This window comes from Meriones unguiculatus, chromosome 2, assembly GCF_030254825.1.
Source record: "Meriones unguiculatus strain TT.TT164.6M chromosome 2, Bangor_MerUng_6.1, whole genome shotgun sequence".
In the NCBI taxonomy this organism is placed as follows: Eukaryota; Metazoa; Chordata; class Mammalia; order Rodentia; family Muridae; genus Meriones; species Meriones unguiculatus.
In genome coordinates, this window is record NC_083350.1 from 22,744,493 (window position 1) to 22,888,671 (window position 144,179).

At 42.6% G+C, this 144,179-nt stretch overlaps 1 protein-coding gene, 1 long non-coding RNA gene and 1 pseudogene across 4 annotated transcripts; all 3 read right to left on the reverse strand.

Moving 5' to 3' along the window:
* Positions 1-36,197: 36,197 nt before the first annotated feature.
* On the reverse strand, positions 36,198-100,713 carry LOC132652099 (uncharacterized). Its single transcript, XR_009589588.1, has 3 exons — positions 100,470-100,713; positions 36,813-36,921; positions 36,198-36,723 (listed from the first exon to the last, which is right to left on the reverse strand). It is a non-coding gene; the product is annotated as an uncharacterized LOC132652099 (long non-coding RNA).
* LOC110555478 (small ribosomal subunit protein uS5-like) lies at positions 41,337-46,763 on the reverse strand (annotated as a pseudogene).
* A 32,619-nt stretch (positions 100,714-133,332) lies between the features above and the next one.
* Positions 133,333-140,313, reverse strand: Pmaip1 (phorbol-12-myristate-13-acetate-induced protein 1). Of its 3 annotated transcripts, XM_021648714.2 has the most exons (4): positions 140,055-140,263; positions 139,350-139,635; positions 137,699-137,851; positions 133,333-135,584 (listed from the first exon to the last, which is right to left on the reverse strand). In XM_021648714.2, the coding sequence occupies exons 3-4, from the start codon at positions 137,760-137,762 to the stop codon at positions 135,481-135,483; spliced, it is 168 nt and encodes a 55-aa protein (XP_021504389.1). In that variant the 5' UTR covers positions 137,763-137,851; positions 139,350-139,635; positions 140,055-140,263; the 3' UTR covers positions 133,333-135,480. The 3 variants fall into 3 exon arrangements, with proteins under 3 accessions (XP_021504389.1, XP_021504390.1, XP_021504388.1); XM_021648715.2 differs by lacking the exon at positions 139,350-139,635 and having other exon boundaries at positions 140,233-140,313; XM_021648713.2 differs by lacking the exon at positions 139,350-139,635.
* Positions 140,314-144,179: the final 3,866 nt, after the last annotated feature.

The following is a 144,179-nucleotide window of genomic DNA, read 5'->3' on the forward strand; positions in this document are numbered from 1 at the left end:
GGGAAGCTCCTTTCTGGGGAGGCTTCTAAATAAGTGTGCGGGTGTATTTATTGCAACATTCATGAGTCAGCGCTGTCACCAGGAAATCAAACAAGGATGTCATAAGTGTATGATTACAAGATCCTTTGCCTCAGGTCAAGAAGTGCTCTATGGCAGCTTATTTTCTTCTGAACCCATCTCACCTACTCCTTACATTATAGGATTAAAAAAAAAAACTTGCTTCAATTTTACTTTATTGAACACTTTCAGAAGACTCAACCTTGGAACAGCTCAATTTCTAATCTTTAAAATTAGCTCAAAATCCTCTTAGCCAATCATTTCATGTTCAAAACTTCTAGCAAAAGTTTGATAAGGACAAAATAACAAATGCAAAGCAGAGGTAAAAGAGAGAGAGAGATCAGATTTTATTGGCTACTCCAGAAAAAGAAAATTCTTTCATACCAACAGGAATATTGAAAATAACCCTATTATTTTCTTATCTTCCCTCCCTATCCACTTACACTAAAATGAATGCTCTTCCTTTAATGTGCCTGGGTCAAAAAAAAATCTCAACCACATGGAAAATGTTTTAGCTTTCTGTTAAAACAGGCCGAGGCATGGCCAGTGTCATGTCATGGCTGCTTTCAGAGGCTGCACAGTGCCAGCAGGCAAACTACAGTGCCCCCAACTCCCCCAACCCATAAGTGGAGGCTCTAGGAGTTACCTCCCCAACACTCCCTCCCCTTTATTTTCCTTTCCTCTCTCCTTCAGAAAGACTGGGCAAATATTACTCTCCATCTTCAGAACAGGACAGCCCGGTCCGTCATCAAGTTCTGGATAAAACACAGAAAAGTGATGCTTTTCAGACTCCACTCTCTGCGCTTCACTGGGGAGCTTGTTAGGTGTGGATTCCTGTGTATAACAGGACCTGGGATTTGCATTTTAATCAGTTGACAGGCAGAAGGTGCTGTGATCTGAGGACCATCATTTGAGCAGTAAACCACAACAGATTTTTGACAAGGATGTCTCCCCGTGATTCCCACAGAGGCAGGCAGGCACAAGGAGAAGGCTGTTTGCTCTTCATCTGCCTTCGAGGTAGCATTAAAGACAGAGAAGAATGTGAGGTTTTGTCGGCCATCTTGTATTCAGAAGGGACAAAGGCAGGATGTTGAAAACAGCAAAACAGAAGGTTAGGAAGTGGCTGGACATGTGATGGTGTTGTGCCAGTGATGTGAACTGATTTTTGAACCTCCTTCTTCTGAACTTATTTGAATGGGATAACAGTCTGATTATGTTCTAATGAAAATTAAGTATAAAGAGATGATACCAGGGCAGGTGAAGTAGCTCTGTCAGTAAAATCCTTGCCATAAAAGCAGAGGTTTTGGTTTTTTGTTGGTTTGTTTGGTTTGGTTTTTGGGGGGGATTTCACATTGGGGAAGGGTGTTTGATTGGCTGTTTCTTTAAGCTGGCTAAGGTGGCAAGAGTTTGCAATTCTAGCCCTGGAAAGGAGGAGAAATGTCGATTCCTAACGCTGTTGACCAATCAGTCTAGCCAATTTGGTGACTTTTAGGTCAATGACAAACTCTGTTTCCCACAAACGAGTTTCTCTGGACAGGTCAGAGAAAGCCAAGGATATACTCTAGTCTCCGTATCTATACATACACATGTTTGTATGCACATGTGCTCACATGCACACACATGCACACAGAGGAGGGGTTCTAATTCTCTCATTATAATGAATCAACTATATTTTAAGTATTTTTTTCCAGAGCTTTCTCTTCTATAAAATTTTCACACTTCTCTAAGTTAAAGGAGATAGAATGACCAGAATTCCATCTCCATGTAGAGAAGCCAAGGCTTTTAAACAGGCTGAGAGAATCTGTGCAGTTAAGTAACACCAAGGAGAGTGCTGTGGTCTCAGCACCAAGCTGACCTGAGAGGGATGTCAAGAGATTACATAATTACAGGACAGTGTCAAGGAGTTCCTGAGGAAATGCAGACTGCTTCACTCGGCCTAAAGATTTGCTGAAAGCCATCATTCACATTTGGCAGAGTCTCCCTAAGCAGCAAGAACAAGCATCTGCAAGTTTAGACAGAGAGGTATTGGTTTCTGACTATGATTGGCCACAGGACACACTGGCAGTATGGAGATCAGCCAGCCCAGGGCAAGGTAACCTGTGGCCCACAGGAGAGCTGAACAGGAGCCTTCTACATCCAAGTGACACAGGAACAGGAGAGGCCAAAGTAGACAGTGTGAGGGAGTCCACAAGAAATATAGTTGAGACCCTTGCCTGAGCATCCAGCTGCTCCCGAGCGCCTACTGTATGCAACTGGGCCCTAACTGCATGTGGCTGGAGTCGACTGAGGAAGAGCAGGTAGTGGGGTTTCCACCTAGGCAGCAATGGGACCGTCATCATCCCTGCTGAGAAGCATCCTCACCGAATAAGCAGCTTCTCACCTCTGTAAGGAAGCCCAACAGACTCATTGGTTCCCCACAGTGAACTTTGGAGGAATCACACCTCAGTTTGTTGTTGAGACCTTAGTGGAAAAGATAGGTAGACTTTGCTATTTCTCTCCCTGAGAGAATTTTAACAACACTAAGTATTTTCATGTCTCTTCTACATAGCCTTCCATGTGTTCCATCTTCCCTCAACCCACACATTTCACTTATCTTATTTGTCTTAAACATGACACACAAGTTGCTGACTTTGCTATTTGTACTCAACATGGCCCAAGAGGCTCATTCATCCTATTTACTGATCTTGTTTTGTTTTTGTCATAATGAAATGTTCTCACATATTATACAGATGCCTGTTCTATCTCCAGGTGAGGACACACTACCGCAAGTTCACACCAAAGCATTTGGTCTCCTCACCGGCCTCCGGTTATTATCAGGTTGGCTCCTTAAGGTTTTTAACTTAGGACACAAACTAATGGGTTCCATATTGGCCTTTGCATGCATATGTCATCATGCTTTGTTCTTATCTGCTCCATCCATCTCTAAGTATTCTGTCCCATGTGCCCTCCTCCTTCTTGCTTGTCTCCTTCTTTCCCCTCAAATAGTTCTCTCTTCTGCTCTCAAGCCACACGTGTGCCATTGTGGACTTCTTTTTCAATGTGTCTGTTGCATCAGATCTCCTGGAGCTACAGTTGCAAATGGCTGTGAGCCACCATGTAGGTTCTGGGAACTGAACCCAGATCCTCTGCAAGACCAGAACTGCTGGGCCATCTATCTCTTTAGCCCCTCCCTGTAATGTTTGAATAGTCACTACTTTATTTGTGGCTATGACAAAATATCATGACCAAAAGCAACTTAAAGAAAATTTATTTGGCTTATGGTTCCAGAGGGCTAGAGAGCTCGTCTGGGAGGGGAAGGTACGGCTTGGCAACAGAAGCAGGAAGCTGAAAGGCCTCATCTCCACAACACACAGTAACCAGAGAGAGCAAGCAGAAAATGGAGCAAGGGGAGAAATCCTCAAAGCCAATGAGGTGCTTCTTCCAGCAAGGCTGCACTTCCAAAAGCTTCCAGAGCTTCCTGGGAAAGCACCAACAACTGGGGACCAAATGGCTCAAATATATGAGCCTATGGGGTACATTGGAAAACACAGACAAGATCAAAGAAAATAAAGGTTCAGTAGAGAAAAGAGCATGCTGGGCACTTTCTGGAGGAAATCACCTAAGAAATCTGGAGACCCGTCAAAGAAGGATTATCACCCAGGAGCCTGTGGCCTTGAGAAAGATCTGGATGCGTCTGAAGATGGTGTTTCTGAAGAAGAGATTAAGTAGGAAGTAAGCAGTAAGCACAGGAAGAAGAGGGCTCTTCGGGAACATTCAAAGATAAAGCACCCTGGAAAGACTTTCTAGCAGACGTTGATGAGACTTTCCTTACCTCATTGCTCTCTCAAAGGCAATGACCCGAAAATGAAGCACATTTAGAGAGGGCAGAGGCAGAGGCTTAGCTAAAGATATTGTCAGCAGTCTCTGACTGTTTCATCAGTGGCACACAGACTTGCAGGAACCAGGGGAAAGGCGAGAAAAGGTAGCCACTAGGTCTCAATAGCAACAAATGATTTTTCAGTGATCTGGAAGTATTCAGATCACACAGGAAATTCATAGCAGAGGACGGGGAGAAGAATCTCAATAGTCCACTTACTGGTGGTCAGGTAAGGTGATGGCCAGCCTGCAAAAGGATAAATTAGAAACAGCAGCAGGAAAAGGCAAGCACCCCTGAGATGTTGAAATCTACTGTTCTAATGAATCTTTGAAGAAAGAACTTGAGCCTAAAGTGATACAATTACAATGCTGCCGTGAGTCCTTGGAACAGCTTCAAAAGTCTAGCCTGAAGTATAACATCATCAATCACTCCCTTTAGAGCACCTATTTCTAAATTATATGTATCAAGTTTTGGTTCTTCTGTGATAACAGTGAGTTTTCCAACACTGTCAAATAATTTTTTATCTCAGAACGTCCTAATTTCTCTATAATAATACTGTATATTAATGGGCATTTATTTTTGGCATGCTTCATCAAATAATCATTGGGGCAGAAAATTAGACCTACCAGTTTTATTAAAAAAAAAAAAAAGTCAAGATCTCAAGAGCAGACAAAATGAGGGAACCTAACAATCCTAGACAGACAGTCTCAGAAAAATGAGAGAAGGCAGCTCGGAAAGAGAATGGTAAAGGACACAAGGTCCAGCCTCCACCCTTGAGATCCTGCATCTCCAGAAAAGGGTACAAATTTCAGAAATTACATTCCAATTCAAGAAGAAATTGGTAAGAAAATGAAGGCAGGGGTCATGTTACAGGAAGTAAGCCAGATACTATCGATGGAAGAGTAGCTTCATTAAAGAATAGAACCAAAGCTGGGTGATGGCGGTGCACACCTTTGAATCCCAGCACCCAGGAGGCAAAGGCAGGCAGATCTCTGAGTCTGAGGCCAACCTGGTCTACAGAGTGAGTTTCAGGACAGCCAGGATTACAGAGAGAAACTCTGTCTTGGAAAAAAAAAAAATCAAACCAACAGCTTTCCTGCCAGATGTTTATCAGAACCCAAGACAAGAATCAGATAAATAGTTCAAATTGTGGAGACAGGCAATTATGTCCACTTTTTGAACCAAAGTTGAAAGCTTATGGCACCAAGACACCTCTTACAAGCCATCATTTGACAGAATCCTTCAGCACGGAGGCTCGGAGGAGCCACAGATCCACTCTTCAGCTAACAGTCTTCTAGTGACTGGGGCCAGCACCGGGTAAGAGCCTGCACCTCTGTACAGTACCTACGCAGAGGTGCTTTCCTCAAAGGCTTTACCATTCTAGGCTCTCACAGATGAGGGAGTGTCATACTGGCTGTGAGTCCGGCTCAGAATAAGAGTGCAGGGTGTTTATTAATTAGTTTTTCTGAATTATGGACTCCTGTTTAAGGACGATATCTTCATGGCTCTTCTCCTTGCCTAGCAACACTACATGTCAAAACTCACAGCCATCTCCTTCTCCACTGGAGCCATGGAATAGGTTGGGCGTTGTGATATTTAAAAAGATAAATCCCTGACAGTGTGGCTGCATTCATTTTTTTCTCGTTACTGTGACCAAATATATGGCAAAAACAACTGAAGAAAAGTGTTTATTCTGGCCCCATAGTTTGAGGACAGAGTCCATCATAGGCGGGGAAGCCACAACCCCAGGTCACATTTCCAGCTCCAGGCACAAAGCAGAAACACCTGAATGCTCCAGCCACTTCCTCCTCCTTACTTTCTCTCAGAGCTCAGCCCATATCTAGGGTGGGCCTTCCCACTTCAGTTAACCCAAATGAGGCAATCCTTCATGAGAATGGCCAGAGGTTTGTTTCCATGGTGACTCTAAATCACATCATTTGGTTGACAGTCAAGCATCACAACAGCCTAATTTGGGTTTCTTTCTACCACTTCCTGTCTGTCATGTTTCCTAATGCCTATGCAAGAATGTATTTAAAAATGACTACACCATATTCATTTATCAGAAAGAATTAGTAAAGCTAAAATAAAATAATGTGTATAAGCAGTAAAGAACAACATAACTTTCACTGAAGCATATAGGTTTATATTTTTCTCACATACCACATTTTATGTAGAGAAATCTATTCACCATAGTGACCAAGTGACCATAGTGACCAAGTTGTCTTACAGCCGCCCACTTCCTTTCATTGTCCTCTGATCTTTTCAAGTGTGCATCCAAAATTATAATTGGAAAAAAAAGAATGGTTATATACATCTTTCCTTTGTAACTACAAAAATCTTAGCAAAGAATAAGCATTAATTTCTCATGGAACTTCAAAATTAAGAAAATCTACATTTGAACTTACTTTAATGACGCAAAGAAGTAAAAAATCAAAATAGTAAATTCACACTTTGAAATGAATAATGGAGCAGAGATAACGTCTTTCTTCATGCCTGGTCTTAATGTTCCATCTCTATTGAAGTAACAAATAAACAAACAAAAAAGTGGCAAAAAGATGAATAAATAGGTACAAAGTTACTGGTGTTTTCTTTCATAATAATTTTTGAAACATTAAATCGGGAACCATTTAACATTAAATTAATGTGGCACTTGGAGAAAGTAAATAAAATACACTTTAATTAAACACTCTTACAATTAAAATGGGAAAGTTTGTGGGAGAGCGAGCTCTTTTTTGAAGGTTCTTAGGATCATCTAAAAGTTCTGTCTAAACTTGAATTGATTATTTTCTGACAGCAGGAGCCAAGACTGCCTAAAAGGATTTCCACTCTGTGAGCCTGCACCAAACAGGCCTGGGATGGTGCTTCCTGTGTTTTAGGCGGCTTTAGTCTTCTCAAATTACAGAGTGACTTGGGAGAAATGGGACTTCCTAGAGCGGCTGATGGCAGCAGTGTTGCCTGGTGGCTGCAAACCCTCCCCTGGTTGGTAGAAAATTAGCCATTACCTTCTGTTACATTAGAGCAGCCAACCTTCCAAGGACAGTTTTAATGAGCTTACAACCAAAAAATACTCAACATTTTCAGGCTCCACTAACAGTTATAACAGCCAGGCCCCAAGAAGCAAGGTGGTGTGGGGAGAAATAACCAAAGAGGAGTAAGACCATGTAATGAGAAAAAATTAGTAATGTTCCAGAGATATGAAAGAAACTCTAGTAGCATAGTATTTCAGTGAATGCTAAGGTCTATTTTTAACCAGGCAGGAAAAGACTTCATAGTCTGTCAAAATGACAATGTCTAATCACTACTTATTTCCCACAGCTTCTTTTGCCTTATATGCATTTCCAAGAATTGCTTTAGATTACTGTGTAAAATAGACAGATTTTAATGCTACAATATGGGTGTGTGCTTGGCATTATGGAGATTGCCAATACCCTTTTTTTCATTTTCTCCTTCTGTGGATTTTTTGTCATTTCTTACTTTTTTGTAAGCTCTAGGCCACTAGGTACTGATTTTTCACTTCAAAGAATAAAAATAGCACTGTGATTTGATAACACAGTGTTCATCTACTTCTATCCTTTGTCAATATATATACATAAGAAATACACTTACTTTTTCAGAGTAACTCATTTATTCAACATATATTTATTATTCATTATTATACATCAAGTGCTCGTTCAAGTTCTAAAGATTAACAGTGATTGAAAGATAAATTCCTTGGCCATGTGGAATATAGATTTCAGTGAGGTAGAGTGTAGATATTATGTGTTTATTTCTAAAACTTAAAACTGATGGAAAGGCAGCCATTTGTGAGATGGTGTGTTAACCATCCCTGAGCAGATGACACTCCAAAAATATATAACATAAAGGAAATAAAAGCCACAGAGATATCAAGAAGTTACCCTCCCTCAGAATAAGCAGAAGGGAGGTAAGGGTAAAAGGTAAAGTCTTGACACAAGAGCCTGTCTTTTGAGACCCAGCAGGGAAGTTGGCGTGGAAACAGTTGGATCAGAAAGAGAAGGTATGGGGTGGACACTAAGAGGCAACCAGGGACAAGAACCCAAGCAGGACCTTCTGAGTGAGCTGGGAAGGCATCATGATCACCAGTAAGGGCAGGAAATGGTGTGTGTGGCATGACCTGCTTTCACTTGCATGGGAGTTGTATCTGCTATGTTGAGGATGAGATTGCTAAGGACAACTAAAGATTGACGTGCTAAAATGTTTGACAGAGAATGGTGTAGGCAGGGGAGACGTGGACGAGTCTTGCTAAATGAAGCAAGAAGAGTCTGTGGGGTTGGTCACAGATTAGACAAGGGTTAGAAGAGGAACCAAAGGTGAGGCTGAAGTAAAGGGCTGAATGATGAAATATTTAGTTCACTTATACCATTCCATCCTTTCAGTCTGATTTGAGCAACGAAATAGTTAACTCATCCAACATCCTTGGAGTTCATCTGAAATATAAAATTTAGTCATAAAGAAATTCCTTCCAGATAAGCATGGCAGCATACACCTATAATCTCAGTACTTGGGAGGCAAAGACAGAAGTATCTGCAGTTCAAGGTCACCCTCACTACAAAATCAGTTCAAGACCAGTGAGACCCTGACTCAAAATTGGGGGGAGGGTTATCTAATTTGCTATTCTCACCTCAACAACTTCCTTTATGTGGCCAAACTTGCAGCATTCAACTTTATTACTGTTCTAGAAACTCTAGGATCTCTCATCCAGAAATTGATGTGTCAGCTTGTTTTGTTGCTACATTTCTTTGAAATATGAAACACACGAGATTTGGCAGGCTACTAATCATTAAGTACTCATTGGGAGTTGACTTTCTTCCCAACACCAACGTATAAGTCGGTGTTAAAGGAAGTAGCAACCTGATGTACTAGGTTACAAAAATATATATATTTGGGAATTGGGGAACAGGTGGTACTTAAGTCATAAATAGTTAGAGGTAGCAAAATGAGATGTGATGCTTTGGAAAGCTAGAGAGCTTCGTGAGGCCATGGAACATGTAAAAGGGTCATGGCAGCACAGAATGTCAGAAAACAAAGATACACTCAAAATGCTTATCCACTTTACCGAAGGCACATGCACATCTGCAGACAAGAGCAGAAATGGAAGGGAAATGGACATAGCAGCAGACATTAGTGTCTGTTCATTTGGTTCCTCAAAGGTTTGATATGAAACCTGGTAGATTGTTTTTTTTAATTTCTGTGCTGTGTGAAGCTGTGTAATAATTTTATGTGATGAGTCATCATGTGCTTATAACTTAAGGAGATAAAATAGAGAGAACATCAGCTAAAGCTAAGGGCCATTTGAGGGATTGTATGAAAACCTAATACAGTAAAACATAGACATATGTGAAGGTGATCTGAATGGACTTGCCAAATAATGGGGGAGACAACGTTCCCACTGGCCACCTTTTATCACCAAACGAAGCCTTCTGTTCCAGGTGTAGGTTACATCTAATCAAGATGTTGGCCAAAGGACCCCCATGAGTACCCCCAAACAACCCAGGCTATTGCTAAGACTATTGATCGTTTTTCACAAACTGATGATGAGGCTCTTTCACTAAAGGCAAAACCTATACTTTGTGTTCTTTGAACACAAAGAAGTTGAGCTGCTGCCTTCCCAGAGCCTTCACCCCTATGAACTAGTGTTCATGGTACTAGAAGATACTCGACATGCTACCCCAAATTCCATGTTCCAACCTGGAAGTTTCATGAAGTTTTTGTAGTTTTACAGAACAAAGAAAGTCATAAACCAAGGCAAATTTAAAATATATTGGATACACCAGAGAGGTAGATACATTGAGACAGCTTTTCTACACACTTAAGATGCTATTTGATGGCATTCTTAGCTCTTGGATTAGCAGAAGCTAGTGGTCTGCTAAGTCAATAGCTTCTAAGAGTTCTATATCTATTTTCATAAGATGTTAGTTCCAATACAGAGTAGGGCAAGAAATGGCTGATCCAGAAGGCTTTAGCCAAAATTAGGTAATTAACCTCTGAACCTACAAAATCCCAGTCTCTAACAGCACTGAAATTCCATCAGTCCATTAGTCTCTGCAGACACAGACTCCATCCTAGAATTTTTATTTTTTTCTGTTCACAGCCAAACATGTCTTCTTTTCAGGCATGTCAATTCATGCTGTATGTGCATGTGCTTGAGGAGGTCAGAGGCATCTGCCAGAGTTACAGGGAGTTGTGAGCTGCCTCATATGTGCAGTGGTAATGAACTCAGGTCCTCTCGAAGAATAATACATGTTCTCAACCACTGAGCTATCTCACTAGCCAATTTTATTAATACTGTTAGACTTCTTTTTGTTTTCTAATGATAAACAGAAAGAATAGTGTGGATTTGGGTGGGAGGGAAAGTGGGGAGGATGTGGGAGGAGCTGAAGAAGGGAAAACTGAAATCAGAATATATTGTATGGAAAAATCTATTTTCAAAATAAGAGAAAAATATTTAAAATAATGAAAATATCAGATTGTGGTGGTTAAGTAGTTGAGTGTCAATTTGATAGGCTCTAGAATCACCGAGTAAATGAGCCTCTGCGTGTACCTGTGAGGGAGTGTGTACCTCTGGGCACGCCTGTAAGGTAGTGTTTCTCAACCTGTGTGTGGGTCTCCTTTGGAGTGGCCTATCAAATATTTACATTATGATTCACAACAGTAGCAAAATTCAGTTATGAAATACCAATGAACGAATTCTATGCTTGGGGTCGCCACAACATGAGGAACTGTATTAAAGGGTCTCAGCATTAGGAAGGTTGAGAACCAGAGCTGAAGGGATTATGTAGATTAGGTTAACTGAGGAAGAGCCATCTTAACTGTGAGCCCATCACTCGGTGGGCTCAGATCCTGGACTGAATAAAAGGGAGAAAATAAGCTAAACACCAGCATTTGACACTCTCTGCTTCCTGAGTGTGGACACAATGTATGTACCCTGAGTATGAATACAATGTGACCGGCTGCTTCTGATCCACCAATTATGCCTCTGTCATTTCCCTGTCATGTAGGGTTGCACCTCTAACTGCGAGTCAAAATGGGCCTTTTTCTCTTGAGTGGTTTTGGTCAGGATATGTCATTATAGCAATGGGTTACTACAAAGCAATTGGCTTGATTTGTAATTTCATAAATCCAGCGCACCTGACTCCTTGCATGCAATAGTGATGCCCCTCACCTTCAAGCTCCCAGAACCACCTGGGCAACAAACTTCTTGCTGCTATCTGTAACCGATTCTCTAGATTAGGTTACACACACACACACACACACACACACACACACACACACTATTAAGCTCTAGGAACCCTGATTCACTGTGTCTACCCTTCTGTCTCTAATCCCTAAGTAAATGTCATATTAGGCCATTGTTCTATCAGCAATGTGACATATTAATTGAGGAGATAGCAACTGGCCACAATGAGAACAATTATTACGTGTCAAGATGCTTTAAAAGTATTTCAGTGAATTTATTGGCAATCTGTTTAAAAGACAGAGCCTAACATATTCTTTTTGAGAATAAACTAAATTAATGATCTGCATCCAATGAAGCATGTGATGGAAATGATTGAGTGTAGCTTTCTAGGTAAGATGGCATTGTGACTTCCTCCTCATCCTCTTCAGTAATGCACATAATATTCTATCAATATAACTCCTGCCTGAAAACCATTTTCCTCATCCCCAAAAATATACTACTGAGCTGCTATTTCAGGGAGTATTGGTTCAAGGCAGAAGCTTTCTATAATTTGAATTTACCAGCAATTAAATTGTAATAACACATCTTTCGTTTTCCTAAAATGTTGTTTTTACAGCTATTGTATTTTCATCATTTTTATTTAAAACATGACTAATTTGGCTTCTGTAAGAAACTTTTACTTCATTCATAATTTCACACTTTTAAGCATTAACCAATGCCTGCATATTTCAAGACATAATTAATGTATTGTCATCACACCTTTGTAAATTCTTCATAAGGCTGACATTTTTCAAACAAGCAGCTATGAGCAAAATCAATTTTTCTCACACTTTTCAACAATCTATTCATACTTCTTAGAAACAAAGAAGTAAACAAGTTGACCTTTATGCTTTAAATAAATTCTTTGTCCCATGCAATATTTCTCTGATGCCAATTCCAACTTCCTCCAACACTCTGCATATTGTCTTCCAAATTCTAGTATATAACACATTGACTAACTTAGGACAAAGCTAAAATCTAGCCTACAACAGCATTTTTTTAAAAAAATGGCAGCTAGCATTTCCAGAATTTGTCAAAGTGGCAGGCATTATGCTATGTGCTGTGCATATTTTCATTCATTTTACCTTAACCTGTGAGGCAGGTTGTAGGCTTGGATTTTTCACCAAACCTACTTTATTTAGGGTTCTTAAACACCTTTACCTCTCTTCCAAGCCCCCTACCTTAGGTAGGGGATTAGTATGGAAAAACGGTTGTAGACCTCTTTTATCTACTTCCTGCTGATTAGGGTTGATGGGCCTTTAGGAAATTACCAAACTCAGTCTTCAGGATACCAGCACTCCAGTCCAAAGGCCAACACTAAGCAGCAACACGAAGTCAGCAAAAGCCACAAGACTCAGTTGGAAGTTCTCTGGAATGCTTCTCTCTTCGAAGTCAAGTTTTAAAGCGTAAAGATCAGCGCAGCAATGTCAATCCAAAAAGCTATGCCCCCCCCCGTGTGTGGGCCTCTATATATCTCCTCTGCTCAGAGTCCATCCACGGATGTTCTCAGCTGGCCAAAGTCACAGCCCATGCATGTGAGAGCTCACAACAAAACATCATGTGCCCTCTCACCAGCCAACCTACAGCCAAACAGCACATGCTCAGCTTGCAGCAAAACATCCCATGACAAAACTGAGTCTTCAAAGAAACCAGAAATTTCCACGTCAGCGGGTACTGTGGTCAACATCTGCATTTAGAAGCCTAGGAGACCATTTAAAGAAGGGAGGTTAAAGGTCTTTCGCCTACAGTATTCAAGCCCCATCATCTCCAGGGACCCAGCTCCTAATCTCTCTGCTGCAAAAAGTTCTGGCCTTCCATATCAAGTTCAGTGTGGTTTTAGACTCTTTTGTTTTGCTCTAGAATCCATAGGTTAAAGCCCTAATTGTGAATGCGATTGTGTGGAAACAGGGCCTACAAAGAGGTGGTAAAATTAAGCTCATAAAGGTAAAGCCAGATCTAATGGCATGAGTGTTCTCAAAAGAGGAGAGGTCTGCACCCTCCCTACCACATAAGGACACCCTGAAAAAGCACCTTCCTGCAACCAGGGAAGAGATGCTTCATCAGAAACCAACCCTAGAGGCATCGTGATGTTGGACTTCTGCCCAACATAATTATGAGAAAATTACTTTCCGGCGCTTTAGCCTCCCACTCAGTGGATTTTACTGTGGCACTGAGCTGAGTCGGTGAAGTAGCTTAAACAACGCATAGTACTTCCTCCTTCAGACACTTGTGGATGAGGCTCCAGCAGCTGGCTGTGCTCTGACTACTAAGCAGTTGCTGCCCAGTATAAAGCTGACTATAATTAATTGCATAAATGGCCTTTGTTCAGGCCTCCTGCATTAATATTCACTACTCTTACACCAACACGATGTCCAACGCTGTAATGATTACTTAGCACATATTAGTGCCCTCAGTCATGTCAGCCATACAAGCAAAATTAAAAAGTTGCCAAACACAGCCTTCCTTCTCACATATAGAACACAACTAAATATGATAGGTGGTGTGTGAGTGTCCTTAACACTTAATTTTGAAGTTAATTGGTCATGACTCAGTGCAATCATACATGTATGACAATCTCTGTTTTCAAGAGTTCCAATGACTCATAAGGCTTAACTTCCCTCTGATTGAATCCTGGCTTCACAGAGCTCCTGTCTTTCTGCCTGTCTAATTTTTTAATGAGAGGAATAAAGAAAGGATGTAGATTTGGGTGAGTGGGGAAATGGAGCAGATCTGGGAGGAGTTCAGAAAAGGATAACTGTGTTCAGAATATATTGTGTGAAATAATCTATTTCAATGAAAAAAATTAAAGACTATAGGTCTCACCACTCATACATGTATGTATGCATAATACATACATGTAACATCATACATATTTTAACATGTTGAGATAATTGGTTCCTTTTGAACCAAACAGTTCTGTTAAATGCAAGAGAGAGTATTTAAATAGATTGGTAAGTTTTAGCAGAACATTTTATTTAAATATAAAAAACTTCAATTAATATAAAACTAAAATATATGTCATAAAATCAAATTCATAAATTGGATGGTTGTAATCTTAGGGACAACACCTGATTATCAAAGACCAATTGAAATAAATTATTTGAAATTTTCAAACATGCAGGAATAAGTTCTTTTATGCCTAAACATTAAACCATATTTTAATAACTTTCTTGTTTTTTGTTTTGTTTGAAACTTTTTGTTTCAAACTTTTGTTTATTTGAGTTTTGGCCAAAGATGGGAGGGGGAGTTCAGGGAGGAGACAGAGTTTCCCTGTGTAGCCCTGACTATTATGGAACTAGGTCTGTAGACCCGGCAGACCTCAAACTCAGAGATTTCCCTCTGCCTCCCTCCCTCCCTCTCTCTCTCTCTCTCTCTTTTTCTCTCTCTCTCCCTCTCTCCCTCTCTCCCCTCTCTCTCTCTCTGCCTCCTTCTCTGTCTGTCTCTCTATCTCTCTGTCTCTCTCTGTGTCTGCCTCTCTGTCTCTCTGTCTCCCCAGTACTAGTATTAAAGGCATGGACCACCACACCCAGCTAGATTTCAGTAATTTTCAAGAACTTCTTAGAGATGGTACATCAGATGCTTGCTTTCAGTTGAGTCTCAAATCCCCAACCAAGAAGGGAAATGAGGAAGAGAGTTATATAAAAGGCATGATTGTTGCCCAAGGAAATCCAGTGTAGCATCCACAAAGCGATGAAAAAGAAGCATTTAGCAGTGTGACGTCTCACAAGGGCGTCTGCTGAGGGATGGAGTCTTCTGTCTATGACAGGGGAGCAACACACATGACATTGTAACATGACTGCCTAAAAAAGACACGCACAGCGACAACACAGGTTGACATGGCAACGTAGGAGGATGTCCCACAAGCCTCTACCTTTAGATGAAGAGCTAGGCAATTCATGACTACTGAGAGGGAGAATCAACCTTTACCCATGGATGAACCTCACCTTTGGTTATCCAATCCCAAGTGGTCTTTCCTAAAAATGTATGCATACAAGCAACGCTAAATGGATTTATGTACTTCTTGGTATGTATACATGTTAACAATATAATTAGAAAATAAAATAATTCTACCTCTAAATAATTTGCTAAAAATCTAAAACCCCTATGCAAATATCTCAATACACATGCTTTAGAGAAAAAGACTTAATCTAGTATCTTTATAAACCCAGAAAATGAACTGGAGAGACAGCTCATCAGAGCAGAAACTGCTTAGATATGAGACCTGAGTTCAGTTCTCAGTATCCACACAGATGTCAGGCACTGAGTTGCACGCCAGTTAGGCCCGGTACTGAAGAGATTGAGAGAGATTGAGAGCTTCCTGGTCAAGGTCAGCTGACCTCAATAATCAGTAAGTTTCAGAGTCAGTGAAAGAGTACACAGTGGACGGTTATTAGGAAAACCACCCAAGATCAGCCAACCTCTGGGTTGGACATTCATGTACACCCACACGAATCTGTGCACACAGAGAAGGACTTGTGCATGTGTGGGCGCTCACACACACACACACACAGGGTTTTTTTTTTTTAAGAAACTGTAAAGAAAGTTTTACTTGCATATTTATAGATGAGATACTGAAGACTGCAGAAGACGATTTGACTTGCAAATAATGGCAGCCAAGGTAAGGTAACATAAGAAATGACACTAATAAATGCGTATTGTTTATTAAAACTTGTATAGGTCCATAGGTTAGTGGCTGCTAGCGAGACCAGGGTTTAAAATCCTAATTCAAAGAGCTAATTTATTGTGTAAGAAGAAACAAAACCTGCCATTTGTCTTTTCTTTTTGTAATAACTTCTTTTGTAATAACTTCTTTTAAAAAAACAGTTTGAACACTAATGTCCATAAACATGTTTGTTTGTCCAATAATGGGAATTTTAAGTCCGCTGGAAACACTTTGTGTACATGAATATGTATGCCTCTGTATTGTGCCATGTACGAAAGTCACTGATTATATGAAGAATATAAGAAAACTAAATTTACTGCTTATAAAGTAAAATAATGTTTTATTTTCCTTTCTGGAGATAATAAAGATTTATAAAGTACAATTTAATTGCTTTATGAAAATAAAATTACATAAGCAGGATTTTAACTATAAAATTTCTCACTGCTTCATTGTTTATGACTCCAGTATGCACATAAATTTCCACAACAAAAATTGTCTTGAAATTTAGATACAGGTTCTTCTTCATCAAACCTCAGAGATTGAACAACTTGCAAACAAATTCAAGCACATTGTTTAATATATTAGTAGTAAAATAGATATTTTAAAAATAATTACATCACTTTTTCCTTCCCTTTCTTCTCCCAGCCCCTCCGTGATCCTCCAAACTCTAAAATTGGTAGCTTCCTTTCTTGATCATTATTGTTACATATGTATATATGTGTATGTACATCTGTGTGTATGCACATATATATGTAAAAATATGTGTCTACAAGCAGCTGAGCTCATTTTGTTGTTTGTGTATATATGGCATACTGTTTTGTATTGGATAGCCAGTTAGGAGGCTCCTTGCGAGAGACTCGCTTTCCCTCTCTCATTAGTTGCCTGTAGTTCTTTGTATAGGGGTGGACCTCACGAGATTGCCCCTCTTCCACATTATCTACCGATAATATGGTTTTTCAGGTCTTGTTTGCGCGACCATTTCTAGGAGAGACAGCGTCACAGCAGACTTGCCAGTATTCTGGCTCTTACAGTGTTTCTACGCCCTCTTCTGCAACGTTTTCCAAGCCATAGATGCAAGAATTGTACTGCAGATGTATCCACTGCAGCTGGTTTTCCCACAATCCTTTGGTCTCCGCTGTGTCCAGATGTGGGGTTTTTCAGTAATGGTCTCCATTTGCTGAAAAGAGAAGCTTCTTTGATGAGAAGTAAGAACTACACTTATATCCATAAGGATAAGATTTAAAATGTAATTATGAATATGCTAGTTTAATAAAGTGGAGATGACAGATTCTCTTCTAACATCCAGAACCTCACTGGTCCTGGGTACCAGGCATGATTCAATTAGACCTCTATTGGTTACCACTACTACATATGGGAGTCACTGTTTCATCTTTGTAGCTCTCTCGTCATCTCATGTCATTGTTGTGGTTCTTAGGTAGGACTATTAATTGCTTTCTTCCCCTCATAACTTGCATGGCATTTTTCAGTACCTTGAAAGCTAGACCTCAGGAAGGAGGCTGTCAGGTTAGATCCAGCTTGAATAGTCCAAGTCCTGTGTCCAAAGTGTATGGTACCTTCAGCGATAGGGACTTACCTTCAGCCTCTGAGAGGCAACCAATGACAACAGCAATAATCTGTAATGTTTTGGGTGTCTCTTGGACTAACCTGACTCAAAAAGAAGTTTCTTGTACTGAGCTGGTACTGGCTGGTACTGAGTTTTTTGATAGCCTAAGGTTATTGTGGGAAGTGTGGTCGACCCAAGTTCCATAACTTCATTTAGGCATTTATATGTACTGTATACTATTTAAATAGTTATAGTTATAAAATAATATTGTTCCTTCAATCTTTATCAAACAACCTTGGGGTTGTGTGCCTCTCCTTCTCTTTCTGGTGCACACAACAGGAATCCCAGTACTGGGAAGGCAGAGGTCAGAGGATCATGGGAAGTTCAACTCCAACTTGGTCTACATAGCACAACCCTGCCAAAAGAAAAGAAAAAGAAAGGAAAGAAAAGATGGAAAAAGGAGGGAGGGAGAGAGAGAGAGAAAGAGGGAGAAAGAGAGAGGGAAAAAGGAAGGGAGAGAGGGAGGGAGGGAGAAAAAGAAATTAGCTTATAGAATTCGGGCAAGGAGAGTTGAGGAGTTGTTCCAAGGCTGAAGTGAGAGAAAAAGAATAAAAGACAACAAATTAGATGCCCAATGCTTAAGTTTGAGTCTAAGTTCAAAGACCAACACCCTAGCTCAAGGCCACCAGGTGCCAAGCTCCCTCTGAGAGCACCTTTTTGATGCACTCATGTCTTTGAGTCATGATGAGGTGATGCTCAAGCTCATCTCAGAAGACAATCTGCTTCACCCAGCCTCCCACATTCAAATTCTTAACCTTATCCAGAAATGTCCTCATCAGCACCCAGGACAGTGTTTAACCAAATGTCTTGCTATCCAAAGGCCCAGCTGGCTGATACAATTAACCCTGAAAAATCAAAAGTAACTTCTCTTTATTAAAACATCTGCTAGTACTTAAGGTATAATGAGGCAGGAATATAGATAAGCATGTGATACTTTGCTGATGGACATACAATTCTCTTCCCAACGTTAACATAAAAAGTGATGAAAATGTCAAAGCCTGGCTTTGTCTGTGACAGTGAAGAATGCTAGTAGAAGGATGACTGAAGTCACTGTCCCTTGTTTGAAATCTTGCAAATGAGTTGGCTGGCAGAGTCAAGACCCTAAGGATCAAGTGTTACCAACCAGATGCCATTAACTTTGTCAAAGAAATCCCCAGTGAACAGTGAAAGGCAAGCCTGCTGGTGAGAAAATGGACTATTTCTGTGTAGGGTGATTCGAAGTTGAGTTTGTATAATGAGACCAAATTGTTCCTGAATTAAAAAAAAAATCATGTTCAGTTATGAAAACATCAGTGACAAAGTATAATGGCAAAGGTCTCCAGTAAGCTTTACTGATATTTTTTAACTTTCATGTATACGGCTCCATTTGTGGCAAACCTCTTTTGACTGGTTTGTGAAACTAAAATTAAAAGTGTGTGACGAATCTTGGTGATATGCTGAGGTAATCTTTTTGTGCACTGTGTAAAGATTGTCTTTGTGTATTCAAATGCCCACGTCTGTGCCAGCAGAGAGCAGAGTACAGGCTTGATTTTGGTATCGCTAAGCATCACCTATCTCAAGGTTTTGTAAAGACTCCCTTTGACACCTTCTGACTGGTTTAATAAAGAGCTAAACTGCCTGTTACAGGGGCAGGAGAGAATAGGCAGGACTTCTGGAGAGATAGGAACTCTAAGAAGGAATCTGAGCTCAATGAGGGAGAGTCATCAGCCAGACACGGAAGAAGAAACATGTTCTGAGGCTAAGGTACTGAGGAGAGGTCACGGGTCATGTTTTTGGACATAGGCCAGGCTGGGATTGTCAGGTTAGAATAGCTGAGAATCTGCCCAGCTATAGTAACTAAGCTTAAAATAAAAGTCTCTGTGTCCAAAGAAAGCTGCCAGTCCAAAGAAAGTTCCACTTTAGTGATAAGCTAGTAAAGCAAGCACACTCTCACCTTTTACCTTCATTTTTTATTTTTTCATGATGCGCCATCTGTCTTTATAGAAGTGTGTGTGACATTCATTTCTTTCTGGATGATAGAAAGAAAACAATTTCCTATCAGTGGAAAAATATGAATAGGAAGGAATTGGGGGTTTGGTAACTAAAATGACAAGAAGGCAATATATTGAGCTTTAGGAAATCAACATTATCCTCATATATGATCTTAGAAATATATATTTTTAGAAATCCTGCTCTCTTCTCACATGGCAGAGAGCACCTGCCGGACAAAGATTAAATTTAGACTATTTTGTAAGGAGTCGTAACAGCTATTTTTTTAAATGTTCTGGGAAACTCTAAGCTGATCTTTTTTAACAGTCACATAATCTTTACAGCCACACTGAAAAATATGAGTGTGTTGTTATAGGAAATCAGGAAGCGCTTCTGAAAGGAGCAGGTCACGTCCTGAGTGAATATGCGTTGTTGACATGAACACAGCAGCGCCAAGGACCTGAAAGCTTCCGGCCCATGGAAATGGCAAATATCTTTTCAGACGAGGCTCAAAGGAATGCCAAAGCCTTCCTCTGATCCAAGTATGAGTGTTAGCGTTAACAATTAACACTAACATCCACAACTTCCTCTTCCTGGATGAGAGCTCCCCTGCAAAGTCTGGTCACAGAGACTACCTGACGCCTCTTCTCATGATGTACCAAATAAACACCTGAGAGTCTGGGCTGTGTGCGGTACGTGCCCTCCATCCCATAAAGCACAGCCCATCGGACTGCAGCTCCTCTCTGTGTGTATCTGTCGTTTCTTCAGTGGCTGACACTTCACTTCTTCTCTCCTGCATCACTGAGACCAAGCCATGCAGGACACAGCAAGCGTCATTTCATAAGATTAGTATGCAGCAAAATTAAGGTTAAGCCTAGCCCATTTGCTTCCAAAGTTACTACATGGAATTCCCTCTATTACAGGATTATCTAAGCTACAAATTTATGAGAACTTTGAGGTTCATCCTAAAATCATGTGTAACTCTTCAAATGTTAACTGACTTTTTTTTTTTCAAGACAGGGTTTCTCTGTGTAGCCTTGGTAGTCTTGGACTTGCTTTGTAGACCAGGCTGGCCTTGAATTCACAGTGATCTGCCTGCCTCTGCCTCCCCGGGTGCTGGGATTACATCGTGCCTGGCACCTGACAACTTTGTAGAAAAAAAGACCACCCTGAACTTTGCCTTAGCAAACAGGTGACATTCCTGTTGTGAGGAAAGACCTTCAAGAAACTCTAAGAAATATAAAGGGTCAAACAGACACAAACCTAGACATATCTGAAAAGAACCTTAATTAAGATGGTGTCTCCATCAGACTAGTCTGTTGGCAAGTCTGTGGAGGTATTTTCTTTATTAATAATCCATATAGGAGGGCCCGTCCTTCGGTGGGCAGTGCTACCGTGAGCAAGTGTTCCTGGAATGTATAAAAAGCTACTGAGCCGGACCAAGCCAAGGCTTTCTGAGGAACAACCTGCTGGTCCAGGTCAGAGAGCAGGTTGAGCAAGCCATGGAGAGCAAACCAGTAAGTGCCGTTTCTCCATGGTCTTTGCTTCAGCTTCTGCCTTCAGCTTCCTGTTTTGAGTTGCTACCCTGACTTCCCTTGATGAGGAATGCAACCTGCAAGGTGAGATAAACCCTTTCCTCCTCAAGTTTTTATTTTTCATTTTATTTATTTTATTGTATGTAGATGTTATGCCTTCCTCTATGTCTATGTGCCATGTATGCCCCAGGTTACTTTGGGTCATGGTCTTTATCACAGCAATAGAAAGTACTTTGAGCGGGGCACGGTGGCACACACCTTTAATCCCGACACTTAGAAGGCAGAGGCACATGAATCTCTGCGTGTTCGAGCCTCGCCTGGTCTACAAAGTGAGTTCCAGGACAGCCAGGACTATGCACAGAGAAACTGTCTCAAAAATACAAAATGGGGGGTGGGGGTGCAATGGGGATATAAAGTGAATACACTTAAAAATATAAATTCAAATTAAAAAAAAATAAGGTGAGAAAAAGAAGGGCCAGTAAAAGCATTGTGGGTGCGTCCCTGCCTGTTCACCGGGGAAAACTCTGGATAATTATGAATGCATAATTTTCCCTCTTCAAAGAGTTTCCATCCGGATGATAAAGCGTATGGTCTCCCATGCACAGGAAGAAACAGCCAGATACAATCATTTGCCAGAGAAATGCTAAGAGTCTCCCTGTTGCATATTAAATGTACTATATATTAAAACAAACAAACATAGTAAACTAGCCCAGTATGACCTCCTTTTGACTTGGTTCTGTTCGCAAAGACCATGTTGCCAGGCGGCATCTCATGCATGGGTACTCAGGGCTTGCACCTATCTGAAGGTTACAATAACCAACGAAACCTACAGAAATGGAGAACATCCGGGTTGCCACCACAAAACGGTGTGGGCCTGAGCAGCAGGGGAGCTCTGCAGCAGGGAAAGGTTCAGAAACGCTCCCTTGCAGATGGCTGAGACACTGGACAGACAGGGTCACAGGTCGGGCTGTGAGGAAATAGGGATTGTCTGGGCTGACTCTGCAGTCCTAGTTTTCCACACATCAGAGGGCAGAATCTTGGACTCCCTTCTCATAACCTGCACTCCCAAAAGTCATCATACTGATATTTAAACTCCCATTCATTCCACCAATCTAGATCTCATTTGCATAATTTATGACAACCCGCCTTACTATATTTCTTAGTTGTCATATCTCTTCAATAATCCTACAAGGTGGTGAGCTTAGATGGCACACCTAATCGTTCTCTGCTATCCCCTGACAGCCACAAGGCTGGCGCTGTCCATTCAGGGAATGTTTATTGCACATGCAGTATTGATTAGAGGAAATAGATCTTGTTTTGTCCTGAGAGAGGGTGACAAAGATGTTCCCCCGTTGCACTGCATAGCTGGTAGATCAAGTGGCCTGGGGCTTAGTTTGTGTATCCAAATCAAATCCCTGCATTTGGACACCCAAATAGTCTTACTCGCACTTGGAATTTATAACCTGTGTAATATGTAATATAAACTTTGACTGACACCTGCTTTCTACAAACATGATTTATTTATTTATATTTTTTTTAACTGTGTAAGGGGGTTTGTGAGAATGCAGGTGCCTACACAAGTCTGGGGTACCCTGGCGCTGTTACAGACAGTTGTAAGCCCCCCCAGATGTGAGTGCTGAAAACTGTACTCAGGTTCTCTGCAAAAAAAACTGTATGTGCTCCTAACTGCTGAGGGACATCTATCCAGCCCCTACAAAGGGGACGGTAGTTACCCAGTGTGAGGAATTTATAGACTGTAGACCCAAAAAGTGCAATAAGCTTCGTGAGAGACGTGGCAACCTCGTGGTCCAAGCACAGCCCCGCCGCTGCTCTAAGGCAGTAGCTCGGAGGAAAAGCCCCGTGAAGGGCAGATGCTCCCCTCAGTGGCCTTGAAGCCAGGCTTCCTCTGTGAATGAACAGACCACCTGACTGCAGAAATCTGTGAAGTCAGACCAAATCTGAATACAGCCCAGCTATTTAGCAGAGTTCTGCATAAACTAATTTATAGTCACGATCTGATTCCATGCCTCCGCCTTGAAGCTAACAAGGTGGTTAGCTCACAGCACTTCTGGCAGCGAAATTGCTTTTATAACAGCAATTATAAAAGTGCTAACAAGAAGCTAAGGGTTTGGAGAATCAATGAGCTTCTTTTACTTCCTGAGTCATTGTAGATTTTCCTTCTTGAATTCTAATTTTCTGCTCTAAATGAAGAAAATACTTCCTTTCAGAGCACTAGGTTTTTAAAAAGGTGTATTTTTGTATGTTCTATGTCTTCTTTAAAAACAATACTTTCACCTTCCTTTGAATGCACATAAATAGAAAAATCAAATTTTTAAATAATTGCAAGGGAGTTTTTCTATAGAGGGTATGTGATAAAGTGCTTATTAGCTATAATTAAGTAAAAATTAAGGGAGAAATCATAAAAGCTTCAATTTACTCAGATAAAAAAAAGCACTTTTCATCATCCAAGTTCCTGTGCAGCTAATTGGAGGGTGCTATGAAACAAAAGCAAAAGCTATGCTTTCATCACCGCCAAATCCTTGGTCCTTTCTGTCTCGAGTTTTAGGATTCAGATGTACAAATTGCTTGCAAAATAGATTCCCAATTAATCTTGCCTACAATTGCGTCAGAGAAATACCTTGCCAATTACAATTGTTCTTATGCAATAAACTTAAAGATTTCCTGCTGGGTACAGGATTTATCTGCAATTTAAAATAGATCATCTAAACGTTTTAAAACACTGTCCAAAAAGATGACATTTTTATAATCAACTTAGAAAATAAACAGGCACCTAGTCTCCAAGTAATGACTTTGTTGTTGTTTGTTTTTTGTTTTGTTTTGTTGTTGGAAACAGGCTGTTGCCATGTGGCCTTGGCTGGCCTTGGAACTCAATGTATAGACTAGGTTGACTTCAAACTTGCCATGATCCTCCTGTGTCTACCTCCTGGGTGCTGGGATTACAGGTTTATACCATCGTGCCTAGTGCAGGAGTTATTTTTAGTATGGCTCACCTATTATTTAAGCCAGCAACAAGTGCCAAAATTGTGAAGTCTCAGGAAGAGAGCCCCCATGTGTTTGATTTTCATTTTTATGGGGTTGGGGTGGGGGGAGTGTTCTTGTTCTTTTGGTTGTTGTTTCTTATTTTTTTTTTTTTTTGTCTTTTAAGATAGAGAAAGAATGAGAATGAGAGAAAGAACATGAATTTGGATGAGTAGGGAGGTGGGAAAGACCTTGGAGCATTTGGAGGAAGGGGAAAAAAAAAAAACACAACCAAAATATATTGTATGAAAATTTTAATAAAACAAATGAATTGTTGTTTAATGATTTACCTATTTTTACTTTATAGGCATAGGTTTTTCTGCATGTATATCTGTGTGAGGATGTTGGAGCCCCTGGTACCGAAATTACAGACAATTGTGAGCTGCCATGGGCGCGGGGGTGCTAGGAATTAAGCCCCGGCCCCTAGAAAAGAATCCAGTGCTCTTAACCACTGAGCCATCTCTGTAGCTGCAACAAAAGAATTCTTAAAGCTGCACATGCTGTTCACTGGCCAGTAATGAAAAAGCAATTACAGGCTCAATTTACTTTTTTTAAAAAAACATTTTTAAAAATTAAAATAAAATTACATCATTTTCCCCTTTGCTTTCCTCCTTCCAACCTTTACCACGAACCCTCAAAACCCTTGCACTTTCTCAAATTCCTGTCTCTATTTCTTTTATTGTGTGTGCTTCTAAATATGTAAATGCAACCCACTTATAAATATAATATTACACACACACACACATATGAATTCCAATTCACTTGGAATTGGAAATTGGGTAAGTAATTTGGGAGCTCTTCCTTGGGGAAGACCATTTCTCCTACTCTCAGCACTCCTGTCATTCTTTGCCTAGGGTTGAGGGCCTGAGATTCGCCTCCTTCCACATTAGCATGTCCTTTATTATCCTCCTTGTTAGGCCTTGCTTGCATAGGTAGCCATGTTGGTGAGATTTCATGGAAATAGCTTCTCTAATTTCCTAGGAGATGAAATTTCACAAAAACTTCCTGTTCCTGTAGCTCTTACAGTCTTCCTTGACCCCTTTCTGCTGTTACCTTTGAACCTTGGGTACAGGAGTTTGTGTTATAAATGCATCAGTTGGGGCTGGACATGTTATAATCGCTTGCTCTCTGCATCATTTTACTGGTTTGTTTTTTTTTTTTTAATATTTTCTAGAGGTTATGAATGCCATTGAAAATGACTGATTCTATTGAAGGAGTCAGAGGGGTCAGGGACACCACAAGAAAACCCACAGAATCAACTAACCAGGGCTCATAGGGAATCGCAGAGACTGAACTGACAATCAGGGAGCCTGTGTGGGTCTAATCTAGGTCCTCTGCACATATGTTATGGTTGTATAGCTTCGTGTTCTTGTGGGACTCCTAACGGTGGATGCGGGGCTGTCTGACTATTTTGCCTGTCTTTGGGATCCTTTTTCTCCTACTGGGTTGCCTCATCCAGCCTTAATTTGAAGGGAGGTGTCTAGTTTAATGAAATTTGATAGACCATGTTTGGTTGATATTCCTGAGAGGCCTACCCTTTTCTTATGGGAAACAGAGGAGGAGTGGATGGGAAGGAGAGATGAATAGAAGGATTGGGAGGAAAGGAGGGAGAGGAAACTGCGGTCAGGATATGAGAGAAGAATAAATTAAAATAAACAAATAATTATTGAGTCCATCTACTCCTGCTGCAGACTGAATATACTACTCTATAACATTATTTCTGCCATCTTATCTAGACATATAAGGAACATAGCACACACTAAAACTTCAGTAAGTCATTTGAAAGGCATGCTTGTCTTCTGTGGTATGCTGGGACTTCAGCAATACACTTAAAAGAAAATTTAAAGAATCCAGATGTGAACAGTTAAGAACAGAGAACCTGAAGAGTTTCTGTGAGAATGCCCATAATATGTCATTATTAGTACAAAATGGAACATCCTCCCCGGAAAGAAAATTGTTTTTACAAAGCCACCAAGAAAAGCAAGTCTGAGATGATCCACTCCATATTCACCGAAGATCAAGGAGAGACAAGCAAAAACGGTTATGGATATCCCAATTACTATGATTCTTGAATCTAAGATTCCCATAATTACCATAGCAGAATTGAAGGTCTATGACATGGTTCTGAAGATTCTCAGACTGGAGTAAGGAGATCCTGGGTCAGCCAGGGGCATTCATGGTGATGCTCTGAGAGGAGGACCCAACAACAAGGAAGCCATAGGCAAGGCAGAGGGGGTCTGAGTGAGATTTCTCTAAAGGAACAGGATCGATAGAATGGATACATATTAAACATGGATTTATTATATTGTATGTTGCTATGTAATCAAATGTTTGTTATCTTACATCCCTGGAAAGCCCCTTTCTCTGTGCTTTAGGCTTGACTGATGAAGAATGCCTAAAGTTGTTCTCCAAATGCTGCTTAGAATCTTTCTCAAAGTTCATTGTTAATGTTCCATAGAAATAAGTATTAGCTGTGGTGGGAAGTCATAAATTTAGCTCTTTTTAGAAACTACTTTGAGTTGTAACAACAAAATCTAAAACCACGGGGATCAGGGGCACGACCTTGTCTATGCCCCTTACTTCTGCAGGACTGCAGAGCCCTGTTCTGTTGCACTTGGGCTGTGGAGGGCTTGCTGCAGAGAGAATTTGTTTGAAGTAACTGGAGCACAAGCCAGGATCAAGATTGGCGGGACTGGTTTCTGTGTCAGAAGTTAAAGATTAATATATTGTGAAAATTGATCTGAAACTGGTCTTAAGGAATTAAAAATACATAAATCTAGGGAGTTAGAAATGAGAGCTAAATAAATTTAATTATATATATATAAAGATCAAGGGCTTCTGATGAATCTTAAATCAGGCTTCCCTCAATTAAATGAAACAGCAAATCACAGCTGTACAGACTGAATATCTAGGCCCAAAATCATCATGTTCCTCATCTGGGATATTAAATTGGGAGTCCCAGATCTGCCATTTGTTGAAAATAAAACCATAGTGCAGATGTGAAAGGAAATACAGAAGACTGATATAGCTCTGCAATTTACACTATTACTTTTTCCTGTAATTTTGCCTTTAATATGTTTCTACTAAGCATCTGTTGAAAGTTACTTTGTATCCTATGGTAATATAAAAGGGATTAGTTGATTTAAAAGCAAGATATCTGAAACAGGCTACACAACATTTTGAAGCGATCTTAGAAATCAATCACAGTTTTCATAGATTCTTGCTGTATTCAAATCTGGATAATCAACCATGAATGCCATTTCTTGCCCATATTTTATTCAAATAATCTACATTGAGCCTGGTGAGATTTCAGATTTTCTGACTGAGCCAGCTCCCATGCTGTATGTCAAGGTGGTACTTCAAACATGTGGTGGGATGGGGGGAGGGGGAGGACGGGCATGGAGGATTAGAGTAGGCAGCTCTCCTCAGACTCTAGGAAGTCTTCAGGAAAATGACTGTTTCAGATGTTTTTTTGTTTTTTTTCTTAAGGGGGAAAAAAAAGACTGGAGTCTTGAGAAACAAGGGTATTCTGGGGACACGGACCATACAAAAATGTCATCCTAGAGTTGGGTAGAAAATGGATTCAGTAAGAAGTAGGCTAGAGAAAGGAAGCTAAGAGGAACAGAAGAAAGAAGAGAAGAGAAAAACCAGCAAACGGGTAGAGGGTGAAGAGGGGTTTGAGAGATGGCAGAGCATCTTGTGGGGTAGGGTGGCTTACAACCCTGAAGCTTTGGCTTCAGGGAATCTGACGCCCTCTTCTGGCTGCTGTGGGCATTGCACTCACAATTCAACACACAGAATGAGAAAGAGACAAAAAAAAGAGAACTAAAAATAAATTTTAATGGGAATATAGCAATGATGTAAATACAGCATTCCAAGTGCCTGAATGATGGAACCTTGGAAGACTATCTCTTCATTGATGGGTCATCCACTTCAGAATATCCTTATTCCAGTCAATATTATGCCTTAAATACGACAAAAAGGTATAAAAACAAGAGGTTGTCCTTGAGGTTTGCTGTAACAATACTAAGCAATTTTTAATCAAATTTTTATTTTTTATATTAGTTACAGTTTATTTACTTTGAATCCCAGCTGTAGCCCCCTCTCTAATTCCCTCCCAATCCCGCCCTCCCTCCCTCATCTCCTCCCTGTCCCTCTCTAAGTCCACTAATAGGGGAAGTCCTCCTCCCCTTCCATGTGACTCTAGCTTATTAGGTCTCTTCAGGACTGGCTGCGGCATCCTCCTATGTGCCTAGCAAGGCTGCTCCTGCCTCGGGGGAGGGGAAAGATCAAAGAGCCAGCCATTGAGTTTATGTCAGAGACAGTCCCTGCTCCCCTTACTAGGGAACCCATTTGGATACTGAGCTTCCATGGGCTACATCCGAGCAGGGGTTCTAGGTTACGTCCATGCATGGTCCTTGGTTAGAGATACAGTCTCAGTAAAGACCCCTGTCCCCAGATATATTTGGTCCTTGTGGAGCTCCTGTCCTCTCCAGGTCATACTAACTCGCCCTTCTTTCATATGATTCACTGGTGGGAATATAAATTAGTACAAACATTATGGGAATCAATCTGGTGCTTTCTCAGACAATTAGGAATAGTGCTTCCCCAAGATCCAGCTATACCACTCCTAGGCATATATCTAAAAGATGCTCAAGTACACAACAAGGACATTTGCTCAATCATGTTTGTAGCAGCTTTATTCATAATAGCCAGAACCGGGAAACAACCCAGATGTCCACCAACAGAGGAATGGATACAGAAATTGTGGTACTTTTACATAATGGAATACTACTCAGCAATTAAAAACAAGGAAATCATGAAATTTGCAGGCAAATGGTGGGATCTAGAAAAGATCATCCTGAGTGAGGTATCCCAGGAGCAGAAAAACATACATGGTATATACTCACTTATAAATGGATACTAGACCTTAAGATAGGATAAACATACTAAAATCTGTACACCTAAAGAAGATAAACAAGAAAGAGGACCCAGGGTAAGATGATCAATCTTCACTTAGAAAGACAAATGGGATGGACATTGGAAGTAGGAGAAAACAAGTAATAGGACAGAAGCTTACCACAGAGGGCCTCTGAAAGACTCTACCTAGCAGTGTATCAAAGCAGATGCTGAGACTCATAACCAAACCTTGGGCAGAGTGCCACAATTTTTTTTTAAACCATGAAGATAGTCTAGTTCAGTCTAGTTCAAAAAAGTGAAACTACAAATTTTAGTAAGTATGAAAGAATATAAGCCAGGATTTGTAATCAAATAAGAAAAGGAAGCTAGTGACATAATATGTTCTTTATATAATAGTACAGTAATATTGCATTACAAATACAATATTACAAACGCAAAATTGTATTATGAGTACAATAGCAAGACAAAGCTTTTCTTCAAAAAATTAAACATAACGGAAAAGGTGAGGAAAATAAATCATTCTATCTTTTTTTTTTTTTTTTTTTTTACTTTTTCTTAAATGTGTAAGGAGAAATAAGAAAGCTAAGAAGACATGTCGAAACATTGTCTCATGTCTGGATGGCACTTCAAACAGTAAAATAGCAGCCATTAGCGTCAGTCTTCAGTTCACACTTTTTTGAAAGTTCTAGATAATTCCAGAAAGTAGACGTTAAAAAGTTATACTGGAATTAATACGTCATAAAGCACATTCGAGCAAAAGGCCTGGCTGCAGGAGCATCAAGAAGACATCACATCATCTGACATGTGTGATATGCTGGAGAGGGGCGGGGTGTAAATTAAGGCAGTGCAGATGAAGGTGAGGAGGATAGGGGGACATAAACACATTAGGAAGATGGGGATGGATGGCTTAATGGTTGCTTGAAAGTAGGACTCAAGGGGAGAGGGAGGAATCAAAGCCATTTCCAAATCTCAACTTGATTTATAACCAAAAAGATGCTGTTAAAAATTCTTAGTCACTTTTATCTCTCCCACTCAGAACTTTCCAGTTGTTCCCTTGCTCACTCAAATCCCTGATGCAAACTCCTAACCTCCTCCTTCAGTCCAACCAATCACAAGGACACCAGGACTAGTCCTCAAGAATACCAAGTTCTGGGGTTTAAATGGCTCATTTCCCTAAGGCATATTGGGAAGGGTTGGGCCTCAGTGTGCAGGTAAAAAGGAAATCACCTTTAAGATGTGGAATTAATGATGGGTCATTAGAGACACTGCCACACTTAGTAGCACTCACGAGAAAGAACTGTTATAAAATCCAGGGCCTGGGGTATAATGTGCTAAAATAGTTGTTTGTAAGTAATTCTGTTCATTTCAGGGGAAAAACAATCTTTAAAATGAACAGTTTTGTCAAACAAATAAGTAAACTGGGCTGAGGCTGACCCTTTGCATCACCTAAAATGAGTCCCATACACACTCCTGAATCGGACTCTTTTCTTCCACACACTCCCATCTATGATGCTTGAGTCATATCTCCCGAGCCTCCAGAGGTCTGAGCTGAATAAACCTCTTATGAACACCTGACGTGGGAATTCTGTCGCAGCAATGGAAAGCTACCACACTCAGCACACCTGCAGTTCTGTACTGCTCATCCTCCTCACCTGGAATGTTCCTCCTCCAAATATCCAATGACTGACTCCCTTTTTCTTCAGGTCTTAAGTGTTAACTCCTCACTAGATCCTGCATTCATCATTCCTGTTAAGTAACAGCCCCTCAACATCTCCTGTTCCCATTTTCCTACTAGGTTTCTCATAGTTCTCATCCTATTCCACTAAGCAAAGTATTCACTCTTGTACATTATTTTTTATGGTCTTTTCTGGGTTTGAGAATAGAAGTATGATTTGGAAGACAAGATAAAGAGCTAACTGTGTAACTGGATGAAATTGAAACGTTGATGAGTATATACATGACAATATTTAAGGTGGTAGTTTTATCAATTTGACACAATTTAGAATCAGTTGGGATGGAAGTCTCAGTGAGGGATTATCCAGAATACCTTGACCTGTGGGCATGACTCTGTGGAGGGGTGGGTATCCTTTTATTGTAATTAAGGTGAGAAGACCCATCTAACTGTGAGAGCCACCATGTCCCTAGGAGGGACATTCAGAGCTACAGAAGAGTAGAAAAAGAGATCCCCAGCATGTGTGTATTAATGTTTTCCTCTTTGCTCTTGACTGTGAGCATAATGTGTCCAGTTGTTTCAGGTTCCTGAAATGATGGGCTATAGCCAGAAGTTGTGAATAAAACCAACTCTTCTTCATATACGTTGATTTTCTTAGGATATTTTATCACAACAACTCGGGGGGGGGCTAAGATACATATTAAACAGCTACAAGTAGTGGTCTGGAATTCCACAAAGATCTGTGGAGTTATGACCCAGGATTAAATGTTTCACAAAAATCTACATTCTTCCACTAAGAACCCTTGAGTGTAGGCAACAGAAACTAAGTTGCCTGTTGTGGGTAGTTTTTCCTCCTGATCCCAAGCTTCCAGAATAATGGCTCATGAGACTCAAGAAAATTATTTACAAATACCTAAGCCATATAGCTAGGCTCTTCTCTGACTAGCTCATATCTTAAAATAACCCATGGTACTAATCTACATCCTGCCTCATGACTGGCTACTTGAGCTCAGGTACCATGCTTCCATCTCCCTCACATCTTGCTGGCTAAGTCTTCCCAAGCCTGGCTCTATCCTGGAGTCCTTTCTGCCTGGTGGGTGTCTCACCTATTTCCTGCCTCACCTTGAGGCCATTAGATTTATTATTGATGGGTGGTACATCCATACAATACATAAGATATTCCTTTTACAGCACCCCTAAACAAAGTGAAGCCTTTAGGACATTCTTCAAGAAATTCATAAATGTAACTAGAGTTTCTTTTTTTTTTTTTTCTTTAAAAGAGCAGGAAAAGGAATAAAAGAGGAGTAAGACACATAAAACAGCAATAAGCTCTTAACATATCCAGTCCTGCCAGACTGATGTTAGAACAGAAGTGTGCCCCTCCCAGTGCAAACATCTCTTACCATGTGAATTTGCCATCACCCTTCCTCTAGGTTACACAACACACCTAAAGACCTGTAACAAAGTCTCATGTTTGATAAGTGTCCTTGTCTTCAAGTCCTCTCTACTCCTGTACTTCGCTGTCATTTATATAAGCAGGGATTTCTTCTAAGCAAGGAGTCTTGAACATTGAGCTGCCACATAAATTGCAAACACATGTTTACCCAACTTACAGAATCAAGTGCAGAAGGCTAAACGTGAGAATCTGGTCCTCAATATAGTGAAGAAGATGGATGGGAGTGTAGGGCCAGTGAAAAGTAACAGAAGGAGGGACTGAGAAATGGAAGCAAACAAGGACATGAGGCAAAAGAAATAACTTCGAAAGGTAGTCATCAATTCTAAGTGCCACAGAGAGGTTGAGTAATGTAATGACAAAAAGCCATCATTGTGTTTCTTGGTAAGAAAAGTTTTACTGAAACAAGTGGGCACAAAAATTAGAACTTGGTGACCCAGAAAATAAAAGGAATGTAAAAAGAAAGCTGTGGAAGAAACCTTTTCAAAAAATCAATACCCTAAATTCTATGATGTAGTCCCCAACATTTCTACTTCTTTTTCTGATATGTTTTTTTTTTTGAGAAATTCATACATGAGTACTGTATTTACATTATTTCCACTCCTTCCTCTCCCCATCCAGTTTCTCCTTTCCCTCAACTCCCTCTTAGATCCATGGCATCTTCTATATTACTGGTGTGTGTGTGTGTGTGTGTGTGTGTGTGTGTGTGTGTGTGTGTGTGTACTACCTACTGAGCTTATTTTGTACTGCTAGTATTTACATGTATGGCAGTATAGGACTGACCCCTTGAGATTAGATGATTTATTGAGGGACCCATCCCAGGAAAAAGCTGATTCTCCTGCCTTCCAAAGTCCTTAGTGGCCTATAGCTCCTCACCTGAAAAAGGGGCCTTGTGAGATCACCCCTATGCACAGTGGCATGCAGACTGATTGTGTCATTATGAGCTTTTGCTTAGGCAAGCATATTGGTGAGATTTCAAGGGCATAGCTTTTCCATCATGTCTAGAAGACACTATCTCACAGTTGACAGACCAGTCCTCAGATTTTTAAATCTCTCTCTGTTCTCTTTCATGACCTTCCCTGACCCTTATGTAGGGTTTTCATTACAGCTATATCAGTAGGAGCTGGGCATTCCTCCATCACTTACTCTTTTGACCAGTTGTGGATCTTAGAAGCAGCTTCTGTTTGATGGAGAAAAAAAGAAGCTTCTTTTGAGGAGGAGTGATATAAAGAAAATTATGCATTATGTATTATAAAAAAATGATGTATTAATGCAGTGATTCACTTGAATGTAGGCCCTTTTATTTGTTTGATTTGGTCTGAGTTTAATTTTTTAACTTGGCATTCAAAATAATGGGTTCCATTACAAAAATGTTCAAACATCAATACTGTCCATGCTCACCTTCCAATGACGCCATCTTGAGTACGGAGAACTTTGCATTTTTATATTTTGTTAATAGTTAATAAAAAAGTGAAATCAAATATCAATAAAGTAGGAGGTTGATTGAGTACACATCTGTTCAACATCACAGCCAGTTAATCAACGTACTAGAGAGAAATTGATTTATGCAACTTCTAAGCTGCCCATGGTGTATTGCAGAGGTACATTTAAAGTCCTACACATGCTAGGATTTTTTTCTTAAAATTTTTTAATTAATTAAAACATACAAACAGAGTTCCTATATTCCTATGATATAAATTTAAGATGTCCTGGTCTCTGAACAATGGTAGGGCAAATGGTTAGATGATTTCCTTTTGTGTGTTGTTTCCTTCAGTTTTTTTCAGGTGAAGTTTAAAATTTTTTATTTTTATTTTCTTTGGTAATTGTTTACTTGCATCCAGTACATTTAGATCATGCCCAAGTCCTGCTCACTGCTCCCCACTCCAACAATTCTTGGACTCCCTACACACACCCCTCCCAACTTCAAGTCATTTTTTTTTAATAACAAGTTAATGGTGCTGCATGTACAGATGGTGGAACTCTACCAACCAGGGCATGGACGACCTACTGTGTGCCACACTGATGAAGAAAACTCACTCTCTGGTCCTCAGCCAACATCCATCAACTACCAATAGCACCTCAGCTATGTGTTGGGCCTGGAGATTTCCTTCCCTTTCCATGCTAGAGTATTAATCAGCTGGATCTTGTTCAGTTCAGACCATTTCTTACCCCTTCCAGAAGGATCAAATCATGACTCACAAGTTGCTCCACAGCTAAATCAGCTGGTCTCAAGGAAATTCCTTCATTCTTTGTTGTTGTTGTTGTTGTTGTTGTTGTTTTTCAAGACAGGGTTTCTCTGTGTAACCTTGGCTGTCCTTGGCTCACTTTGTAGATCTGGCTGGCCTCAAACTCACAGAGAGCCTCCTGCCTCTGCCTCCCTGAGTGCTGGGATTACAAGCCTAGCCCCCTTCATTTCCTGATCTTAAAACTCACTGTGATCAACTACACCTTAGAAATAACTGACTTCTCTCTGAAAGGACATTTGTTAAAGGCAGAAAGAAGGCTGTATCCTCACCCATCCACTCAACAACATCCTTCCTGCTGTGATCTAAATATTTGTGTACCCACTGGAAAATTCACAGGTTGAATTCTAACTCCAAGATTCCTTGTCAGTGGCTCAGAGTACAATGGTAGGCCTTTGAGAGGCGATTAATTCATGACATGAATGGAAATGGTGGCTTTATAAAAGGGAGAGAGAAGGCTATCATCCCTTCCACCATTTGACTGTGCCTTGACCTTGACTTTTCAGCCAGCAGAACTGCAGGAAGTAAGTATTTTCTGTTTATAGAGAACGCAGTTTGCAGCCTTTGACTATGGTAACTGCAGCACACTTAGATGTCTCCTTACTGTCATCATTTCACTCCCATGTGCCCAATGCTTATTTTACTTAGGTATGTGATACAGAAACATAATTGCCAAAATAAAACGAAAACCAGAATTGCCTGTCTGCATGTATTGCTACTTATATGCCTAGATTGAAAATTATTTGATTCTACTTTAGAGAGGTCACAACCTTCAGAGAACAGTTTCCATAAAACCCAAACAACAGCATCGCATACGCATATGAAGGGTATATGGCTGTAATTTCTCCCTGCAGCTTTGCCGCCTCCGCTTTGAACTCTGTGTTAAGGAGCCCTATTACTTATAATCTGTCTAATTTCTAGAAAATCCATGAGCAGAACTTCCTTCTCATTTTATTTTTTTATTCAACCAATAAAAATGTAAAATGATATTTTAAATGACCTTGGCAACTGAGAGACTAATTTATGCTTCCCTTAGATCATAAAGCAGCAGTGAATTAAAATTCAAAAGAAATAAAAATGCTGATGGCTTTTTTATGTAAAAATGGAATCGTCAAAGCCAAGTTGGAAAAATACTAATATATATATTACTAATACTAATATATAATATAATATAATATATAATACTAATATATACAGTGTTTTATACCTCTTTCTTTCCTCTTATATAATCATTTTTGTTAATTATTTTCATGTGTATGAGTGTGTTGCCGGTGTGTATGGCCTGGTACCTACAGAGCCAGCAGAGGATATCAGATTCCCTGGGACTGTAGTTACAATAGAGTTATGAACTGCCATAGGGTACTAAAAATTGGAACCAGAACCTCTGGCAGAGCAGTCAGTGTTTTTAACCAATGAACCATCTCTCCAGCCCCTGGAATTATTTTTTAATATTGTTTTCTCCTCACAAACCTGGGATGCCCCAGGTCCCGCCTCTGAGAAAAAGGTATCGGACGGGTCTGATGCTCTTTGGGTGGATGACACCTAAACGAACATCGGTACAAAGTCCCAATTTATTTCTAATATCAGAGATCAGACCTCTACTCTTGCCTGATGCGTCTAAAACAAAAAGGGGGAACTGTAGAGAGCTGCGGAATGCTATGCCTTAAAGATGGAGCTGGTTTCCGCCATCCACCTTCCCGATGGTGAGTGCTCTCTGTCACGAACAATTCCACATTTGGCTAAGGCTGAAGATCTGGCTTGCTTCCATGTATGTGGACCTATCTACATTGCCCACGTGGCACGCCTGGGTTGGCTACCCAGAGGCTATTTAAGCTGTGGGCTGGCTTTCCCCAGGGTCCGAGGATTGTTCAAGGTTCCTGAATAAACTGCATTGAAAAAAAAAAAAAAAAAAGCAATGAGTACTTACCGGCATCTTTTTTTGTTTTGTTTTGCATGTGCTGTTTCCAAAAGCCAATGCAGAAAATAAATAATAATAATAATAATAATAATAATAACATAAAAATGAGAGCTGTTTCAATGCTTAGTTCAATTAAGACGATTTTTAAGTGAAAACACATTGGTAAACGGTTTGAGAAAAACGTTATGGAGGATCAGGGTTGGGCTGAGCCGAGTCTCTGCTTCTGAGCACATCGAAGGCTTGAAGGTTTCCGGTGAATTCTCTGTGCTCTGAATGGAAGCTGCTAGTTGTATAACAAGGCTGTGCTGTTGTAACTGGAAGAAAACGCTTCCCTGTCTCACGGCAGTTCCTTGTGGCATTAATTGTTGCATTATTCAAACATTTCAGTGACTCCAGCCAGCAACCTTAACTGGAAATGTTGAGCGAGTAAGGTTTCTATGTCCTCAACATGCCCCTTTAGTATCTCCTTGAGCTCAGAAGTTAGTCCTTCCGTAGTTCAAATGTGTGTGTCTCCCACAGGGTCTTTGGGTTGAACTCTTCACTGCAAAAACATGACGGTGTTAGACGCTTAGGCCTTTTTTGCTGCATTCTCATGAATTGACGTTAGGAAAGAGGCTCATGGAAGCTCACCTGACCTCACCATCTGCGCAGAGATGGCGTCATCTAGGGACCAGGACGCGGGATCTCATCACCTACCGAGGCAGGAGTGCTTTGATCCTGGACTTGGCAGCCTCCAGAACTGTGAAAACATCCAGATGATTAAGGCAGACTCTTCAGGTGGAAATGTACTGAAATGACGACACCTGAAACCCTGGACCGTGATTCTCAGGAAGACATTCAGGGCTTCAAGAACTCAGAAGTCAGTGCCGTGCCTGGCCTCAGGTGGGTTTTACTGTGTGTGTGTATGTGTGTGTTGGGCACTCTTGCACGCACGGTGCACCTGAACACACACATACAGGAGGACAATGTTCAGGAGTTAGTTCTCTCCTGCCATCTGTGAGATCCTGGAGGAAACTCAGGTTACTAGGCCTGCATACAACTACCTCCTAATGGCTGAGCCAACTTGGAGGCTCCTCCCACAGTGCTTTCTGGCACCATTTCTGTAGCTAACAAGCCCTGTTTCCTTTGAGAGAGTATCTTTACTCAACATAAGAAATTCCAGAAAATCTATAATTTGGGGAAAAAAAATGGTTTACTAGTATTTACCACTATTCTTATCAATATTGTAGAAAAGCAAGAAATGTATTAGAAGTTAGGATCCCCTGTAATCAATCACACCATGCCAGCTCAGTGTCACTAAGTCTTTTTCTGTAACTTCCTCTGCAAATGCATATATATAAATAGCAGAACTTTAAACAACAAGGAAGACCCTCGGAAAGATGCTCAGTCCTCATTCAGAAGGGAAATTGTGACAGACATTGGAAGCAGGAGAAGACAAGGAACAGGACAGGATCCTCCCACAGATGGCCTCTGAAAGACTCTACTGATCAAAGTATGGAAGCAAAGGCTGAGACTCATTGCCAAACTTTGGGCAGAGTGCAGGGAATCTTAGGAAAGAAGGGTAAGATAGAAAGACCTGGAGGGAACAGGAGCTTCAAAAGGAGACAAACAGAGCTAAAAAGAAATGGGCCCTTGGGGCCTTGCAGAGACTGATACCCTAACCAGGGACCATGCATGGAGAGGACCTAGAACTCCTGCTCAGATGTAGCTTATAGACTCAGTCTCCAAGTAGGTTCCCTTCTAAGGGGAGCAGGAGCTGTCTCTGGCATAAACTTAGTGACTGGCTCTTTGATCACCTCCCCCTGGGGTGGTGCAGCCTTGCCAGGCCACAGAGGAAGACAATGCAGCCAGTCCTGATGAGACCTGGTAGGCTAGGGTCTGATGGAAGGGGAGGAAGACCTCCCCTATCAGTGAATTAGGGGAGGGGCATACAAGAAAAGGGAGGAAAAGAGGGATTGGGAGGGGATGAGGGAGGGGGCTGCAACAGGGATACAAAGTGAATAAATGATAATAAATAATTAATTAAAATTTAAATAAACAAATAGAATGACTTAACATATATCTATGTAATTGAAGTAATACTTTTTTGGACCAAAATATTTTCAAACTTCATCCAATACTCTTGAATAATGGTTACAAAATATTTTACTACGTGACTAGGTTAAACTTTTAACTAAAGCTACTATTACTAAGATTTGGGTTGCTTTTCAGGGTTATCTTTTCATTTGTTTTGGTTGACAAAATCTTCTAAAAGGCCAAGAAGATCATTTGTATTTATTTTTTTAAAGCTTAGAATATATATGCCTATTTTAGATGTAGGGTTTCTTCTGTCCATTTTCCGTCCTCCATGTGTCTGGCATCTAGCCAGACTTCCAAGTACCTCTTTGGTTCAATCGGATTGAGAGGCAGAATTAAGGGAAACAGATGTGGCTCTTAGAGGCAGCATGGCACAAGGCACAGAGTCTCAGCTGCTTACATCTTTACTTCTCTCTATGGAGATGCCAGAGATGAGCAGACCAGCAGTCCTGTACTTCAGTCAGCTAGCCTCCTTGAGGGTCCTCCTGGGGAGGTAATCACCAGTCAGCTCCAAGAGTCAATGGGTGACTTTTGAATCCATGACTGTAATTAAAAAGCTCGAGCATCGTTGGTGTAACATTTGGAAGAGAATCTGTGGGCTTGGGCTGTGCCTAGGATCATCTAGTGCCAAGTCATGCTTGTTGACCAAACCTTGACTTGGAAAGCTATGAGGATGGGGGCATCATGGGAGGGTAAGAGCTGGTCTAGAGGGTATTCAGCATGGCTTATTAAGGCACTGGAATTAGTCACCAGGGCTGCAGCTCACAGAGAGGCACTTTGGGTTATTATTGTGTTTGTTTTCCCAAGCAATGGAAACTAATTCAAATATCAATGAGGAAAAAAATTGCAGAACTTTTTAAAATTCCTTTTATAATATTAACTTACCAGGCTAAACAGATCTTTAATATCAGGTAAAAAATAAAAAATAAAATAAAAAGTTGGAAGGTGGGGATAGAGGTCGGTAGAAGAGTGTTTCTTGCATGTGTGCCCTAAATTGAATCCCCAGGAAGGAATGGAGGGAGGAAGGGGGAAGGGAAGAGAACACAAGGGAAGTCTGGGCAGTGATGAGTTCCACCTTGTGGTAGAGGAGTATCCTCAGGTGCAGAGACTGATCAAGATGCACACACCTGGTGTGCAAAAATTGATCAGTGTGCCTCAGTAAAGCTGAAAGATGAAAACGACATGAGTGGTGTCAGTTCCAAAGTTTAAACCAACGAAGGAAAAAAACAAAACAAAACAAGGAACTGTTCACATCAGTGATGCTGAGGATAAAACATCCAGGTATCCACAAGAGGGAATAAGTGAGATAAAATGCCTGTCTAATTAGGGGAAAACGGGTTATCATTTCTGCTCTACAATATAATCAGTGTTGAAACAGGACTTTCCTAACTGTGTCCTAGATTGCAGTGTTGTTATGGTGGCTGAAAATCTCCCCTTCCTCCACTCCTCAGGGCTGACTCATTTGTTTTCTGCCCCTGCAAAGTCATAAATCATCATGTATTAACTACCTGCAATGAGCCCAGTTCTGCTCACCCCCTTAGTATTCATTTATGTATGCAATTGGTGCAAAGATATGGAAATGAGCTATAGGCCTTTCACTTCTTATGTTCACTTATTAATTAGATTGGGGCTTGGGGAAAGGGGATAAAGGTATTCAAAAGCCATTTGTTTTCTTTAGACTGAAGGAACTGTTGAAAAAAAAGTTGTTGAAACATATTAATAAATGATAAGGTAAATGTAAGTAACTGGAAGAAAAGAACAGCCCTGTGGAATGGAAAAGTATCTGAATAAGTTGATCTATGACAGAATACTTTTGTATGAGCTGGAGACAATGAATAAGCACAATTACTGAATGAGGGTGTTCTGCTGGGAGTTGTGGTGAGGTACTGCTAATGGGGAGTGATATTATAGACTTGAAAAGATCAAAATGCTCCCTAAGAGCAATGGAGAGCCTGTATACGTAGTTGAGCAAAGTTATGCCAACCCTACACCAAGCAGACCCCGCAGATCTGAGCACTCGTCAGGAGCCCTCAACAGTGGTGCAGCTGTGTGGTAGCCACATTTGGAACATTGGAGTGAGGAAAAAAAACCTCAAAATTCAACTGTAAGTAGATAATATATAAAAGTTGATTCAGAGCCAGGTGGTAGTGGTACACATCTTTAATCCCAGCACTTAGAATGCAGAGGTAGGCAGATCTCTGAGGTAGAGGCCAGCCTGATCTACAGAGCAAGTTACAAGACACACAGGGCAACACAGAGAAACCCTATCTCAAACTAGATAAGTAGATGGATGGATGGATGGATGGATGGATGGATGGATGGATGGATAGATAGAAAGGTAGATAGATATATAAATAAGTGAATGGATGAATGAATAGATAAATTAATAAATGAATAAAATGTTAATTCCATATTAAAAACCATAATGTCTACATCAGTATTCCACAATTCATGTCTGGGGGTGAGTAGTGTAAGTTCCTAGAAAATGCAGGGTGGGAGCAACCAATGGTTTCCCAACACATGAAACACCAAATCTAATTTCTTTGGCCCTCCAGTCAGTCTACAGAAGTTGACTTCTTTCTCCCTAAACTTCAGCTTCTCCAGTGCTTATCTAGTCACTGGCAGGCTCCCTACCTGTGCCAGTTACCAATCTCTGGCTTTAATCCCAATCAATTCCTGCTTCAAATGTCCATCTCTATAGCAGTTAGGATCTCCAAAAACTCAATAGTGAACGTGTGTGTGTGTGTGTGTGTGTGTGTGTAAGAGAAAGAGAGAGGGAGAGAAAGAGAGAGAGAAATTGATAATATATGGATAGCAATGTATTCTACATTTAATAATAATTAAAGAAGAGGTCATGAAGTTCAGAGGCAGCTGAGACACGGGGAGTTGGAGGGGAGAGAAGTGTTGTAGAATATTTGCTCCCATTATGAACCCTGAGATTGTGAACTGTAAAAACCTGTTTCTCTCTTTTTTTTTTTTTACACACTTAACTTTACTTTATTTTTCTTGTATAAAAATACCTTTATGTGGTAGCCACAGCTGGAGCCTGTGTCCTCTGAACAGAGACTCTGTGTGGGTTTTCACAAGACGATCAGTGAATTCCTGATAAGGAGACTTGGTGAACACAGTCTCTTTACAGAGGTCGGGGGGTCAGGTAGCTGTAGGTCTTGGAGATGGCGTCAAAGGTGGCCTTGACAAAGTTGCCCAGGGTGGCAGTGCAGCCCCTGGCTGATGTGTAGCAGTCATCAATACTGGCCGTCATCAGTATCTTCTTGGGCACAGGAGCAGAGATGATGCCAGTGCCTCTGGGACAGGGATGGAATGCACCAAAACAGAGCCACAGCGGCCTGTCACCTTGCACAGAACAGTGTGGGTCTTGCCAATCTTGATCCCCCAGGAGCCTTTCTGCACAGAAGCAGTGGCAAACTTGGCCAAGATGATAGCCCCTCGGATGGCCGTGGCTACCTCCTTGGAGCAATTAACACCAAGACCAAGGTGACCATTGTAGTCCCTAATAGTGACAAAAGCCTTGGACCTGGTCTGCTGGCCAGCCCAGGTCTTCTTCTGCACTGGCTAAAAACCTGTTTCTAATTGTGGTGTGGCTCAGTCACTGACCCTAGAGCTTTCTATTTACTATAAATATGTATGTATACTGTAAATATTCACATACTGTAAATATGTGCTGTGGCTCAGCCCTAGCACACACCTTTAAATCAAGAGTTTTCTGTAAACAGGATTAAATAAAGCTAACTCCAGTTCAAAAGGCAGAGCACGAAACCAGCTGACAGGAAGTAAATGTGGGGGAAAAAAAAACAGTGAGAGGAAGTCTGGAGGATGGATAGAGAGATTCACAGGAAATAAAAAGGACAGACTTGAGTTAGAGGGTATTTAAGAGAGTGTAGAGAACGAGAAGGGCTTTTTCCTTCTGCGATATGAGCTAAGAAAAGCTTTTTCCTTCTGGGATGAGAGCTAAATAGGAAGAGCTTTCTCCTTCTGGGTCTTTGGTGGATTAGGAAGATCTCTGCCTCTGTGAGCTCTCAAGTTTTTACCCCAGCAGCTGGCTCCTGAGCCTTCATTGGTAAAATTTAAAGATTGGGTTTTTGTTTAAAAACAACAGAGAAGGGGTTTGGAAATATTCTAAATACAGCAGTCATGTATCAATTTCTTTTTTTGGTTCGTTGGTTTGGTTGGGGGGGTTCTGTTTTGTTTTTGTTTTTGTTTTTCAGACAGGGTTTTCCCAGCTGTCCTGGAACTCACTCTGTAGACCAAGCTGATCTTGAACGCACAGGGATCCACCTGCCTATGCCTCCTGAATGCTGGCATGAAAGGCGTATACCACCAATGCCTGGCCTTGAAATTCTTTAACAACAGCAATTGTTGTTGTCATTGGTTTGGGTTTTGGCTTTGGTTTTGCTTCTTCAAGACAGGGTTTCTCTGGGTAAACCTGGCTGTCCTGGACTTGCTTTATAGACCAGGCTAGCCTCAAACTTACAGAGATCAGACTGCCTCTGACTCCCAAGTGCCAGGATTAAAGGCATGCACCACCATACCCAGACTCTTTAATATGTTTTTAAAAAATAAAAATGTATCTGAGTTTATATACATCAAGATACAAGGTAGATTACTGCCAGTGGTTCATACTCCACGTTTTCACTTCCGTCTGCCTACTCCTGCTGAGTCCTTCAGTATGTCCAACCCCTGCCAGCACTGAGAGCTACCTCACCTACTTAAAATTCACATCTGGTCTCTTGTCTAAAGCATATCTCCTTTTCTTATCCAAGCCAAACAACCTAATACTTTCATTATTATTTGTTATTTAATCAATTATTTGGAAATGTCATTAAAAATGAACTCAATGGCGAGCTCTTCGACCTCCCCTCCCCCCCCACCCCCCGAGGGAGGAGCAGCCTTGCTAGGCCACAGAAGAGGACATTGTAGTCAGTCCTGAAGAGACTTGATAAGCTAGGGTCAGATGGAAGGGGAGGAGGTCCTCCCCTATTAGTGGACTTGGAAAGGGACAGGGAAGAGATGAGGGAGGGAGGGTAGGATTTGGAGGGAATGAGGGAGGGGGCTACAGCTGGGATACAAAGCAAATAACCTGTGATTAATATAAAAAATAAATAAATTTAAAAAAAATTGTGTGGTTAGGAAGATGGCTCAGTGGATAAAGTACCTGCTGTTCAGGATTATAAACATGAGTTCAGAACCAACATGGCTCCTGAACTAGGATAGCACTAATAGACAAGGGGAAACTTCAGGAGGCCTCAACCCAACACACACAGACATACAGACACACACACACACACACAAAAAAAAAAGAAAAAACAAACAAACAAAAAAAAACCCTACAGTCAACTGAAGAATGCTGACAGCAAAAGAAATCATTTTCCCCAGAAAAGAACGCACCAATTGATTATCCACTACCAAATGGTCAGCCCTGAAAACATACATATAAGTAACAGTATGCAGACTGAGCAGGTTGTTTTTATGTATATAGAAATAGAATATATATATATATATATATATATATATATAAACAATTAAAAAAAAAGGAGGCCATGAATTTTAAAGAAAGGGAGTGAGCTTGTGCTTGAAAGGGTTTGGAAGGGGGAAAAAAAAAGAAAGGAGGAAATAATCTAATTATAATCTCAATTTAAAAAAATTACAAAAAAAAAAAAAGAAAGAAAGCCAGATGTGTAATCCAAGTACTGGGGCAAGATGGAAATGAGCAAATCTTTGGGGCTTGCTGCTCGTACTAAAAGCTGCAAGAGGACAGACTATGTAACATATGAAGGTAGGTCTGTTAGAATAACACCTGACTTTTCAGTGGAGACTAAAAGCCAGAAGGGCCTGGACAGATGTTCTATAAACATTAAAAGACCACAAAAGCCAGCTCAGATAACACAGCACAACTTTTGATCACAATAAAGACATTATATGATGTAACCAAACTTAAGAAGTATCTGTCTATAAATTCAGCGTTACAGAAAGGCACTAGAAAGAAAACTTCAATCTCAAGAGGCTAACCACACCCAAGAAAACACAGGAATTAATAATCTCAGGCAAAACCTACACCACCACAACAAACTAATGGGAACCAGCAAAGACTGCTCATTGATAACTCTTAACTCCAATGGTCTCAATTTTCCAATAAAAAGACACAGACTCACAGTATGGTTGCAAAAACATCCATCCTTGTGCTGCATCCAAAAAATAGGCCTCAGCATCAGTGATAGACATCACCTCGGGGTGAAAGGATAGAGAAGGACATTCCAAGCAAACAGACCCAAGAAACAACGCTGTGTAGCCATTTTAGTATCTGACAAATTAGACTTCAAGCCAGTCCCCAAAGGAAAAAGCCACCAAAGAAAGATTTCAATTCTTAACATCTATGCACCAAATGCAAGGTCACCCATGTTCGTAAAAGAAACACTGCTACAGCTAAAATCGCATGTTGACCCTCCCACACTGGGGACATCAATACACAACTCTTGGCAATAGACCTGCAATCTCAGACAAAAACTAAACAGAGAAATGCTAGAGCTAAATAATGTCCTAAACCAAATAGTCCTAACAGATATGTACAGAACATTAAACACAGAAGAATGGAACTCCCTCCAAAACTGAACACATACTGGGTTGAACAAAGCAAGCCTCAACAAATACTAGAAAACTAAAATAATGCCCTGCATCCTCTCTGACCACAGCAAATTAAAGCTGGGTATCAACAACAGAAAATATACAAACTCACGGAAACTCAACAACTCACTGCTGGATGAAAAATGAGTCCAGACAGAAATTAAGAAAGAAATCTTAAACATTTTAGAAGGAAGCAGAAGGAGAGATAAAAGGGTGCACAAAGATCTGTTGAATCCCCCAAGGAATGGACGAAGAGAGGGAAGACAGCCCATGGCAGGTTGACTGCTACCAGGCTGATGCTGAGAACGGGAAATGGGAACTGTAGTACAGGCAGGAGAGTGAGGACCACCCAGCTGGTTCCCAGGCTAGCTGGCCAGCAGGTGGCCAGGTAAAGAGTGTCTCGGATTGTTGGCAGCAGAGAGAAAAAGATCAAACGTCTTTTTTTCTTAATGTGTCTTGGTATGTTACTAAGGCCACCCTCAAGCTCAGTCCTCTACCTCAACTATCTTCTTTCCTGTTGGGCATGGTGGTTAGAATCTTCGCAGTCCTGGAGCTAAGGAAGAAAGATTTTAAGTTTGAGGCCAGACTGGGATGTACTTACAGACTAAACGTAGCTTCCATAGATTTCAAGAAACATGCTGGAAGAGAACGCAGTGCCATTAAAAGGGGATTGTCATTAGTGTGTGCTATGCTTTTGAGAAGGCCCTGCTTAGTGGTAGAAGATTATAGCATTGTCTATCAGTGTGACGAAGAGACAGACAACATCTGTTCCTAGATTCATATAGTCAATGCACATTCTCATAAACCACACGGAGGCAGCTCAGACAACAATTCCTCATAAAATGATGAAAGACGCCTCTCCAGTGACAATCATTAACGATGAGACAGGGAAGCTAATGTGTGAATCCAATTTAGAAGACAACTTTCTTATCTTCCTCGTTTGATCATTCCTCTGCTCTACCTCCAGCTCAGGTGTGAGCCTTGCAAGTATTTGCTCTGTGTTCTGTGCAAGACGCCATACCACTGCCTCTATTTAGAGGCTTGGATACACGTTTTTGTTTGTTTTTGTTTGAGACGGGGATTCTCTGTGTAACGTTGGCTGTCCTAGAACTCACACTGTAGATCAGGCTGGCCTCGAACTCAGAGATAGGCCTGCCTCTGCCTCCCAAATGCTGGGATTAAAGGCGTGTGCTACCACCACCAAGCTTGGATATGTATTTTTAACAAAATTGATTTTAATAACTAAAAAACTGCCCAGAGCTTCATGCAGCTTGCATCTAGTAAACAATATTGCTAGTATTTTACATAGTGTGAGAATGTTTTTTATAATTAACCAATAGTGCCACATTGTTATTGACTAAAGTCCATACTTGATTCAGAATATCTGTTTTTCCAAAATGCCCTTTGTCCCTCCCAGGATGCTGTGTGTATGCCAGCACATCCTGCCACCATGGCCTTCCTGGGCAGAAGTCTCTGACTCTCTTGCTGCGGAGGATCTTGGCCATCTTGAAGACTCCCCTTCAGATGAGCTGTCCTATAACTGGGAATTATTCTGATGCTGTTCTCATGATTACACTCTGGTCCTGTGCTTGGAGAAGGAAGAGGGCAGAGATGAACTTCTGTTCTTACCCCAGCATAAAGGATGTAGCTGTCTACTTAACACTCCTTGGATGCTGTTGATCTTGGCTGCCTGGCTAAAGTTATTTGCCAGTTCCTCCAGAGTGAAGTTACTCAGGTTTTCCTCTTTCATTTTTCCCCTTCCTATTGTCTATCGGAGACACACTTGAGGAATCGGGAGGCTTCCTGTGAGCAACAGCCTCATACTTTCACCTCCGCAGCCAGGAGCTGCTCCCATAACTCTACCATCCCTACTTGATGTCTTACCCATACACTTAACGTATATTATACTGGCAAGCTGGCACGTGATGTTTGAGCTCACTGACAAGCGGCCTCTGTAGCATTGTTACCCCCACCATTGCCATTTCAGACCCAGGCGTGTTTGCCTCAAAGTGTCCCCCAAAGCCCCGTGTCTGGAGATGAGCTGGACTCCCTAACTCTCTGACAGAAAAGAAAAAGAACACCAAAACAATCCAATAGTAAAAATGTTTCCTTGAGATCAGCTGAAAGGTAAGAATCTTTCTAATTGTGATTACTACTGTTTATCATGTAATATAGAGCGCCTGCAACTCGAAAGAGGAGCTGGAAATTCAGCCACGGGGAGTTCATCTATGGAGAGGGTAGAGAGAACCCTTTCAACTGGGAACTCCAGCTGACTGCCTCAACTTCCCCGTTTTGTTTCTGCTAGGTGTCCTGGGTTTCCAATTTGATGACGTGTCTGTATCTGTTGTTATTTGTTCTTTTACTTTGAAGCTTTCTTTAAGGAGACAGCTCCCTGCTGTGTCCATGACTCTCTCAACGGGAACCCCAGCTACCTGCCTAAGTGTGGGCTTCCCCAGTTATTCCTGCTGAATGTTTTAAACACCCAGTTTGGTGATGTTTTGCTATCTCTGTGTCTATTTAACACTTGCTGTTCTTCCTTTTACTTTGACATACTATATACTTCAAAAATTCACATATTCTCATAGATCATTCTCCAGGCTACACAGATACCCTGAGACTGTTATCCAAAATCAATCCTCCCCAATGAAAAAGGACAGTGAGAGAGAGAGCATATTAGGTGGGGCATGCTGAGACTTGGAATGTGAATCAGGAATTCCAAGCCAGACTCAGTGAATAGCAAGCTCAAGGCTCACCTGAACTGTATGAGACCCAATCTGAGAAAGAAGAAAAAAAGTGAGGGGGGGGGAGGAAGAGCAGGAGGATGGGGATAGAGAAAGTAGAAAGAGGAGGAGGTAGAGGAAGAGATCTGTTCCACCCCCTTGAAGTGGACTATCTAAGTGTATTGGCTGTAAGCTGGAAACAAGGCGAGCGAGCACTCCAACTCCAGCCATGCCTGCATTTCCTTGCTGTCATGATAAGATCCCGCTCCTTCGTCTATGTCTCCAGCATTGTCACCTATTTGAACTTGCTCACACCGACCACCTGATGTTGAAAGCTCCATCCCAGACTTTTCTCCTAATGGTTCCGCAGACAACTCTGAAACCCTGCGGGTTCAGCCATTAGTCATCAGCTCTCTCTGGTAACATTACATTCCATGTAAGCTCTTCTGCTAAGGAAACATTCTTGTTTTCTTCTCCCTGGTCTCATTTCTGACGTTATCCTAAAAGGAATTAATTTTGATCGGCATCCTACACTCTCCTGTCTGTCCTTCTTAGTTAACACCAATAAATTTCTCCTTAGACACAAGGTAGGAGTGATGAGAACTGCATGTCTTATTTGAACTCACTCCCACGAGTGACTTCTCTCCCTTGTAGCTCTTGCCAACGTCTGCCTGGTCAACCCAGGTTTCCATTGCCTTCCTGCTGCTACTGTTGACTCCTGGGCTGCAATCTGGTGAGTGGGAAGCTCCTCCCACCTCCCACAGGGAGCCAGCAGTGATGTAAAGTTTCTGGCCATACCCTCAGCACGATAAGCCACTAAGCGAGGAATGTCTTGAGATGCTTTGTGAGAAGTTCAGGAGTTGTATGGAAGTTCTTTAAAACGTAGGGACAAAACAAAATGATATTTGTTCTTACACCATCCAATTTAACTTCCTGCTAGCATAAAATTGTTATATATAAAGTTCTGTAAAATATGAAAAATTCATTTACTCTCTCATGAGAGACTCCTCTGTTTTGTGGAGAGGCTTATTGATCTTCAGTGTTTTTGTTGAAGTGGCTCAAAAGGGCATTAACTGTTGGAAGAAATGCTGAGTGTGCTGAAATATCACAAATCCAGTCCATCCAGAGCTTACTAAAACCATGACTCCTGTGCTGGGTAGCCTTACTCACCTTGACACACAAACTAGAGTTATTTGAAGGGACAGAATCTTGGTTGGGAAAGAGTTTTTATAAGATCCAGCTTTGAGGCATTTCCTTAATTAGTGATCAGTGGGGGAGGGCTCAGCCCATTGTGGGTGGTACCATCCCTGGGCTGGTGTCCTGTGCGCTATAAGAAAGCAGACTGAGCGGGCCAGGGGAAGCAAGCCAGGAAGCAGCACCCCTCCATGGCCTCTGCATCAGCTCCTGCCTCCAGGTTCCAGACCGTTTGAGTTCTTGCCCTGACTTCTTTCAACGATGAACAGCAATATGGAAGTGAAAACCAAATAAGCCTTGCCCTCCTCAACTCGCTGTTGGTCATTTTGTTGCACTGCAGCAGTAGAAACCCTAAAACTACTCCTGAAGGTCATGGTGGTACACATCTACAATCCCAGCGCCCCAGAAGCTGACCCTGGGCTTTGCCAGCATTGTGAAGCCAGCTAGTTTAGCACAGACCGTAGCTTCAAGACACTGTCTCAGAGACATCCAACTAAGGCTGTGCCATCAATTGGTGCTGGTCAGAGAAGCTTCTTTTGGTAGTGGTCATGGCGACAGCAAAGACTCACTGCTTGACAAAGTGATGAGGATAAGTGATTGTTGAATACTCAGTCATGCCTCCACAGCATCAAGGAATAAGGGGCAGAAAGAACGCAGGAGTTAGAGGAAAGAAGGGGCCAGGTGGAAGCCTGATTTACAGGAACAATGATCCACTGCACTCTAACTCATAGCATCAGGGACTATGTGTGCAGAATCTGTGCAAGACTGGGCCAGTCAGTATTGTGTTGGAGCAGTGAGAGGCTCACGGAGTCCTGCCGTTCCCTGACTCATTGGGTCACCAGAGAAAAAGACATGGAGGTGGAAGGGGGGCTTGTTGGGAAAAAGAAGGGGATTGGTGACAGTGGGAGGGGGACAAGAAAAAGTAATGAGGGGTGGTTGAAATACATTATGTTCATATATAAAAGCGGCATGAATGGTAGTCATTATTAAGTATAGTTAATATATGCTAATGAGAAACATTTCTAAAGGGCTGGGGAATGTAATTCCCTGGCACAGCCCTTGCCCGCGCGAGGCCCTACCTTCAATTCCCGGCACAGCCAAAAAATAAACGGGTCCTCCAGAACCTAACCGCTCTCACTTGCAGATTCGTTCTTTGAAAAGTATTTCTTGGTGTATGCGAAATACTCAGCCATTCCTGTAATATGGGAGTGGGTTCATGGTCTCACTGTGTAGCCCTGGCTGGCCTGGAACTCACAAAGACTTGCCTGCCTCGTTCTCCCCTCGCAGGGCTGGATTAAAAAGGTGACCGCCCTGCCAGCCTTGCAGCAGCTCTTCACCTGCACCAACATGACATTCCATGTTTACGATTATTTTGTAACTTTCCTCGGTGAATGTGTATTACTGTCGTTACAAAGAGAAGACGATCCAGGTGGTGTGTGTGGTCCACTCCTGTGACCCCAGCACTTGGGCGATGGAAGTAAGGAGGATCAGGAGTTCGAGGCCAGCCTCACCACCTTAGTTCACATGAGACCCTGTCTTGAAGAAGAGAGCCGAAAGGGGGGGAATGGAAAATAATAATAATAAAAAATAAGAAAGTCAGTGTATAATTATATTTTCCTCCAAATAACACCACACATAAAAATAAGCAGTTTTCAAAATTGTATAAAACCTGCCACCAAGCCTGAAAACCTGAGCTCCATTTCCAAATGGTTCCTGAAAGTTGCCTACACGCATGCCATGGCACACACAGGACGTTCATGTATTACATGCATACATATATACATACATGTATTAAAAATGTTAAAGTACTAAAGTACACCTGTTCACACTCTTCTCCTACACAAGTAGAATGTTTTCGCGATGGTGAAGAAATTTAACGTTGTAGACGGAGGGACGGCTCCGCAGCTAAGGGCAGAGCATCTGTGCCCAGTTCACAGCACTCGCATGGGGGTTCACAGCCATCCCTAACTCTCCCTCTTCTGGCCTCTGACGCACAAGGCATACATGTGGTGCACATACGTACATGCAGGCAAAACACTCATACACATAAAATAAATGAATACGTTTAAATAAAAAATAATTTTTTTAAGAGAAAAGTAAAATGAATTCATTATACAGTCTATATTTAAATTTACTTGATTTCCCAGATATTTTCAGTGTATTGGTTTGTTTCTACTGCATTCCTGGAATAAATTTAAAAATTAAAATTAAGCCAGCCAGGCAGTGGTGGTGCGCACCTTTAATCCCAGCACTCAGAAGACAGAGATCAAAGGTGGCCTGGTCTACAGAGTGAGTTCCAGAACAGTCAGGGCTACACAGAGAAACCCTGTCTCAAAAAAAAATTAAATGCAAAAAGAATAAAGTACATTTGATCAACTCAGTATTCCTTCATGATTAAAATTAATCCTCACCAGATGAAGACTGGAAACAATTGCCTACCAACACGTGTGTGTGTGTGTGTGTGTGTGTGTGTGTGTGTGTGTGTGTGTGAAAAACTTTAATAGCATATATAAAAGGAGCTATTAGGCAAAGCAATAATACAAAAAAAAGATTAGTGCAGTATTCTTTTAAGTTGGGTAGAGTGGACAAGCCTGTAATCCTAACGCTTGACTTATGAGCCTGAGAGATTAAGGCCTGAGAGGTTAAGGCCAGACTGGATTATACAGTGGGCTCAAGACCAATGTGCTACACTACAAGAGCCTGCAGCAAAAAAATACAAATAAATAAACTCTCCTTTAAAAAATCATTTATTCACAGGTAGCATGAATGTATCATGCACAGAATAACCAAAACAAACAAACAATCCTTACGCTATCAAAATTTAAAAGAGAATTTACAACATGTCTAGATACGAGTTCAACATAGTGTGTTTATATATATTGACCAAAAAAAAAATAAAATAAAATAAAACCAGTAGCACAAACAAAAGTGCCACAAGATTAGTTGTATGGGCATCAGTTGTTAAAGGATGTGCTAAGGGGCTGTAGAGATGGCTCAACAGTTAAGGGCACTGTCTGCTCTTCCAGAGGACCCGGGTTCAATTCCCAGCACCCATGTGGCAGCTCACAACTTTCCGTAACTCTAGTTCTAGATGATCCAACATCCTTACGTGGACATACCTGCAGGACAAACACCAATGCACATAAAATAAAAATAAATAAACGGTTTAAAGGGGAGGGGCTACACTGACACTGAAAACCTGGACAGCTCTTGCTGAAAAATAAAAGTACTTAAATGAAGAGGTACATTAAATTATTCATTAATAATTTAATATTAATGATAATTTAATATTAAATTATTATTAATACTAAATTATTCGGGCATCAGTTCTCCCCAGTTTTATCTATAAACCAAGTCTTATCCCAATCATCCAGCTTCTGTCATTGAAATAAGGAGTTTGTTCTAAATTTTATATGGATGTGGAGAAGGTGTAATGAGCGTGTGAAGGAGGGAATTTTGGCTGGCCATGCTCCAGCTGAGGAGCTTAGAAGTGTTAAAATGGGGTGGTGAACAAAGACAACAACAAACCAGTGAGACTGTTACATTGTCTCAGCAGGAGACAATTGTACATTGTCTAACACAGTGTGACACTCAGGGGCAGCTGGCACTCAGCAAATGACCCAATGTCCTGCCCCGGGGAGCACAGACACCTTCTGCCCTCTGGGCCCGTGTCTGCTCAGCCATTCCTCTCCATCCCTTGTTTGCATTTTCAAGGTTTCTTCACACGTGCTCAATGGTTTTTAAAAACTATGTTTACCTGCATGGTCTTGGTAATTAGTTCATTCAGTGAATATGAACTCCGGTAATTTTACTTTCCATTGACAGGATCTCATTTTTAATCCTATTTGGTTTTTTTTATACCTTTTGTCTCACTTGAAATCTATTCTTCTTTTTGTCATCTTAAACATTTTGGCGAATGTCAGATTGTTCCAATTCTGAATACATTTGCATAAATTTGTTATTTTAGCAGATTTACCACTTTGAGCTCAGCCTGGTCTACACAGTGAGTTCCAGATGAGCCAGGGCTACACAGTTAGAACCTGTGTACATCAAAATAAGATGTAGGTGTATTGTTTTCTTTTTTCCTTCTGGTTATTTAGTCAATAATCTCCTGTATGTGGAATTTTGAGGAAACATTTTGTGTTTAAAACCAAGAGGGAATCAAATTTCTCCTGGCTGACTACCCTACCAACACCAGAACCTCTTTCCAAGCCCTGAGTAAGGAACAGATCTTCCGTTAAGCTTGCTAAGACTAAGTGGGCAGATTTTTTTCTATTCCCCATAGCCAGGGCAGATGTGAGCTAGACACTCATTCATGATACTCAGTCCAAGCTGTTCTAATTCATAGGCTCTGATGATCCCTGGACATACCCTGTGGGTTTCACCTTCTCTTGGTTATACTGTTACTGTTAATTTAAAAGTATGTTAATAATGATTATTATTAGCCCTATAATTATTACGACGGTATTGTCTAACTCTTTATCGCAATCAATAAAGACATAGACACCTGATAGATTTTAGAATAGCCTTATTTATCTTACCTGGGGCAGGGTAGATACTAACCCTATAAACTACCTTTACCTCCCAGCTTGCAGCCCGGCCAGTTGTTCTAATCATCTCTGTCTGGGCTACATCCCATCCATAATTCCATAAATACTTGCTTATTCTCTGATTTAGGAATTCTCTCATTTGGCCGTTTCTTCCACCCATGCTGTTCCGACTGAGTGCTTCTTCCTCCTCCTATATCTCTCTCTCTCTCTTTCTCTCTCTCTCTCTCTCTCTCTCTCTCTCTGACTCCCTGATTCTTCTGTCCCCCAAAACCTCAATCTATAGCCACACCTATCCCATCTCTCTGCCCAGGAGTGTTGGCATTTTATTGGCCAAACAGAAATAATTTCTTAGGCGAGGTTACAAAGGTCATTTTGAGGTGCATGAGTGTCTGCTCGGCTGGGCAGCAACCGTATCTTGGGGGCCAGTAATCAGCATCAGAATATATAGCACCAAACCAACCCCCAACACTATACTTTTGATTTTTCATTTTCCTTTGTTTCCTAGTGATTCTGGTCCTTTGAGCTCCTCTCCATATTTATAAGGTGGTCCAGTTCTATGTTCATCAAGACTGTCACCTTGCTGAAAGCTCAAGGTTTCTTTGTTTTTGTTGGTTTTTTTTTTTTTGAAAGATCTGTGTGTTATCTACTTTCCTGTGACAAGTGATGTGTTTAGAGTGATTTATGTCAGAAATGGTGGCTTTTCCTTCCCTTGACATTTCTTTAGACTTTGCCTGAATCATCGTTCACATTTGATGAAGTTCAGACAAAACCTGAAATCTTCCAGTCATGCTGAAACTTATTGTTGAGGTTACCTAAGTAAATATATTAATAAAATCTTTAGGAAAACTAGCTATGAGCCAATGAGATTGGTCAGCACATACACTTGCCTGCCATGCAGCCTGCTAACCTGAGTTCAATCCCCAGGCCCTGTGGTAGAAGGGGAGAACCAATTCCTGCATTTCTCTTTTGATGGATACACACAAAGTGTGGCACATGTATGTCATAATTCTTGCACACATATCACACACACATCACAATGTTTTAATACATTTACTGTTCTTTTAAATGGGCACTGTGTTAAACCCACTCCTAACGACCTATCACCATACCCATAGATTAAAGTGTCTGTCAGTCTTCATCAGAGAAAATTCTGTTTACGGTAGATGGTGATTGACAGCAAGACCAACAACTGGCTAAGATGCAGAGACTAAAAGATTACGGAACACCCAACCCTATACAGGACACCTAAACCACTGCTTCTCTAAAGGCTTGGGTGTTGTTTCAAGAGGGTTGGGGGTGGAGAGTCTACAAGAGCTAGAGGCTGTGGGCAAGGAGAGGTTGTCTCCTGGGTGAAGCACAGCAGCTGCACATCCGAACTCACGGTGGCTGTGAGAACATCACAAGCCCTATGTAAATCTAAACACGGAGAGGGCATTCTGGCATGAGGTTCCGAATCTAACCATGGAGAGTCTGACAATACTTAGCTACAGGAAGAGCATGCGTCAAGTTTTCTAAAAATGTAGTCCCTAGTAGGGCAAGTATGCTCCAGAGAAAGGCTGTGTGTGTGTGTGTGTGTGTGTGTGTGTGTGTGTGTGTGTGTGTGCACAGCACAAATTGGCCTTGATGGAAGAGAAAAAAGACACAAGTTGGATGGTAGGGAAGGTGAGGTGCATGTAGAAAGAGTATGGGAGGGAAGGAATATAATGAAAATATATGCGAAATTCTCAGAGAACCAACTTTTAAAAAGGCCTATTCATTAGCACATGCCAGACAGTCATAAACGATTGATTCATTGGGTTAAAGGTTTAGCACGTGAATGACAGCTTCATCTTTTGTGGTCTGCTTGTTTAGGAGTTTGTGGTTGATTGGTTTTGGTTTCAGGTTGGTTTCGGGTTGGTTTTTGTTGTTGTTGTTTTGTTTTTGTTTTTGAGACAGAGCTTTTCTATTTATTCATGTCTGGCCTTAGAAGTCATTATTGAACAGGTAGGCCACAAACTTTCGCCTGTCTCTGACCCCTGAAAGCTGGCATTGCAGGTACGCGCACAACATCTAGCTCCACACCATAACGCCAGTGCCAATTTCCAGCGCTAATGTCCATGTATGCTCAGGCATCCAGGCATGGCTAATTAAACAGAAGACCAACAACTGCCCTGGTTTGCTCTCCATGCCTCTGATAAAACAGTCTGAACAAAAGGAACTTGGGAGGAAAGAGTTTATTTGGCTTACACTTCCACGCCACAACCCAACATTGAGCATGGAGGCAGGAACTGATGCAGAGGCCAAGGAGGAACCCCGTTTACAGGCCTGCTCAGCGTACCACGACCCATGATCACCTACCACGGGGTAGCACTGTCTGAAGTAGGACGACCCCTCTCCTATCAAGCATTAGTGAAGAAAATGCTCTCCATAGTTGCCTACAGACCAGTGGGGGCATTTTCTAATTGAGGGCCCCAGCTTACGTCAGCTTAAAAAAGTACTGACCTGCACACCATCCCACCTTACATTATTCAAAAATCTATTATAATAATCCTGTGGCCTGTTGGCTTGTAAGAGTGGAGCTACAAGAACTTGATATAGAAAATAGTGTTTGTGTGCTTAATGGTGAAAGCTATGCTATGCCACAAGAGGTCAAACTGATTTGGTTTCCAGCCCATATGGCCTTATGAGCTCTTGGCTTTGCTCCCTTTCCTGCCTCATTTTTTTTCTACTTCCTCCTTTATGCCCTCTCCAACTACCTAGACCTTTCATTCTTTTCTAGAAAACTTCAGAAATTTCCCAGAAAACTGGACAGAGCCCCACCCAGTAGCAGTGTTCTGCCTCAGCCATAGCTAATTCCCCATCTGCTTCAAGTCTTCTCAGGTCTTCTCTGACCACCCCACTTAAGAATCCCAGCGCACCCCATCCTCCCACCCCGATGCCTCTTGTCCCCTGTAATATGTCACTGTCACGTCACCCTGTAAAACGGCACAGCCCCTGCCTGTTACGGTTGTGTCAATTACTATGTTAACTGATTTGGGGATACAGGCCACTGCCCCCATCCTCAGACAGGAACCTCTGCCACTTCCTGAAGCTGTGCCGTCACTGGTGTCCACAAACCAATCATCTCAAAGGCAACAAACAAATAATGGTCTGCTGGAGGTAGGAGGAACCAATACGTATTTCCCACTGCATGTACTCATTTCTGTCTCAGCCTCGTGTCACCTTGGATGATCAACTTTTCAACCAGGGTGAAAAAAAAAATCTTCAAAACCAAAATAACCATTTTCAAGTTTCGGTGTCCAGTACACGTTAGGTAATATGGTGTTGGGAATAAAAATGGCCCCATGGGCTCATAGATTTGAATGCTTAGTGACCAAGGAGTGGCACTATTTAAGAAGGATTGGGAAGTGGACCCTAGATGGAGGAAGTGTGTCACTGGTGGGCTTTAAGGTTTCAAAAGCCCATGCCCACCCCCCTTTCCCCTGCCTGTGGATCAGGATGTAGCTTTTATCTACCTCTCCAGCACCACACCTGCATGCCTCCATGCCCCCACCATGATGACAGTGGACTAAGCCTCTGAAACTATAAGCAAGCCTCCAGTTAAATCCTCTCCTTTGTAAGAGTCACCTTGCTCTTGGTGTCTCTTCACAGCCACAGAGCAATGACCAAGATAAATAAACACATAAGGCACCATTCAAAGCACAACACGGAAGGGGTGACACCCACCACACACACACACAGAGGCTGAGGAAGGAGAGTCCCAGGGAGTCCAGGAGAGACTAGACTATACAGTGAGAACCCGTCTCCAAAATGAACAAACACGGCAGAGAGGATCGACTTCATCAAGACTAGAATCTATCAATAACCTGTTTGTTAAGGGAATGTTTAATCAGATGATTAGAGTGGGAAATGTGCATGTACGGGGACGTTGCTAGGGGAGCCAAGCCCAGACTGGCCAGCTGCCAAGGAAGGTGTACAGAGGTTATGAGCCTTGAGAACTATCACTGCCCGAGAATAAATCACTCCGGGTCTCAGCAACGGCAGTGACCTATGTGAGCTTCAAAGTCTCACATCCGTGTCTGCAGTTCTGCCGAGTTATATGTTTTGAAGAAAACACCGAAGAGGAAAATGTAAATAGCTAATTTTTAATAATTTATTTTAAATTCTTCTTCTGGGCACCCAGACAGTACAGAGTTACTCTGCACTGCACACAAAAATTTTAATAGTCAAACACGGAAGAAAATAACTGTCTTAAGACACTGGCTAGCCACTCACACGCAGTTTCGATGCCTGAGAATAAGCACACAGAATGCTCCTGGTGTTGCTTGTGCAACACAAACACACACACAAGTGTGCACACAGACACAGGCGCACACACTCTCACATACAACCTCCTTTCCACCATAATATCCTCCCAGAAAAGACAGTGTTGTTGGGGGTTGCTCTGAAGCTTTATTTTGATGCTAATTATTGTCCCTCACGATCTGGTTACACCTATCCTTGTTTTGTATCCAGGTTTTGTAAACCTGCCTAAGACATTTTATCTGATTGGTTGATTAAAGGTCTATACCTGGGCAGAGCAGAATGGGGTAGGCGTGGCTAAGATTCCCCTGTTTTGGAGTTCAAGAGAATCACTGGAGGCTGAAAGACAGGAAGAGAGGAGGAAGGAGGATAACGGTGGGTTAGTGTGGAGAAGAAATCACATAGGCCTGGAGCAAGGACTTCAATAACAGCGCGAAAAGGCCAAAATGAAGAATAAAAGCAAGTATTTCTAAGATGACTGGTGGAAGGTAGCTCAGATGAGGATGGTTAAGGAGGATGGCATTGGATAGAGGGTGGGAGGTGGATGGTGGGGTCATTGAGAACTACCTGCTACCTCACCCTTAACCCTCCTTCCTGAGAAAGGCTTCCTTCTGCCAATGACATCAAAAAATAGTGCTCACCGCTGTAAAATTCTTTTTTTTTAAAAAAAAAGTATACTTCTCTTTTCATAATTAAAACTTTACTGAAAGCATTGAGCAACAGAATTAGCCAAACTCAAGAGCTAGACATTTCAGTGAACTTTGATAATCGTTAGATAAGCCATTCTGAAGCTATGGAGCTTTCCCATTGGATTCCACTCTTTTACTATCAAAAGAGTGTCCTTAAATTACAAATTTTGTAAGCTTAGTCACCAAGTCATAATCACTTACAAGAAGGAACTTCACAGTAATCTTAAATTTTTTACAAATAAAATAACAAGTGAAAATAAAATAATCATTGAAGATGTGTGCTTGAGAGAGAGAGAGAGAGAGAGAGAGAGAGAGAGAGAGATCATACATTTGTCCAGACTTACAGAGTTGACAGCACCAAGGGAGGACCCAATGTGAACACGGAGCTTGGGTGACAATGGAGCTCCGGTGTAGAACCACTATTACCACTATTGTAATGGATATTCCCCTGGGGTGGGGATGTTTGTAACTGGTGAGACCTGGCTTGTGTGAACGCCTGGGAAAGCTCTACAATCATCCTCTCAGTTCTGCTGTGATCTGGAAAGACGGTGACTGTGTCTTAGATCGGGATTCTACCGTGATTAGGGAAATCGCTACTCATTAACTGGTGTGTTTAAATAGAACATGCTAAGTCAGTATTGCGGGTGAGGATTACTCCCCTTGGCTGCATACAGAGCTACTTAAAGAAAAAGACAAATATCTGGGAATCTGCTTTAAAACAGGGTGTGGCTGATGGAGAAAACAGAGAGATAGTACTAGCTTGTTTCATAAACAACTAGGGTAATTAAAGTCAGCATAGTCTGACTTGCAGGTATCAATATACACACATCAAATATACTTAACTTCTATGTTCTGTTTAATATTAGTTTTTTACTCACTATTATTTTTGTGGAACAGTTCTTTGGACTATTAGCTACAAGGTCTTCCTGTATCCCTGCAGGCTATTCTGTCAGCAAAACTTTCTTTAGAACTAAAAGCATCCTGGTTCTCTTAGTTTCCCTTCAGTATTTTAAAACTCTTCTTTGTTAAAGAAATTAAGAGGGCCTGGGGGAATGCCACGGTCAGTAAGCTGCCCACCTGCAAGTATGAGGGTCTGAGTTGGGATTCCTAGCATCCATGTAAAAAGCCGGCCACAGAAGCACCTCTGCCTTCCCAGTGCTGATGAGATAGAGACGGGAGCACCCCGAAACTCACTGGCAGGTCAGTCATCAAGCTCCAGGTTCTGGGCTGAAGAGATGGCTCAGGGGTAAAGAGCACCGGCTGCTCTTCCTAAAAGGTCCTCAGTTCAGTTCCCACAACCACATGGTGACTCACAACCATCTGTAATGATATCTGGTGCCCTCTTCTGGCGTGAAGGTGTACTTGCAGGCAGAACACTGTGTACATAATAAATAAATCTTTAATTTAAAAAAAAAAGTTTTGTGAGAGGCTCTGCCTCAAAAATCAGGGTTGTGAGGGGGGAGGGGCAAGATGGCGGCACCGGGAGGACTCTCATTCTGAGCAGCAGCAGCAGTTTCAGCACAGTGACCAGTAATCAGAACTCGCGGCCATAAAACACAGTCATTGTGTTTCCCAGGTGAGAGGATACCCCACGGTGGGGGATTCAATCAGCTTTTAACTCACCCAGCTAAACCTCGGAAGAGATCCCAGTTCCGCCAGACGCTTGGCTGCCGGCCACCAGCCCCAGCCCCAGCCCAGAGCCACAAGCCAGTGTCTCTGGTCACGGTCCCAGACTGAACCGTGCGCACCACACTATCAGAGACTGGAATTTTCAGTCGAGAGATAACCCCAGGGTACAGGAAACAATTGGGACTGGCCTTAGGTCACCCAGACATCCCCTGGAAAAGACTCGGGTTCCACGGGCACCCCAGAAGCCAGCCCGGAGCCAGAGCCGGGGACCCAGGCTCCGGCACAGAGCCCTGCCTGCCTGCGCACCTGATTCGCTGCCTGAGATAGAACTGTGGGCACCAGGGCACCAGCGAATGAGTTTCACTGTCCGTGCAAACACACAGGGAGGGAAACGGCTGGTCTGATCTCAGAGCACTCAGCCGACACCCCCAATCTGAAAAGGTCCCCGGAAAATTACCCAGCTTAGGGAGGCACCCAGGCTACCAAAGGCCGGAAAGGCAGACACAGGTAATTTCTGCACGCCAGGCAGCTGGCGGAGACTGAGCCGCTATCACTCAGCTGTGCTCCAGGCACAGGCAGTTTCTGCGGCCAGCCAGCTGGCGGACACTGAGCAGTGTGCACCAGGGCAAAAAAAGACACTGGGAGTCCATGTCTCCAGAGAATCCACAGGGAAGGAAGGAAACTGTACTGACTTAAATCACCCAATCCTTCCCTAGAAAAAGTCTAGCAGACCAGTAGGGCCGAGGCGCCATCACTCAGCTGTGCTCCAGACACAGGCACAAACAGTTGCTGTGCACCTGATGTCCAACTGGGTCACAGCAGCTGATCATTAAAATTACAACAAGAAACCCAGAAACAGGGCAGCTGCCCTCAGGACTTCCTTGGGTGAGAGGAGAACCCTCTCGACTAACAAAGACCACAGTTACCACTCAGGTCCATATCCCTGAGGTGAGCAACTCCTGAAAAAACACCAGCCATCCAGGGACTATACCCAAAAAGCTGAGAAGACATCCTTCAGGAAAAACCAGCTTTCTGCAAAGGAGATTCTCTCCACCACAGGATCCCCAGGAACCACCAGAAAATAACCCCAAACACCTAAGATAGCACAATGGGTAGAGGCCAGCGTAAAAGCTCAAGCAACAAAAGACAGAGCAATATGGCATCTCCAGAACCCAGTTACCCAGAGGCAAGTAGCCCTGGACACCCAGCATAACTGAAATCCAAGAAGATGGCCTAACAACTATGCTCATGAAGATGATAACAGAGGAAACAAATAAGATACGTAAAGACATAGAGGAAGATAAACTCAAACAGAACATTGCCATCCGTAAAGAAATAGAGGAAGCTGCAGCCAAACAGTTTATGGCCTTTAGAAAGGAAATGCTTAAAGCACTGAATGAAATAAAAGAAACAGAGTTGAAGGAACTAAAAGAAAAACAGGAAAGTACAATAAGACAGGTGAAGGAAGTAAACAAAACAACTCAAGACCTGAAGATAGAATTGGAAAAATTAAAGAAAACACAAATGGAAGAAATAATGGAAAGGAAGAATCTAGGGAAGAAAACAGGAACTACAGAGGTAAGCATAACCAACAGACTACAAGAGATGGAAGAAAGAATCTCAGGTGTAGAAAATACAATGGAAGAAATCGATGTATCTGTCAAAGAAAATGTTAAATCCGAAAAATTCCTGACACAGACCGTCCAAGAAATCCAAGACAATATGAAAAGACAAAACCTAAGAATAATAGGTATAGAGGAAAAAGAAGACTCCCTTCCCCAAGGCCCAGAAAATATTTTCAACAAAATCATTGAAGAAAATTTCCCCAAGCTAAAGGAGAGGCCAATTAGAATACATGAGGCCTACAGAACACCCAACAAATTTGACCAGAAAAGAAAATCCTCCCGCCACATAATAATCAAAACAGTAAGTATACAGAACAAAGAAAAAATACTAAAAGCTGCAAGGGAAAAAGGCCAAGTAACATATAATGGCAAACCCATTAGAATCACACCTGACTTTTCAACAGAGACTATGAAAGCCAGAAGGGCCTGGATGGATATCATGCAGACCCTAAGAGAACACAGATGTCAGCCCAGGCTACTATACCCCGCAAAACTCTCAGTCCTCATAGATGGAGAAAACAAGATATTCAATGACAAAAACAAATTTCAACAATACCTACAAACAAATCCAGCATTACAGAAGACACTAGAAGGGAAAATACAACCCAGGAAAACTAGCTACATTCAAGAAAACACAGGAAATAAATAACCTCACTTCAGTAAAACAAAAAGCAACCAAGCACACAACCTGATGACCACAGCCAATATCAAAATCAAGGGATCTAACAGCCACTGGTCATTAATCTCTCTCAACATCAATGGACTCAACTCTCCAATAAAAAGACACAGATTAATAGAATGGATACGTAAACAAAACCCAGCAATCTGTTGCATACAAGAAACACACCTAAGACACAAAGATAGACATTACCTGAGGGTAAAGGGTTGGAAGACAACTTTCCAAGCAAACGGACCCAAGAAGCAAGCAGGAGTAGCCATTCTAATATCTGATAAAATAGACTTTCAACCAAAATTAATAAAAAGAGATGGGGAAGGACACTTCATACTCATCAAGGGAAAATTCCACCAGGAAGACATCACAACCCTGAACATCTATGCCCCAAATACAAGGGCACCCACATTTGTGAAAGAAACATTGATAAAATTTAAAGCACATATAGATCCCCACACATTAATAGTGGGAGACTTCAACACCCCACTCTCAACAAAGGACAGGTCAACAAAACAGAAATTAAACAAAGAAACAATGTCTCTGACAGAGGTCATGAATCAAATGGACCTAACAGACATTTACAGAACTTTACACCCAAACACAAAAGAATTTACCTTCTTCTCAGCACCTCATGGAACCTTCTCCAAAATAGACCATATAGTGGGTCACAAAGCAAGCCTCAACAAATGCAAGAAGATTGAAATAATCCCATGTATCTTGTCTGATCACCATGGAATAAAGCTGGACCTCAACAATAACAGAAATAGCAAAAAGCCTACACACACATGGAAACTGAACAACTTGTTACTAAATGACAGCTGGGTCAGGGAAGAAATAAAGAAAGAAATTAAAGTCTTTCTAGAAATCAATGAAAATGAAGACACAACATACCCAAACTTGTGGGACACAATGAAAGCAGTGCTAAGAGGAAAGTTCATAGCACTAAGTGCCTTCAAGAAGAAATTCGAGACAGCTCATTCAAGCACCTTAATGGCTCACTTAAAAACCCTAGAAAAACAAGAAGCAGACACACCAAGAAGGAGTATTAAATAATACTGGAAGTAATGAAACTCAGGACTGAAATCAATCAATTGGAAACAAATAAAACAATTCAAAGAATCAATGAAACCAAGAGCTGGTTCTTTGAGAAAATCAACAAGATCGACAAACCCTTAGCCAAGCTAACTAAAAGGCAGAGAGACACCACCCAAATCAACAAAATAAAAAATGAAAAGGGGGATATAACTACAGACACTGAGGAAATCCAAACAATCATTAGGACTTACTTCAAAAGTCTATATGCCACAAAATTTGACAATCTAAATGAAATGGACAATTTTCTTGATCGATTTGACTTACCAAAGCTGAATCAGGATCAGGTAAATCAACTAAATAGTCCTATATCCCCCAAGGAAATAGAAGCGGTCATCAAAAGTCTCCCATCCAAAAAAAAGCCCAGGACCAGATGGCTTCAGCACAGAATTCTACCAGACCTTCAAAGAAGAGCTAACACCAATTCTCTTCATACTATTCCACAAAATAGAAACAGAAGGAACATTACCAAACTCATTCTATGAAGCCACAGTCACCTTGGTACCTAAACCTCACAAAGACTCAACAAAGAAAGAGAATTTCAGACCAATCTCCCTTATGAACATTGATGCAAAAATACTTAATAAAATACTTGCAAACCGAATCCAAGAACATATCAAAGATATTATCCACTATGACCAAGTAGGCTTCATCCCAGGTATGCAGGGGTGGTTCAATATACGGAAATCCATCAATGTGATCCACCATATTAACAAACTGAAAGAAAAAAACCACATGATAATCTCCCTAGATGCTGAAAAAGCCTTTGACAAAATCCAACATCCATTCATGTTTAAAGTATTGGAGAGATCAGGGATACAAGGCACATATCTAAACATAGTAAAGGCGATATACAGCAAGCCTGTAGCCAACAACAAACTGAACGGAGAAAAACTTAAAGCAATCCCACTAAAATCAGGGACAAGACAAGGCTGCCCACTCTCTCCATATCTCTTCAACATAGTTCTGGAAGTCCTTGCTAGAGCAATAAGACAGTTGAAGGAGATCAAGGGGATACAAATTGGAAAGGAAGAAGTCAAACTATCACTATTTGCAGATGATATGATAGTATACGTGAGTGACCCCAAAAACTCTACCAGGGAACTCCTACAGCTGATAAACACCTTCAGCAAAGTGGCCGGATACAAAATTAACTCAAAAAAATCAGTAGCCCTCCTGTATACAAAAGACAAAAGGGCTGAGAAAGAAATTAGGGAAACAACACCCTTCATAATAGCCACAAATGACATAAGGTACCTCGGAGTAACCCTAACCAAGGAAGTCAAAGACTTGTATGAAAAAAATTTCAAATCTCTGAAGAAAGAATTAGAAGAAGATATGAGAAGATGGAAAGATCTCCCATGCTCATGGCTTGGCAAGATTAACATAGTAAAAATGGCCATCTTACTAAAAGCAATCTACAGATTCAATGCAATGCCCATCAAATTACCAACACAATTCTTTACAGACCTGGAAAGAAAAATTCTCAACTTCATATGGAATAACAAGAAACCCAGAATTGCTAAAACAATCCTCTATAATAAAAGATCTTCTGGAGGTATCTCCATCCCTGATCTTAAGTTGTACTATAGAGCAACAGTTTTAAAAACTGCATGGTACTGGCATAGAAACAGAATGGTGGATCAATGGAACCGAACAGAGGACCCAGAAATAAACCCACACACTTAGGGACACCTGATCTTTGACAAAGATGCCAAAACCATTCAATGGAAAAAAGATAGCATCTTCAACAAATGGTGCTGGTCCAACTGGATGTCTACATGTAGAAAAATGAAAATAGATCCATACTTATCACCCTGCACAAAACTGAAGTCCAAGTGGATCAAAGACCTCAACATAAAACCAGACACATTAAATCGGCTTGAAAAAAAAGTGGGAAATACCCTAGAACTCATTGGTACAGGAGAAAACTTCCTGAACAGAACACCAACAGCACAGGCTCTAAGAGCAACAATCAATAAATGGGACCTCATGAAACTGAAAAGCTTCTGCAAAGCAAAGGACACCGTCATCAAAAAAAAGCGACCGCCTACAGATTGGGAAAGAATCTTCACCAACCCTTTATCTGACAGAGGACTCATATCCAGTATATATAAAGAACTAAAGAAGCTGAAAAGCAGCAAACCAAGTAATCCACTTAAAAAATGGGGAACAGAGAATTCTCTGTAGAAGAATACCGAATGGCAGAGAAGCACTTAAAGAAATGCTCAACCTCACTAGCCATTAGGGAAATGCAAATCAAAACAACCCTGAGATTTCACCTTACACCCATGAGAATGGCCAAGATCAAAAACTCAAGTGACAACACATGCTGGAGAGGTTGTGGAGAAAGGGGAACCCTCCTCCACTGCTGGTGGGAATGTAAACTTGTACAACCACTCTGGAAATTAATCTGGTGCTTTCTCAGACAACTAGGAATAGTGCTTCCTCAAGATCCAGCCATACCACTCCTGGGCATACATCCAAAAGAGGCTCAAGTACACAAAAAGGACATTTGCTCAACCATGTTTGTAGCAGCTTTATTTGTAATAGCCAGAAGCTGGAAACAACCCAGATGCCCCTCAACTGAAGAATGGATGCAGAAATTGTGGTACATCTACACAATGGAATATTACTCAGCAATGAAAAATAAGGAAATCATGAAATTTGCAGGTAAATGGTGGGATCTGGAAAGGATCATCCTGAGTGAGTTGTCCCAGAAGCAAAAAGACACACATGGTATATACTCACTCATATAGACATACAACATAGGACAAACCCACTAAAACCTGTGCATCTAAAGAAACTAAGCAAGAGAGAGGACCCTAACTAAAATGTCCACTCCCCATCCAGAAAGGCAAAGAGGATGGACATCAGAAGAAGAAAACAGGAAACAACCTAGGAACCTACCACAGAGGGCCTCTGAAAGCCTCTGCCCTACAGACTATCAATGCAGATGCTGAGCCTGATGGGCAACTGTTGGGCAGTGTGAATGGAATTTTATGTAAGAACTGGGAAATAGTAAGAGCTGGAGAGGACAGGGTCTCCACAAGGAGAGCAACAGAACCAGAAAATTTGAACACAGGGAACTTCCCAGAGACTCATACTCCAACCAAGGACTATTCATAGAGATAACCCAGAACCCCTGCACAGATGTAGCCCAGAGCAGTTCAGAGTCCAATTGGGTTACATAGTAATGTGAAGAGGGACTGCCTCCGACATAATCTGATTGGCCTGCTCTTTGATCACCTCCCCCTGGGGGGGAGTAGCCTTACCAGGCCATAATAGAGGACAATGCAGCCACTTATGATGTGAACTGATAGACTAAGATCAGAAAGGAGAGGAGAACCTCCCCTATCAGTGGACTTGGGGAGTGACATGCATGCAGAGGGAAGAAAGAGGGTGGGATTGGGAGGGGAGGAGGGAGGGGCTTATGGGGGGATGCAGAATGAATAAAGTGTAATTGATGAAAAATTAAAAAAAAATCAGGGTTGTGAGTGACTGAGAAAGTCACCTAATGTTGACCTCTGGCCTACATAATACATAGGACATATCGGGTAAGATGAAAGGAAGAAAGAAGAATAACAGAAACATCACAAAGTAGCATGTAAGTCCTAGAAAATACAAAAAGAAAACGTGGATTGTGTGTCATCAAAAAAGCCTTGAACATACAAGACTACTGTCAAAAAGATTGCTATGGTGACTCTTCCCAGAGATGTCTGCTCATGTTCAAAATTGCAGAGCAGATGCATTTAATGAGGACATCAGAAGCACCTTTCTTCTGTTCCAACCATCCATTTAATTTGAAACACTGCTTTTCAAAGTGATGTCCCCAGATCAACACAAGACTAATGTCACCTGGGAACTCATTAGAAATGCAAATTGTACAGCTGTCCCAGACCACTGAATCACAGACTCTGGGACTGGAGCCCAACAATCTGGGTTTAAAAGATCCTCTGGGTAATCTTCAAACAAGATGGTGTTACAGCCACTGAGTTGGCACATCTGTTTCAAAACCGGCCACACATGAGGATTACCAGAAGAGTTCAAACAGCACAGCTGCCTGGGCCCTGCCCTCGGCCACTCTGATGTAATGGTCCGAAGAACAGCCAGTTCTGCAGGTGATCATGGATGCAACAACTCTTGAGAAGTACCATCTCACACCTCCTCTAACTCATGAAAAGAGGTCTGTGCAGGAAGGTGCTGGTCCAGGGCCCTGAGCAGAGGAAAGCACTGAGAAAAGGAACAGCTTAACCCTGCTGGAGAGCCTGTGCTGCCAATTCACCTTGATTTCCCTCAGACATACTGAACTCTGTTCTTTTTTGGTGGTATTTGCTTTTGGGATAAGGGCTCATGGAGCCAAGGTTGACCTTGAACTTTCTATCCAGCAAGGACAGCCTTCACCTCTAAATATTCCTGCCTTCATCCTCAAGCACCAAGATTGCAGCCATGAGCCAGCACAACCAATTCTGAATTCTGTGTTCTTCTGAGCACCCAGATGCTCCTGGTTGAACCTGGAGCCCCACCCCAACATAGGTCACCTTTAGTGGAAGCAGCAATCACATTTGTAGAAACTTGTCAGTTGAAATGGGATTCTTCTGTTTGATGCTAATTGCCAGAGGCTCTGCTGGGAAATTGTTAAGCTAAATATGGTTTTTACATTTGATGCTACTCTTGAATTTCAGGATTAAGGGTAAAGGATTTTCTGATGGATGACTTGGGGTCATGGCATCTAACTTATCTATAAAAACAAACAGAAGCACAATTAAAATAAAAAGCATGTTGATTTCCGGTTTATAACACAGCCTGAGCTAACCCTCCTTTGCTGTCATTTGTTGTTGTTGTTGTTAGAACAAATGAGGCTGGTGGCTGCACTACAACCCTAGGTGGCAGTGGATGCCAGCAGAGCATGCAGCCTGTGCACCCTTGCAGCATATGGCCAGCATCGTTAATGCATTTACCAATGGAGAGCATCCTTAATGCATTTATGAATGCTTGCTGAGTGAGTCCGTGAACGCATGGTGAGAACTCCCCTCACTCTGGAAGCAGCCAGAAAACAGACAGATCCTCAGCGTTCACCACGACAGGTGTTATAACAAGAGCTGACACACAGAAAACTGACCCCACCTCACTTTCCTTATTCTCCCCTGCTCTCAGCAGAACGTACAAGAACAAAAGATGGAAACTCTTCTAAAAGAGGCTCTGGCCGTTAGAAGGGAAGAAGGGAGTGGGGTAGGTACACTTAGATCACCCCCAAACCAATGCAAAACAGTACAAAATGTCCTTCAGGAAAGACTTTGCCAGCAGTAACAGAGTTTGTTTAGTGCCTGGAAATTTCTCACTTGAGTGTGTTGGGACAAAGGTGAGAGGCACAAAATGGAAACGTGTTTTACACACAATCAAAGCCATCATAGATGTCTTCGGAATAATTAATTAGGGTCCTCATTCTGAACATATCTTCCCTTCTCCTCCCCCCCCCAAAAAAAAAGACTGACAAATGTGTTTTGGTAAAGTACCAAATCATTAATATTTAAAACTTTATGGTCCCTGCAAAAACTACTTAACTGTGTGGTTGTGGCATAAAAGCAGGCTGTGTGCTACTGTGTACGTGAATTTCAAGGGTAGCCCCTCTTTTCGTCCTTGTCAATCCCTGGTCCCAGACCTCATCAGAGCTCTTAAATACTGGCTTAATCCTCTCATTCATTCATTTATTCAGCCAATATTTACCTGGGAGATGCAAAGCTATGAGGTATGTCCTTGGGAATCTCTGACAGTGAAAATATCACCAGGGATTACAATAAAAAGAATGAGTTTGACTACATATGAAATAACCAACAGGTTAAAATGGTGGTTCTTTTGGGGTGAAAATTTTGCTTTGCTCCAGAGGACATTTGGTGATACCCGGAGAGACTTCTGATTGTCACACTGAGGGAAGAAATGCTTGAGAAATATCATAGGTAGAGGCCATGGAGGAACCTGGCAATCCTCTGAACAAAGGCAAGTCCTCCCTCAAACATTGCTGGGCTAAAGGTTAGAAGTGCAAAGTCCAAGATATGATAAAGGCTGTGGAGAAAAAACAAACAAGGAGCTAGGAGATCACCTGACTCAAGACAAAGGTGTCTCTATAGAAATGATATTCAGCTGAGGGCTGAAGGCTAAACAGAAACTGATAAAATGTAAAAACATGATCAGGGGTGTGAGCATGTAGCAGAAATTAGAACAGAGAGATTCCTGATCACATCTTCATCTACTAAATAAAAACTCTGTCCAGATCCTTCTATTTTCAAAGCTTTTCTTGTCAGAACAAATCCATGTGGGGTTTTTTGTTTGTTTGTTTGTTTTGTTTTGTTTTTTAGCAAAAAGACAGAGAAATGTTGTGGAGCATGTTGGAAGGACATAGGACAAAGAAAATAACAAATGAAAAGAACTCTGTTTCGTTTAGTAGAATTGAAGCATGAAAGCTTATTAGACCTGAGCTTTTATTAGATCAAAGACTTCTTTTCATTATGGATTCAATCTCCTTGCTCATTATTGATCTAGTCAAAAAATCTGTTTCTTCATGATTCAGTCATGTTAGGCTTATGTGTTAAGAATTTGCCTTTTTTAGCTAGTCTATCCAATTGATTGGCATGTTTTATAGTAATTTCTTATGATCCAGCCTTTGTATTGATATTTCTGTGGTATCAGTTATAACCTTCCCTCTTTCATTTCTGATGTTTGTTAAAAGAATTAAAGATGAATAGCAAGAACTGACTAGTGGAACTGTACCAAACTAAAATACTTCTGACCACCAAGGAAAACAATTAAGAGATGACAGAATGGGAGAAAATTCTTGCCAGCTTTTCATCCAACATAGTTTTAACAACCAGAATATGTTTTAAAATCTCAAAAAAATGAGTTTCAAAAGATCAAGTACTTTAATCAATAAATGAACAAATAAACTTAACAGTTTTCAAAAGAATCAACAATGGCTAGCCACTATATATTTTGAAAGTTCAAAATCTTTATCCATTACAGAGGTACAAACCACAATTATCATCAATGTGCCATCCTGTCCCAGTCAGAGCCGCTGTCACCAAGAGTACAAAAAGTAATAAACACTGATAAAGGTGAAGGCACAGAGGACTTCCTGTACTATGGGTGGAAAAAAAAAATGTAAGTTGCTCAGCCACTGTGGAAATTGATATGGAAGTTCTTTGAAGAACTAAAGATAGAACCACCACATGATCCAGCTATAACAGTCCTGGGTATATACCAAACAAATCGATGTCAGCGTACAGTAGAAACAGCTTCATGTCCGTGCTTATCATGGCATTAGTCACAGTAGTTAATTATTGCTAGGTGCACATCGTTGCCATAAGCAGGCAATGGAAGTGTGGTATTCACAACACAGTATTATCTCGCCATAAAGAAGAGCCAGATCCACGGGGTCTTTCCTGAGACTGATACTCCAAACAAGGACCATGCCTGGAGATAACTTAGAACCCTTGCACAGAAGTAGCCCAAGGCAGCTCAGTATCCAAGAGGGTTCCCCAATAATAGGACCAGGGACCATTTCTGATATGAACTCATGGGTAAGCTCTTTGATCACCTCCCCCTGAGGGAGGAACAGCCTTACCAGTCCACAGGGAAGACAAAGAAGCCAGTCCTGATGAGACCTGATAGACTATGGCCAGATGGAAGGAGAAGAGGACCTCCTCTATCATTGGACTGGGGAAGGGGCATAGGAGAAGAAGAGGGAGGGAGGGTGGAATGGGGAGAGGACTGGGGAGGGAGCTACAGCTGGGATACAAAGTGAATAAACTGTAATTTAAAAAAAGAAAGAAAGAAAAAAGAAGAGCCAGATCATGGCAAGTTCAGGAAAGTGAGTGAAACTGGAGATCATTTTCACTCCTGTGCAAAATCTGGGAGGAAAAATAGATGACATGACAGTAAAAGGGTGCCTCCTGGAAAAAGTGGTGTCGAGGGGAAAGGGCAGGGACAGGGAGAGTGTGGTCAAACGATACTATGTGAAAATACACAGTGAAATGCATTGCTCTGAGTAATTAATATACATTATTGAAAACAAACATTTTACATGTGTCTATTGTTTGTTACAAAATTTTTGCTCTATGATACTAAAATTCTTGAAAAATGAAGGCTTTTCCACCCTGATATGAACATGTACTTCCAGAATAAGGAGCACACCTACTTAAGAAGATGTTTTCTGCTCAGACACGGGCATCTCCATTAGAACTCCCAATTTTTGTCATGGCAATGCATTATAAAAATGTCTCTCACGCTCTAAAAGAATGGAATATTGCTCGATCTCCCAGCCAGAGTTAATAATACACCTTGAGGTCACCTAAGACTTGAGACGGCTGTCCTGCTGTGTACTCAGCCTGCCTTTAAGAGAACAGTGTAAAAACCAGCTTTACTTCCTTTGGATTTCCCACAAAACCAGATTTAAGAGCTTAAACTAGGTAACTGTAATCTTAAATCATGTACTCTTCCACACCCCTGACCCAAGAGTCATGCTTGGCTGTTTGCAGGTGTGTTAAGATAACCATTTGCTGGCTGAAAGCTGCCTTACAAAATGGATGTCCACCATAAATATTGAAGGTTTCGTGTGGATGTTGCCTGCTAAACAAGGATGTTTGTGGCACTGTTCATTATCTCTGTCAGTTGATGTAAGTGACTTAATTCCCTATAAAACTCTTTAAAGATTTATCAAAAGTATTCTTCATTCCCTCCCCCATGTGATGCCTTCTGTGCTGTTCAAGAAAAGAGAGAGCAAAGCCCTTTCCTAGGGACCCTCAGACATTCAGACACAGGAACAGATTCACAGCCATCAGGCAGGCACAGACTTAGAGTCATACAACAGACAGACAGGAGCGGTAGAAAACATGAGGAGAACATAATGGGTTAAATATGGACTCAGTCTTGGTCAAGTGACACCCAGGGGAAGCACTCTGATTTCTCTCTTTAGAGTGTCTCCAATGCATAACTGGTGAGTTCGAGTTTATTGCTAATGCATTGAAGCTGGTGCACACTGGTAAGTTGCCTTTGCTGAAGTAAATAGCCCCCACCTGTGCTCACCCGCCCCCAGTAGGTCAACACTCACAAACAGAGAGAGAGGCAGAGACAGAGAGGAAAGTAGGAAGGAGCCTTGTTAGGAAAACAGGTTTCAGTGGAAGAGGGGGAAAGAGTCTGAATTGGAAACACCACTGCCCAGAGGAAGCTAAAGAGAACAAGAAGAAAATGTTCCCTTCATCCTTAACTAGTCAAGAGCTGTCACACGCCTCAAGACCGACGCTATTCAATTCTTTGCTTCCAGCACAAGTCCCGGTGCGCCATTGGTTTTTCTCCGGGCATTGTTTTCCTTCTTCTTTTCCCTTTGTTTTCAGTTCACATTTTACAGAAGCAACATCTCAAAAATAAAAGTCTCTCAACTGTTACAAAACTGTCATTCTAAATTACAAAGCTAGAATTCTGGAAATAGAAGTTTTATAACAGAGGAGAATCCATGGTTACAAAGTGAAAAACTATAGGAAGCAATGTACCATGATTTTTGTCTCATGTTTGTTAAGCTCATTGGTTGGCTTGAATTTTATTAAACTGTTTTTCAAATTATTCTTTCCTTCTCTATATGATTGACAGGTTTCCTTAATCATCAGCCAAGACAACCAAAATGCAAAGCTGTACTCTGCCTCTCTCCCCAATTTTTACTCGTGGTAGATGGAACCCAGGGCTAGCTGTCTGTGAGACAAGTGTCACCCCCAGTCCCTCCACCTTATTTCTGGGCAGAAGAAGGCTTGTGTGAGATCTAAAGGTTGACATAATCCAAACCGACAGAATAAATCCTATACTTTCACACTAGACATGAGGAAGCATCTATTCTACGATGTGAGACTTCTCACTTGTATCTACAGGGTTTGGGGTGGGAGTATCATTAGTCTGAGGATGAGACTCATCCTCTGGATTCAGGGGGTGCTCCATCCTCAGCTTCCCTCGTAGCCAGAATGACAGGAGCAGCCCTGCCCATGCAGGACTCCCATTCAGCCCAGTTCAGAGAGACCTCAACATCAGATGAAGTGTTCCACCTGGTGGCCAAAGCCAGCCTCCCTGGCATAAAGCTTGCTAAAGCAAAGACTGTTCTTTCTTAAATCCATCAGCGATGCCTCGGCTAGCTTTTCATCTGAGCCAACAGAGAAGCATCACTGCGTCTTAGAGTGATTCCAAACTCCCATGAAAAATAACAAGCTGCATGAACGCTTACGTCCCATTCATAATATAGCACAATGATTGGCAGGTGACCTACATGTGACCTCCCGTATACTTCAGCTTCCTTCAGAATTACTTGTAGGGGGGAGGAAAGAGGGAGGAGAAAGATCTGGCATCTTAGGGGAGCAGGAATTGCTAAGTGTAGCTCTCTCCCCCAACTCACAGCTTTGGCTAGGCCGTGTAAACAAGTAGATGCCAGGGAAAAAAGCACTCAGAACAGAATGTTCCTTCCTGCCCTCTAGAAATTAAGGTCACAAGAAGCAAGTAATAGCCGTCACCTTGTCATCTGACTTAATGAATGGGTGTTGCACATGCTATGAGATTAGACAAGGGCAAAGTGCTTGAAACAAAATCACCGCCTGCCTGTAACCTGGGTCACTTTCCTTATCCATCATCAAAAGACAATGCACCCCCTGCACAAACCTACAGCGCACAGTTTACTCAAAGACTGTCGGGTCACAGTAAGACACACACCTTCGGTTGTAAGCCTCCATGAATGTCGCTGCCTTCATAAAACAGAACATAGGGTCATTCCTGAGGTCCTTCCAGCTTCACACTTCTGGGAACAAGTTACGGGCTGGAGCTGGCTCTGCCAGTCCTCAAGTGCCAGTCACTGAAACTTTAGAAATTTTACAAGCCAGTGGTATGGCCGTGTACAGGGTGAAGTTGCTGTGTTTGTGTTAGTACTGCACAGAGCGTTCAAAGGCCTTTAAACGGGGGTGGAGGGTTGTTCAAAGAATTAGTTTGCTAGCTTGCCACTGAATGTGCGCTATTAAACCAGACACAATCCACTTGTAGGCTGGCTATCAAATACTCTGAGAAGAGGGTCAAGCTAGATGTGGTGTTCATGCCTGCAAGTTCATGTCTGTAATCCCAGCACTGTATGAGGCAGAGGCAGGCAGATCTCTGTGAGTTCAAGGCCAGCCTGGTCTACAGAGAGAGTCTAGGACAGCCAAGGCAATACAGAGATACCCTGACTCAAAAAACCAAGAAGAGAAGAAACAAACAGAGATAATTCTCCTGCAGTCATCCTCTAAGGAAATGGGAGGATACATTTTTGTGTGTCAAAATAGCAGGTGCTACTTAATGAGCACAGGCTTAACATGATTAAGTACCCCAGATTCTGTGTGGTAGTTGCTCCTAATAGATGTTCTGTCAAAAACGGTGGGACTAACCCCACTGAGAAGACGTACCAGAGTCTGGAACACTTTAGTAACACTTGTCTTCCTTCGGCCTCTCTAGAAAATCCTTCTGTGTGGTTGTTGTCTTTATGACAACCAAGTAGAAGCACCAGAAACCTCATCCTGGAGCAGAAACTCTGGACAATTTGCTCCTTGTTTTTCTAAACACCACCTGAACACTCACTCTTGCTTTCTTATTGAGTCTTTTTCTTCCTAGTCTTTGCTACCCCTATCCTGGCTCGTGTAGCCCTAAGTCTTAGGATGGTAGGGAAACCAATCACTGTGGAAACAAACCTCTATGCACATCTGTAAGATATCTTTATTTTTTTCAAGTTTTATCATATATAAATAGATGATATATATATCATATTCTGTCTTTTCCTATCTGCTTAGATCAGTCTAATCTCTTGATTTTAACACTTAAGAGCTTCAAAATGTGGAGAGGAAGACTGTGCAGTGGATATTAAACTTTACAATCAATACAAAAAGGAAAAATACTTACAAGCTCATGCCAGTGGTGTTTAGACTATGAAGTTCTTCCTTTTAAAGGGAGGGGAACGTATTCTCTCAGTGGCAATAGGATTGGATGAGTTAATGTGTGATTTTTTTTTAAATGTATCTTCTAAGTCTTGAAAGCACTAACTGAAGCAAATATTGACAAAATGCACCCGACTCACTCAACAGGAAGTCTTCTCAAGTGAACTCTAGCCATGCTGTTTCCACTAACACCCTAGTCCTCCTGGGAAAGTGCAATCAGGCTAAGTGCTCATTCACTCTCTTGTGTCTCTCCAAACATCAGAGAAATGATTTCACTTCACTAGCAGGATATTTCTAAAGGGAAAAATGCGAAAGTCCAGGGAAACTTAAGCCTTCCTGAGAAGACTTTAAGTCACTGAGCACTTGTCCCTAAAGAAAAGAACTGACAGTGCAGGTCTGTGATGAGACTACAGATATGCATTCTTAGCAGTGGTGATGGTGACTGCGTTAAGGACCACGACTGGAGAAACACGCTTTAGTTCAAAGTACATGACAGATAAGTCTATAAATGTGGGATGGTATTCAGTACAGTCTTGAGAATGATTTATGGTAGTCATATTTTCAATTTTGAATGAGTTAGTTTGTTGAGTATACAGCAAGCAAACTAAATGAATGATAAAGAGCAAGTGATGATAGACGGGGGACACATCATCAAACTGAGTACTCAAAACATCCATCAGACATCACTAGAGAAGCCCTGTTGTATCAAAATCAGTGACACACAGAGATGACACCATCAAATTAGGAGCTCCCAATGTAAGACCTGGGGTCTCACAGCTCAGGAGTTCAAGATCGCGCCCTTCTCAGAAACTCCCACAGACCATGACTCATTGCAAAAGTAAGAGGTTTATTAACCATTGTGCAATGGGGTCACCCCTGCCGGTCAGCAAAGAGTGGCACCTGGAGACAAAGACTTTAGGTTTTTTAAAAGAAAAATTGTAGGAAATTTGAAGTTGCAGTTTTGGCAATTTAGGATTGGACGAGGAAGCTATCAAATAAGATAATTGGTTAGTCTTAGGTGCTCAAGCTTGGCCAGTCCTGCCAAGTGTGGATGCAGCTGCAATTGAAGGTGGGGGTGGTTAGCTCATCCTTGAAGATTAGGGCTGCGGGCTCTTGGCTGGAGGTCAGGAGCTACTCAGAAGAAGAATTGGGACCATCTGGGTTGGTTGCTAAGAAACACTATCTTGAAGACAAGGGTCTGGTCTTTTTCTCCATTCTCTGGAAAGGTACTAAGAGGCTTTAGCTTAACCTGAACCTAAAACTCAAAACTATAGGCTTTAGAAGACATATAGGTTACAAAGTTAGTCTAACCCTTTCACCAACATCCGACTAAAACTGGCTGCAGAAGTTAAGGCAGACAGCTGGAGTTCTTGACTGACCGTTCATGGCTGAACTCCATGGCTGAACTTCCTGCCTCTCTTTCATACTGCAAACACATTTATTGACAGTAGCCTCTGTTGGAAATGGTCACCTTCCAGATGTCCTCGAGTTTTTACATGCTGTTCTCTTCCTTCCGTGTCACAGAGTTAGAGGCACAAGGCCCTTGGAGGACACCTTGAGACAAACACACTTGGGTCCAAAATAGGGTGGGAGAAAAAGTCCACTTCCAGAGATGGCTTCTCAAACAGCACATGACAGTAGAATGCACATTCCAGATGGAGAGAAAAATTGCACTCAGTGATCTGTGTCTCATCTATGAAATCTATAAATAAAGCAGCAAGATTATCACTGAATAGGGAAGACAATTGGAAATTGTGATTTTTTTGTTTTACATAAATGCCCCAGGCAATGAAGAGCACTTAAGCAATGCCAACCCCTCACTAAGATGAGAAAAGAAATCATGAGAACAGCCTTTATTGCATAATGACTGCATGTTTGGTAATTAGCTAAGAAAATTGTGTCCATTGATTCCTCCTAAAACCCTATGTCCCGTGACTATCTCCATTTCACAGGGAGACAGGCTCATGGGGATAGTAAGTGAAGAATCCATAACTTGAATTCATAAAAGTCATTTACAGAGCTCCTGATAGTAGTGGTCACGCCAATCTGATTTAAATACTTAACTCTCTACATATTGACATTGATTTTTTCCAGATGAACTGTGTGGTCAAAGTTAAGAGCCTCTGTGATGGTTGACACTGCCAACTTGATGGAGTATGGGGTCACGTCAGAAACAAACCTCTGAGAACATCTGTAAGGGAGTTGCTAGATTATGTTGATGAAAAGGCCAATCATAAATGGAGCAGCACCATCTCACGGGCTGCAGCCCTGGACTAAATAGAGAGAGACAGGGAAAGCATGAACCCCCACCTCCTTTTGCTTCCTGAATGGACGCAATGTGACCAACTGCTTCATGCTACTGCCACAATTTCTTCTTCACCATGAGCTCTTCTTAAATTGCAAATCAACCCTTCCCCCTTTAAGTTGCTTCTTGTCTGATATTTGGTCACAGCAAGAAGGAAACTGAGTCAGCCTCTGATGGGGTTGGTCTGTTGCTATGTATTCTAATACTGGCCCCCAGGATCTGGTTGCTGCCCAGAAGAGCACATTCTAATGTACTTGTCTTTGTTGTGGAAACCTTGCTCTACCTAATTTAAAGTTGATTGATTAATAAAGTTGCTGACAGCCTAAGCTGGACAGAAGAGAGGTAGGCAGAGCTAAGGGGCTTGGGGGTCTCAGAAGGAGCACAGGAGAGAAAGGACAGAGACAGAGAAGAGACAGGAGGTCACCAAGGGGTAGTCAGGAGCACCTGGCCAAAAGCAGTTTGCTCTGAGGACTGGCCTGATGAACCAGAAGCTGCCAAATGGAATATGTGCAAGTATTTGGGATTTTGGATGGGAAGCAGACAAGATGGCTTAGAGAGTTGATATCTGCCCAGCCCTAGTGCTTTAAAGCTTATTATAAATCTAACAAATTTCTGTGTCTTTTACTTGAAAAATAACTGGTTCAGGAATAACTGTTACCATAATAATCTCCTGTATTTAATGAATATATACAGAATAATTCATTCCTTTTACAAGCCTCATGCAAATGTCCTCATGTAAACCCCTAGGGACCATATCCTGGCTGTGTTCTGGAATACTAACTGAACAATGCAATGACACAAGAACTTATCTAAAGACAGCTTATATAAAGGAGTCAAGTATCAGTCACATGGTTGTATACTGAGGCAGAATTGAAGCTGGGGAGATAGGACAGTAGGTATGGGTGGTTGCCTCTGAAAGGATGGAAGAATGAGTTCAAATCCCCAGGACTTACATTTTTTTTTAAATGCAGATGTGGCTGTGCAGGCTCATAACTACAGTACTAGGGTCAGGGATTGGTGGATCCAGAGAACTTGCTAACCAACCAGCCTAACCAAAAAAGCAAGTTTCTGGTCCAGTATCTTAGCAGACCCTGCATCAAGGTGATAAGTCAGAGAGAGTGTGAGTTTTGGTGTTTTGGTTTTTTCTTTACTAAGTGAACAAGGCTCAGGTGAAGTGCCTTGTCCCTATTTAAGGAACACAACCTGAGACTGTGAGAGTCCTTATTACACGCGATCCAACCAGTTAGACCTTAAGCAAACGCGTACAGGAACTTACGAAATATGGGGCTGGCTCAGCAGTGAGATCACGGAAAATAACTTGTGGAGGAACAAGGAGTTCATCTTTCACGGCAGGCTTTTGGTGGTGCGGCACCGTTCACTCAGACGGCTAATGGCTGGATATGGCTGTGTAAGTTGAGTTTCATGAAGAACCTGGCTGCCGTAGTGCTGGCCACCGCGTTGCAGTTCTTGCACAAGCCACAGCTCCCGCTGAACCAAAGGTGCAGCAGCTTGTGAAGTTGAAGTCTGCTCCATAAGGCAAAGGCGTCAGAGGCCAGCTCCAGCCAAGGAAGGGATGTGGGGTCGCCAATGATGTGAAGCAAGCACACACTCACACATGCTTGGTGTATGAAGCCAGGCTCCGACTTTAGTATCTTTCCTCCTACAGCTTATATATCCCAGCAAAATCCTTCAACCATTATAAAAATCATAATGTGGTTACTTTGTATTTTTCTTCAAGTAAATGATTACAATGAGTTTATGTTTAAAAAAACAAAACAAAATGAAACAAACAAGCAAACAAAAAGTATGTTCCCCAATACCTTTGCATGATTAAGCATTTTACATATTACAGGTAAAAAAAAAATATATTCTCAAGAACTCCATGCATTTGTGTCTAAGCAACTTGCAAAAACTAACAAAGTATAAGCAAGCGAGGTCTTTTTCTCAGTTTTTTACTGGCAGGCTGCAATTTGCAGTTACGAAGAAAGGATTAATCATTGTATCATTTATCTTAAAAAGTAATCTTATAAAAAAAAGTTTTAAAAAATCACAAATCCAAATGTTTATGTATAAAAAAAACAATCAGTTATATATACTTTAAACACACATACTCATTAACAATTTTAAATTCAGTCATACCAGGAAGCACACGGCAAAAACAGGTACAAGAAATGAATCATCACCTTGATCACCAACCTAGCTTCAGCAAGTACTAGTCAAGCTGCCATTGTTCTTGCCCCCCTGACCTCAAAAAAAAAAAATCCCTCGCCCAATTATAGAGTGTGCCTTTCTGAACTTTAAATTGTTCCCCAAGATTTTCTACATCAAAGCCAGTAACAAAAACATCTTAACCTACCTCTACTAACAATGTGCATCCCCAAATTCTTTCTGAGGGTGGTGGTTGAGTCATTAATCTGTTCCAGTAACAACAGTTAAAAAAACATCAATCACTGTTATCGTAAGTGCCAAGGACACTGCCCAGTCAAGGGATGGAAACCCCCTTAGAGTTTTTGTACAACCAGTAGATTAGGAGGGATGTGATGACCGTGAGGGCAGGAAGCAGAGCGAGAAGCGTCATGACAGCATGCAGTCCTCAGCTCTCCGAGGCACAACCACTGTGGTGGTGCTAAGCCATGGGTCACACTCCATGGATTCTAAGCTGTTTGTTGTTCCTTTGTCCTGGGCCTTGTCACAGATGCAACAAGGACCCTCTAGCAGAAGCAGCTCTGGTATCCGAAGAGGGAACATCTTCAAACGAAGCTGTGCTTCAGCCCTAGAAACAACCGATGTGTCTGACGAACGTTGATACAACCACCTTGGAAGTGACCTTGAGACAAGACCCAACTTGTTGAATATAATTAACTAACATTTTGGTTTGGGGTATAGATCTAAGGTTGCTTGCATATGAGTACTGAGGAGGTTTCCTGAGCCACAGGCTTGATGGAATTTTAACCGTCTGTTTGGGTTAGGGTCAATCGATTTAAACTCTTAACAAAGCTTCTTCCCAGTCAGCACTTACAGCATGTACTTACTAATACTATAGGACCCTAGAGTAAATTGATGACTCATTTTGTTTCCATCTCCTACATTCGTAACAGTACACATCAGGTTTGCCTAACTATTCTCTCTCTTGCTCTCTTTTTTTTTTTTTTCTCAACTAAGCCTTAGCATGATTATGTAATGCCTTTCTATATCTTATTTTGGGCTGTTGTTGGGAACTTCCATTTTGAAAGTCTACATAGTTACAGAAGCATGCCTTTAATATCTCAAGACTGATAAAGTACGGCAGTGCTCTCCTTAGTAAACTCTTCTCATGCAGAGAATGTGCAATATGCTCTTGTTTGGTAAATCTTCCAAAGGTACAGGGACTTTATTGCAGCTAAATAATTCATATTCATAAAATTTCTGAAATTCTTACCATTTTCCATACATATGAGTTGTTACCATCTTTTTTGTTTGAATATAATTTTTCCCTTCTCTTCCCAACCTCACTTGCAAAAGAGAAAGAGAAAGAGAAAATGAGAGAGAGAAAGGTTTCTGGTCATAAATTGAGCAAATATCTAAGATTTTTACATACCTTTCAAGCTGTGTCAGAACATGTAAATACTTGGTAATTTGTTTGATTGTATAAAATTGATACAATGACATTTATTTTATTAATTTATCAATGACATTCATTGATAAAATGACAATATGAAGTAATATTAGTTCAAACATATATTTATACTGTCTGGGAATTGCGGCAATAGTTCTGTGGATAAAATAATATAACAGTGTTCACCAGCCTGTCAAACTAAGTGTGAGAGCTAAAACATGCAAATAACTAGTAAAATCCATTTCTGGTAAACACAAAAGGCTAAACTACCTTCCAAGTACCTTAGCTGCTTGCTGGAAAATGCTAAGCACCTTAAGAAATTATAAACATATGACCCTCTGCCATACTATATACACAATGTCCAGTGTCAAATCAAAACTTTGGAGGCAAGGGTAAAATAGCATCTCTCTATTAAGCCCTAGCTGTCCTGGAACTCGCTCTGTAGCCCAGGCTGGCCTCGAACTCACAGAGCTCTGCCTCCTGGGTGCTGGGATTACCACCACGACACAGCTCAGCTTGAAGAAATTTTAAAAACAGAAACAAACCCAGAAGTGACTGCAATGACCGAGAAGCAGAGAGGGAAAGAAATAAATGAAGACAAGAAAGTTTAAAACTCTGCATGAAAATCGGTAGAAATCCAGTCATTTGCAGTAACAGACACGAATAGGGAGGGCATTATACCAAGTGGAATAAACCACACACTAAGAGCAAACAGGAGTGAACTCACTCACATTTGGGATCTACACAAGTCAGAGTCAGAAACTGAGCAAGGAAGGTGTGATCTCAGAATCAAAGAAGCATGTGTACATGTGTGGGTCTTCCCTTTTCTTGAGGACTCTTGACCACCAGTCCTTGAGGACAAGGGAAGCAGAGGTCTGGGGCAGGGTTTGGATGGCCAGGAGTACAACAGACTTACTTCCAGAATCAGCTTCATCAAGGCAGTTCAACTTTATTTGGGGCGAAAAGGGTTATATAGAACTTTGGAGAGGGAGTAGCGATTTCCAGGGTTGGGTATACATCCTTGGCTGGAGGATTAAGGTGCTGGAATGCCTCATTTGATGGAGAGGCATTCCAGGAATCCCAGAGGCTTGGGGAGAAAGGAAGTTGAACCTGTAATTTCCCTAAGGACTATGTGACATGCCTCAGGTAGAGCATGTGGGGATCTGAGCTCTCCAAGCAGAGAAGAGAAAGGCCCAGTGACAAATGAAGTCCTTCATTTCTCTCTGAGCTCAGGGCTTTTCAGTCATGATGGCCTGTGACCTGAGCAGCAGGGTTTCCCAACATACATTCACCTTAGAGTCTTAAACAGAACTCACCCTAAACATTTCACTTGAATGCAGAATCCCAGTGCCACATGTATAGAATAAGAAATGGAATAGAAACCATGTGTTCTATGTTTTTAATTTGACTAACAGACCAAGCTATGCACTGCCAGGAAAGAGCGAATTATTAAGAAAAGGAAATAGGCTTGGCTGGGAGTGTCCTGTCACTCCGTAGTACAGCAAGACCTTAGAATTTATGAAGCCCTAAGAGCTGTCTCTAGGAAGAAAAATAATGTAACAGCTGTTGCAGTTTGGGCCAGATTTGAAGAGGGAGAAAGGATATGTACACTGTGGCAAGCCGTGGCTATTAGGCTATTAAGTTGCCGAGCCTAAAAGATGGCGCCTGCCGGATGTACTGACTGCTGATAAACAAGTCCATATTTGGTCAAGGCGAGCGTGACACTGGCCCATTGGCTGCCTGCTGCAGGTCTGATGAGTGAGCGTGGTTGGCTGTGATTGGCTGATGTGGTTGCCTATATAATTGGGAAGGGCCTGGGGTACTGGGGGAGAAGAAGCTTACAAAGACCTGAATAAGCTGCTTGAGGAAGAGCTGGTGGTTGCGTCTTCCTTGCTCTTGCTGGTCGAGGCGGTCGCGACAGTACACCAGGACTTGAGGGACAACACAACCCCTGAGGGCCTTACGTCACTTTAAGATTCAGTTAACACATTTAAAGAGCAGGAACAATACTGAGAAAACAGCTAGTTTTATGACAATGAATGGAATAAACATAATGTGGCTAAAATCTTACAAATACAACCAAGGCTTTCCAACAAAGGGTTATTCTATGCCCACTAAACACACACACACACACACACACCTAGGGTCACCTGGAGCTGCTGGAAAAGACAGGCCAGAGTAGAAAGGATTTCTAATGTGCGTACTATAGGATAGGAACGATTGCTTTCACTGAGATCAAAGCTTTTTTTTTTCCACACACTTTATATAGGTCAAGCACCTAAAGCTAATCAAATATAGTTTACTTTAAGGTTCAATATAGAAAAGTGGAGCACAGCTAGACGGTAGTGCCGCACGCATTTAATCCTAGTACTCAGGAGGATTTCTAAGTTCATAGGCCAGCCTTGTCAACAGAGTGAGTTCCAGAACAGCCAGGGCTACACAGCAAAACCCTGTCTTGAGAAACCAAAAGTGAAAAAAAAAAAAAGGAAGGAAGGAAGGAGGAAGGAAAAAAAAGAAGAGAGAGAGAGAGAGATGTAACATAGCATAAATTTGAGGTAAGTGGCATTGTTTGTGTGCTGTCTTTGGCACTAATTACAGGACTCAACATTTTTGAACATTTATTTTGAGGGTAAATAAATTTCACTCTTTTATTGTTGTTAGTTGTTGTTTGGTTTGGGTTTTGAGACAGGGTTTCTATTTGTAGCCCAGCCTGGTCTGGGACTCCCCATCCTCCTCACTGTGACTCCTCATACTGTGAATTCAGGGGTGCATCACTATGCCTGAAAGTTTTAGTAGTTGTAAATTGTACAACTAGTCAAAATATCCTGTTTGCTGACAATAAAGCACAGCTGACATTTTCCAGACATTGCTTTTTTATGTATACCCTACTACGTATGATCTGATTCTGAATGAGAAAAATGAGCCCAAGGTTTTCATCTCCTTGTTATTCTTCTGGTGGCTGATATGTGTTTTTAAGGAGAGAGAGAGAGAGAGAGAGAGAGAGAGAGAGAGAGAGAGAGAGAGGGAGAGGCTGAGAGGCACTGTGCTGGTGTCTGCACAGGCATTCCTGGACCGGTGCTGCTTTTGAAAAGATACCAGAGAAGAGACCTGACTCTCCTTCCATCCTCTGCACAGGCCCTGACTTGAGTGAGAAATAAATTGGAATTGAGGAGAATTGAAATGCAGGGTAAATTATGGGGGCCCAAGAGTCTGGTTGAATCTTCTCACCAGCTGAGACACAGGATTTCTCAGTTACTTTTCTATCACTATGATAAAACACCATGACCAGCCAGGCAACAGGGTGCACACCTGACATCCCAGCACTCTAGGAGGCAGAGGCAGGAGGATCTCTGTGAGTTCGAGGCCAGCCTGCTCTATAAAGCAAGTTCGGGACAGCCAAGACTACACAGAGAAACCCTGTCTTGAAAAAACAAACAAAACAAAACAAAAAACAAATTAAAAAAAAACACACCATGACTAGAGCAACTTACAAAAGAAAGTGTTTAATTGGGTTTACAGTTTCAGAGAATTGGAGTCCATGGTGGCTGAGGAAAGGCATGGAGAAAAGGAACAGCTGAGAGCTTGATCTGAAAACAGAAGACAGGGAGAAAACACTGGGATTTGCACTAGACTTTTGAAACCTCAGGCCTGTTCTTAGAGACACACCTCCCCAACAAGACCACACTTCCTAACCCCTCCCAAGAAGTTTCACCAACGAGGGAGTACCCAACCATATGAACTGATGGGGGCCATTAATCAAACACCATCAACCAAGAATTTCAGCACATGTAACAGCTTTTACTTAGGGGCTTTCTTCTTTCCCAATTATTAACCCACAGTTTTCTAAGAATCTCACCAGAAGCCTTCTTTATAGTAAAAGGCATGTCCTAAACCAATCGCTCACCCCTAACGGCTCCTGATTTTGCTTTATAAGATTATAAACACCTGCAGAAACACCCCAGAATCTCACTTATTAAAAAGAGAGGAAAAATGAAGAAGGGTTAAGTTTCTTAAAAACCTTTTGAGTTGTTACTTGAGAGCCACCAAAATTGCATCTGTAGTAGCTTAATTGCAACTCTCCCAGGAGAAGCCCATAGCCTCACTTAGGTGTTACTTGTTCTTTCCTGAGGATCTCTCCTTCTCTTAGCTCCAGTGCTTAGAATCTACATTAAAGACACTTTTTTTTTTTTACCCAGGTTGATGGCACATGCCTTTGACCCCAGGCCCTGATTGTCTGCTTTGCTCTCAGCATTGTTTTTCAAGTTCCCACAGCACACTAAGCTTTGAGCACTCGATGACCTCTGTTAGACCAAAACTCCAATTGCTTCCACAGTCCTCCCAAAAGCCATATGGTCAGGCCTGTCATGCCAGTACCCCACTCCTGACACCACAATGTGTGTTAGTAAGGGTTCTCTAAGGGGAGAGAACTCACAGAATGAATATGCATGATACATAATAAATAAAAACATACACACACTAAGGGGGATACGTTAGCGTGCCTGACATGATCCGCTCTGTGCAGTCCAGCAATGGCTTCTAACTTGGAAAAGCCAAGTCTGTGAGGCTGGATGTCTCAGAAATCCTAGTCCTGTGCTGGAAGCCCCCAGGGTTTGTGCAGAGCTGCTGGTCTTGGTTCTATGTTGGAAGCCCAAAGAAGATGATTCCAATAACACCGAGGAATGGTCACAACAACAGGGTAGATGAACCTGCCATCAAGAGTTAAGACAAACAGGCAAAAAGCAAAAGTTTTTCCATGTCCTTTTGTCTGGGCTGACACCAGAAGAGGCTACACATATTTAAAGTGAGTCTTCCTGCTTCAAAGAGTCATATCATAGATAGATAGATAGATAGATAGATAGATAGATAGATAGATAGATAATAATCCCTCACAGGAGTGTACAGTAGCTTGTATTTCAGTTGATTGAAGATCCAGTCAAATAATCACCAAGATGAACCACCTCTGTTATTCTGCCCCAGAAAACCTGAAACAGCTGGCTGACCATGCCTGAGGATACTGTCAAGTGAAACTGAGTTAACAATTAAACTTGTGAAGAAACAGAAGGGTTTTGACTGTAATCTAACATGATGTAGTTGAGCATTTCAGCCACAAGATGGCAATAGATCACCATACTTATTAGCACCGGCTTTAAAATGTGCGCTCCTGAGGATACATCAGCTTCGTTTACATTGGCTTACCCTCAAAGTCTTTGTTCTGTCTTAGCCCAGGGTCCAGTTTTACCTGATTTGTGACTATGAGACCTTCTGGGTGACGCTGTGGAGCTGTGCCCCATCCCTGCCAACGCTGAAGTGCAGGTCATGTGAGCTAGGCCTGCTTGGCTGCTGAGCCTCCCTAACCCACCTAAATTGAAAACTCAAACAGTCACTTCCTTTTCTCCTCCTCGGCCTCTCCTTTATGCACAGAGGCTGAATGCTACTTGAGTTTCTGTGGCCTGGCCTGACCTAAGCATGAGCCTACTTAATTTCGCAGAAAAGAAAAACAGATCTCCTTAAGCATTAACGTGAGCCACGTGTTCCACGTGAAATGATTTTCATCTTCTATCTTTGTCCTAGAGTCATATGACCAGCTCTTACATGCTCTTCCACTCACTTTCCAACCTGAAATAATCAAACGTGCTGTCTGATATAGCCACCAAGGGGCCCGGATCGGTAGCTTAGTGGTTAAGCACACTTGTGGCTCTTGTGCAGGACCTCTGCTCCTGAGACCCGCATCAGATAACCCACAATAACTTCTGCTCCACATGTCCACACATATACACATAGTTAAAATGAAACTTTAAAAACAAAATAGCCAGTTCTCTTCCTATACAGTAACCACCTCTTGTTCCTGCTTAAGCCTCTAGATGGTGCACATAACTGCTGATCGTGGCCTGTTTCTTCCACAGCAGTGCAGGCTCCGTGAGAACCATGACCTGGTCACACATACGGTGCACCTCGTTGGTCACACATACGGTGCACCTCGTTGGTCCCAAGTGGTTCCCATTAGCCTAGGACTCTCCTGGTTCCAAAGTACCTCCTCTTCTAGAAGGTCTCTCTGTTCCAGGACAACTGACACTCTACAAGAAAATTCGCAAGTGACAATGATTAAAACGTTTCAGGGGTTTGGCCTGCATGTCTGTGCTTAGTGTCTACTGGGGACAGAAGAGAGTGTTGAATCCCGTGGGAGTGAGTTACAGGCAGTTGTGAGCCACCACGCAGGCGCTTGGAATCACACCCCTGTGTTCTGCAAGAGAACAAGTGCTTTTTAACTGCTAAGCCAACGAACCCTCCAGCCCAGTAATTACATTTAAAGGCACATTTTGTGGAGGTTTTGGTTTCTGAAATCCAACACAATGTAGCATTTTAACCACAAAGGGACGCTAGACTGCCAAACTTATTAACACCAGCTTTCATCAAAATTAAACTCTGAGCAGGTGAGGGCGTGGCACGCTCTGGGTTCCTCCGAAGTCGTGCATTAACCAGCCCTGGTGGGGCATGCCTATAATCCCAACATTGCGGGGAGGGGATAGGGGGGTTAGTGGCCGACCTGAAACACAGGAGATCCTGTCTCAAAAACAAACAAACAATCAAAACTCGGGGTGCCTTGCATTGTAACTAAAATAGTCTGGCACACAGCTGTCTGAGCACTCTCAGCCATCCTTTTTACAGAGGTAGAGCTGGAGAGGCAGGTCAGTGGCCCTGGGTTCAAGCTCCAGTGTCACAAAAATAGGTAAGTAAATAAAAGATTGAAGTGCGGGTCATAGTAATTTTAATTACTGTGCATATTTTTAGCAATCCACCCATTTTCCACATAGTAAGTAATTTGTTTTAAATTACTTGTTGTATTTTAAATTTTATTTACCGCTGGGCAGAGGCAGACAGATCTCTATGAGCTCAAGACCAGCCTGGTGTAGAAGAGCAAGTTGCAGGACAGCCAGTGCTACACAGAGAAATTCTGCCTCTAAATAAATAAAATAAATATTTATTACACTTTTGTCACAGTACACACACACACACACACACACAATCTGTATTTGGGCTGAAAAAAAAAGAGACTGCCAGCTGCAATGGCACACACCTGTACTCCCATCACTTGGGGAGACAGAACCAGGCAGATTTCTGTAAGCTCAAAGCCAGCCTGGTCTACAAAGTGATTCCAGGATAGCCAAGGCTACACAGAGAAACTCTTTCTCAAAAAACCAAACCAAACCAAACCAACCAAACAAAAAAATATACTACAATAGAATCCTGTACCCACAAATTTAAAAAATAGTGTGGCTAAGCTCAACTGTGTGTGTGTGTGTGTGCGTGTGTGTGTGTGTGAAAATATAAGTCTGCTAGAAAAAAAAAACAAAACAAAACATAAATCTCTATCAGAAATATTCTCAAGCAACTTCTCCAAATTCACAGATCTTAGGTAGGAAATCACTGCAACGAGTGTCCCTTCTAGCAGAACCCCTAACCCTCTCCAAGGTGGGAAGGGCATTGCTGCAAAGTCCTCTTGTATAATGAAGACTGGCTGCTGGTTGCTACTTAGATTCAAACTTGCTTCCTGGCTCAGGGGCTAACACAGAGCTGTATCCTAAAGGCTCTATTCTGTCCTCCGGAAAACAGAAGCAGCGCAAGCCCATACTTTGATTTATTTCATTATTTTCTTGGATCCCTCTGCATTTTGGCTTTGTATTGAAAGGATCTTACTCAGCCCACTCCAACTGTTACTGCATAGCTAGTCAAGGATAACCTTCAACTTCTGATCCTCCTGCCTCTGCCTCTGGACACACACACACATACACACATACATACGTACGTTATATGTACGGGGGTGGATGTGTGCATAGGAATGCAGGTGCCCCCCCCCCTGAGCCGTGCAGCCTGATGGGGGTGCTGGAGGCTGAAGGCTAGCCCTCTACCAGAGAGTACTCGCTCTTCATTGCCGAGCCATCTCAGCAAACCCTGCACCTACATTATTGTTTAAATAACAGTCCAAACAGCGGGGTATAGTGGCGCACATTTTTAAACCCAGCACTCAGGAGGAGAGGCAAGCATATCCCTGAGTTCAAGGCCAGCCTGGTCTACAGAGTGAGTTCCAAGACAATGAGCGCTACACAGAGAAACCCTGTCTCAAAAACAAAACAAAACAAAAACAAAAACAAAAACAAACCAAGACCGAAAGAAAAAAAATGGATGTTTTGAAATGCAGATTTTAAGAAAAAATAGTATTTATTTTAGTGTTTAATATCTACTAATATCAATGTATATTTCTACATAGAAAGACCTTTTCATTTTTTATTATATTCATTTATATGTACACAGGCATACACATGCATGTAGAAGGCAGAGGAAAACTTTTGGAATTGGTTCTCTTTCCACCATGGTGTGGATATGAGGATCCAACTCCAGTGTCAGAGTAGGCCGCAGGTGTCTTTACTCACTGGGCCATCTCAACAGCCCAGAGAGGACTTTGTCCTCTTAATAATCCTCAATATAATTACAGCATCAATCCAGAATCTACAAGGAAAAACAAAAAGCCATCTCACCAGCAGTAATACAATCCACAGTCCTAACTCAGGAAATAGAAGTATCACAGAGCCAAGTAAGAGATGAACAAAGGGTTTTTCTCTGTCCAGTATCCCAACAGGGCGGCAGTGGCTCTCCGAGCTTTGCCATGCTGGCTAAGGACAAGGAGAAGGATGCCAGTAAGTCGGCCAAGAAAGGCAGAGATACAGGTAGTGAATCTGGCTGGAGTCAAGGCCAAAAGCAAGTGGTCCAAAGGCAGAGTTCCAAACAGGCTCAACGGTCTAGTCCTGCTAGACAAAGCCACAAATGGCAAACTCAGCCAGGAGGTTCCCAGTTACAAGCTTAATACTCCAGCTGTGATCCCCGAGAAGGTAAAGGTTTCCTTGACCATCACGGCCCTGCAAGGGCTGCTTAGGGAAGGTTTCAAAGCAGGTTTCAAGGTACAGAGCCCAAGAAGTTTACACCAGACACACAATGTAAATGCCCCAGCTGCTGGCCAAGAGGTTCAATCAACTGTGCATTTGGAAAAATAAAACTTTATTAAGTTAAAAGACAGAAACAATGCATATCCAGCACTTCATGAAGGGCTCCAATGAGAATGAACACCTGAAACTTCACACTTAGTTATTCAGGATGCAGCATATGTTCAGTATTTTTTATAAAATGCTTTAAAAAAAAAAATCCCTTTATAAGCCAGGCGTGGTAGTACAAGCCTTTGATCAAAGCACTTGGGAGGCAGAGGCAGGTGGATCTCTGTTAATTGGAGGCCAGCCTGGTCTACAAAGCAAGACCAGGACAGCCAAGACTACACAGAGAAACCTTGTCTTGAACACACACCCCCCACAAAAAAAAGTCCCTTTATACCCAGGAACTCGTTTTACCTTCAATTCAAAGCCTCTGTTTTGAGGGTGGAGGTATTTTCTGCAGAGCTCTGTGAGATGCTGTTTGTTTGCTTTGGATCTTATCAGACTTCTCAAAGGCCACTTTATCAGCACAGAGGGACAGTGGCAGTTATTGACCTTTGTCTTTGATTAGGGATGCATTTTTAATGCATTTGATTGTTTCCCGTATGTGTTTTTCCCAATTTTTGTAACTGAGTAAAAGGGAGACCCAGGAACCTAAAGTATGCATAGAATTCTCTACAGATGTGTGCATTGATGGAAATCACTTTGGTTTAGGGGTTAGAAAAAAAAAAAAAAGTACTGTCCAAAACTGTCACCTTTCAAAATTTGTGGCCAAGCATGGTGGCACACACCTGAATCCTAGCACAGGGGAACTGGAGTCAGGAGAGTTAGAAGTTCATGGTCATATTTAGCTATACAGTGAGTTTAAGGCCTGTGTGAGATCCTGTTTCGAAAATAAAAGGTGAGAGGCTGAAGAGATGACTCAACAGTTAAAGAGTAAATACTGCTCTTGTGAAAAAAGAGCCAGCTTTCCAACCACCCAGCACCCAGATAGGGTAGCTCACAACTGTCTGTAACTCCAGCTCCAGGTGATCCAAAACTCTGACCTCTGACATTACCAGCACTCAACACAAAACACACACATACACAGACACAGACAGAGACACAGAGAGAGAGACACAGAGTGACAGAGACAGAGAGATGATTTCAAATAGTAAATGGAATATTTTTTTAAGCCGGAAGCTTAGATGATACAGCAGTGAGCATGTCTTCCATGTATTCCAGAGAAGAAAGTTTACCGCAAATTGGAAGCATCTCAAGCAGACCGGCTCAGCCCTGCAGAATTGCTTGAATTCCCATGGCTCAGTGTCCTCATCTATAAAACTGCAATTACAGTCAGAGGCCCTACCTCACAGTTTCCAAAAAAAGAAAGTGCTTATAAAGCATGTAAAATTGTGTCATATATATATATATATATATATATATATATATATATATATATATATAAATTTTTTTAATGCAGCTATTATATGAGTCATATCAAAGAAAGAAAGAAAGAAAGAAAAGAAATTTGGCCAGAACTGACTTGGTCCCGTTTTTGTTAAGAAAATAAATGTTGCCATGATGGTGAATGTGCTTGGTTTCCTCCATGACTGAGAGAACAGATGTATTTAGGATGTGCACTGTCACTAGGGTTAGCTTCTTGGGCTTGTGGCCCACTACCTCGGTTCCCTCCGCTCTGCTCCCTGATTAGTGCTCTGCCATCTTGTCTTGAAGGGCGGCAGACTTTTTGAGCAGTGTCATGTTTAGGAGGCTCAGCACGCGATGATGCCCTGCTGGTCCATGAGACCCTCCTGCTCTATTCACTTAAGCCTGGAATCTGCAAGTTGCTTGCAACATCGGGTCCTTGTTGCTCACAGGTGTGGGGGCTAAGCCTCCCAGAAGAGAGGCAGAAAACAAGCTGATGCTTGCTTGGATCAGCACAGTCTTCCTCCACAGAATCTTCGACCAACACATTTTGGGGAAGAGAGGGGAAAGCAAGGAAAAAGAAAATGGGGGAGGAGTGTTCCTCTATTGTGAAGACAGATTACACAAGCCATGTTTTACTCAGTCCCATTTCCCCTCAATTCTCTTCGCCCATGTGGGTCTCTTCTTGAGGAAATTGGCTTGCTTTGGTGAGGCAAGAGAAGGCGGGAGGCTGGGCAGAAGTGAGTATGTTAATTAAACAACTGCTGATTGCACAACTTTCTGAAGTCACAGAAAAGGCATCTGAGAAACAAATACAAACATAAATGTTCCTCAAAGGGCTTGCCCTCTGTGTAAATGTGACAAGTAAGGATAAGCAAGTGTACTATAAAATCATTAAAGTGTGTTTGTGTGTGTGTGTCCAGGTATAATGCGTCTGAAGAGGCCAGAAAAGGGTGTCAGCAGCCCTTATTGAGAATGAGAACAGTGATTGTGAAGCTAGTGTCCGGCTGGGGCTGCAAAGGCAGCAGAGGCCTTCCAGGGGTGACAGCCCTTTGCACACTGTCCCTGCATCTGATTACCTTGTTCTTCTAAGAAAACAGCATGGAAGTGAGATCCAGGGAGCGCTGTGGTGGCTGAGGTAGACAGTGCCTGAGCTGTGGGTGCTGGGAACTGATCTTGAGTCCTCTGGGTGGGTAGGAAATAGGGAGGTGACCAATAATGAGTAGGAGGTTTCTTGTTGAGTGATGGAAATGTCTTGGAATTCAAGTGATGATAGCACAATACCATAACTATGAGAAGAACCGGAACTGTTGAGTTAACTTTGTATTGTTTCCATTAAAAAAAAAAGAAAGAAAGAAAAATGAAATAGAAAGAAAGAACCTATTGCCAGTGTGACAGAATTAGCACAAGAGGGAGTAAATAAGTGAAGCAGATTGTTTACAAGCAAACGAATTTAGAAGACTTGGAGATAATATCAAAATAGGACAGTCTCTAGGCCTTCTAATCTCTGCTGGTATCTAAATGGGATATCTGAAGATAGGCAAAAGGGGTTCTTGTAAATAAAGACACAGCAGGACAGGAGAGGAGAGGTATCATAAAAGATTACATGAAGTTTGGGGCCCGTAGAGGTGGAGGCCATCAACAATCAGAAACAAGCAAAGCTGGGCTCCTAGGTCAGTGGCCGAATACTTATATACATGAGGCCCTGCACAGAAACCCCAGCACTACAAAACAGAAAACACAAAAGAAGGCCACATTTAGCAAAACTGTGTATTTCCTTTATTTCTTTGTTCTTATTTGATGCATACAAGTGTTCTAACCGTTCTTATGTGTCTGCACTGCATATCTTGTGCTCAGAGAGGCCAGATGAGGGTATCGGATCTCATGGGCCTGGAGTCACAGGAGGCAGTAAGTTGCCATGTGCATGCCAGGAATTAAACCCATGTCCACTGGAAGTGCAGCAAGTGTTCTAGAGTACTGAGACATCTCTCAAGCCCCAGCACTGTATATTTCTTAACTTTCATCTTCTTGTTTTGTTTCAAAGGGAGCTTATAAAAACACAAAGGCAGCCCACAACATGACCTGGTAGGTCAAGACTTTTGTCACCAATTGTAACAACCTGAATTTGATCCCACATAGTGAAGGAGGAGGTTTCCCCCAAGTTGTCCTCTGACCCACATACATGTACCATTCTGCATCAGGATAGACCACATGCATACATACATACATACATACATACATACATACATGTGTATGTAAATACATACATATATATACATATATAAGTATACATGTACATATATGTATACATAATATACATATATGTATGTATATATATGCAAGGAAATTATATATATATATATATATGCAAGGTAATTTTAAATAAATAAGTTTGCACAGTATGTAACTGCTGTAGGGTCAGACGGTAGGATGTGATTAAGACAAAGGGATAGAGCCAGGCAGTGGTGACACATGTCTTTGATCCCAGTGCTTGGGAGGCAGAGGCAAGAGACAGTTATCATTAAAAGGATAAGAAGTAGCAGATCATGTGTCCTGTGATACCCTCTGCCTTCTGAAATTGGTTTGGATTCAGCTCTAATGTTTGCTCATTAACATGGAGCTTAAGAAGGACCTCTGCAAATGGCAGATGAGTGACAGCAATCCTGGCTACTGAGAAAAGCAGAAACCATGCTTTCCTGTGAGCTGAAGTTTTGCTCCGAAGGCTGCTAGCTCTGTGCAGGAAGCCATCACTACTGCTATCATCCTGTGGGCTCGAAGGTCCCTGCTCTGCTCGCTGAGTCCAGAGAGGATCTGCCATCCCGATCTTGGATGGTCTTTGCCACAACCCTAAGACTCCAGAGACCAGGCTTCCAAAGGCTGCTGCTGAGTTTTAAAGTTAACGCCCAACAGCCTGTGCTTGGTTTCCACATAACTCCTCGGCAATGGAGTCCTTGAATATGTCGGGAAGTGTTCACTTGGCCACTAGATTGCGAGCCGAATCTCTCATCGCACCTAAGGGGGTGCCTAAAATACTATCCTTTCCCACCCCCCGAAGCCTGAGGTAGAGCAGCAGCCACCCAGATGGATACAGTAGGCAACCACAGAGATGGCCAGGTAAAGCCTGGGCATGGTGGCAGAGGCCTTAATCCCAGCACTCTGGAGGCAGAAGCAGGTGGATCTTTGAGTTTGAGGCTGGCCTGGTCCACAGAGTGAGTTCCAGGACTGCCAGGCCTACACAGAGAAACCCTGTCTTGAAAAACAAAACAAACAAAGACAGCCAGGTATGGTGGTGTTCACCTATAATTGGCGCACGGTGGCTGAAGGCAGGAGGAACGGCAGTTCAAGGCCAGCCTCAACTGTACAGTACATTCTATGCAGCCTGAGCAGAAGGCAATTGCAGACTAAAATTAAACCTACTGTACACTGGTTAAATGGGGGGGAAAATCTGAGGATACCAGGATACTCGTGCCAAAATAACAGTTTTGATTCTCACGTGCACACACAGAACCCAGGATTGTACACGTGGCTTTTTTCTGGCCTCGAGATTCCATTTGTGTTTATTTCTGGAAGGTTACAGAAACTCTGGGGGGTTTTTCAACCCAATAACGCCATGATGCAGACACAGATCTTGCTGTTAAGTTGCAGGATCTTGCTCTCAGGCAGCCTCAGGGAAGAGATGCCGGGTAGGAGGAGCAGCCATGAAGTTTCAGTTGAATGTGGTTGCAAAATGAACCAACACATTGACGCATCAAGCCATTCTTCCACTTTCTAGAAAAACTGTGATTATATGGCCCCTTGGCTCACCTTTCTTCAGGATGTTTATTTTTTATAAGGCCTTCCTTAGTGAAGCCATTGAACATACAACAGTTTACAGGAAGCCACAGGCATCCATTCATGAAAGCATGTGGGTCTTCTGGCTTTGAAGATGTTTCACAAGGTCTCGCTGAAGCTCACCAGCCCCATGAGTTGGGAGCCTGCTGCTGGCAGTCTGGGCCTCAGCCTCTGGACCTGTGTTTAACAAGGTGTTTCCAGCCGCCTGTCTGTCTTGATCCCCTCTAATAATCTGATACTAGAGTGAGTAAGAATACATTCACTGGCATTTGCACTGCTCGGCCCGAGCTACGGTTTTGCTGTTTACACTGCTCTATCCAGCTTTAGCCTCCTCGCTTAGAAAGTAACAGTGATGAATACGATGCCGTCTACTTTACAGGATCGCTGCAAATGCTAGCTGAGGCGTCCATAAACTGGACACTGGTACACACTGGCTCCCGAAAAATAGACATGTATTCCTCTGCTGTTGGTATGAGTGATGCCTAGCAAGAGGTCGGGCTCCAGTTCAGAAAAGCACGCATAACTGCTTTAAATCTAAGTGAGAATGTGGAAGAACAAAGGGGAGTTGTAATAGAATTCCCCCTGGCAAAATAAAATAATGTGCAAGCATCACTTAGAACACATGTCTAAGTGCCGATTCTCCTGAAGGATGAAGTCGGGAAGGTGACGCTGGGCCTCTTCTGAATCACGATGCCTGGCTTTAAACTGTGACAGTCCAGAATCCGGGTCTTCCAGACTTCAGAAGCCATCCTGTGAAGCAGGAAAAGCAAAACTACCCAAACTCTAATGGCCCAGATGCATTTTTCTCTTTGTGGTTCTGCCATTTTAAAGACTGCTTCCACCCTAGGAGGGAAATTACAGAACCCATTACCATCCAGACCCCCTGCTTGGCTGACCCTATTTCCGGTCAGCAAGCAGCAGCTGCTCCAGAGATCCAGTTGCCCCTTTCCTCTGCACCTGCCCGCCTCCAGCCTGCAGCCAGTGGAGACCCTGGCAGCCAGCTCAGGCTCAGAGCGGGGAGCCTGGCGGCCTTTCAGAGGCCTGATATTTTGACAGTGAACAAGCTCCTGCCCTTGCAGATGACATTCAGTACAGCTTGCACATGTGTTAATAAACTCCTTTGAAAAGAATTTAGGAAGAACAACCTTTTTTTTGCTAGGGATGGCGACAGATACTGAAAAAGGAAGACGGAAGACGGAAGACATCGTCACGTGCTCATAGTCCCTCACCACCTCCCTCCACAGTCTATTGCAGTAGTTTCTATGCTACTAAAAGCCTGTTGCTAATGTTACTCAGTCAAGAGAAAGGAAAACTTTACATACATAACAATGTGGCTGCACCTTGAGAACAGTGGCAAGTGAAATAAGGACAGAAGGACAAACATCGCATGAGTTCATTCAAATGAAGCACCTTGAAAAAGAAAAGCAGAGACGGAAGTAGAATAGAGGCTCCCAGTGATTCGCTGAAGAGTGTAACTATTTTCTAAAAGGGACAGTTCATTTGAAGAATAATGAAAGAGTTCTCAATATAGTTAGTGATGGTAGTTACCCAACATCATGCACATATGTGATGTACTCAGCTGCTTACGAACTACTAAAATGATATAATTATGTATAATTTGGTATAATAATTTACCTCAATTAAAAAAAATAAAAAGCAAAGCAGTGAAGTACTATGGATAGGTACAAAGAAAGTTTGTGAATTCGGTTACCCAGAGGAGCAAGCAGCTCCAAATCCAGCTGGATCAGTAACAACATGCCCCCATGGCATGCCTGTCACACAGCAGCCTGGCGTGGTGGCTCGAGCCTGTACTTCCTACACTCAAATGGTGGTCCACCTGGCATACATTACAATATCATGTTAAGAAAGAAGAAAGAGAGGGAGGGAGGGAGGGAGGGAGGGAGGAAGAAAGGAAGGAAGGAAGGAAGGAAGGAAGGAAGGAAGGAAGGAAGGAAGGAATTATACACTTCAATATCACTCTTCATCTATAAGGATAGGAAAGTAAATGATCAATAAGAGTTTCTTTGAGCCAGGAAGTGGTGGTGTACACCTTTGATTTCAGGTAGAGGCAGGCAGATCTTCATGAATTCGAGGCCAGCCTAGTCTACAGAGTGAGTTCCAGGACAGCCAGAGCTTGTTATATAGAGAAACCCAGTGTCAAAAAAAAGTTTCTTTAACTATTTTTGCAACCTTTTTGAAAAAAAAAAAATCTGAACAAAATATGGCAAAATGTGGTCTATTTAATCTCTTGGATATATATATATATATATATATAGAGAGAGAGAGAGAGAGAGAGAGAGAGAGAGAGATACAAACAGGCAAAACACCCACAATCATTAAGTTAAAAAAAAATGTCTCCCCATCCATTCCTGCGGTAACTCTGAGTCAGGAGACACCACTGTCTCTCAGTCTGTGAGGTCCAGGTTCCAGCTTCCAAGAAATGTGAATAGAATCTTAGGACAGCCGAAATGAGAGCCAGCAGAGGTGATGGATTGAGGTACAGAGCACATTTCTTGTTACACAGCCACAAACTCTTTTTCCAGCTCTTGTTTCTGGTTTGTTGCTGTTTTGAGACAAGGTCTCACTGTGTAGCCCTGCCTGGCCTGGAACCATCTATGTAGGCTAGGCTGCCTGGAACTCAGAGCTCTACCTAGCCCTGTCTCCTGAGCACTGGTATTAAAGGCATGTGGCTGGTTGGATGTTCATGTTTAGATAGCAGAAAAACTTTAAATCTATTCTAGATGGATAATTGTAATATCAAATGCCTTTATTCTAAATTACACATGCATGTTGTTTCTTAAAACAATAAAGGAAAGGTCAGCTGATAAGACCCTTGGATATGGTCACTTCCAACATTTACACTGACTGACATCCAAGCAAGGGACAAGTATTCTCGACAAAGGACTCTTTCTTACTTCCTTGAGCATGTTAAAATGAGTTTCATAAGGTGTTTTTAGAAATACCAGTGTCTACCATAATCACGCAGATAAACAAGTCCCTGCATCCAGGGATAGCTACTCAGCTGCGCTTCATAGCTGCCTTTTCTTCTCACGTCTCTGCTGGAGGGACAGCCAGCATGCCTCAGCGAGCCAAGGCGCTTGCGCGGAACATGAGACTCCGAGTTCCATCCATGAGACCCACGTGGTAAGAGAGAACTCACTCCTCCACGTTGTCCTCTGACCTCTACACGCCTGCTGTGGCACATGCCCACACATACAGACACAGGAAGAGTACTAATAAATAACAAATGTTTAAAAACCCCTTGGTGTTTTGATATTGTAGAATCTGGCTGTGTCTCTTCCAGCCGATATTATGTTCCCTGACATGATTTAGGGGAAACCCAGACCTAGGGACTGCAACAGCTCGTTGAAACTCAAGAATTCTAATCATTTCTCCGGGCTTGTCCTCAGCCTACGGCAAGAGCAATCTCATTCGCGCCACTGTCTCAGTTTCTGCCTCTAAAGAGGGGAACGCTCATTCCTCCACTGTAGGTACCTAGGGTTTCCTCAGGAGCATAGTCAGCGTCTCGGAAGCCACTCAGCCCTACAGAAATTCAAGATTGACCTCAAAGCTGAAGTCAGGGCTCCGGGAGGCAGGTAGCTCAGTGGGTCAAGTGCTTGCAGCACAAACAGGAGCACTGTGTTCACAAGCCCAGCACCCACATAAAAAGGTGAGCCAGGCACTCCAGGGGCAGAGGTAAGCAGATCCCAGAGGCCTTCAGGCCACCCCAGCCAGGCTAGCTCCGACAGTGATCTCCAGGCTCAGTAAAAGACCCTGTCAAACATCAACCTCTTATCTCCACATACACCTTTATGGGCAAACACCACACTCTCTCTCTCCCAGGGTGGGGGTAGATGGAGATTGAAGTCTGTCATTGTTGATGTCACCAAAACAATTTATGTTCATGAACTTCCTTGTTCTCAAAACAAGAATGAGTAATTTTTTTATTGCTCTTTTATTTGAACAAGTAAATATTTACAAAGCACGTTTTATGTTATAGTCATTGCAACATAAAGCAAAGAAAGAAAAAAACAACACAGTTTCTGTAGAAGATGGCTTTTGGCAATTTTCTTTTCAAACTACTCTAATAATCAAATGTTCGTTTTTCGTGCAACCAACTCAAGTGAGTGTTAGAAGCCTCCTTGGGCTCAGTTATTTTTGCCAGCTGGCACGAAGATAAACACAAGTCATGCTTTCATGAATAATTAATAGACAATGCCAGGGTACTAAAATTAACAAGTTAATACTACCTGTTCCGTTGCCAACCAGTGCCAATGTGTGATTTGCTGCTGAAGCTGCATTACAAGGGTGGCAATGCCTGAGTCATAAGCAGAGTTTGTGTTTGCTCTATAATTATACATTTCCAAACAATGATTTCTAAAATTCCCTGTACTAATTGTGTCTCAGGTTGACACAGACCATGTACATTCATTTTTGTATCTCTAAAAATTAATCAGGCCTGGGGAAGAACATTTAACAGTGATAAACACTTATTGGGTGAAAATGCAGGCTCTTGCCAACACTAGCAAACAGTATTGAAGAAACTGGGCACTGGAAGTGCAGCTCTAGGGTAGAATACTTGCCTAGCATGTGTGAGGTTCTGGGTTCAATTCCCAGCACTGGAAGGAAAATAAGTAAACCTTTCAGGGCTGAGGAATACAGCTGGGTGGAAGAGCACTTGAGTAGTATGTCTCCAAGTCTGGGTTTAACCCCCGGTACTTGAAAAAAAAAAAAGATTGGCCAGATGTGGTGGAGCACACCTTTATCCCAGCACTCAGGAAACAGAGACTGGTGAATCTCTGAGTATGAGGCCAACCTGGTCTACAGAATGAGTTCCAGTACAGCCTGGGTTACATAGTGAGACAGTCTCGAAAGGCAAAACAAAAAATAAGACAGTCTGCCGGTTGTAGGATGTCTCAACACCAGTGTAATTTGAGAAGTTTGGCCTTTAACATCATACTTTTGAAACCGTTTGCGTCGGTGCTTTCGTTGAAGGTTGGTGGTGGCGTTTGCTTTTCTTACCTTTCTCCTCAGGATAGGTCTTCCCCACGGGCCACTCTCCTACTAACTGCCTTCTCTCCACAGTGGCCTGTTCCGGCCAGAGATGTCCCCAGCCTTCTAGCAATGGCAACGGCAGAAGGGTTGTCATCCATCAAGACAAAGATGGGCCCAGCGCCTGCTCAGCAGAGGGAGGACTCATGGGGGTCCTCCCCTGAGTCCAGGAGCCCGTCTGCAAATGAAGAGAAACGTACACTGCTTCTCACAGTGCAAGAAAGTGTCTCCCACACCCTCTGCAACCAGAGAAAAGGTACAACGTCACCGCTGCCAACGCTCTCAAGAAGCAGCATTCAGAGTAATCATTAACAAGCCCGGAAGTGCACGCTGCACACTTGGGATGAACTGAGCAGGACTATAGACCTGAAAGCCTACCTGACTCCCACAGCTCAATTACCAGGAAAGAGCTTGGAGGGACCAATCCTGGAAATATTTTGAGCAAAAGTCAATAGTCAGAAGAAATTTAGGCTTAGAAAGCTATCTGATTTCTATTCATCACTGCCTGGAAAAAAAAGTTAAGGAAGCCTGCAATCCCAGCTACTCAAAAGGCTGAGGCAGGAGGATGACAGGTTCAAAGCCTAAGCAACAGAGTGAGTGTTAAGGGCATCCCGGCTAACTTAGTAAGAACCTGAGTCAAAATAAGTAAAAAGGGGGCTTGTGGGGGGAAGAGGAAGAGGCAAGGCCGGGGTTTAGTACAAAAGAAAGGAAGGAGGAAAGGAAGGAAGGAAGGAAGGAAGGATAGAGGGAAAGAGGAAGAAACTAGGTCTGAGGCTGGCTTGTTTTTACCTTCTCAGATTTTACAGATCCAGATTTTATAATTATTCAAAGGGGAGCTAGAGAGATGGCTCAGCTGTTAAAACCACTTGCTGCCCTTACAGAGGACCCAGGTTCTAATCCATGCACCTGTCTGGTACACAGACCTACATGCAAGCAAAATAATCAAACATGAAACAAAGCAAAAAGAACCCAAAAATATTTTTTTAAGATAGGGTTTCTCTGTGTAGCCCTGGCTGTCCTAAACTCGCTTTCCAGACCAGGCTGGCCTCAAACTCACAGAGCTCCATCTGCCTCTGCCTCCCCAATGCTAGGATTAAGAAGCTTGCACCGCAACCAGCTTTGTTGTTTAAATAAATAAATAAATACTTAAAAAATTAAAAACCAGTAAGAATTGCTCAAAGGTCACAGTCTTCCTCGGCACCTTCTGTCACTGGGGAGATGAGCTAAAGTTATATTTTAGTAAGTGTGATCTCACAAACATCTCAAGAGTGCATCTCAAATGACCTCAAAGTCTGCCCCTTGTGTTTTGCCTGGAGAGCAAAGTACATTGGCAGCCCTTCATTAGAAGCGACTCTCTGCACGAACCCTTCACCTCAGAACCTCCAAGCGGACGCTTCTCTTGCTTTTCCATCAGTCTTGGCTTTGGGATCTGATCCGGAGACTTCTTTTCAGACCAGCTGTTTTTCTAATAGTGTTCCCGAAAGGGTGTGAGTGTGGCGACCCTAAAACCTCCTGTCAGATCAGAGTTCGGTTTCAGTGAAGGAAAGGAAGACTTACTGAGCTAGGTCCACTTATGAGAAGGATATTTAAAATCAACATCTTGAAGAAATTAGCAAAAGCATCCTGTGACCTGCTTTCTTGCCGAGTATGGTTCAATAGTTTCCATTTACGAAAAAGCAAATTCATTTAGGAAGATGTTTTGTAATACAAATAGGAAGAGTCAATGTGGTTAAAAAAAAAAAAAACACCATCGAGTTCTTGAAAAGTCTGTGTGAGTCAATCTAAGAATCGCCAGTCATGCATTCTAAATATAATTATCTGGCACCGTTTCACTAGAAGTTCCAAATGTTCCATCACCAGCTCACACATGGGTTTTGCTAGACATGTCCTCTAGCAAACTCCTGCACAGAGTTTGTAGGAATAACGTAATCCCTAAAGCCGCTACCTGGAGCCATTCTGCACATTCACGCTCAATCACGGCCATTGCCTCAAAAAAGGTCTTTGTAGCCAGGCACGGTGGTGCAAGCCTGTAAGCCCAGCAGAGGCAAGTGGATCTCTGTGAGTTCGAGGCCAGCCTTGTCTACAAAGCAAGTCCAGGACAGCTAAGGCTATACAGAGAAGCCCTGTCTCAAAAAAAAAAAAAAAAAAAAGAAAAAGAAAAAGAAAAGAAAAGAAAGAAAGAAAGGTCTTCATCATAGTCACTAACATTTATTACATTACCTTTTTATAAGTGGTTAGGAAGCCACCATTTTAACAGAACTAGCCGAGAAGAGGAAGGGGATAAGATGAATACAGGGGACAACAGAGGGTAGTGGAGGGAGATGAAGATGATCAAAGCACATTACATACCTGTATGAAGACACTGTGATGAAGACCCACTACTTGTATAATTAATCAATATGAATAAACAGTGACAGGAAAAGGAGGAGGAGGTGCTCTCATTTCACAAAGAACGGACTTCCCTTCCACTGCTTCAAGGACTAAGGACCTCAGCTACAGTTATTCGGGCTTACGGTGCAATTATTCAACTCATAGTAACATGTAACACTGTAATGCTGTGGACACATATTCCAAATATTTACTTTATGTGTGTGTGCCTAAGTATGTGCATAGGCACCACATGCATGCAGTGTTCTTGGTGCCAAGACAGGGAGTGGAATCTCCTGGGATGGGAGTTACAGGGAATGCTGAGCTACCACGTAGGTTCTGGGGAATTGAATCCAAAATTCCCTGCAGGAACACCAAGGGATCTTAATTGTTGAGCCATCTCCTCAGCCCCTAAACAATGGGATTTTTTTTTATTTTATTTTATTTTTGTGACAGGGGGTCTCGTAGTGTAACCCTGGCTGGCCTAGGACTCACTATGTAGGGAAGAGTGACCTTGAACTTCTGGCCTTGCTGCCCTCACCTCCTAAGTGCTAGGATTACAGACCTATGCCACCGTGCCGTGCTTATGCAGTGCTGAGAGTCAAATCCAGGGGTTTGTACATGCTAGGCAAGCTTTCTCCCGACTGAGCTACACCCCAGCTCCACTGTATCACTGAAAAAAAAGAAAAGAAAAGAAAGAAAAATGCAGACATCCTGAAGTATTTAAGTTCAGTCTAACGAGATATATTTAAATCTATTATGAAATATGACTTCTGCTTTGAACTTGAAACCCAATTCTGTAATAGTTAACATATGTTCTAATCTCTCTCAATGCTTTTGACCCATGCTCCCTGGGCCCCTTGTTTGGTTCATTGATAATTAGGCCATAGACTAACGTAAAGTTTGAGGCTCTTTTCGAGACAGCATACTGTAAAGCAGCTGGATAAACTGCCACAGACCTGGCGAGTCCGCTTTAATTATCTAATCAGGAGTCCCTGCTTAACTTTCCCTTCGAAAAGTAAGGCCACCTTACATTTCCCTCCAATATGATCCCCATAGCCGTCCCATCCAGCGCTGCAAGGCCCACGGAGGTGCGGAGGGCCTGCTTTGGGTGAGAAGACTAAGGATGGAAAAGCAGATAGAACACTCATATACATAAAATAAATAAATCTTAAAAAAAAAAGGCCCTGTCTCAAAAGAAATGATGAAGAGGAGAGAGAGAAGAGAAACAGTCCAACTCAAAAAGTAAAATAAGGCTAACTACAAAATGTGTTAGGACTTAATATAACTGATTATGAAAAATTCAGGCCAATAAGCAACATTTTAGCCTATTTTTAAAATATAGACTGCCACAGTAGTTTGAAGAAAGTAACAGTTGGCTTGACTGTAACACCATATTCTCTGACACTTAGAACTATTCCACTCCACTCTAAAATGGGACTATGATGACCGTGAAAACTGCATTGAGTTCATGTAATTAGACAGCATAGAAAAAGTACAATAAATAAATTATCTTGCGCCTGTAATCCCAGCACCCAGAAAACTGAGATTCACATTCAGATACAGCCTGTGCTACATAGTAAGGTGAAGGCAAGCCTGGACTACTGAGCAAAAACCCTGTTTCATAAATGTAATCATAAAGAAAAGCAGGTTCTTCCTTGTTTTTGTTAACAGTGAAAAGTTCTCTTGTTTCAACATTGTGCCGGTGGGATATGGTGTGGCTCAGTGAAATCCTGAAATGACAGAGGAAAGCAGAGGTGAAGCCATTGTTTTTTAAACCCTTACTTTATGTGTATGAATGTTTTGCATGCGTGTATGCCCATAGACATCAAAAGAGGCTTCGGATCCCTCTGAAGCAGGAATTACAGATGATTGTAAGCCACCATGTAGGTGCTGAGAATAGAACCCAGATCCTCCTTAAGAGCAGCAAGTGCTCTTCACTGAGCATCTCCCCACCCTGAACAGATGTTTCCAGTAGGTGACTTCTTAGCCAGGTGGGAACTGGCAGGCAAAGAGACATTTCCTGCATATGCCTCTCATCACATTACAGTGATGTCATACAGTGACGTCATACAGCGACAGGCATACTGCTGAGTTCCATTTCTAACACCGTACTTATGTTCTAACTTTTGCCAACAAGTCTGTCCTGACATTCCTGGGACTGTATTTACCCACAGTTATATCTAGAGATTTATCTCTTATGAGTTTTCTTTCTGACATATCAGCTGATACTTGGCAAGGCAGAGAGAAAGAAAGAAAAAACTTGACCAGCTTTCACGAAAAACTGAGTTGATAATGCTGTTACCAGAAGCCACGGGTTATTTAAAAAAAAAAAAAATCAGGGCCAAACATAAAATCTTTTCTTTTTCCAGTCAGGGTTTACCTATGTTGCCCTGGCAGTAGACCCAGCTGGCATCAAACTCAAGGATCTGACTACCTCTGCCTCCCGAGTGCTGAGATTAAAGGCTTGAGCCACCAGGCCTGACTTCAGTTTGCTAATTTTTAGAGTTTAAGTCATTGCTGATTTTTCATTAGCTCCTCTAAAATCTTCGTTTTAGCAACCAGATGCAAGATGGGGGTGGGAGTGGGGAATGTGCATTAAAATTGTTCACATTAAACCACATAGGTTATAACAGGTACACTGTAATTGCACGAGGTTGAAGAAGGCTAGATTTTACTCCCATCCACCTCCCAGACAGAGTTTTGATTTTATGTTTTGCTAAATTTTGCTAGAATGATGCCTTATGTGCTGTGTTGTAGTACCCCTCGCATTTTTATTTATATGAAACACATGTGTGTAATAACTCATAAACATGACCTGGGAAGAGTTTAACATCTCTCTCTCTCTCTCTCTCTGTTTTACAAGATTTAGAACTAGTTTTTCACGGCATTGGGAAATCACTTATAAAATTTTACAAGCCAAATTCATGTAGTAATTATTTTTAACTACTTCTCAAACAAGTCACTTAGCAGTTGGCGGCCAAGATAGTACGTACTGAGACCCAGCCACTAGATGGGCCATCTCTGTCGAAACAAGTCAGAAGAAAATGTCAGTTTTGTTGGCCTCAGTCCTCAATTCCCTGACCACTAACCCCACAATTTTAAGTTCAGACACACCCTTCCTAGATGACACTCTCTCCCCTCTGCCCTCTCATCCACCTGCATCCATCATTTCTTCTTTACTTTCAATCATTGGCTAGGCCTCTGCACTCCCATATTGACATGGACTACCCACTTTTGCAGGCGACTAGATGACCCTTCTCTCCCCAATACATTGCAACTTGACATGGATGCTATGTGGCAGCCTGATTTGGTCCAGGTCAGCTGCTCCCCTCAAGCTCCAGCGGCCAGGGTTAATCTTCCCAGTTTTTCTGGAACATCTGCTCCAGTAGGGAGGACACTGTTAGTTAAGGAGCCAACCAACATCCTCTTCTTCTGAGTGGCACAAGAAACATATTTCTCGGCTTCTGTGTGTGTGAGGCAGTCAACCTGCAAGTTCTGTTCACAGAGTATGAGCGGAAGTACCAACCCTCTGGGGCTGGACCTTGGCTGGCTTAGCACCCACATGTTCTCGGCGCAGGAAGATGCTCAGTTCTTTATCATCCCAACATGCTCACACATCTCCAACTTTGAAGAGAGAACACTAGCAATAATTATAGGGTTGCCCTTCCATTAGCTGTGGGCTTGCATTCTGTTCTAGTAAAGAAAATATATGTGTGTGTATACATATATATATGTGTGTGTGTGTGTGTATGTGTGTGTGTGTGTGTGTGTAAATGCCCATGGCCTTGTGCTAAGTGATAGAGACTGGCTTAACGGGTCTGAGGAATTAGGGTTTAACAACTAGGCTTAATGTTTTTTGTTTGCTTGTTTGTTCGTCTGTTGTTTTTCTAGTCAGGGTTTCTCTGTGTAGTCCTGGCTCTCCTGGAACTCATTATGTAGCCCAGGCTTGCCTCGAACTCCGAGAGATCCACCTGCCTCTGCCTCCTCCCAAGGGCTAGGATTAAAGGCGTGTGCCACCACTGCCCATAATCACTTAATTCTTAGGGGAGCCTGACTTTCCTAATTTGAGAGCATAAACAGTTGTAGAGCCAACAGCCTCTAAAACTTAGTATCTGGGACCGGGTGGTGATAACGCACACCTTTAATCCCAGCGCTAGGGAGGCAGAGGCAGAGGCAGGTGAATCTAAGATGGTGGCCACCCTGGTCTACACAGCAAGTTCCAGGACTTGGATCCATTAATAAACCCTGTTTCAATTTAGCATCTGAGGGGAGATTGGCTGGACGGGGGCAAATGTTAGCATACAGGCAATTCCATTGGCCTGCTCTCGGGGACCTAGCAACCCCAACTATCACCTGCTGCAGCCGCCAGGTTCTCCATCCGTCCACCGATCGGCTTCTATCCCTTCCGCAGGTCTTCACTCCTCCCCGTTCCCCTAACAAACCTCTTTGACACCAGATCTGATGCATAGTCTAAGTTCTCAGAGGCACATCTGGGAAGGTCTGCCCCCTCACAGCATCCACTCCGTAACAGCAGGAGCGCTACCTTTTACAGGGTGCCTTTAGGTGAATCCCAGAGAATTAGATTCTAGTATGATGCGTTGTGCTTGAAAGTTGAGAGATTTGCCTTTCTTGATTCTCTAAGAAGAAAAAAAAAAGAAAGAAAGAAAGAAAGAAAGAAAAATATGAGTTAAAACAGAAAATTTTAAAACAAACAAACAAAAAGTAACCTCCCATGATCATAAAACTTTGTATTTATTTTCACTGGTTTTATAGATCTGTGAAAACATTGGTCACATACATAAAAATAGAAGGAATTCCGGTGTAGAACTGCACTGAATCTCTGGCCATTTTCCTGATAAGGTGATTTTGGCTTCTTTACCATTAAAAAAAAAAGTTACTTCTATTCATCTATTATTAAACAAATCATTTGTTAGTTATCAAATCGAAGGCTAACAACAAGATTATTTCCTCCTGCACATGAGCGCTCTGATTTGCAAAAGAACCCATCAGCCCAGCTTAACCATTCACTCTAAACCATTTCCGCCCTATCTTTAATTTGCCTTCATATGCAGGGCGGTTCCACCCAGGAACCATAGGCTCAGGTAGGCTTATAAAGGGGGGGGAGGGAATAGATAAAGAAGTGGTCCTAAAAGGGAAAGTTGGAGGTGAAAATTTTAGAAAAAAAATATACATAAGGAAGTTGGGATCCAAAAAAATTAAAAACAAAAAAACAAAATTAATTCCTTAAGACGATGAAAGCATAGGTGCCCCTTGGTCGGGCTTTGCATGCTTCTGAACCAGCCCCCTTAGTACAAGCCTTTTTTGTCCTAAGAATGGGAAGCACCCCAGCAAGGCATCAAACAAGGGCTGGGTGAGGCCTGGGAACCCTGAGGGCTGTAGCCAGTCAGAATCAAGCAGGTGGATGCTTGGGACTTTCAGGTGATGTCTGAACTATGGACAGTCTCACAGGATGTGCGCTAACTCGGCGTCAGTGCTTTGTTATTGAACTGGATTCGATTCTAGATCACCCAGCTGAATGCTAGAATCCGACTGTCCAGAGAACTGGAGAATTTACAGGAGAGGAAAAACAATCAGACATGTTGTAAATAGGGCTGTCGGAAGCCAGAACTTGCAGACATCAGGTTGCTTCTGGAAAGAGCCCATTTCCAGCGACCATTCCACAGGACCAGGTGAGGAGGAAGAGGAGGGTCAGGCTCTGGTCCTCTGCCTGTATTTCTCAGAATAGAGGCAGTTTACACACTTGCTCATTTTTATTCCCTCCGGTAACCACAGGAATTTTTCTGTGAAGAGAACAAGTCTGCCTCTATTTCTACCTCTGGAACCAGAAAAGGTGCTTTTAATCCACTTAGATCACACGAGAACACTGACACTGAGGAATCGGTGACCCATTTGCCTGTGACCCAGCACTGTAGTGTGGTAGCAAAGCATGGAAGGACACCACAGTGCTCACGACGCAGCGAAACTGGAGATGCTGCTGGGGACCACCACAGGGTCCTGACATACGTGGGACCCTCCGTTAACCGCTTGGAAAGTTCCTCTAGTTCATATTTCATGAAGGAGACTGAGCTGTCATCCCCTCCCACCCCCAACACAGAGTCACATCAGAAGACAGGAAGAGGGAGACAGCCCTGAGGAGGGAACCCTTCCTTCCTGTGAGTGTGAGAGGAGAACAGAAGGTTGGCCAGGGTTGAGGTGGTGGCATTCAGTTTTCAGTCTCCTGGATAGGTAGGCCATATAGTACCAGAATCCCTACCGCACTGACCTCAGTCACCTCCCAGTGTAGCCAGACTGGCAGAACGGAAGAAGCCATTCTAATGAGAAATTTGTGTCTTTCCGTCTTATTGCCAGGCTATTGAAACAATGGACCCCCCATAGATGGAGATTTCCCCAGGATCCTCATGCTGGGAAAAGGAAAAGGTGCCGTCCAGATAGGGTGTTTATCTCTAAAAAGAGACTTATAACTTGTCAGAGCACTTTACAGGATGAGGAGACGGTAGCCCGGACAAAGATGAGTGCGTGGTGACTGGGACCATGGCTTGATCTGCTTAGCTGTGTGTATCGCTAGCCCTCTAGTTAAACTTCCATCTCTCTCAGGACCCTCCAGATGATCTGGAAGGGACCGCTGGGCCTCTTCCCAAGTTGGCTGCTTCTAGAGGACGGATAGCTGAACTTGGCTTCTTGGCAAGGCTGTAACCCCAAGTTTAATAACACCCCAGCTAGACTTTACTCAGACTCAGCCCTAGACTGAGACACTCCCTCGTACACTGGGCAAATCTTGGCCTCAACCTCCAGACTGAGCTGCACAGACGGTAAGCTTAGTCCTTTCTCTGGTTTTAAAAAAGAAAGAGAAAAACCACTCTTGCTCAGAATGGCATTTCAGTACCGTGTCCAGTCTTTCCTGTAGATCAGGTTTGAGGCATTGCTGACTAATGGGCGCAGCAGTGATCAAGCTGCACTTGTGTTTGTGAGTTGTGAGAGTCTTCCCTGAAGGGATAGCATTCGGAGACACCTGTTAGGAGGCATGCCTGGACTTGTGACTCTTCAAGATAAGAGCTCATTTTTCTCATTTCTATTCTTGTGCAATTGTTTCCTGTTAAAAAATAATATCCTTGAACATGAACACATGAACAAAGTGAAAGTAACCCCATAAAGCAATTTCTTTTTGTAAAAAAACGGTATACCGTGACCAGAACCAAGTTAGCAAGCAACATACATGGCCAAGATGGCCTCTGCCTTTTATCCCTAATGCAAGGGGAGGCTTGGCTATTTGTTTGTGGCTCAGGTTCATCTCATAGTTTATTCTTGACTGGCTTATTTATAAAATTTCTCAGAGGAAAGGGGAAAGGGGGTCTACAGCTCTGGGCCATCAAGTTCCAAGAATACAGCAGGACCTTTACTTAAACAAAAGTTTTTACCAGGTTGGGGAGATTAAAAGGTTTGAATTTAAGCCTGATGCATGCATCTTTATCCCAGCGCTCCAGAGGCAGAAGCAAGTGGATCTCTGCGTTAGAGGGCAACCTAGTCTACAGAGTTCCAGGACAACCAGGGCTAAACAGAAAAACCCTGTCTCTACCCTCCACCACTCTCACCCCAACCCCTGCAAAAAGTAAAAGGTTTGAATTTCTTTGCATAAAAGTTTTATCAGGTGCAGGGATAGTTATGTCGCATTGGTCCACTTGGGCTGACTCTCTTTGATAGAAAGCAAACAAACAAAAAGTTTCTCATGTCCCCTTTCCCTCTTTTTATTAACACGCTAGCTTTCTTCACATTGATCACTCGTGCCCTTCTTGGAAAATACGGTACTCAGACAGAAAAGCCTGAGCAGATGCGTGTTCTTGGGAGATGATAAAACCTCTGTGGGAATTAATAACAATAAGAGCAAACACTAAAGTGGCACACATGAAGTTCCTTCCATAGCCTGATTCTATGCACCCACACAGCAACCCTATGAGGTCAGTTCATGAATGGGAAAACCAAGCCACAGAGAAATGAAGAAGCAGGCCCAGTAAACTCGTGACACATTTGAAACAGATTTTGCCCTTGGCGACCACGGCATTTTGTTTCCCATCAGTATATTTCTGAATGGGACTCCATGAAAGCAATTATATCATGTATCAGTGCAAACTATAAATCCGACCCCAAGAGCCTTCCGTACTCCTGGCAGTATGATAGGCCCCAAAGAAGACATAAAAATATGAAGTGAGGTGTGGTGGCACACACCTGTGACCCCAGGCAAAGGCAGGTGGATTTCTGTGAGTTCAGGACAGTCAAGGCTATCCAGAGAAGCCCTGTGTCAAATATATATATATATTTTTTTTTTCTAAGTTCTTTGTAAACTACCCTTTCTTTTGGGATTTTTTTTGCTTGTTTAATTTGTTTTTTGTTTGTTTGAAAGCAGAAAGGCTTTGAGATCACATAGAATTGCCTGCCTTTGCCTCCTGAGGGCTGGAATTAAAGGTGTGCACCACCACCTCCCAGCTTACTTTCTTATTGAACCCGAAACCACCAGCCCAAGGATGACAGCACCCACAATGGACTGGGCCCTCCTCCATTAATTACTAACTAAGAAAATGCCTTACAGCTAGATCTTATGGAAGCATTTTTTTTAAATTTTATTTTATGTGCATCAGTGTAAAGGCATCAGATCCCTTGGAATTGGCATTACAGACCATTGTGAGCTGCCATGTGGGTGCTGGGAATTGAACCTGGGTCCATTTAAAAGAGCATACAGTGCTCTTGACCACTGAGTCATCGCTCCAGCCCCCAGCATTTTTTTTCCAATGGAGATTCCCACCTTTCAGATGACTATAACATATGTCAAGTGATATAAAACTAGCCAGCATAAACCATGTCAAAAGAAGGAGGAGGAAAAGAAAGAGAATGAGGAGGAGAAGGAGGAGGGAGGGAGGGAGGGAGGGAGGAAGGAAGGAAGGAAGGAAGAAAGAAAGAAAGAAAGAAAGAAAGAAAGAAGGAAAGAAAGAAAGAAAGAATTGTGTTCCCTTCCCCAACTCTAAAGCAGGACCAGACACTACAGACAGGAAGGCAGCTAGGACATCTACTTTGCTGCAACTTTTGAGATATTGCAGAGTAGTTTTACTTTTTGTTTACTTTTTAGTTTTACTCTTTTTTTTCACTGTGATACACACCACCTGTACTATAGTGCTTAAAATACACATTAACACCTTGAATATATCCGAGCACTGCTCACCAGATGGTGGATGGGGGGTCTAGGTGGAAGAGGAACACTGAGACAGTCCTGCAAGGTAAGAGGTGGAGAGCTTCGTTTCACCATCTGTTTGTTTCTGAACAGTCTCGCAGTTAGCATTTACACTCGCGGCACCACGCCTGGCTTTAAGCCTATCTATCAAGAAAACACGCATGTTCTGAAACACTGCAGAGCTGAATTAACATATGGATGTGAGGGAGACACAGCGCACAGCCTTCATGGGGATCCTGCCACCAAATGATGGAGGAACCACAACACAAGAGGATCGTGGGCTCTGAAAGGGGGTGATTGGACTCAGGCAAAGCCTCGGTATGGAATTTTCCATGAGCTAGAAGGCACTTTTTTTTTTTTTTTTACCTTTTCTAAGCCACTTATATTTTAGGATAGTTTATAGAAGTTGACCTAAACTGGCAAAGTAAAAAAATAAATAAATAAAAAAATAAAAAAAACTCATCTCCCAACTTGGGGTTGATTTGAATGAGAAATGTTCCCCCAATAAGTTCATGTACTTAAATACGTGGTCCCCAGTGGGTGGTGCTGTTTGGGGAGACTTTCTCTAAAGAATACACCACTGAGGGCCAGATTTGAGAGACGATAGCCTTGGCCCACGTCCAGTTTGCTCTCCCTGCTTCATGTATGTGGAGGAAGATGTGATCTCCCAGCTTTCTACTCCCGCGGCTCTAGCTTCCCCACAAGGATAGATATCCCCTGGAACAAGGAGCCCAAATAAATCCCTTCTTAGGTTGCCTCTGGTCATGGTATTCTTGTCACAACAACCATAAAGTGACTAATACATGCGTTAAACCAGACTTCAGTATACCAGCTTCAGGTGGTGAGCAAAGAGTAGAGATAAAAAGAGATGCTTAAAGAGTTTTATCCTCTGAGGTGATTTTGGTAAAACTGGCCATACACTTAGCTCTGTAATGAACTGACACATTGATTTATGCTAAGTAGTATAAAGTATTGGTACCAAGATGTTTGGGTTTTTGTTTTTGTTTTTCTTTTTCTTTTGTTTAAGTTTCTTTTGGAGCGTTTTAGTTTTGTCATTGTTGTTGCTGTTTTGTTTGGTTGACTTCTTTTGAGACAAGGTCTTGCTAGGTAGCCTGGGCTAGCTAGCTTTGAACTATGATCCTCCTTCTTCAGCCTCCAGAAGGCTGAGCTTACAGATGTACCAGCATACCCAGGTCCTAAATTTTCTTTAAGTATCATAAGCAGCTTTTATTCTGCAGTGTGTTTGAAATGATGATAGAATGGACATTCCTGATAAGATGATTTGCAATTGTTCAGAAAGTCAATAAAGTCCCGAGCTGTAACAGTTCTGTGTCTATTGGGCCTAACGGCTTGCAAGTTCTAGAAGCAGAAGCCTGTCAGCGCTTGGTATGAGCTGGGGTTCTGAGAGAAGGGCAACAGGAATTACAAAGGGGCCTTTAAGCAACTTAGGCTAGACTATTAACAAGGTGTGCCCTAGAGTGGTAAGTAAGACTGTGAGCAAAGCACGGGGCTACAGGCATGCCTGGCTCACAGGCAACCGCCTATAAAGAACCTGAATAGAAAGTTTCTATAGAAACTTCATGGAGGCTCCCAGGTTGCCTCCTGGCACCGTGGAGTGATAATGCCAGCTTCAGCTGAAATCCCTAGCATGCTTGTCCCCAGAGTCATGGACCTTTCTCTGTCCTAGACTCTTTTTGATCTTGGACAATTCATCTGATTTTCAGTGGCGGGGGAAATTAACACTCTTTGACCTCCTATCCTCCTGAATCTTTTGCATCTTAACACCAGCTGTTGGCTTTTGAAATTCAAAGGAAATCCTGCCAGTCTCTGACTCAGCTGGGACAATTTTCCCTGGAGGTTGGTTTTAGTCCACCCAGCAGCAGAAGGTGTTTAGAATTAGCGGGACTATCGCACACACCTAAGCCGAGCTAAGGGATCACTGTCAAGATAACCAGCCAGAAGAACGTCGCCTCCTTTTTACACTAGGCTGAAGAAAAACAATAAAAAGAAAAGCCTTCCTGTTACCTAAAACAACATGGACAAATCAAAAGTAAGCTGGTCCCAATGGGAATCCTGAGCAAAAAAATCAACAGGGTGATGTGGTCACCGCACTGTAGGCTACACAGGGGCTGCGTGTGATCAAGCAAAAGGAAAGTCCCTTAGAGACCGGCAAGGCTCGTGAGTGACTAGACAGTCACTGGTCTCCCCTCACAAACAACATTATCACCTATGGTGATTTTCCAAAGACCTATGTCATCTGGTATGTTGAGGTCAGAGCTACAGCTATGAAAAGGGATTTTCCCATTCAGATCGCAAGGAGATATAGAACACGATGGGCATGGTAGAACTTGTCTATAATTTTTTGGGAAGCTGAGGCAGAAGAATCACCAAGAGTTTGAGGCCAGCCTAGGTCAAAGAGTAAGAATTTTTTTCCTAAGAAAAAAAGAAAGTGGCCCACATGTAATTTCAGCACCCAGAAAGCAGAGACAGGGGATTCCTAGAGATGACTGGCTATCTGCACAAGTTGTGTTAGTGAGCTCTAAGCTGAACTAAGAGGCCTAAACAAATAAGGTAGAGAGAAACCGTTCTCCTAAAATCCATATTGATAGGCTAGTAAAGTTTCACTTATGTGACTCTGTAAGACACTGTGTTCTTCTGGATTAATAGTTAATAATTGACAATTAATAAGAACCTTGTCTCCCTCTGTGGGGGGAACAGCCTTGCCAGGCCACAGAGGAAGACCATGAAGCCAGTCCTGATGAGACCTGATAGACTAGGGTCAGATGGAAGGGGAGGAGGACTTCCCCTATCAGTGGACTTGGAAAGGGGCATGGGAGGAGATGCAAGAGGGAGGGTAGGATTGGGAGGGAATGAGGGAGGGGGTCACAGCCGGGATACAAAGTGAAGAAACTGTAATAAATATAAAAAAATAAAAGTTAAAAAAAAATAACCTTGTTATTTCTGTTTTATAACTACAAATAAAATGCTATGCCAGGGTTGATAAACCTGCCATGGTCACAGCACTCATCAGAAAGTATAAAGGCCAGGGTAGTCAGCCTACACTTCAGTTGCCTCGGGTTAGAAGACCCCACAACTTAAAATAGAGCTGTGGAGGATGTCTCTCCTGTTCAACTGCCCTGGTCCCCACCCTGCAGGCTGTTATGTTGGCACAGGAGCAGAAGCTGAGTCATCACAGCTGCCCTCAGAGTAATTTTAAGTCCCCCAGGGCCATGCCCCTGATTCTATCCCCAACACACCCATATCTAGCTTTCCTGTCTGTGGAGAGATAAAGCCAAGCAAAGGCGTCTGGGTACTCAGCTGCATGCATCTGTCTCCGTCTGCCATCCTGCCAGCCTGGGTCTTTGCATGTGTTAGTGCCAGAGAGACGCCTGACTTCTGCCTCAGGCTGCACACAAGTGGGAGTCCAGTCTTCCTGTCATTTTGTGGGCAATTAAGGGAGAAAAAAAAAAAAAAAACGTTAACTGACTACTAAAATTCTATTTCTAAATCTAAAACTTTTTTTTTCAGAACCCCTCACTAGATTCCCTTCACAGTCATATTGAAAAATTAATAATAATAATAATAATAATAATGGGCTGGCAAGATGGTTCAGTGGATAAAGACATTTACTGCCAAGGATGATGACCTGAGTTTAATTCTTTGAACCTATGTGGTAGAAAAAAAATAATGAATTTCTGAATATTGTCCTCTGACCTTGACACACACACACAAAGCCAATAAATAAAATATATGTAATACAAATAGAAAGAAAGAAAGGAAGGAAAGAGGGAAGGAAGGAAGGAAGGAAGGAAGGAAGGAAGGAAGGAAGGAAGGAAGGAAGGACATTAACCAAAGGATCCCTTTAAGGGAGTCATGAACTAGCTCATTCTTCTGATTCACAGTACACGGCTCTGTTCTCACACTATTCACTGTCACCTTCTTTGCCTTTATACCAATACACTCACTTGGGATACTTGCCTCTTCTTGCTTTTTCCCTTTAAAGCCTTTGGGAGGAATGCAGTGTCTTCTTCTGTCGATGAGTCTCTTCAGAAGCTTGGCCCTATCCCGGTGAAGAAAACATGTCTACCCAAAGCCTCCAAGAAGATCAATATATACGGTTTGTATTATATGTACACCAAAAACTTCCTAAATCATAGCACTCATGGTCTACACACCCTCCCCACTAGGACACTGCTGACTAGTCTGATGGATATATCCTATTTATTCTAAGGGCATCAGGATCTGAACTTTAGCACGCAAAGGACGGGGATGGGGATGGGAATCCTTTGGTGTTAGGGTTTCTAGCAACCACACACTATTATTTCCTGGAAACATAGAAATACCAAGGCCCCACATCAAACCAAGAGAGGAGGAACCTTTATTTGTAGTTATAAAACAGAGGGGTTGGGTTTATGTTTGCTCATTTCAATGCACAGAAAAATGTTGGAGACTCAGTTCGATGGCTCCTAAACATTATTGAGCCACAGGCTTTTACAACAATACAAACCGGAATGGAAAGAATGAAGAGAATGACTCTGTGGTTAGGAGCACTTGTGCTCTTCACAGGACCTGAGTTCATTCCCTAGACCTACACCAGGCAGCTCACAATAGTCTGCAAGGCCAGTTCCAGAGGGTCCAATGCCTATGGCCTTTGAGGGCACCTCCACTCATGTGCACATACACACATGCAGATACACACATCCTTAAAAATATAAAAACTAGCCCAGCAGTGGTGGCGCGTGCCTTTAATCCTAGCATTCAGGAGGTGAGGCAGAAGGATGTTTGTGAGAAGGCACCTCTGGTCTATAGAGTGAGTTCTAGAACAGCAAAGGCTACACAAAGAGATCCTATCTGAAAAAAAATTAATTAATGAATGAAAAATAAAAATTAAACAAAAACATATGAGCCCTTTCTGTAAGGGGAAAAACTCTTACAGATAATTTCAGGGAAAACCCTAGATTCTTTTATCTACTCAGCTTTTTTGTTTGTTTTTGTTTTGATTGCTTTCTTTCTCTAACAGAGTCTTCCATGTTTCCCATCCAGGCTAGCCTCAAACTCCTTATATAATTCAAGCTGGCCTTGAACTCCTCACCTTTCTGCTTCCACCTCCCAAGTGTTGGGATTGCAGGCTTGTGTCATTCCCCTCTTCAGGCAAATAAGTGAACAGTGGGAGCAGCTAAGGAATCTCAGCCCAGCTTTAGCAGGGAGCAGCAAGCAACAAGAGCCTGGTCATCCCCCCCTACCTCATTTGCTTTCTGTTGCTGTGCTAAGCACTATAACCAAAAGCAGCTTGGGGAGGAAAGGGTTAACTTAATCTTATACTTCCTTGACACCACCAGTCATGAAGGGAAGTCAGAGCAGGAACTGAAGCACGAACCTGGAGGCAGGAACTAAAGTGAGTACCACAGAGGAAAGCTGCTTACTTAGCTTGCTCTCAGAGCCTGCTCAGGACCACATTCCAAGGGATGGCACCACCCACAGTGGGCAGGGCCTGGGCCCTCCCACATAAATCATCAATCATCAATCAAGAAAGTGTACCCATAGACTTGCATACAGGCCAACGTGATGGAAGCAATTCCTCAAGGCAAGGCCCTTCTTTCCAGAGACTCCACTTTGTGAAATTTCACAAAAAACAACAGACAAACAAACAAACGAAACCAAGCAGGACACTGGCCAATATTCTCTCTCCTTTCTTACCAGGAACACCAGAAAGAAATATTTTTGTCTGACGAAAAATAATGAGAAAGGAAATGATGGCCATTTATTTCACGAATGCATTTTTAAAGGCATTTCTCAGATAAATCACCTACTACTACTACTACTACAATTCATAAGCCTGATAAAATTGTCTTTAGTGAGCTTTCAAATTAACACTTGATGGATTGAAATTGTATCCCCCAAAAGATAAATCAAAATTGTAAGTCCTAATACTTAGGAATGTGACATTAATGGAAAGTAAGATCTCTGTAGATACAGACAAGTTAACAAGAAGTCATTAGGATGGATCCTAAGTTCAGCAAGAACAGTGTTCTTGTAAGAAATAGGTAAGATCGGACACAATGGCACACTCCTGTGGTCCCAGCACTCAAGGAGGCAGAGGCAAGAGGATCTCTGTGAGTTAGAGGCCAGCCTGGTCTACAAAGTGAGTCCAGGACAGCCAAGGCTACACAGAGGAACCCTGTCTTGAAAAAAAAAAAAAAGGAAGAAAGAAAGAAAGAAAGAAAGAAAGAAAGAAAGAAAGAAAGAAAGAAAGAACAGAAGGAAGGAAGGAAGGAAGGAAGGAAGGAAGGAAGGAAGGAAGAAAGGAAGAGGTAGGACCTAGATTCGAAGAAGAGTTGGCCAAGTGACAATGGAAAAACAGAAATGATACATCTATGAGCCCAAAAGTACCAGGCTTCACAGCTCTGCATCCATGTTTTCTGAAAGGCATCTCTCAGACATAGTGAACAAAAGTCAACTAGGATGGCTGAGTGGTTAAGACCCCATACTGCTCTCTTGGAGGACCAAGTTTATCCCGTCAGGCAATTTACAACTACCTCTAATTCCAGGGGATCTAATGCCCTTTTCTGGTCACTAAGGTCACCTACACACACACACATACACACACACAGACACACACACATCACATCACATCACATCAAATCACAGAGAGAAACAGATATAAACACACACACATTTTTTTTTTAACTCAGCCAACTTGGCTATATTGTCTTTCTCTGTGGCCTAGTAGGGCTGCTCCCCCTCGGGGGGAGATGATCAAGGAGCTGGCTACTGAATTCATGTCAGAGACAGTCCCTGTTCCCCTTACTAGGAGACCTACTGGGACTCTGAGTTTCCATGGACTACATCTGTGCAGGGGTTCTAGGTTGTCTCCATGTGAGGCCCTTGGTTGGAGTATCAGTCTCAGAAGAGACCCCTGTGCCCAGAATTTTTGGATCTGTTCCTCTCCTTGTGGAGCTCCTGTCCCCTCCAGGTCTTTCTATCTCCCCCTTCTTTCATGAGATTCTCTACATTCTACCCAAAGTTTGGCTATGAGTCTCAGCATCTGCTATGATACCCTGCTGGGCAGAGTCTTTCGGAGGCCCTCTGTGGTAGACTCCAGTCCTGTTCCCTGTTTTCTCCCTCTTTTGATGTTCACCCCATTTGCATTTCAGAGTGAGGATTGATCATTTTACCAAGGGTCTCCCTGCTTACTTAGCTTCTTTAGGTGTACAGATTTTTGTATGGTATTCTATATTATATGGATAACATCCACTTATGAGTGAGTATATACCATGTGTGTCTTTCTGCTTCTGGGATACCTCACTCAGGATGATTTTTTCTGGTTCCTGCCATTTGCCTGCAAGTTTTATGATTTCCTTGTTTTTAATTGCGAAGTAGTATTCCATTGTGTAAATGTATATCTGTGTTATTTCCAGATTCTGGCTATTATGAATAAAGCTACGAACATGGTTGAGAAAAAACAAAGAAACTCAGCCAGCTTTACTTCTTTATATCTATGGTAATTTGAATGAGAACAATTCCCAGAGACTCATATATTTGAATGCTTAGTCTGCAGATGGTAGAATTGTTTGGGAAGGATGAGGAGATGTGACCTTATTGAAGGAGGTGTGTCACTAGGGATTGGTTTTAGGTTTCAAAAGCCCATGCCATTCCTGCCAACCCCAGTCTCTCTTTCTACCTTGTGCTTGTAGATCAAGATTTGAGTTCTCAGCTACTGCTCTAGCACCAGGCTTCCTCCCTGCCTGCCTGCTGTCCTGCTCTCTACCATGACTGTGGTGGACTCACCTCCTGACACTGTAAGGCCTGCATAAACCCTGTCTTCTATGAGTTGCCTTGGTCATGAAGTCTTATCACAGCAATAGAAAAGTAACTAAGACAATATCTTTATTACACTTACATCGCTGTGACCAAAATTCTAACAAGAACAACTTAAAGAAGGACTATTTTACTCTTATGGTTTCACTGGATTCCAGTCCATTGTAGCAAGAAATGGATATGAAAATGGCTTTATTAGTGGCAGCTGTTTATGTTGTGGTAAACCAGAAACCAGAGAACCAAGAGCCAGATATAACCTTCAAAAGCTGGGTAGAGGGAGCAGGGAGACTCCCTAGCTAGCCTACCTAGCCTAATTGATAAGCCAAGGCTAGTGAGAGACCTGCCCCCCACCCCAAATAAAGTGAGCAGGAGCTGGAGAGACGGTTCAGCTATTCCATCTACTCACTGCTCTTGGAGAAGACCTGGGTTCACTCCCCAGCACCTACATGAGAGTTAACAACCATCTGTAACTCTAGTTTCTAGGGATCTGATGCTCTCTTCTGTCGACACTAGGAATGCACATGGTATACACACATACATACAAGCAAAACACATACATCAAAATAAAAATGAAGAAATCTTAACAATATTAATAGTAGGGGGCAGGAGAGTTGGATCGGTGGTTAAGAGTCCTTGCTGCTCTTTCAGAGGACCTGGATTTGGTTCCCAGCACCTATACAGTGTCTCACAACCATCCATAGCTCCAGTTGTAAGTGATCCAATACCCTCTTCTGACATCATGGACACCATGCATAGGGTTGGTGTGTACGCATACACACCTGCAGACAAAACACTCATATACTTAAAATAAAATTTAACAATCTAAAAATAAAATTTAAGCATACAGCCTTTTAGGAACAATACTCAAGGCAGACTTCTGGTGTGTGTGCTCAGTACACACACACACACACACACACACACACACACACACATGCACACATGCACACACACAAACAATGTGGTATAGGACCTGTCTTACTTAGTGTTTCTATTGCTGTGATAAAACACCATGACCAAAAAGCAAATTGGAGAGGGAAGGGTTTATCCAGCTTATACTTCCACATCAGTATTCATCATCAAAGGAAGTTAGGACAGGAATTTAAACAGGTCAGGAATCTAGAGACAGGAGTTGATTCAGAGCCCATGGAGGGGTGCTGCTGCTTACTGGCTTGCTCTTCATGGCTTGCTCAACTTGCTTTCTTATAGAACCCAGGACCACCAGTCCAGGGATGTCACCACCCACAATGGGCTGGGCCCCCACCCATCAATCAATAATTTTTAAAAAAATGCCTTACAGGGCTGCCTACAGCCTGATTTATGGAGCCATTTTCTTAATTGGTATCCCCTCTTCTCAGGTGACTTCAACTTGTGTCAAGTTGACATAAAACTAGCCAGCACGGGTCCCACAAGAATTTAGTTATGTTTTACTCAATCATTCATTCCTTCCTGCCTCTCCTTCTGTCTTTCTTTTTGTGATGCCAAGTGTTGACCCCAGGGTTTCTTGTCTTTTTGGTTAACTCCCTGCTGCTGTATGCACACCCAGCCCAAAGAAAAAACTGTCTTTCTGAGCTGAGCAATTGGCAACAATGTCTCAGAGAAAATGGTGAGAAGGAAAGAAATATAAATTTGCCCAGAAAGAAAGAGAAGGGAGGAGGGGTTAGAAATTAACTTAAAGAGGGTGGGAGAAGATTTGGGATATAGCTCCCTGGGGGAAAACTTGCCAACATTATTACTGAGGCTAAGAGTTGGACCCCCAAAGTCCACAGAGGGGGAAAAAAAAACAACAAACAAGAAGAAACACGTGAGAGCTCCGTGCTTGGATAACATGGTCAAAAAGCAGAAACTGACATTTCAAGAACAAGGGGAAAGAGGAACTTGCTGGAGGACTGTGGCACACGGAGATACATGCTAACCTCTTTACATACATTTGAAGGAGCCGCTGCTCAGAGCAGAAACCAGAGGGCTGGATGTTGCAATAAGACCAGTAGTGACCTTTAAAAGAGCAGCAACTGTAAAAGAGTTGCGATGATTAAAAATTACACTGTTTGAGGAAGTCAACCAAGAAAACCTTTGGAGAAATGATCACAATAATAACTTGGCAGGGTCACTCGTTAAGAATTGAGTCACTGATGATTGCAGTGGCAAAACAACTTATCTGATAGTGAAGGCAAAGCATTTTTTTTTAAGTAAAAAAAAAAAACAGTGTTCCGTACCTGACCCCTGTTTTGCTTCTAATGATCCACCTTCTTGGCTGATCGCTGTGAGCTCTGGGCTGTCTCCAGCTGTTTATTCTGGTCATGCTCCTCTGTCTAACATCTGTAAGGCAGGATGCTTCTTCCTTCATCTTTTCACTCAGTAGGGATTTAGTAATCCCAGCAACAACCATGACTACAGGGGCTCTTGTAATCCTCTGAAATATTTGGAGGGCCAGGCCTGGCCAAGAGCCTAGCTTCTGCAAAATCTTTTAGTCCCTTCTGATCCTTGTAAAAGTGACATGCTGAAGAACTATGGTCCTTTTCTCACAAATAACTTGAAAATGGGGGGGAAAAGAGAGATTGGAATGTAGTTTGTTTAGGCAGAGAAGCTTTCAGTTAAAACTGCTGTCCTTAGGGCTTCGATATAGCTCAACTGGGAGGAGGGTGCTTGCCTACCATGTGCTTGGCCCTGAGTTTGATCCCCAGCATTGTATAAATAGGGCATGTTGGCCCATGGCTGTAACTCTAGAATCCTCTTCTGGAGGAAGAGGGATTAGGAGTTCAAGACCTCCTCCATACATGGAATCCAGAACTACCCTGGCTTGTATGAGGCTTTGTCTCAAAAGGAAGGAAAAGAAAACTGCTGTAGATGTAGATAGAATCACACTAGCACTATCCTAGGGTGAGCAACCAGTTTGCCTGGGACTGTCGATATTTCCAAAACATGGAATCTTCTGTCTAACCCCAGGACAGTCCCAAGCAAGTCAGGACCAAAGAACTCTCCATATTCTTCAAAGATAAAGCTATTAAACGTCATGAAGACAAGAGCAGATAGATACCTACTTGCTATATGTACGTATGTGTGTATAGATATATGTATATACACACACATATATATGAATGACATGTACAAGACAAAATTGTCCCAGTGATACATATATATGTATGTAGATGTGTGTGTGTGTGTGTGTGTGTAGCCACACAGATTCTTTTTTAATTTTTTGTAATGCTAGATAGCACACTCACTTGTTCTTCCCTTGGGCCATACTCCCAAGGTCCTACATTTTTTTTTTTTTTTTAAACAGCCTCACTGTGTAGCCTTGCCTGGCCTGAAACTCACTATGTAGACAAGGGTAGTTTCAAACTCTACCCTTGTAATAATTTTGTTGGCCAGATTCCTCTCTAACTGTAAGATGGTTTGGGCAGGAAGATGATAACAGCATATTTCAGAACATGTATCCCTGCTCATTAGGCCGGCTATCTTCTTCTATAAATAGTATGAATTGCAAGAATGTACACACATGGCTTTTTTTTTTTTTTTTTTTTTTTTTTTTTTTTACTGTTCCACTTCCTTGTGCAAGTTAATTTAAACCTTCTCATCGTGGCTGGGTACTTTCCAGGCCTCGGGGAAGGGCCCAGGCTCCCTGGCAGCTAAAAAGTCAGCTGTGAAGAATTAGGCTGACTTCTTTATGGTCTTTTCTAGACTATATCTTAAAAGTTAAAATTTTAGCCCTGACTCACTAATGCTCTGAAACCTGTCATTTTTCATGTCCCTCAAGTAAAACTTGCAAAAGGAATAAGGGAGCCATTTTATCAGTCTGGCGTCTGGGATTACTTTGTCTTTTGCAAGGAGTTGTTTCTTCACAGGAAGGAGGTGTTTTTCTAATGAGCTGATACGTGTTCTGACGACGGAGCATCTGGGAATCCCTTACTAACAAGTGAATGTAGTGAAATAAGATTTCATAAAAATCCAGCCATCTGTGGCTCCCTACCGCATGCCAGTTCTTGTCGATGGTGAATCATCAGCAATGGCAACTGGCGAGTGGAGATGGCATCTATTGTTCACTTCAAAACATAATGGTACCATTTTCTCTCTTCCTCCCTAACTTTTCCTGGCCCTTGAGCAATGAGACAGACAGGGCGGGGAAGGTTCAAAGCCTACAAATTGCAGCTTTGACTTGCTTCTTTTAGTTTCTTCCTCCCCACTGCAAATAGCTCCAGCGAGTCTGTCTCAGTGGGTCCTGATTGGCAGTATATCGTTCAGAATTCATTCTGACCTCCTTTATCACCAAATCCCTCCCAGGGATGAAAGAAGACTTTACCCCCGTGGCTGGCTCACTCTGAATTCATGGACTGGACTGAGACAATTTACTTAGGTTCTTTTTATTGCTGGAAAGCGGAAAGCCCCTGCAATGCAGGAATGTGAATGGTGCTACGCTTATCAGTGTCTTTTTCACATATCAGCTAAATTTAATAATCAGCTCTCCACCCAGGGGTATAGAACTCTATTGCATTTGGTGAGGCTCTGTGCTGAAAGCAAACAGGTAGGCTGTGGGCCAAGGGCCTCTCCCCAACCCAACAGCAGGAGACAGTTGTATTGAGGTAACAAAGGAAGACAGTTTGGAAAACAGAGAGCTTCAAGTTCAAATCCTGAATCTTGACTTTGGAGGGAAGCTGCTGATCTTTTTGAAGATTAGTGCACACACCTTCTGAATAGGTGTATTCTGTATAATAGCTGAAATAAAATTATGTTTTTAAGCACCTGCTGCATCAGAGGTAAACAAAACTTCTTGGAGAAGTTTTGTTCATGGGTTAGATTCAAAGTGGCTGCACCACAGGCTTGTGGATGAACTTGACCCTGACTCTCTAAAGGCAAAACCCAAATCTACCAGATCTGATATCTGCCCTCCAAACGAACAAATTCTTGCCATGAAGTCAGGAAAGAATCCTTCAAGACTCCACATTAAAGCCAGGTGTGATGGTTTATACCCTAATCTCAGCACTTGGGAGGCTGGGCAAAAGGGTCACCTTGAGTTTGAGGTTAGCCTGAGCCACATAGCGAATTCCAGGCCAGCAAGTGCTACAGAGTAAGACTATGTCAGAAAGAAAAAGAAATAATCCCCACTGGGAAACTATCTTATCTAAATCTACTCTTTCTCAAATCTGAGCTAGGAAAGACTGGGTCTCATTCGCTTTTATTGTTTTAATTTATTGGATTTGCTTTTATGAAAATGAAGACCTAAAAACATTTTAAGGTTTTCATCATATTTGTTTATTCATTCATTCATTCGTTCAGTCAGTCAGTCAGTCAGTCAGTCTATTTGGCAGGGAGTGAATGAGTCACAAGTTAAAGTCAGAAGACAAACTGCAGGAGTCGGTTCTCTTTATTCAACTTTTGGGTTCCCAGGGATTGAACTCAGGTTATCAGACTTAGCAGCAAGTGTCTTTACCGGCTGCACCACCTCACCCACCCAGGACCTGAGTTTTTATCAACTATATGCAATGGTATTTGTGCATTTAAATATTGTGCCTGAAACCTATTATCTACAGGAGGCAAACAAATGGTTTGCCATCCCCAGGAGTCGACAAATAAAAACCAGATGGCTCATCAGAGGGAAAACTGCCATTTCCCTCTTCAGATCCAACACCGCTCCGCCACCTCCCTCTAAAGGGGTTTCCTCCATTTTCCCCAGCGCTGCAAGGAAGCTGCTTTCTAACCCTCCATCCCTAATGGAAAATTAACTGACATTTTATTGACACTGACTCTGAGCTACACAAGATAGAGGCGAAAATCTCATGATTTTCATGGTGGATTGAAATTGATACATGTATATCCTTTTATAAGAAAGCATGGATCAGAAAGCAAATGACAAAATAACAGGCTAATCCCATAATCCCAATGCAGAAGCAATGACAACTGTGGGGCCAGTAACACTGTGATTTTCAAAATAGCTGAGATGGACATGATAGTGCAGGCCTGTAGCTGAAGCACTTTAAATGGGTCTGCAGAAGGAGAAATAGCATCCAGGTCAGCCTAGACTACAGAGCAAGACCCTGTGTTAAAGAAAGAAACAAAGAAACAAAGAAAGAAACAAAAAAAGGAAAAAGAGAGAGGAGGAGAAAGAGGAGGAAGACAAAGATAATAATAATGGTAAGAATAATTCAGGCTATAAATGAAGCATTTCTCTGCTTTTTGCAAACTTCACCCAGGGAGAGAGGGTCCCAGAAATGCGGCAGCGGCAGAACCCAGAGACATCTAAGTTCATTGTCTCACACACACCCCAAGAAAATAAAGAAACATGGGCAAGGAGTGATCAAAATAAATGTGGATTAATCAAGTGAGAAAGAACACAGACTTAGAGAGGCCCCAAAGAAGGAATGCTGATTCAACAAGTTGCCCTGCCCAGCAGGCTCTTACAGATCTTGGGGAGGGGGGTGATGTAACCTCTATCACAATTGGTAATTTCTGAGCACATCATGACGGGAGCCAGTAAGGTGTCTGCCTGCCCTGTGTATGCCTGTGTATGTTTCCTAAGCCCAAAGACCTTTCTTGTTTATTCTGGGAAGGAGTCCTAGCTAGTTCATGAGTCACCGTGTGCCCTGTCCTTACTGCCTAAAGGAACTAACTTCTGTCTCAAAAATACCTGAATAGAAATAGGACACTGGACATGGACCATGCTCACGAACCCTGGAAGACAATATAAGGGTGAAAACCTTTTCTCTAGGCTGTACGGCATTTTTTCCTGGGAAGATGTGACAGAAATGTCTACACTTAGCACAGAAAGGGAACCTACCACTGCCAAAATCGAACTGGGTGAAACCATTAGTTTATCGGGGTTATTTTCAGGAATGTAGACAACTCGAAGTGATCTGTGTCACTGACGGTACACCTCAGCGTGGGTGACGACAAGCGAAAACCAGAACCCTGGAGCTCTCTGCATGACTTGCAGCAGCTGGACAGTGTCTTCTCTCTTCAGCAGTCCTTACTGCCTATATCATCTAGGCAGAGGGAGGAAGCTTGTGTGTCTAGTTTATTTCAGGAACCTTCTGGAACTTAGGAGTTGATTTAAACTCCTCTGGAGCCGCTTGTTAGAACTTCCTGAATCCTTGGAGCTGGAGAGATGGCTCAGTGGTTAAGACCACTCACTGGCTGTTCCTCCGGAGGACCCAGATTCAATTCCCTGCAACCACATGGCAGCTCACAACTGTCTGTAATTCTAGTTCCCCGGGATCCGACACCTGCACAGAGACATGGATGCAGGCAAACTACCAATGCATATAAAGTAAAGAACACTACAATGCAAGGCCTAGTTGTACAAGCCTGAAACTTTAGCATTCATTCAGGAGACTGAGGCAGGGAGATCTTGAGTTCAAGGCCAGCTTGGGTTCCATAGCTAGAGCCTATCTTTAGCCTGAGAGGTGGTGGTGGGGTGGGGGATATATGGACTGTCACCGTGTTATTTCACATTTTGTTGTTCTAGTCCTGTTGTACTGTGCAATATGAACCCAAGACCAAGGTCCTGGGAAGTTTCTAGTTTCTAATGACAGAGAACTGAAAGAGTGTCTCCCTGTGTTGGGGGGCGGGCTCAGAGCATGCTGATAATGACACAGTAAGCAGAGGAGTCCCAAATCCTGTCTCTAACTCTTATCAGCAGTCTCACTTCTCTGGTGTTCTGAAAAATAACATATTTGGAGATAAACATAAAGAAAAAAAAGTGTTTGTGAGCGAGCGTGATTATTCCAGCATGTCCAATCAATTTCTCCAAGTCCCTACAGGAGCACCTGCTCAACACCGACAAAGGTTTTGTTCTTTAACTGTGACCTATTACTTAAGAATCCTCCTGATTACACAGCAGGGTGTGTCCTGTCAGGTGACCCGGTCTATTTTCAGCTGCATATAAGTAGCTCTACCAGCACTGGGGAGCCAGCACACTTGGGGAATTCTCATTTTCAGGAAAATGGTTACAGAAGTAAGGGTTCTCGTTCCTTTTTTTTTTTTTTTTTTTTTTTTTTTTGAGATAGAGATGAGCACGGGACTTCCTGGGTAGCCAAGGAACTTCTATTCCTGACCTGGCTGCTTCTACCTCAGAAGCTGGGGTGCTAGGCACGCCCCATCACATTCCCAGTCTGTGTAGCTGTGAGGGAACCCAGGACTCGGTGTTTGCCAGACCAACACTCCACCAGGTGGGCCTGCAGGAGCACCAGTGCTCCTAGGCACGGGAGAATGGTTCAGAAATGAGAGACTTTCTTTCAAAAGGCCACTATCTCGCTTCTTTTTGCAAACTGTTCAGTTCCTTTCAGTGCCATGGAAAAGTAGCTCAGCTAAGCAGAGCCATCCTGGTATTACAGCAATGCCTGTCCTGTTGTCTTGATTTCACTGTGATTCTGTTGGGTTTTGTAGGGTTATTTTGTGTGTGTGTGTGTTAGAGAGAGAGAGAGAGACAGTGTAGCCTCCAACTGAATATCTTCCTCCTTAAAGCTGGAACCCAGGGCGAGGGCCACCACTCCTAGCTAAATTACCACTGCTTTAAGATCTCAAGCTACTTTCCTGATGGATAGTCTTTTGACAGAGACTTGAGGAGTTTAATGAGATTTTTGACCAATTGTGTTGCTCCCTTACAGGCGTAGGGAAGAAGTTGCAGCTGTTAGAAGAGAGTCTCAAACCCAGCTGTGCACCTCTTTAAGGCCAGCACTAGGTAGACAGAGGCAAGCGGATCTCTGTGAATCCTGGTCTACAGAGAGAGTTTTCCAGGACAGCGAAAAAATAAAAATTAAAAAAAAAAAGCCAAAAGAGAGAGAAAGAGACTCAAACCCACACCACAACAAATTAGAATTTTCATCTGAAAAACAATTTATCAGATGATATAGATAAAAGATAGATAATAAATGGTAGGTGAATAGATGACAAACAGAAGGATAGATAGATGAATGAGAGGTGGTAGGTAACTAAAAGACAGATGATAAAATTGTTCAAATATGCAGAGTTGGGTTTTTAAAATTATGAATACAGCCTGCTGTGGTGGCACACAGCTGTAATCCCAGCAATTGAGAGGTAGAGTCAGAAGAATTAGAACAGGACCAGCCTTGGCTACATAACAAGTTAGGAAATCAACCTGGGCTACAGAATACTCTATCTCAAACAAACAAACAAAAAAGTGGAAAGCAAGACAGAGCATGGTGGCACATGCCTTTAATCCCAGCACTGGGGAGGCAGAGGCAGGAAGATCTCTGAGTTTAAGGCCAGCCTGGTCTACAGAGTGAGTTCCAGGGCAGTCAGAGCTTCACAGAAAAACCTGTCTCAAAACCCAAAAATAAAAGCTAAGTCATGGTGACCCAAGCCTGCAATCCCAGCACTCTGGAAGCAGAGTTAAGGATATCACTGTGAGCTGGGGGCCAGTCTGGTCTAAGCAGTGAATTCAACACCACCAAAGGAAGTCTTGTCTCAAAACAGCAGCTAACTAGAATGAATCAATGAGACCACTCTGGAGGTGAAGGCGCTTGCTGCCTGAGACCTGCAGAGATCAACTCAAGGAACCACATGGTGGAAGGAGAGAGCCAAGTGGTCCTCTGACTGCCATAGGCATGCCAGGTACACCATGGCATGTGCACACATGAATAAATGGTCTAGGCTGGCCTTAACCTTACCATTGAAAGAACTGGAGTTGGCACAGGACACACCAAGACCAAGTTCTCAGGACAAGGGAGAAGGAAATGGGAGTTGGGAGGTGGTGGAATGTATTTGCCACAGAGAGACAAAGGTCTGCCTCTGAATAGAGAGCAGACAGATGTGGCCCATAGGCAAATGGCAGTTTATAAAAGGTAAGATTTGTTTCATTTTGATTGGGCATGTTAACTAGGCTAGCTAAAAGGGGGCTTTTGATTGTTGGACTTCACTGTTTTGATAGCTGGACCTTGGTGATCAGCCTTAGGAATGAGCCTGGCATAAGAAAGAATAGAACTTGGTGGCTAGTTTAGACATGTAATGTGTGATTTACAAGGAGGAGGGGAGAAGGAAGAGCAAAGACTGCCAGCTCCATGTTTGCCATGCTAGGATCTGCTAGAGCTCCTCCATCCTCTTGCCTTATATGTTGTATGATAATAGGCATGGGCCATCAAATCTGACCCTTTTAGAAATATTTTAAGCATTAGAATTTTGATCTCTCAAAGGGTCTGGTGTATGTCCCGTTCTTGCAACCCAACACTGGAAAAGCTGAGGCAGGAAGGAAGATCTGGAGTTTACACACTAAGACTCAAAACTATCAAAGAAAGGACTGGAGAGATGGCTCAGCGGAAAAGGCACAGGCAAGAAGAGCTGAGTGTAGAGGCCAGCACCTACGTAAACTGAGGGGTGGAGGGTATTAACAAACAAGAGGATAGCTAGGACTCTCTGGCTCCAGGCTCAGTAAGAGACCTTGCCTCAAAGGAAAAAGACAAACAGTGGGATCTCCTCTGGCCTCCACAATCACACACTCGGGCACCCATATGTTCACACACATACACCCACAAACAAAAACTCACATATATCAAGTTTGTACATTCTGTGCCAAAGTCTCGGCTTGTTCCTTCTGACAAACAATTCTAGCTGTAAGAGCTTTGAAGCCAGGAGCTTCTCTTTCAGTGTCCTGCACAGCAACTCCTATGGGAGGCCCCCTCCTGCAAAGCAGTCTCAATCTTCAGGAGGCTGCTTTCCCCTGCAACTCTTTACCCCTCACTTCCACTTAAAGGAGGGCAATTTACACTCCCTCCCCCCCAGTCATGAGACTTTCTGAGGGTAGAGGTGGAGTAAAGATAAGGCTTCTAGTGTGAGAGTCTGTTTCCTAGTTCTCACATTCAAAGGGGAAGGCCACCCCGTTATGCCTACCTTCTGCACATGACTGGTTTAGGATGAAGCAATCCTTGCAGTGCTATCGCTGGAGGCAGAGAGAGAAGCATGAGGTCAGCACAACTGGAACCACACAGCAGCTTGGCTGTGTGGGAAGGCAAGGTTAGGGAAGAGTTTAGAGGCAACACTTCTTAGGCCACTATGCTTAAGGCATCTGTAAATCACTCCAAGAGCTTTATTTTTATTACTTTGTGTGTGTGTGTGTGAGAGAGAGAGAGAGAGAGAGAGAGAGAGAGAGAGAGATTCTCTGTGTAGCCTTGGGTGTCCTGGACTCCCTTTGTAGACCAGGCTGGCCTCGGACTCACAGTGATCCACCTGCCTCTGCCCACCTGAGTGCTGGGGCTAAAGGCCTGAGCCACCACATCCAGCTCTACCTTTATTGCTTTTGTTGTTTGTTTTTCAAGACAGAATATCTCTTTATGTAGCTCTTGAACTCTCTGTGTAGACCAGACTGGTCTTGAACTATGTCCAGTGCTGAGATCAAAGGTGTGTGCCCACTCTCAAGAGAGAAACGTAAACACCAAGTCAGTCACAAACGCTTTATCTTCTATGGTGTCCTTCCTACAAGATATGCCAGGGCAATGGTGGCACAAAACTTGTGGGAGGAACCAACCGATAACTGATTTGACGTAAGCCCCACTCCACAAGATGGACCCATACCTGACACTTCCCTGGGTGACCAGGAATCTGAGATTAGATAGTTCAGGGACCTAGGGTACAACCAAATAATAATGATCTAAAAAAAAAAAAAAAAAGTAGTGATAAAATGACTCCTAATGATATTCTGCTATACTCATAGATCAGTTCTTTATTCAGCTATCATTAAGAGACGCTCCCTCCTGTAGCAGATGGGCATAAACATGGAGAGGCACAGCCAGACATTATGCAGAGTGAGAGACTTTGGAACCCTCAGCCCCAAAGAAATATCTGGATGAAAACTCTCCCCCCAGAGCTCAGAGAAACACCTCTACTCACCCCCACCACATCCACAAAAGATGAGGCAGAAAGACTGTAAGAGCCAAGAGGGATGGAGGATATTAAGAAAGCACAGCCCTCTAAATTAACAAGAGCAAAGCTCATATGAACTCAGGGACTGAAGCAGCAAGTACAGGCCCGCCAGTCCTCTGCATATGTATTATGGCTTCCAGTGTAGTATTTTTATGGGATTCCAGACTCTGCAAATGAGCGGGTTTCTGATTCTTGTGCCTTCTCTGGGGCTCTTTTCCTTCTATCAGCTTATCTTGTCCAACTTCAATGTGATAGTTTATATCTTATCTTTCATTTTGTTATATTTTTTTAAAAAGATGAATAAAAACCTAGCCACTAGGGTAAAGGTTAACAACTGAACTGTCACTTTTGGCTGCCAGGAGAGAGGAAACTAGCTTTCTCCAATAAAGGGACGCTGGGTGTATCAACTACCCCAGGGCAGGCCTCGTGTTCAGTAGTTGCCCAACATATAATTGGACTCCACAGTTTGTGTGTGCTTTTATTTGGTTACAGTTTGATGTTTGTTTTTCTTTTGGGTTGTGGTTTTGTTTTCTTGGTTTGGAGGTTGTGGTTTTTGTTGTTGTTTTGTTTTTTGAGAAAGAACTTAAAGTTGAGCAGTAGGGATAGGGAGAGGATCCAAAGGGACTTGGGGAGGGAGACAATATTATCAAAATACTTGGAATTTGAAAAGTTTTAAATAATGACAAATGTAATAATGAAATCAAATTAAAAAATAAAACTTACAAACTGAATAATTATAATAAATGATGTTAAAAAAGGAAAAGAAAAAACATTTAACTGCTTTTTTTTTTTTTAGCTAAAGGAAAAAGGCATATGCTACCATATTTGTTATTTCTTTCAGAGTGTTCTGTGAGACATAAAGCACTCAAAGACCTAGGCCTGGGAAGACGGCTCAGCTGCCAAACTGCATACACTGAAAACATGAGGGCTTAAAGTTCAGATCTTTAGCACTCAGCATAAAAGCTGAACATAGCAGCATGGCCCTGAAGTCCCAGGGCTTCAGAGTCCCTGAGGCTTGCTGGCCAGTTAGTTCAAAGTTTACTGAGGTTCTGCCTCTAAAATTAAGGGAGATGGCTCAACTGGTAAAAGTGGTAGTCACACCCGCCTTGGTGGAGAGAGTACCAACTCCTGAAAGCCGTCCTCTGTGGACCAACGTGGCTCCGCAGACAACGATAAAAGGGCATTGAATTTCATCCCTGGCATCCACAAAGTGGAGGGAGGGAGAGGACGGATTCCATATACTGTCCTTTGACCTCCACACATGAAGGATCACACACATCCACACAGAAAAATAAAAAACACTTTTTAATTAAAAAGTGGCATTCTGGCCTCCACACAAGCACCACAGCATGCACACCCACACACATGCGATAGTATCTTTAAAAATGTGAAGGAACTATTGACCTCTGCTACACATCTTCCCACACAAACATATATCCATGCACATGTACACACACGCATGCACGCACACACACCATACCAGCTGTCTGGTGATATACATGTGTTAAAGATAAGCTTCCATAAAACACACGGGAAGACTGGTGGCATTTTTGAATAGTGGCTACAGTATCAACCTTTATTTAATAGTTCAGACCAGTGTCAGTCTTCAGAAACATACATATAAATACAGTCACAGACCATAAATAGCCATTGGCAAAATGTCTACCTTCAAAGAAAAAAAAAAAATCTTCCAAGTAAACAACCTTAATGCTAAGGCCCACTAACTACTGAGGTAACATCATTCAAAGTGGCTAGCTCCATGTGCTCCATGACACCCTTCATGTGCTCACGAAAGCCTTGTCTCAAAACAAAAACGAAAGCGACACACACATGCTCAAACTAAACAAAATAACTTATTAAATATGTAAAATATTATTCCTGATAAAATGCAATCATCAGATTATTTCCCTTTTGGACAATTCTTTGTTTTAGTTAACTGACAAATTAAACGTGTGTTTACAGGGTTGAGTTTCAATACGTGGATACCCTGGGAAAAGATCAAACAATTATTATGCGTACCCCATCATTTCTGGCCCCATCACAGCCTTGTGGTCAGAACAAGCCACATCCACTCAGTTTCTGTCAAATATACATGAATTGTAGTTGCCTTCCTGTATAGGAGAATATCAGAACCCTCTTCTAATTTTGCACCCTAAAGCTGATGTGGTCCTTTTCTTGTCTCCCATCCCCTCCTCAGCCATCTTACTCCTTTTTGTTCACTTTGATTTTTGTCAAAATATGAATGATAGAAGAATGATGTGTCTAGAGGTGCCTGGGTTATGTAATATCCATGTCTGACAAATAACGTTTTCTGCTTTTTAAGATTCAATTCTGTTTATGTTCCCACTTTGAAAGTCCTTTCAGCCCTTGATCAGTTGTTTCCCTGTCTTGGCTAATACAAATAATTAAAAAATGCAGTAGACATCCCTTCAGCAGACAGACTTCAACACCTTTGCATATATACTCAGTAGTGGGACAGCTGGGTTTAAGGTGGTTCATGTCTTAGCTTCTCAAGGAACCTCAATGTCATTTTATAGAATAAGCGTCCTACCTCACAATACTAACAAAGTATACAAAAATTCTTTCTCAAGTCCTTAACAAGTTTATTATCTTTCATTTCCAAAAACTGGAAAATCCAGAGACTACAAAACCATCTCATGGTGGCTTTTGTTTACAGTTCTCTGAATCATGTACCTGTTGGCCATCTGCCTTTTTGGAAATGTCTCTTGCCTCTGTTAACCAGGATTGATTTGCTATTGAGTAGTTTGAGTTTCACGTTTACAGCACTCGGGAGGCAAAGGAAGGCAAAGTTGATGCCAACCTGGTCTAGAAAGGGACTTCTGGGACAGCAAGGGCTACACAAAGGAACCCTGTCTCTCCCCCCCATCCTCCCAAAGCAAGTAAACAAAAGAAATACTTTTGGAGGGTTACAAAACTTTAGAAACTTATGAATCTTTTACTAAGTTTTAATTGCATCAACTTTTAAAAGTTTGTTTTTCCATTGTCTTGGGTTACATAAAATCCAAACTCTTTTTATCATAATATTCAATCTGCAAAAGTTTTACTGGCACCAAGTGACCTTGCTACTCTTCTAATTTTTTCAGTTACTTGGTAGTTTTCCCTTGCTTTCCAGTTAACGGTTACAGTAACACACTTGAAAAGTCATCTCAACAGACACAAGTTTGTAGTGACCTACGAAATCAGTTTTTACTATAACATTCAGTGTTGTCAAAATGAAATGTTTTCTCTTAGAAGATGATGTGGATGAAACGAAATATTATAAATTGTTCTGGAGTTGTGAAAAAGCAAGAAGCAATAAAGCAATACTGAATTACTTTCTCCCATCCACTGAAATCATTTGCCGTGTCCCCTTTTCTTACTCTTGACAACAACCTTCGGCAGAAACGTCAGAAGACCAACTCTCAAATTTCCACGACTCCTCTAGTCTTGTTTTAAAATAAATGTGGTTTCACGTTACCACATCTCAAGGAACGATTTTTGAAGACTTTCCTGAAGACATTCATTTCCATCTCATTCATCATCCCTGCTCAGTGAACCAAAAGCAAGCGAGTGTTTCTCCTCATTCCTTTCCATAACATCACATACAAGTTCATCCAATACCAGACATCTGCACCAGCTGGGGGAACTTCCTTTCTAGGAGGTCCCTTTTTGCAAAAGCTTTTGAAGAACTCAGGTTACTAAACTAAAAAGCTTGGAAATAAAATTTAGAAGTTTTTGCCGGAAATTCAGTTTGTCTCCAATTCTCCGGAGTTGAGCACACTGGTCTTCCAGATCTGAAAAAGACAAGTTAGACAAAAAGAATTAACTTGGAGATCAGTCCCAACTGTAAATCAGCAAGAGTTCACACTCAGCCTAAGTGCTGACATTTCAGAGGCTCTCTGAAACCTCTTCAACTTTAGAGCACCTGACCTTCCCAACGTGGTAGTATAAACACAAACAGGGCAGGTAAGGGCACAGGCATTTGTTTTGATTTTTTTAAAACCATCCTCAATGAGGTCAGTTCTCTGCCAAATAAAGAAATCACGTATATTAAAAACTCGCCAGCAGTACCATTAGTCACCCCACAGCCGTTTCACATGATGTCATCCTTTTCTCTTTTAAGGTTGGGCAGGGGACAAAAGTCAAATGCCAATAACTCGTGATATTTTGAAGTGGACTTGATTTTTCAAATGGCAGTATGTCATAGCTCCATTCCTCCCACACCGCAAACAAATATAAGCATATCCTTTAGGAATTCTTTTGCTTTCCCCATGAGAATCATAAAAATCTCATTGTAAAGTTGGAGTTACACTCTAAGACAAACTTGTTTTGCTGATGTGAAATAAAGTCTCCAGCCTTCAGAATGCTGCATAGCTTGAACTCCTAATCCCGCCTCTGCTTCCTAGTGTGCTAGAACTGAAGCCTCACTTTCTAAAATAATTTTCAAATTTACTTTTCTATCTAAGCCAGTTCATTTCTACAAGCCTAGTCTATATCAATCCATTGTCTTTGCCGAGAAGAGTAAAGGAGAAAGTTTGATTCCCATATTTTCTTTCTTCCTTTATTTTAAGATTTTACTTATTTAAAGTATGCGTGCTCTATCTGCATGTATGCAGACATGCCAGTAGAGATGGTTGTGAGCCACCATGTTGTTGCTGGCAACTGAACTCAGGACCTCTGGAAGAGCAGGCAAACTGCTGAGCCATCTCTCCAGCCCCCATATTTTTTTTTTGAACTGAAGTATATTAATTAGCTGAATGTCATTAAAAAAAAATGCCTTTAATCTCAACACTTGAGAGACAGAGACAGGCAGATCTCTTGTGAGTTCCAGGCTAGTCTACAGCTCTAGTTCCAGGACAGGCAGTACCACATGAAAAAAAAAAAAAAAAACACTGTCTCAAAAAGGAGGGGAAAAAATTAGGGCTGAGGATATGGGTCAGTTGAATATTGTAATCCCAGAGGTAGAGAGACAGGAGGATCAGAAACTCAAGGTCATCTTCAGCTACAAGTTAACTGGTTCAAAGCCAGCTTGAGACCCTGACCAAAAGATAAAACAAACAACCCCCCCAACCCAACACTATCTAGCACTCAATTTAGAAACATGAATAAAACTCCAAAAGGTAGAACTTCTCCCATTCAAGCAGGCACCAGAGAGAGTTCATTAAGGCCAATTAAACCATGGTCACACCAGCACTCAACACTCCTCTAACACAGCCTACAGGTAAGAAATGAAAGAGCGAAAGAGCTACTGCACATGTTTGATGAATTAGCAGCCTGACCTACAGAGATTTCCAATCTAAGCAGCTGACATTTTATGAGATTCACACACACACACACACACACACACACACAAGCCGGGATGAAAAAGGTACCGTAGGCTGACAAAAAAAAGTGATGAAATTAGGAACAAAGCAATGCAAAAAAAGAAAAAGAACTTCTTCCTACTCACCAGCTAAACCCATCCGTCCCTCTGACCTTTCCAACAGGGACAGTTAAAATGCTAACTAAGGAGGAAGGCCTCCTGGATTCCAGAATTCAGACACCCAGTGGGGTGCCTGTGTGGGAAAACAGCCCTGAGTGGAAGAACTGGGCCCAGAAGCCGCTTAAGAACTAACAAGTCCTGGAGGTAGGGGCATTCAGGGTGACCATCCCCTGAGCTGAGCTCCCAGGGACGTCGCCCGGCCTCGGGAAGCCCCCAGTGACTTGTCTAGGGTGGCCGACAGCACGTGCCTGCCCCCCAACCCCCTCCGTGGAGATGGGCAACGTGCAGAAGAAGAGAAGCCTGGCTAACATGCAAGCTGCTGCTTCGAGAACTTTCTTGTGGTGTGCTTAAGGCACGCGCCAGGTGGGCGCGAGCTCTAACGGACTGAGCCCGGCCTCCGCAGCCCAGCAGCGCCGGGACCCATACCTGCTGGCAGCCGCGTTGGGCTAGGGCTCCTCGCCGCGCTCTTTCGCGCCCTCTTGCCAGGCATCTCCGCCAGCACCGCAGTTACGTCAGGTTCACACCACGCACAGTACAGTTTGTCTCCAATCTTCCTGAGCTGATCTGCGAACTCGGGCTCTAAAAAAAATAAGAAGAAGAAGAAGAAGAAGAAGAAGAAGAAGAAGAAGAAACAACGCCCCTTGAAATTAACACTCACAGCAATCCAAACCGTGACCTGCAAGTTAGCACACCCACCGAGCCAGCATCCCAGGGTACCATTTGGGCGCACCTTTTTCCCAAGTGTGAGAAAGGACTTGGAATTTTGTGCACCCACACACCAACCCTGGCGGCTCAATAAAAACCAACCAGGGAGGTCTGTCTCCCTTTTATCTCTCACTTAAGATTGGCCAGGGAACAGAAGTCAATTTCTAAAAAAGGGGGCGTTTTAAAGGAGATCTGCTTTTCCAATGGCAAAGTGTCAGTGCCCAATTAGGGCCTCTACTAAAAACTTTTTTTTTATATTTTCTCATAAAACCCATACAACTTTACTGTAATAGTCTACAGTCCCTAAAATAAATTAAAACCAAGCGTTTTCCTACAAGCCTATTCCGTACCAATTCATCACATCTATAGAAAGGCAGAAAAGTTAAATTCGTGTCTTACTACTTTATAGAATTTAGGCATTCTGATAGCTGGATAATAATTCAACTGGTTGGATATTAAGAAACACTGTCACAAGTAAAATTAATATGCAATAGGTCTACTGTAAAATAATATTTCAAAGACCAATTCTGGTTGTTCTGGTATCCTCCAAGATGAGATCAAATATTACGAATACAAATAAAACAAGCTCTTGAACCCACTTTAGGACAAATTTTCTGTAACGGCTGAGCTGAGTGAAAACAGTAGCCCTAAGAGATTCCATAGTGTACCACGTTTTACTGAGTTCCAGAGTCAAATAATTCCAGAAATATTCACAAAACACTCTTTAAGGTGAAATGTATTGAACGCAGATTGAGAAGCTGCGATTTCTAGGCGCGATTAGTACTTTCTCAAAGGGGGAGGGGCAGAAGGAAGCGCAAAGGTCCCGGGGCCACAGACAGGCTGGGCAATGGCCCTGCCCTCGCGCTCCACTTCGTCCCTACTACCTCCATTTAGGGAGCAGAACTGATTTTTTTTTTGAGCCACGTCTCACTCCGTAACAGAGACCAACCTTAAAGTATACCGTCCTAGCTAATTCTGCCCCGGCGTCCTGAACGCTGGAGTTAGAGACAAGTCCGCCCAGCGACGTATTTTTACTGGCGCTACACAGTCACTATGTGACTCCTCGGGATTCTCTCTGCTGCTCTATAAATCTGTCATAGGCAATGTCACGCTCATGTCGGACCTTCCAGAAGGTCCGAACACTTGGAACCCCTCCCCCCCCCTACCCTTCCACCCCCACAAAAAAAGATGAGCAAAGGTCTTCCATCCAGGTTCCAATTTAACACTTCTGCCTTGCCCACCGGCCTTATAAAAACGATAGGAGAAACGGAGCCTATGACTGAATAAAACACGGGTATGCCTGCAAAATTATCTCCGAATAATAGCCTTGCAACCCCTTAGCAGGTGACTGTCACCTTGGGTTAAGACTTACTTTAAGGGGGAGGAGCCTCAACAGATACGGAGAATTGCATGTGAGTGACTGGGGCTGGAAGAGTTGACGGGTGAAAAGAGTCGTGGACCAAATTCTATTCTCCCGGATTTTCCTGCCGTTCCCAATCTGGACAGTTAAAAGGGTTCTCGATACAAGAGTCTCAGCCCCACGACTCCAAGGGTTCAGAGTGTGAGAGCTGAGAGAATCCGAGGTTTGAACACTACTTTTCCTTGGCGTTGGAGGTGAGGCGGTGGGAATCGAGATGAAGGGGGCTCTCAAAGATGGTCTGGGAAGGAAGAGGGCCTGTCAGGGAAGTGCTAGGCCCGGAGGCCTCTCCCACTCCCACCTGCCGCTAAAACCATCTTCCAGGGCAAGACCTGCACAAGTTACTTTTTTTTTTCTCCTCTCCTCCTGGTCCCTGGGTAAGAGCAAGTTGAGACCCACGAAACAGACGGGAATTCTGGCCTAAAATGCACCTGCATCCCAATGACACGCTGCGCTGGCCTCCCCCTGAGGCCCACACTCCTGGTAGAAGCCCCTAAAGAACTTTCTAGATGCGTCGAAGGCACGAGCCAGGGAGCCGATTTGGCCCGAACATGCAGGCGCGTACATTCCGGCCCGAGCGCCGAAGGGCTGAACCGTCCGGATCATGACCTCGACCCTGACCTCAACCCCATCCTGTCCGCGGGCCGAACTGCTGGGTACCTTCCCGCGCTGGGTTCACTGGCGCGTTCTGACGCGCCTGACTCCGGGGCATCTCCCAGGCGCCGCGGCGATCTCCGCAGCGCACGGGGGACTGAGGTCCCCAATCTGGGCTCTGGGGCTCCCACAGAACTCGGGCTCCCACAAGACGGACCGCAGGTGCCAGGCGGGCCACACGCACCGAGCTTCTGCAAAACAGGAACGCCGCCGGAATTCTCTCAATGCTGGCTCCCCACGCCCGCTCCTGGGTTTTATAGGGACTTCCCAGGTGACGTCATGTGACGTCGCCCCCGAGTCCCCGCCCCTGCGAGCGGCTGTAGCGCGGGAGCGGAGTGGAGCAGTTCTCGAGACGCCCCCGAGCGCAACCTGCTGGGACAAGCTGCAGACCGGCGCGGCGCCAACCCACGGCGGGGGGCGCAAGGAGGGCGAGTCCTGCTCAGCCCCTAAATTGCTTCCTTAAAAAACGAAGGCGGGAGGGAGAGATCGCCTCGGAGAGGTCGTGTCCTCCGCAGTGGCACACGCCGGGAGCGGCTGAGGAAACCTTACTGGGAAGAAAGTTGGGGGCGGGGTGAAGCCAGGCGCCGGGACTTTTATTATTCTTCGCCAATTAGGGACAAACGTAAACAACTCCGGAAAGGAATGGGGAAGGGAAAAAATGTTTCGATATTTAAAGTTTGGGTCGTTCCGAGGAAGTGAAGAGATGAGGGCTTTACCAGCGGAGGTCACGTGATAGGAGTCCCAAGTTCGAGTCCAAAATTAAACTTTGGAAAAGCTGTGTGGTGCCCCGAGAATTGTTAAGATAAAGGAGAGGATAGTGGGCACGCTGGGCGGGCGCGTGCGGGTGTGGCCCTGGACTCCGGGCTAGTTCTTCGGGGTGGGACTGGGATTGCTGAAAACCTGTGCACATTTCCTCTGGATGTGTTGATACCGCACAGGGAAGGGACCACCTTCATCTATGAGACGTCCACATCCTTTGTGGAGGGGGAAGATGACATCTCTGGGAACACGAACTTCCTTACGCACAGTCTGGCTGTGCGTTACAGGAAAGGAGGACTTCATGATAAAGACTTGAGCGATTTTTCTCGTCCAGTCCTCTACCTGGCCCTGGGAAGTTTGTCACTTTTCAGATGCAAAAATAATTCGGCAGAGATTAAATTGCCCTAGTTCTTTCTCCGAGGCAGACAACAACGCGGCTCGGAAGTGAGAGCAGGCGGGCCCACTGTGAGCCAGCGCCGTGACCCACGAGGGCCCTGCCAGCAATCACCGCTCTCAGAAAACGGTGCTGCTTTATTTTGCATTTTATACTGCTGTTTCCATGTAGAACCTCCAGGTTCGATCGAATGCGGAGAACTGGTCCAATTGTTCCTAATAGTGTCAGCCCGGGTTGTTGGGGTCTCTTGGAAAAGAAACTCCAGCAACTCAGACTTCCTTTTCTAAGAGGGCCACGCAAGTTAACAACAGAATGGGAGCCACCGGGTTAGAGGGAGCTGGAGCCCTCTAGTCCTGCTGCTTGCCGTTCTTGTTTACACTCAGTGGCTTCTGCGTGCTTTTTAGCCTGTTTGTTTTCCTTAAATCATTCGATCTCCACCAACTAGCAAATATTTATTTATGGCTTGGACCTGGAGGAGGCACAGACAACACGGAGAGGATAAACTAAACCACTCCGGCTTAGCAACTTTGTTTTAAAGCTGATGTGGGATGTTTCTGGGCGTGCTAAATACTGAGGAGCAAGTATAAAACAAGTTAGCGCCACTAGAGAGTTTCAGAGGGCGGTGCGAATGGAGAGGCGGAACCTGCGTTCTACAAATCCTTCTCAAAGCTCACACTGGTTTCCTCAGAATGCCGTTAATTTACTGATTGCATCAACTAATAAACTTAAATTTAAGTCACGAGCCCTGGTATGTAATGAGTACACACACACACAGTGAGAAAAGCAAACTATAACATTGTGTACAAGGCCTGCCTGTGGCAATCCTCTCTTCTGACATTTTCATTCCGAAAGATCGTCGATCCATAAAGGATACAAATATTAGACAAATCTGTGCCTTTACTTACCGGGATTACAAATTCTATTTGATTATTAAAAAAAAAAAAAAGGAAGGGAATTGATTTGAGTAGGCTTCAGAGCAGATCAAGGCAGGCCGCTGACAGATGACTTTTCTTTTTTTCTTTTTCTTTTCCTCCAGACAGGGTTTCTCTGTGTAGCCTTGGCTGTCCTGGACTCATTTTGTAGAACCAGGCTGGCCTCGAACTCACAGAGATCCACCTGCCCCTGCCTCCCAGAGTGCTGGGGTTACAGGTGTGTGCCACGCCGTGCCCGGCTGACATTTTTAAGACTTCAGATTTGAAATTATCTCTAGATTTTTTTTTGGGGGGGGGATCTACCTTTCTATGAAGAGAATTAGAAGTCAAGTGTGAAAAGGCCCCTCTTCTCTGTGTACCTCATAAATACCATTATATATGCTGGCCTTGCAAGAAAATTAATCATGGGGCTACAGGGGCTAACAAAATAATAAAGTTGTCATTTAAGTGTTCTAATCTCCTACAACCTATGAAAGGAGACTAATAAGAAACACTGGTAAGGATGACAACTTTTGAAAGCCATTGTCATGATCCAAGCTCTCTTTTTAAGATTTCTTTTTAATTGTGTGTGTGTGTGTGTGTGTGTGTGTGTGTACATGTGAGGGCAGGTACGGAGGCCTGAGGTTACAGGCAAGTTGAAAGCTGTCCAGCATGGGTGCTGGGAACTGAACTCAGGTCCTCTAAAAAGAGAGTATCCGTAGCCAAAGATAACTGTAACCCTGCTGCCTCCACTTCCCAAGTACCAGACTATGGGATGTGTACCACCCAATTGCCCACGTGCTTTTGTTTTTGTTTTTGTTTTCAAGACAAGGTTTCTTTGCATATCCCTGACTGTCCAGAAATTTAGTGGAGACCAGTCTGGCCTTGAACTCAGATTTGCCTACCTCTGCGCCCGGAGTGCTGGGATTAAAGGAGCATGCCACCACACCCAGTTTAACAATTTAAAGAGATAAAATCAAAATGAGGTAAAGTTTTGAGGGAGGATGGTTCTCCTCCTTCAGTTTCAGTGCTCTGTCTGTTCCAGGCTCCGAGACTGCTCACCCTGTGTCATGCAGAATGGAGCCGTTTAAATTAGGTAGCTCTAATCCACTGCACACTTGCTAGCAGCTAGCCCTGAAGCTTCTGCGTGCATTTGGGACACAACAAATTGAAACACGGATATGGAATTCAGAAAAAGTATTTTCCAGGTACATCCCTGTCTAACTATAGTTCCTCTTCACTTGTCTACTTGACAGCTCAAAAAAAATAATAATAATAATTTTGGGTAAGTAAACGCTCTCTCTCTCTTTCTCTCTCTCTCTGTCCTGTGTGTGTGTGTGTGTGTGTGTGTGTGTGATTAAAAACAAAAACAAAAACAAAACAAAACAACAACAATAACAAAAAACTCACCACAAGAGGCCTGGTTAGAAATGGAATAATCATTTATATATTTCAAACCCAAGGACTGTAGAGTAAGCATTAGGCAGAAATGCTTAAATATTTAAAGGAAGCTGAATCTGTTTAAGTTTACTTCAGCATGGAGGGACTTGGTTTTTCCTGGAAAGTGTGTTTGTGAAATTTCTGCACTGCTCTGAGCGCTTAAAATCTTTACTGTAAGACAGACTCCAGTGTGAAACTGTCCAGAAAGTGTTCTCTGACCCTGTGGGGTCTACAGTGGATAGATTCACAGGTTTCCTTTGAATAAGAATGGCTTGAAACCAATGTGGCGGCTCACATTTGTAACCCTGGCACCCAGGAGCTTGTTCTAAGAGGACTGTCTCGAACCCCAGCACTCTGGATGCAGAGGCAGGCAGATCTCTGTGAAGTCTGAGGCCAGTCTGATCTATAGAGCATGTCTGGGGACAGCCAAGACGACACAGAGAAACTCAGTGAGATTCTGCATCTGTAACAAACTCTGGTGGTTTGGGCTAAGCCCTCCCAGGAAAGGGAACCTACATCAAAACCTGACATATGTCAATATGAGTCAGCAAAGCAGTGAGAAGGCTACAGAAATAAGGTCGACCCAGGCAGGGATCCAGCCAGGTGAAGAGGGAGAGAGGAGGAGAG

What these genes read in the sequence shown, in the direction of transcription:
- Pmaip1 (XM_021648713.2), bottom strand. Translation starts at nt 140,106, where the DNA reads ATGCCCCGGAGTCAGGCGCGTCAGAACGCGCCAGTGAACCCAGCGCGG. An exon ending in AGTGAACCCAGCGCGGGAAG is followed by an intron (nt 137,852 to 140,054) that starts GTACCCAGCAGT and finishes TATTTTTTTTAG; the next exon opens with AGCCCGAGTTCGCAGATCAG. An exon ending in CCCAACGCGGCTGCCAGCAG is followed by an intron (nt 135,585 to 137,698) that starts GTATGGGTCCCG and finishes TGTCTTTTTCAG; the next exon opens with ATCTGGAAGACCAGTGTGCT.